Source organism: Rhopalosiphum maidis, chromosome 2, assembly GCF_003676215.2.
Source record: "Rhopalosiphum maidis isolate BTI-1 chromosome 2, ASM367621v3, whole genome shotgun sequence".
In the NCBI taxonomy this organism is placed as follows: Eukaryota; Metazoa; Arthropoda; class Insecta; order Hemiptera; family Aphididae; genus Rhopalosiphum; species Rhopalosiphum maidis.
Genome location: NC_040878.1, coordinates 43,824,089 through 43,963,807, shown reverse-complemented (window position 1 = coordinate 43,963,807; position 139,719 = coordinate 43,824,089). Strand labels below are relative to the sequence as shown.

The 139,719-nt window shown below is 28.1% G+C and overlaps 10 protein-coding genes and 1 non-coding gene across 18 annotated transcripts; 6 read left to right on the top strand and 5 right to left on the bottom strand.

Annotated features, from left to right (window-relative positions):
* Positions 1-9,184: 9,184 nt before the first annotated feature.
* Positions 9,185-16,982, bottom strand: LOC113552231 (transcriptional repressor CTCFL-like). Of its 3 annotated transcripts, none has more exons than XM_026954987.1 (15): positions 15,119-16,139; positions 15,008-15,060; positions 14,157-14,315; positions 14,002-14,097; positions 13,821-13,936; positions 13,526-13,759; positions 13,338-13,450; positions 13,024-13,193; positions 12,791-12,927; positions 12,571-12,721; positions 12,355-12,506; positions 12,159-12,299; positions 11,860-12,069; positions 10,508-10,703; positions 9,185-10,440 (listed from the first exon to the last, which is right to left on the bottom strand). In XM_026954987.1, coding segments are annotated over exons 1-15 (2,067 nt in total). In that variant the 5' UTR covers positions 15,121-16,139; the 3' UTR covers positions 9,185-10,303. The 3 variants fall into 3 exon arrangements, with proteins under 3 accessions (XP_026810788.1, XP_026810789.1, XP_026810790.1); XM_026954988.1 differs by lacking the exon at positions 15,119-16,139 and adding an exon at positions 16,735-16,982 and having other exon boundaries at positions 10,298-10,440; XM_026954989.1 differs by lacking the exon at positions 15,119-16,139 and adding an exon at positions 16,202-16,721 and having other exon boundaries at positions 10,298-10,440.
* A 9,688-nt stretch (positions 16,983-26,670) lies between these two features.
* On the bottom strand, positions 26,671-31,648 carry LOC113553944 (motile sperm domain-containing protein 2-like). 2 transcript variants are annotated; one of them, XM_026957547.1, is made up of 11 exons: positions 31,543-31,648; positions 30,577-30,695; positions 30,214-30,360; positions 29,949-30,132; positions 29,723-29,886; positions 29,465-29,649; positions 29,269-29,341; positions 29,079-29,203; positions 28,805-28,993; positions 28,289-28,426; positions 26,714-26,845 (listed from the first exon to the last, which is right to left on the bottom strand). In XM_026957547.1, the coding sequence occupies exons 2-11, from the start codon at positions 30,668-30,670 to the stop codon at positions 26,714-26,716; spliced, it is 1,431 nt and encodes a 476-aa protein (XP_026813348.1). In that variant the 5' UTR covers positions 30,671-30,695; positions 31,543-31,648. The 2 variants fall into 2 exon arrangements, with proteins under 2 accessions (XP_026813349.1, XP_026813348.1); XM_026957548.1 differs by lacking the exon at positions 31,543-31,648 and having other exon boundaries at positions 26,671-26,845; positions 30,577-30,882.
* Positions 31,649-45,535: 13,887 nt separating this feature from the next.
* On the bottom strand, positions 45,536-49,089 carry LOC113553228 (transmembrane protein adipocyte-associated 1 homolog). 2 transcript variants are annotated; one of them, XM_026956441.1, is made up of 9 exons: positions 48,818-49,089; positions 48,547-48,711; positions 47,857-47,989; positions 47,602-47,764; positions 47,225-47,421; positions 47,100-47,160; positions 46,696-46,879; positions 46,485-46,614; positions 45,902-46,051 (listed from the first exon to the last, which is right to left on the bottom strand). In XM_026956441.1, exons 2-9 carry the CDS (start codon positions 48,666-48,668, stop codon positions 45,902-45,904), a joined length of 1,140 nt encoding a protein of 379 aa, XP_026812242.1. In that variant the 5' UTR covers positions 48,669-48,711; positions 48,818-49,089. The 2 variants fall into 2 exon arrangements, with proteins under 2 accessions (XP_026812244.1, XP_026812242.1); XM_026956443.1 differs by lacking the exon at positions 48,818-49,089 and having other exon boundaries at positions 45,536-46,051; positions 48,547-48,668.
* Positions 49,090-49,320: 231 nt separating this feature from the next.
* Positions 49,321-50,719, top strand: LOC113552917. The gene is made up of 5 exons (XM_026955943.1): positions 49,321-49,653; positions 49,728-49,855; positions 49,962-50,153; positions 50,235-50,399; positions 50,479-50,719. The coding sequence occupies exons 2-5, from the start codon at positions 49,757-49,759 to the stop codon at positions 50,584-50,586; spliced, it is 564 nt and encodes a 187-aa protein (XP_026811744.1). The 5' UTR covers positions 49,321-49,653; positions 49,728-49,756; the 3' UTR covers positions 50,587-50,719.
* LOC113552918 lies at positions 50,653-52,806 on the bottom strand. Its single transcript, XM_026955944.1, is given in 4 exon segments — positions 50,653-50,898; positions 51,410-51,511; positions 52,422-52,513; positions 52,516-52,806. Coding segments are annotated over 4 exon segments (540 nt in total). The 5' UTR covers positions 52,721-52,806; the 3' UTR covers positions 50,653-50,757.
* Positions 52,807-55,981: 3,175 nt separating this feature from the next.
* Positions 55,982-57,358, top strand: LOC113552476. Its single transcript, XM_026955352.1, has 4 exons — positions 55,982-56,134; positions 56,439-56,613; positions 56,902-57,015; positions 57,087-57,358. Exons 1-4 carry the CDS (start codon positions 55,985-55,987, stop codon positions 57,356-57,358), a joined length of 711 nt encoding a protein of 236 aa, XP_026811153.1. The 5' UTR covers positions 55,982-55,984.
* Positions 57,359-61,248: 3,890 nt separating this feature from the next.
* LOC113553152 (transducin beta-like protein 3) lies at positions 61,249-66,641 on the bottom strand. Its single transcript, XM_026956328.1, has 14 exons — positions 66,506-66,641; positions 65,688-65,739; positions 64,751-64,991; positions 64,345-64,687; positions 64,079-64,275; positions 63,824-64,017; positions 63,522-63,770; positions 63,265-63,448; positions 63,060-63,181; positions 62,828-62,986; positions 62,605-62,770; positions 61,755-61,979; positions 61,558-61,688; positions 61,249-61,493 (listed from the first exon to the last, which is right to left on the bottom strand). Exons 1-14 carry the CDS (start codon positions 66,526-66,528, stop codon positions 61,311-61,313), a joined length of 2,469 nt encoding a protein of 822 aa, XP_026812129.1. The 5' UTR covers positions 66,529-66,641; the 3' UTR covers positions 61,249-61,310.
* Positions 66,642-68,219: 1,578 nt separating this feature from the next.
* LOC113551144 (splicing factor U2AF 50 kDa subunit-like) lies at positions 68,220-74,526 on the top strand. The gene is made up of 11 exons (XM_026953192.1): positions 68,220-68,432; positions 68,523-68,765; positions 71,332-71,459; positions 71,532-71,648; positions 71,716-71,878; positions 71,952-71,993; positions 72,055-72,110; positions 73,542-73,664; positions 73,738-73,893; positions 73,960-74,124; positions 74,189-74,526. The coding sequence occupies exons 1-11, from the start codon at positions 68,417-68,419 to the stop codon at positions 74,318-74,320; spliced, it is 1,341 nt and encodes a 446-aa protein (XP_026808993.1). The 5' UTR covers positions 68,220-68,416; the 3' UTR covers positions 74,321-74,526.
* A 5,861-nt stretch (positions 74,527-80,387) lies between these two features.
* LOC113552173 (coiled-coil domain-containing protein 170) lies at positions 80,388-90,017 on the top strand. Of its 3 annotated transcripts, none has more exons than XM_026954907.1 (15): positions 80,388-80,511; positions 82,393-82,491; positions 82,559-82,690; positions 82,782-83,075; positions 83,852-84,019; positions 84,242-84,386; positions 84,445-84,617; positions 84,678-84,878; positions 86,424-86,567; positions 86,638-86,712; positions 87,329-87,492; positions 88,110-88,218; positions 88,299-88,409; positions 88,491-88,616; positions 88,712-90,017. In XM_026954907.1, exons 1-15 carry the CDS (start codon positions 80,452-80,454, stop codon positions 88,964-88,966), a joined length of 2,256 nt encoding a protein of 751 aa, XP_026810708.1. In that variant the 5' UTR covers positions 80,388-80,451; the 3' UTR covers positions 88,967-90,017. The 3 variants fall into 3 exon arrangements, with proteins under 3 accessions (XP_026810708.1, XP_026810710.1, XP_026810709.1); XM_026954908.1 differs by lacking the exon at positions 80,388-80,511 and adding an exon at positions 81,953-82,090 and having other exon boundaries at positions 88,712-90,016; XM_026954909.1 differs by lacking the exon at positions 86,638-86,712 and having other exon boundaries at positions 88,712-90,015.
* Positions 90,018-92,682: 2,665 nt separating this feature from the next.
* Positions 92,683-92,754, top strand: Trnae-cuc. Its single transcript has one exon. It is a non-coding gene; the product is annotated as a tRNA-Glu (tRNA).
* A 21,887-nt stretch (positions 92,755-114,641) lies between these two features.
* On the top strand, positions 114,642-116,845 carry LOC113554094 (KRAB-A domain-containing protein 2-like). 2 transcript variants are annotated; one of them, XM_026957785.1, is made up of 5 exons: positions 114,692-114,829; positions 114,945-115,577; positions 115,649-115,894; positions 116,059-116,277; positions 116,347-116,845. In XM_026957785.1, exons 2-5 carry the CDS (start codon positions 115,007-115,009, stop codon positions 116,625-116,627), a joined length of 1,317 nt encoding a protein of 438 aa, XP_026813586.1. In that variant the 5' UTR covers positions 114,692-114,829; positions 114,945-115,006; the 3' UTR covers positions 116,628-116,845. The 2 variants fall into 2 exon arrangements, with proteins under 2 accessions (XP_026813585.1, XP_026813586.1); XM_026957784.1 differs by having other exon boundaries at positions 114,642-115,577.
* Positions 116,846-139,719: the final 22,874 nt, after the last annotated feature.

Below are 139,719 nucleotides of genomic sequence, written 5' to 3'. Positions count from 1 at the left end.
GGGTGTCATTCAATAATAATACGGACGAAAAATAATGAGTCTAGTCTCAATGTACTGAACAACATCTATATAATCTACCCCGCCCTCCGCCTTTTGTCGTGCATATAAAATTTGTATAAGTACACAATTGAGTCTCTCGAACGGCAGACTTCCGAAAAAAATTAAATGTCTGGCTAATAATAATATTACAATATAATAATACATTGTATGATCTATGGATATGGATCTATCATATTAATCTATCATCTATGGAAATCACCAATTTTCGCTATTCGTTCGTAGACGATTGACAGTTGTAATAATTTTAACGGAGAAAAAAATAGACGTACAAATCGTTAAACCGTACTTTAATATATATAATATTTTACACGCATATGCTGTTCTTTTCAGCTTATTTTTATGTTATATCTCAATATCTTCAATTCGAAACGCGGTAAAGACGGACGAGGAAAGGTGTTCCTGGGTCGGCGATGTGGTTACTGAACGTATGGAAATTAAATATGACACAACTAAGATTCACTATAAAAAAAGTCGATGTTTACGTGAGTTTAAATTTCTATACTTTTGAAGCTTTAATTTACTTTTTTAGACATAAAATAAATACATACTTATTTCACCAATCTTCTACCCGCCGGGGGACGTATACGTATGCATATTTTATTCCCGAACACGCAATGCATAAGACACATGACACCAAAAATACATAATCGTCATATTACCAGACCCGTTTTATAGAATAATAATTTATATTTATAATAATTGTATGAAATATAAATAGCAATTTTCATTTTAAACCGGTCGAATACCCGACTAATATAAGTTTTTTTTTATCGAAAATAAAAAGTTTTCCGAAAAGAAACATTAATATTATTTTATAATTGTTGGAATTTTAAGACATTGGATATTCATTTCATATTTCTGTGATAACTATTTCACCTCAACCGAATTTTGTTTTTTGTAGTAATTTAAAAACGAATTACTATAGTTATTTGATAATTTTAACAAATGTTAATGTTTGCATTTCTTATAAACATTATAATTTTCAAAATATTTTGACTATACACTTATAGGATAAAATAAACATAGCATAATACCATAAATAGGTGCATATCAATTAGAACTTTTCGATTAATTTTAAAATCAGTAAAAGTAGTATGAGTATGTATTATTCCTAAACAGGACGGTACCGAAACAGAAATTAAATGTGAATAACTGCTTGTATTTAGAAATCAATTTTATTAATTTTGTAAGTCCATCTTTATTTTATGTTATAGATCATAATCTACTAACTATTTAGTATGTAATATCAGTTTAATGATTAAACTTTTTAATATTTTTAAAATTATTAATCATTTAGTTCAGCCAAACCGTATAAAACCGTTAATAAACGATATAAAATTAAAATTAAAAAAAAATTCAGAATAATATACAATTATTATGATTTTACGTATGAAATTAATTAGATACCAAAAGTTTCGTATGTAAGACAGCTGGAAGAATAATAATAAATCCTATAAAATCACAAAGAGTTCTGTAAAAAAAACATTATTATTATATTTATCATCCATGTCAAACGACAATCGTTGTCATCTGTAAGAGACGATTAACAATTCTAATAATTTTATTGAACAGTCGTCAAACAACAGCCTTCAGTACAAGACAAGTTCTCTCATTTTCATAAAATATTTTAATAATTTCATTCCGAAGCGTAAAGAAGGCGAATGAAGAAATAAACTAGCTGTTTCTTCGGCAACGGTGCACGTTTGAACATTAATATGGCACAGCTTGATTTCGCCAAAAAGAGTCAAAGGATACTTGCACAGGTTAATTTTCCTATAATCTTAGGGTAGGAAAAAATTAATACTTTAAACAAATATTTATTGACTTGTACATGCTGCCACTTCGATTACTTAGACCTATATTTTATTTTCAAATAAGTAATTTTATAAACGTTTAAAATCAAAATTTTGTCTAAATCTATACAATTTTCAAATTATTTTTTTTATCAGATATTCATATAATAATGTCTTTCTATATATAAATTTAGTATAGTAATTCTCATTAGTTTTTTTTAAATATAACAAATATAAAAGGTTTACTGGAAAGTCACATTCTTTTTTATGATTGAAGTTCAATATTTTATGACTTATTGAGTATTAATTTTTCATCCCAAAAAAAAAAACTAATTCTTGTAAAACAATTTTTATATTGTGATATAGACTATAATATACTATATAGTTTAAAAACAAATAATCTTATACACCGAGAACTTAAAGTTATAACTAATTTTTTATGAGAGTATTTCTTATTTATGTTATTATTTTAAAAATATTTCAAACTATATATTATATACAATGTTCTTTATTTTGTTATTATTACAAATTTTTAACATTTTTAAAATGTTCTATAGGAATTCTCATTAGTTTTTTTTATGCAAAAACAAAAATAAAATGCTCATTGGAAACTTATATTATGACTGTTTGAAGTTCAGTACTATATAATTTATACATAAATTAATAAAATATGCGTCTACATCGATTACATTATCCGGGTAGCGGATTTTTCATAAAAATTAATATATTTTATTTTAAGTTTAAAACGTAAATTGATTTCCCAAAGCATTGACTAGTGATTAGGTACTATTTGTTACAAGAAATCACAATAATCGAAATGTATGAATTTTTTTTTTCTATTATGATAGGTGTCATCAGACACAATATCTACAGACAGAGGTAATTGGTAATTGCATCTAATGTAATAGGTATGTAAGATTAGGTTAAAACACTGCGCGTGATTAAAAACGAATTAATATAGTTATTTGATAATTTTAAAATTATTAATCATTTAGTTTAGCCAAACCGTATAAAACCGTTAATAACCGTTATACAATTATAATTTAAAAAAACATTCAGGATAATATACAACTATTATGATTTTAAGTATGAAATTAATTAGATACCAAAAGTTTCGTATGCAAGGCAGCTGGAAGAATAATAATAAATCCTATAAAATCACAAAGAGTTCTGTAAAAAAAAACATTATAATATTTATCATCCATGGCAAACGACAATAGTTGTCATTTGTAGGAGACGATTAACAATTCTAATAATTTTATTAAACAGTCGTCAAACAACAGCCTTCAGTACATGACGAGTACTCTCATTTTCATAAAATATTTCAATAATTCCATTCCGAAGCATAAAGAAGGCGAATGAAGAAATAAACTAGCTGTTTCTTTGGTGACGGTGCGCGTTTGAATATTAATATGGCACAGCTTGATTTCACCGAAAAGCGTCGAAGGATACTTACGTAGGTTAATATTGTCTTATCATTTTGGGGGAGTAATAAATTTACTATTTATACGTGTAATAAAATAAATGTTTATTGACTTCTACAAGCTGTGACCCCGATGACAGACCTATATTTTATTTCCGATCGTCCAGTCCAATGAAGTGGTCAGCAACCGGCAGGTTATTGTATATACGACCCGTTTTAAATTCTAAAACACTGACATTATTTTTTTATTTATATTTTATTATTTTAAAGTTCTAGACAATATTTTTTTCCATAGTAAATAATTTAAGAAAATAAAATTTTTATTTTTATCTGGTCCGCAAACTGTTTTTAATTTGTGAATGTGGCCTGAGAGTTCAAAAAGGTTACCGACCATGCATTAATGATGAAATTGCCAAGAATAAAATAAAGTCGTTAAGTACACCTTAGATCCATCCTGGACGTAGCGAAAAATGTATAATGATTTTACAATTATGTAGTATATTTTCTGTTTGTCATGAATTCTTGTAGCAAGTATGATCTATTTGGTACTTTGGGTGGTAAATAGTAAAATTAAACAAAACATTTCAGATCTTGCCAGAATATCGGAAAAACAAAAAAACTGAAATAATTACGCTATATGCTTGTCTAATTTCAACCCGGAGGACGATTGGCAGCATCAATAAGAAGCTCATCTGAATAACAAGTGTCGCAAGGCTGTGTTTGCTTAATATTATAATTTTTCGAACAGTAGTACAGTATATTATGAATATTCACTTAAATTATATTTAACTTTTATGGTTCTTTTTTTTTCTTCAGATAACATACTGTACTACGGTTTTAGGTGTTCTTTTTATTTTAATAATACGTTGATAAATTACCAATTTTTTTTCTTATCACATAGCTAGTTCGTCTTTGTGTAAGTTTAAATTTATATTTTTTATAGTTATTGTGCTGTTTAACTTTCTTATAAAAGAGAATGAGGAATTTAAAAGGTGGCCACCGAACAGAAAGTTAAACGGCAATATACTATAATCTTCTTAGTTCTTTTTTACATTTTTAACTGATAAATTATGAATATAAATTTAAAATTAATTTAAATTCAAAAATAAAAGAACACCAACACATATTTCTGAAATATTAAAATTGTTTTTTCTATTGCATTTAATCTGCACATTAGTTTGTAGTTTTATAGGAACCAAACATTTAGCTGGATCATGGACTACTCACCGACGATGAATTTGTCATTGAGCTGATGGAAAATGTGTCGGCATTGGGCTTCGTTTCAACATGGAGAACGCTTGGCAGTGGCAAAAAGAAATTCAACTGATAATCAACTGTCGAAAGGAATTGTTTGTATTATTTAATAATTTTTAGAATCATAGTAGGTACAGTATACTGTATATAAATATATAATATTTATATTTATTAGTGAAGAAGAATTGTCATCAAGCTGATGGGAAATGTGTCGGCACTCTGCTTCGAGTCAACCCGTAGGAAGATTGGCAGCAAAGTTGATTGTTGTATTTCAACACGGAGGACGTTTGGCAGTAGCAAAAAGAAATTCAGCTGATAATCAACTGTCGAAAGGATTTGTTTGTATTATACTATTATATAATAATTTTTAGAATCATAGTAGGTACAGTATACTATATATAAATATATAATATTTATATTTATTAGTGAAGAAGAATTTGTCACAAAGCTGATGGGAAATGTGTCGGCACTCTACTTCGTTTCAACCCGGAGGAAGATTGGCAGCTCATCCTGATATCAAGTGTTGCCAGAATGTGTTTGTATTATAGTATAGGTTAAGTTAGGTTATTATATTATAATAATTTTTATTTAGTTGTCCCCTTACGCGTCAGCGCTCATCTCTCATCCATTCATCCAACACATAGACTATCGCCGGCCGGCAACACACATATTACACACATTACTCGTTTTTGTAGCATGTACAATAGCGAAAATCATATTTTTATTCCTAGGTTTCCTTATAGTATTATTAATATCTACATAGTTTAAGTTATTGTATATTTTTTTTTATTATTTGAATGCATTCATATGATCAGTGGCGTATGTAGGAATTTTAGAATAAGGGCGAGACATATTTTGCCGCCTCTCCCCTAGAAAAAAAAAACTAAAAAACTTCTACACCGCGCAATGGTGAAATTTTTAATACCATAGAACACCGTGTTATATAAATACTATAGTATTTTATAACTCTATGGCACACATTTGTTGTGACGGTACCCAAAGCCCCCACCTAAATACGCCCCTGCATGTGATGCGTTCTCACTTACGATGTGGATTAGGCCTACTGGGGACACCACAATAAAAAAAACGCGCCTCGTGTAATACCTCATAAAGTTATTAAACAATACGGACAATGTTATTGTGCGTCGTTTAATAATAAAGGTGGTGTGGAAAATTACAAATTTCTTATCTTATAGTTACCTTGCATAGATTTTTTTTTTATTAAATACCAATTAAATAGTTATTTATATCAAGAAACGAGAAATATTAACGTTTTATAAAGTATTACTGTTAACCAACATTGCAAATTTTTTCCGCAAATACTTTTTTTCGTCATTCATTTCACTTTGCTACTTATCAAAATTTTTTATTATACCATTTTGTACACTGTTTTATTTGTCAAAATATATTTTATCTTCTATTAGACCATATTGCAAATTTTTTTCTGAAAATAAATTTTTGCTTCAAACATTTACACTGTTTATATTATTAAAATGTATTACATTATCGATAGCTCTTACTGTATGTTTTTTTCTGAAATTAAATATGATTTATTTTTTTATAATCAAAATTTATGATGTTGTTAGCCTTTTAGGCAAGATTTTTTGTTTGAACATTTACTAAACAAATACTACTACTTACTAACAATTACTAAAAATTAACGACTTATAAAATCGTTAAAATATTTTCAAAGTTTATTGTTAGCGAGATTTAAAAGAGACAGCAAAATAGGTTGAATAATTAGTAGTTAGAAGTGTTGGAACCATCAAGAAGAACACCAGTTGTAAGAATACACGGGGGAGACTATGAGAAAATTAAGCAACTAGATATACATACTAAAGAGTGTTGTAGCAGACTAGCAGCAGATTACTATTACCAATGTAATATTTTTAGGTTCTTCTTTAGTTACGTTTTTCATTAAATTTTACATTTTATGATATAGATGCAATTATTTTTACTTGAATGATCAATCTGCTATTATGAATTATGATTAAACCTGTTCAACTTAAAACATTTTTTCCCTCATTTTCGGGGCAGGAGTAGTCGTTCCTAGTCCTAGTATTCTTATAACGAGCCGCCCCTGCCGTCAGGTAGTACTAGACACCCGGGAGAGTTTACAATCGCCGCAAATTCAATTGTGCCGATTTTACTTTTACTGCATTTTGTTTATAAATAATTTTAATTTTGATTTCATTTAAATTTACAACACTTATAATACTTATTTATTTATTATATTATATTTAACAATAAGCTTGTTTGGTAATAAATATAATATTCAGTAGAATATTAACATGAGTACATTTTTATTGGATTTTAGGTATGTAAGTTTACTTATTTTAGCGCTTGCCGGTAATGTTTTACCACCGCACGCCATTGTGATCTACCTTCTTCATATCGACCTATCAGCCTTTTACCTTCTTTCTCAAAAATCCTAGATAAGATTATACTAAAGAGATTAAACCCTATATTAACAAGCCAAAATATCTACGTCCAGATCATAGTCCTCCCATGATCACCAACAACGATACGATTCCCAAAACACAAGCCACCCGTTACCTCGGAGACCACCTCGACAGTAAACTCACTTGGGCATATCACTTAAAAACAAAAAGGAAATCACTCAATTTAAAACTCTACACAATGAAATACCTTCTTAAATCAAATCTCCTACTCAACACAAAACTCGTAATCTATAAACAAATTCTCTGCCCTTCAATGACTTACAGAATACAGCTATGGGGTACCTCCAAAAAATTCAACATTCAAAAATTCCAATCCTTGCAATCAATTTCGCCTCCTCACCAACGTCCCCTGGTACGTCAGCAACCTCACACTCCACTCTGACCTCAAAATCCCAAACATAAATACCCTAACCTCCCACTACTATAAATTATTTCACAATAACATAGTCAACCACCCTAATCCACTCATTTCCAATCTCTCCTCCCTCACTCTCCCTGATAAACCACCACGTCGTCTAAAGCGAAATAGGCACATGGACTTCCTCAACCAATAAAAAATAAGAAGAAAAAAAAGGTTTTTATGTTCAGAATAGTTGGCAAAATCATAATATCCAACAAATCTAAAATAATCGGATAAAAGTAGCCTAAATTTCGTAATAATTTAAAATTACAATCATTTTTCAAATAATTATACATTTTTTTTTATACGTAATCCGATTGTAAAAACTGAAAATAGTCAATCCATCATTAATTGCTGCCATTTTTTGGAACTTGTATAGTAGTATCTGCTCGCAATGACGGCGATATTTCTGTACATATTGTTAATTTTTATATAATTTATCAAAAACACGTTTCTAGCAATACGAATTTTATGTTATTTTGTGAATTATGAAGATATTAAAAAAAAAAATGATTTTTACTCTGAACAGTCTAAACACATTATATCACATATTTTAAACGCAATAAACCAATAAGTCGAAGAAAATTTCCTAAAGCCCTATACATTAAAAAAATGTGGTAGGAAAATTGATAAATCTAGCCCCCTCCCATTATTTGTCTTTCGGGATGGCCCTGCGGCCTCATATATTATTATAGAAAAGTATACATGATAATAATACAGATCTGTGAAATAGAGGAGGTAAATAAATACATAATAATCAGAGTATATAAAAATAATAAAAATTGTACTAATAACGATAGTTCACCTGGTACAAATACAGTATTTTATACCAGAGCGCGTAATTTTAGATGTGTCCAAGTATAATTATAAACCTTATGAACCCGGACTTTACATATATGGACCATATATTTTTTAAACTAACCATGCTACTAGTAAATTAAATTATTAAAATAACAATATAAACACATTATAATTTTAATTAGTAATACAGCCATATAGGCTGACAAATTGTCTTCGCAGTTCATTCAGAATTATTTTCAGCGGCAACGGCGAATCATTGTATTCAAATTTAAAACATTGATTAATAATTAGTGATCTACTCAATGCCCAATTGTACGCTATTTGACACCTACTATCCATCAGAACGTTTACCTACTAAATACTTAGTAGTTAGTACCTACTTTCTTCACTGATTTTATCGATTAAATTAAAGCTCATCATTTTATAAGCACTTGTACTTACCTACTGATTATTCAATATAGATCACAGTCATCATGATTACTATAACATACAATAACTATAGTCTGATAGTCACTTACATTTTTTGGAGTTATAAAATACTTTTATCTGTAGATACTTCTTCAATTTTTTTTATTACTCAATAAATAATTTTAAATATTTTTAATTACTGTATGAACTTATGTGGAACCTTGTATTATGCAAATATAAATATTTTATCATACATAAATTAAAATAAAAAAATAAAATAGAAAAATTCAAAGGTCTATAAACAACTAAAATTATATACTTAAAAATAAATAAATATACATTTTTTTTTATGATTTCGATAAAAATTGAATTACTTATATTCTGGCCTATGGGCACAAAAGAGATGTTAATAATAATTATCGGGTATTAAATAAAATCAACACATATTTCTTAATGCTATATTGTACTTTACTTTATTTATAATCAAAGCTAGGATGCCATTTCAAAACAACTATTAATTATAATAACACTAAAATAATTAAAACTTATATTGTAATATGTTTACATATCTAACAAGAGTATATTAATGTTAACAATATTTTATTTGTTAATTGCATAACAATTAACAGCACTCAATATATTTTAGGAATAAAAAGTGCACATGCTTACAATATATCTGGACAACTGGCACACAATATTAAAATTAAATAATTTTATATACTTCCACGGTCATACTATAATCGGGACTGGGAATGTAACTACATAATTTAAAAATACATAATCAAATAGAAACAAAATATAATTACAAATTAAAATTATGTCAATAGAGTCCTATAAGTAAGAAATATATATTTACAAAATATAATTAGGAATCGTTTTTAGTGTTTATAAAGTAATACTAGGTATATCAATCTCTTTATTCAAGATAAATAAGTGCAGTCTTTAAAATATTCAATATTTTAATAAAGGTCTTTAGGTTATGTCATAATACACTAAAAAAAAAAGCACTAAACTTTAAATAAATATTGTATAATTAAAATAAATCATATTTTAAATATGAACTTCACAATAAAAAAAAATCTGTACTATTATTAATTGAAAATGCTATTTATAAACACTAGATAATTGGTATCAAACTACTTTTATAAGTTTTTTCACACAGTAAAAAATGCATTAAAATAGGTCATGTATATAATAAAACACAAATCAGCGATGTTGAATTGACTATTAGTTTTGTTAACAGTTAGTTGGTACATTTGTTTGCTTATATTATATTCATAAATAATTCGAATAAAAAACAATTTAAAATCAATTATAAAATAAGTTAAGCCATAATATATGAATATAAATATGCTAATTTGTTAATCACTAATGACTTAGTTTAAGTATTTTACATTAAATTTTTGCAAAATACAAAATTGAAATACGTAAAAGTATATTACATAGAAACAAATCAATAACTATAGTAGTATAATAAAATGTATTGCCGTTTAAAATTGGATACTTATTTCAAAGATTCAATTAATTTTTATCTAGTACAACATCAATTATATAGGCTTTAATAGAGAATTTTGTTCAATATATACACTATACATCAATATTATGACATAAATGCTAAGAACATAAAACTCGGTACACAAATAATATAAAAGGAAATGTAAAAAGTTTGAGATAAAATTTTACATTTAAAATAAAATTACTTTTAACCACCTGAGTTTGTTGTTTCTTCATCATCTTCATCATCAAAACCAAAACAATTTTCAACACCATCACCACATTCTTCTTTCACGTCTGATAAAGATGCGGTTTTTAAAATTGTAAGGTCTTTTTGACTTGGCGCTGTATGGTAAATAATTTAATTTAAAAATTAAGTTAAAAGAAAATTTTTATTTTTATTTATGCTTACAAGAAGATTGGTCAACTTGTTGTAATGATACACTTGAGGCTGTGTAACTACCTATCTGATCTTGACCATCAAGTTGAATCACTTCAAGCACAACATATTGCTGTCCATCTTCACCTTCTACTGCTACAACTCCAGTTTCACTTGTTGGAATACTTGTGTCTTCCTCAGATTCATCTTCATTAGCTGAATCTGTATACTGCAATAATTTATTAACAAGAATTATTTTTAAATTGTTTCCATTTCATTTCACGGGATCATTCATTTATTACTTAAATAATATGTTAAAATTTATACTAGAACATTAAATTCAGTTCTTGTTCATTACACAGTAGTCACCGCTTATAGTGATCACATTCGTCGGGGAGTAAAATGAAAAAGTAAAATATACATACGAGTACATACAAATTTTAAGACTTAGGTTCTTTCAAAAAAGTCAGAAAAAACGTTTTTATTAGAAAATGATATTTTTAAATATTTTTTTAAGATTTTTCTTTTTTGAATGATAACATAGTTTTAATTTCATATTCCAAAACAGCATATTTTTTAGAGTATTTTGATACATAAAAATTGAATTTAGGGCGAGTAGTTTATGAGTTATAAGTATTTAAAATGTTGATGCACGGACTGGAGTGGTAACCCCGCAAAATGTTTGTCCACTACTCCGCTTGTCTAAACTTTAAAAATGTATTACTCATAAACTACAAGGTACAAGTATTGAGAGTCTGATGGCAGTATGGCACAATTCTTTCATATCATTTTTATTTATTGTTACTTTAATTTTAAATTTATTATTGTATATTTTCTTTTGTTTAATTTACTATTCTATATAATATTTGTGATATAGGATATCGGTTATATCTTAATACCAGCCTATGGTTTTTAGTAAAAATAATATCAACTCATCCCTAATTAATGTCATAATATGAGATACCATATGCACACAATTAAAACTGAATATAATCTTACATAGACAATTTTAAATAATATTCAATGGACCAATCACTACTTAACAAGATTTCACAATTAAGCAACAATTGAAAAATTAAAATCCAAGGGATAAAAAGAACATTATTGCAAAATCATCCGAACAAACACAAATAAATTTCACACTAAAAATTATTCCAAAGAAACAATTACCCCAATTATCTAATTTTATCCATATATAACCAAATTTAATTTAAATGTAACAGTAAAATGAACATAGCATATCATTCATATAATAATACTAATTACTAAAACATCAACTGTTTCCAAATAAATTATCTTATTTTATTTTGTATCAATTGGTATTTTAATCTTTAAAAGTGGTTTTAATTAAAAAGTTTAATAATAAATTTAAATAATAATAATACCTCTAATCTTTGTTTTATTGCTGTATTTCGATCATTTCCAGTTGATTCTTGCATATGTACTTCCATATGTCTTAATAAATTTCCTTTATGTCTAAATGATCGTTGACATGTATTACACTGATGAGTTTTGGCATGTGGTGGAGGTGGTATATATGCTGGATTATGATACAAATTATGATGACGGCGTAATAATTGTTTTTGTCTGAATGACTATTCAAAAAATAAATAAATAAATTATATTAGTAAAGATGATATATTGTATTATATAAAAATTATATACATAAATTGAAATATTTTACCTGATCACATTGTTTACAATGGAATGGTTTTTCATCTGTATGTATTAACATATGAGTTTCAAGATGACGCTGAGACATGGAAGCATAAGGACACAGCTCACATTTATAACATTTTTCCCCTTCATGTGATTTACAATGAACCTATAGTAAATGTTTATTAGATAATATATTAAAGGATAAATGTATGCTACAATACCTTGTATTGGTAACGATCAGGAAATGCATCACCACATCGTTTGCACTTAATAGGTTTATCAGAAGTATGAAGCTTTTGTACATGTATACGTAAATCAGTTTTACGCCCACAAGTAGCAGGACAATGGTCACATTTAAATACAGGCTTTTCACCTAAAACCATAATTTAATAATTTCTATGCTATATAATATTAATAATTTAAAAAATAAAATTTACCGCTATGGATTAATCTGTGTGTTTTTAAACTGTTGGATTGGGTAAACCTAGAAAAGCAGATATCACATTCGTATGGCTTTTCACCAGTGTGTATACGCAAATGGCGCTTTAATTTAAATGTATCTGGACTTGCATAAGTACAATGCGGACACTAAAAAAATTAATATTAATATTAGCATTAATAAAAAAAAGAATTGGTATAATGTATAATAGTAAATACTTGGTATGGTCTTTCACCGGTGTGACATCTCATATGATTTCTCATTTTGCTAAGTTCTACACTAGCATAATCACATATTGTACATTTATGTGGTTTTTCATGAGTATGTTTATATCGAACATGTCTAACAAGTTCTCCTATGATATAAATAAATATAAATATTTTATGAGAAAAAAATCTATTTTAAATATGGTATAATGAAAAATACTTGAAGGATTAATAAATTTGCATACCTGATGTAGTAAAAGCACTTGGACAACTTCGACATTGATATGGTTTTGTTCCAGTATGAGTATTCACATGATTTTGCAAAGAAGTTAGAGTTTTGAAACCACGTTCACAAACAGTACATTTATGTGGACGTTCTTTAGAATGAGACTTCATATGACGAGACAATAAATACCTGAATGAACATTTTTTAAATTTCATTAAGTCAATATATAATAGAAAAACTAAATGATATGTGCAAAATAAATAATAATTAATAATAACAATAAACTAAGACATTTTGAAACATTAAGAACTAATAAAAGGAAATATAAATTACCTTTTTCCAGTAGTGTAATTACAATAATTACACATATGTGCTTGAGTTACTGTTTGTGACTTTTTAGGTACTAATTTAACTATTTTAGATTTGTCATCTTCTTCACCTGAATCCTAAATAAATATTACATTACTGCTATTAATAATAATAGTTAAATAAAAATGTTTTATTTTTCTTTGTATAGTTACTTCTATTTCTTGTTTTTTTGGTAGAGTTGGATCTTCTGCATCATTAAAATCATATACATTACTAACATCGGGATCATCTGGATCATGTTCTTCTTGTGACATCTCCATAACATTTGGAGTTTCATCATTTTTGTCATTTTGTTTGACTACATAAAGTACATAATTGTTGGCATCAGCATCAGCTTGAACTAGAGTTACTGTTTGATACCCACTGCCATCTGCTAAAGCAACAATCTAAAATTTCAAACATTTTACTACCTATATTAGGTATTCATTATTTATTATTTTAATTTACTTGAGGGATATCTTTTTTAATTTTATCTTGTACATTAGGCAGAACAATTTGAGTGACATTATCCATATTATTTTCATTTGTCTCAGCCATCATTTGTGCATCTTGTTCCGAAAGTCCTAAAATAAAAATTTATTTTAAAAATGTGACATTTTAAAATTGAATGAATTTAATTATAATTTACCTCCAACCATAACCATCTGGCCATCTCCAGTAGTTGTTTGATAATAATATTGGACATTTTGATCAATGAAATATGCATGTTCTACTGAGTCCCCATCTAAATTCATTATTTTTATGAAAATATAAAATAAACTAATAATTAAATATAATACTTACCAGTTTGTACTTGTGTTACTTCATTTCCTTCAATTTCTTTATTAAATGAATCCAAGTAATTTTGTATATCGGTTATATTTTCAGTGCCAGAGGTTGAAGCCTCCAACTTTATGTGAGTCGCATCAATCATAGTATTTGCAGATGATCCACCATCTAATACTAATAAACAAATAAACAATGACCAAGTTAAAGCCGTTAAAGGAATCGTCTATTCATGGGTAATATTTTCAAGTTTAAAAATAAAATGAAAATATAATTAAAATTAAAACATAGTTTGATATCTCACATGAAAAACTGGTTTTTCATGTATGCATATAGGTACACAAGTTGGATGTTTATTGATATAGTTTATTAATAAGTATAATATGTTACAACAAAAATGGCATAGATGCCATTATACAAATTAAAATATACCATGAAACAGAATCAGTTAATAAAATAATTAATACAGGATTTCAAACTTTTAAATTGACTAGTATAAATATTCCAATGTTTCATTTAACATAACACTCATTAATTCACTAAAATAATCACCCGATATAAATTATAAGCTAAGCCTAGGATCAATAAAAATATAGAATTTGAGTTTTTAATATTATATCCATCAAAGTTTGTTGGTATTTGAATTTTTACCGCAACAATACAACATGTTATAACACATTTATATGAACTATATTTTTTGTATAGCATAACACACAAGTCCATAATTTAAAGCTATCATAATTCCTTTACAGTTTATGGTATAAATTAACATGGTTTTTTATTAATTAATAAGTATAGTTTTAAAATCCTTTTTAACTAATATAAGATTTATAATAAACATAATAAAGAGTAAATATAAATTGAATTACCAATAGTTGTTCCTTCGTTTTCAGACATGGTTGAAGTCTTGTTAATTAAAAACCTATAACCAAACGTTAAATTTATTTTTTGGATCAAAATATTTAATTACTAAAATGTACATAATATACTTAAACACTGCTAACACCAACTATATAAATAAATAGTAAATATTTGGAACCAGAACACAAATCGAAGTTGGTTACCAAGATTCAACTAGAACATTGTATTCACTGATTACTTGATAAGAATAAGATATCAGTTTTGATCATAAACAACTGTTTAAATTTCAATAGTAAAATATAGATTTCGTTGGGCAAAAAATTCGTAAAATCGAGGTCACCACTAGTCAGTCCTGAAGAAACATTAGTAATAATATAATATTGAAACGGTAAAAACGGCTATAAAAAATAAAAAAATACTGAAAATCAAAAATTCACCATAATTAATTATCGTGGTAGAATATAATAGAAAAAAAACGATTGAAAAATTACGACGGTGTACACATACACGGTAACAAGTATAATATCTACGTTACTATGTTAGAACAAAGAGAAAAAAAGTGTAGGTATATGATACAGCATATTGCACTATCGTAATAATAATAATATATAATGTCGTGCTAAAACACAATATTATTATCGATTAAATCCCAAACGACGGTTTGCACCGGACAGGAGGGCCGCACCGCCGTGATAAGGATTCACAACAAACGACGACGTACGAGGCGTCGATTGGGTTTGCGTCACGTAAATTTTTTTGTCGCGGAGATCCTTCGCGACAATGATATAATACGCTACGAAGACGGATATTTGTTCTGATCTGGACCCTCGAGACCCGCGCATACACCCATACCACGATCTCTATCATAGGACTGAGCAAAAACCGTCGTGCATTGCACACCACCACGACATCGTCAAACGCCGATTCATGTCGATCGACACGACGACCGCGAGCTGCGGCGTACGTACACGGCGATCGGTGGTCACCAGCGGACTAGAGAGTACAGAACACCGTCTGTAGATCTCTATAGATAATGACACGACGATATTTACGAATTGTATACATTAGTGTTTACGAATAGATAAGACGCGGAAGAAAACACAGGAAGCGTCCGCGGAACGCTGCCTATCGGGAATTAAGAAAAGAGACATTGTCGCACAGTCGTGCACGTACAAACATATTATTACTATTCTGCTACTTACACGTTTTGTACACGGGGGGCATCATTAACAGCCGCGACAAGACATATATATTAATCCTATGAAAGCGCCGCCACACGGCAACCGTACACATATTATTTTACGACGCGCCGTTGGCCGCGGCCGCCACCGCCGCGCTGCTCATGTCGCTCATGAACGACGACGGCACGACACGCACAATTATTTGACAACGACAACGATAGTGGACAGTGACGGCTGCGGCTGCGGCTGCGGCGACAAACGCTCACGACGCGAATCCGCGACCGAACGGAACTACTAATGTGTCATTACCATATCGCTATCGACTCGTTATTGCGGGGTAATGTATGCGCGACGACGAAGGATAATATTCTTTAATAACGTTAATACACTGGTATATTGTTGTTGTTATGATCGTTATTGTTGCTAAATATTGGCGAACGACAAGACTACGACGGCGGTGCTGTCGCACGTCACAACACTGGGTCACGGTCGAGATCTTCGGACCCTAAAACGTCGACGAGTGAGATACGGATGAGTAGGTGTTCTGTACTTACGCAGTGTTCGCGACGGCGGCTGCGGAATGGTGTCGGACGTCCGCTGAGATGACGCCGACGCGACGACGGTTTTCGATGATTATGTTACGGTTTGGCCGTGGCTGTCGTCTATGCGTTTACGAAACGGTGTACCGGAATCGGACGGGCGTCGGAAAACGGTGATCGTCGGTGCGCGCAGCGGTTTCGGGGACGGCACGCATACGCCCGGTGACGGGGACGGTGGCGGCACGGGTACGGGTGTCAAAAAACGGCCGCCATTTTTTTTCATTCCTGTCTGTTGTTAATAAATAGTATACGACGTTCTGCAACACCCGATGCGACAGCGAGAACCCGCCTTTTTCCGTCGATCTGCCTGAACCCGGTTACCGGTCACCGCCAAAGACGTTCGAAACGCAAACGGTTTCCCGCTGTTTATTCAAAACGATAACGTAGATTACAAAATAAATAACAGATCTCAACGTTATAGGTTGAGATCTAGTACGTATACTAGGTCCTACTGGTCCTAGTATGAATAATGAATATGGAACAAAATCGCTTATAGTTGACACGCATATTTTCAAAAATCCGTAAAAATCTAAGTATTGAAGTCATAGTCTTTCCAAGTTCACGATTGTATTTTGCATATTGACATTACGCATAAATGTAATGCGTCTAATGTATTTTTTTAATTTTTTTTTTTTAAACGCATATTTTATCTAATGATATCTAAACTTGAGATACTCAAAACTTCTCATAAAATTACCAATTGAATTAGCGTATTAATTAGTCAATCTCATAAACCTGCCACTTCCTGTAGCGAAACTTTAAATCTTTTAAGCGTCTTGTTGGAAGTGACTCGGTCCCCAAACCACTCAAATGTAAAATAGATCACCTGTAGGGTAGGGGGAGGAAGATATACCCCTTAGTCGGACAAAGGGATCGGTGCATAGAACTTGGGTCTTAGATTGTATTTAGTAGGTAACTTGCGTCCGGATCAAAAAGGTAAAAACCACTAACGTCTCAGTACAACGTTTTACAGCCTAATTGCTTCTTAAAAATCGATACTAAATTATCGACTATTTAAAAGCAAAATATTCCTCTTATTGTAAAGTATTAAATGTGTATTATAGTTATAAATCAAATATAGTTCATGATGTACAATCCACGATTAAAAAATAAACACTAATTTGTAAATTAATCAATATTTTTATAAAATTGTTATTTTATTATGATTTTACCATGAATAAATACTAAGAAATATTCAAAATATTAATAAAAAAATATCAGTGTTTATAAAAAACAAAATAAAAATACATATATAACACGTTTATTTGGTTATATTAATAATTATATTATAGTTTGAATACCTAAATATTTATGAAAATATTACTAATATATTAGTTGAAAAAACCTTTTTTTATAAAATGTAGTGGTAAAATATTTATTTTTATTTAGTTTTATTATGTATTGTATTTGCAAATATTTTTTTTTTTTTTTGTTATCTATTTTTTGTTGTATTATTGCTATTGGTATTTGGTTAGACCACGAACAAATTATATACTGGTTAGACTTATCAGTAGGGAACAGATTTAAATGAAAATTGCATTTTTCTGAAAACATTGCTTTCCAAGCACAAAGTTAATTTCATATACATCAAAGAATTAAAAAATGCAACTTTTTTATTTTGCATTTTTTCACATTTAAAATTGTGAAAGTCATGTATTTGACTGTATCAAAATATATTAAAATTGTTTAGCCTCGATTAATGTATCAACAATCAATATGCATTTGGATATGGCCTTCTTTCTGTGCCTTTTTTTTTTTTTAAAAAAAAAGACTTCCATTTCCAAAGCTGTTTCAGTAATTTTTTTAATTGAATTTTGCGAATCTTTGATTCCTTATATGATATAAGATTTTTTTCCATTCTTTTCCCTTGTTACTTTATTTTTTTTGCAATCATTTTTGCAAAAATATATGCGTAACAATGACAAATCCAAAAATGATCTGTCCGTGGAATACATATTATATTTATATATTGAATTCTGAATCTCAAATGTACGGTAAACTTTTCTAGTCGATATTTATTTAATTACTTTTTATTTATTAATCAATTTAAAAATTATTTGTACTAGTGTAAAAATGAGTAAAAGTTGTGTTGAACTATCAAAAAATCTGAGTTTCTGAGTATAACTAAATACTGTACATTATTTACTACTAGTTTATAGTTATACAAATTTTAACAATATGTCTCTGTGCTTATTGTATATATTGAATTATTATAATATAATATACATTAATAATGATTGAAAACTTCACAAATATACAAAGTGATTCATCAAATACGCTCATTATTCCTATTTTTTTCTTTAAATACATATGCATTTTTTCAATTTCTGATTTTGAAATTTTAAAATATATTGAAAGATCATATTTTCAAATTATTGATTTTTCATGTATTACTTCAGGATTGTTCCATGATGATATAAACATTTATTTTTTAATGAGATCCTCCCTCATGACAGTACATTATTTATTTAATTTATATTTTTTTAAATTTTGATGCACATAATTTAAAATTTGAACGAGTAATTTTTCAGTAGTTAATAAATATTTGGATCAAGTATAATTGTCTTTAAAAATATAAAATAGTTATGATATTATTTATAGTACTTATAATACTTGAATTATTTTTAAAAGAAGTAAAAATGAATGCGATAAACTAATAGAATCATACCTTGCCATTTATCAACCTCTGTCTATTCATTATTTAATACTATCAGTCTATGAAAACAGAAACTTACAAACTAAACTTGGAAGTAATAAGTTTAATATGTAAAGGCTTAAAAATGTGAACTAAATAAAATACAAATAGAAAAATAGAGTCTCATAACCACAGTATTATGTTTGATTCATTGAGATACGAATACAAGAAATATTGACAAATTAATTAAAATAAAAATTTAATTAATAAGGTATTTACTAAACCTTAATATATATACATATATATTTTTTTGAACGTGGCTACAAAATTTTATCATTACGAAACGATAAACAACACGGTTTAACACGATAATATTGTATACAAAATACTGTTTTAAATTTTTGTTCAGTCCATTTCTGACGGTCAAACAGTATTACTAGATGATAAATGTACGACACCAGCGCACGAGGCCTAACCGAGATCAACAACCGACCACTATGTTGTACAGAAGTCAGTCCACTGTAAGTACGGAGGCGTCACAGCCGGCGACGACGGCAGTACGATTACGGCAGCTGCCAGTAGATCAGCTACGCCGAGATCCGAAATTGTGGGCTGCCTACACGAGTGGATAGGATGACCGCGAAGCAGTGTTGAAAAGAGAAACAAGCTGCGACCCAGTGGCAGGAGCTACCAGCAAAACCTGTGCAATGGCCAGCAGCTCAAAACAGTCGACCAACGCACCTCGAACAACACCACCGACAATCCGACCAACACCCCGTCCTCTGATGGCCACAATAATACCACGCCCCGCAACAATCCGATCACCATCACGCGATTTTTACCTCCTGATATTTATATATTATATCCCTGGTAAAAGTAATTACACTAAATTTATCGTACTCCACAAGTTTATTTCTATAAGTGTTTATAGGAAATAATAAAATATGCCAATAAGATGCAAAAATGATACCCAGATGATATTGAAACAGCATTTTCAACTAATGTATATATTTTAAATCTTATTTGGAATCTTCAAACAAACAAATGAATTGCATTTCTCCTCTACTGATGTGTTAATTATTACGAGAAGATTCTTTTACAGATGCGTATCCTTATATAAACATAGGCGATATAGCACTTAGAATATATGTTTGTACTTCAATTTCTAACTGTACTACTCAGCGTTCTTTTTCGTGTCTTAAACGAATTAAAAATTATTTAAGATTGAATATGGGTACTTAAAAACTCAATAGTTAAGCAAAATTGAATATCGAAACGGATTTATTGTAAACTTTAAATTGTAATGATTTAATTGATGCGTTTGCTGAGGAAAAAATTTAAGTTAAAGTTTTAAGTTTGATTAATTTGTAAAGTGCAAAAAAAGATATTACGTGCAATTTAATTTTCATTAATATTATATCTTTTTTTATTTAATATTATAACAAGTAGTATATTCAATTATGTTTTATAAATTATTTTAGGAAAGATGAGGGGGCGGCAAATTGAAAAGTGCCTATAGGCGGAAAAACCTTAAATACGCCACTGAATGTACCCTAGTTGTTTTGGCTGTGTTCTATAGCTACTTTTATCATTTATACGTTTTCTCTTTATTTGTGTAGCTTTGTATTACTTGTTAGTTGTTTGTAGCCTAGTGCCCTATTGCCAATGACGTCCATCGAGGTCCACTTGAGCTAAAGAAATTAAATAGATTCTGTATAGTTTCAAAAAATCTTGATATGCTTGGTAAAACTTTTGAGGCATCACATATCACTAAGTTTAAGTTATGAGCACAACAGTGGACAAATAAAGCAGTTTATTCTTTTAAGTTTTTTGGACACCAGAGTAGATATTGTCTGCTCATAACCGATGCTCCGTCAAATCCTTGTCCTCGGTAATTTTTAATATTTATATTATGTTTGTGTAAAACGTCTTGTATTAACTGTGCGTATAATCTATTGCTCCATGTTATTATATGATTATATGATTTTACTAAATACAAATAAAAAACAGTAGTAGTTTATAGTTTATAACTATAAACTATTATCGCAACGACAGCGAACAACTTACTACCAGGCCCTGAATTATGCAAGTGCAGATGGAGCACTTGCACTTGGCACCCAATTTCTAGGGGCCCCCGGGCTTTGTAAGTTGTAGAAAATTATTTTTTTTAAATTAATTCCACAAAAATGTATTTTCTAAAATGTAATACCAACTGTCAATGTTCAGACTTAAGTATATTCTTATCATTGAATTGTCAGTTGAATTTTGGTTATTTTTGTCATTCCATACCCCACTGCTAATAAGTTACCTTCACAAAATATTAAAATAAAAATAATAGAAAATTGTTTGAAAATCAAAAATATTTGATACCTAATAACTAATTTAAACTCTTTTATGATAAAATGTTATGAAAATAGAAATTATAGAAATTGATCATTTTTTATTTAATTTTAATTATATAAAATAAATTGTTAAATTAATAAGTTATTTTCCATTTTTATAATTTTATGAAAGACTGAAAATTAATTATTTTTATTTTAATTTATATAATAAAATCCTTAAGTATTTTTATCATTGTAATATGGTATAATTTTGTTATGTTATTTAATTAGTATTGTCTTTTCATTGTCCTTAATTTACTAGACCAAGTAACTAAATTTCATTTATAGTACATGAAATTATGTACAAATATTTTATGAGTTTTGAGATAGGTATTTTGGTATTTAACACTTTAAACATATAAATATTTTTTTTTATTATTAACATTCCCCCCTCTCTATGTAGAATTTTTTTAGAACATTTTTCTAGAGGGCCCCAAAAAAAAATTATGCACTTGGCCCTAATTTTATTAAATCAGGCCCTGCTTACTACACTCGTGGCTCGTCGAGTTTTCATAAAAAAAACGAAATACCAATATGATCGATACTCGATACCCGTTTTATACCCGTATAAAACCGATTTATTTATAGACATTATAAAATGCTTAATAGTTAATATTATTATTATACTTGGCAATTGCATACTATTTATCCTCTATTTAACAATTACACTTATAATTAATATAATTTAAAAGGAAAAACATAAAATCAATAAATATTTGTAGCACAAAAACAGCAAAAAAAAAAAAAATATCGAAACAGACAATTAATTTTTAATTTTTAATTTTGGTTGTAGAGGCCCTTTAGAGGCTGGAGGCCCGTGTGCATTGCATACCTTGCACACTCAGTAGTTGCGACACTGATTGCGTTTTTCGGAAGTTGTAGGAAATAAAAAAGGCAAAATATGCACGAAAAAATTGCAAAAAAATATGCATTAAAAAATGTTAAATATGCAAAAAAATTATTCTAAATTCCAAAAATAAAATACATCAGATGTTGCTAGTAAATTAATAATATACATAAAAACTATTTATAATTAAAAAAAAATTATATCTGGTTGGCATTTTGAAATTTTATTCAGCTTAAAATAAAATTAAAAATATTTTTTCAGTATTTTTAAATTACGAAAAAAATAAATGTTTTCTAGTACCTAATAAGTTTAATTCAATATAATACATTTAAATATACAAGTTAAGAAAAAAAAATTAATTTTAATAATTAAATTATTATTTGCGTTTTTTGAATGAAAAAAGGTAAACCAAGCACAATCGTATTGCATCGAAGTATTAGGCGTAACACGTTTCCACCAAATGAGATCCACTTAATTAACCACGTTTTTACCAAAACAATTTGTATACTACGTTTATATTAAAATCTTTAATATAGTAATAAGTTAATTTAAAATACTAATGCTGGATTGAAAAAAATGATATATTATATAAGATATATATATATATATATATATATATATTGTACTCACTACTCATATACCTACATATAATTAATTGATGTTATTTTTTAATCGTATAATACCTATACTTTTCATGAGTTTTTCGGATTGATGTAAAATGTATATTTAGGTATATAAATATACAGTATACTATTACGAGTATACACATAAATACATAATATAATTAATGTATATTGTACATTTATCATATTTAATTGTATGGTTTTATGTTTTATGATTTCTTTTTACGCAGGCTTGGTATTGTCAACTGCAAAAGCTCAGATTGTCGACCGAATACCAAAATCAATTATATGAAATTGGCATTTGGATACGTCATACTTTTACTTTTATTAGAACCGACTGAAGTCACTGAATCAGTGCTAGATTAAACATTAATTGCCTATGGCTAGGCAATTAAGATTTTGGACCCCTACAAAATTATTTTTTACATACATCTTTAACTTTATTACTCAATAATTAAAATAAACAGCTTTAATAATAACCAACTATTATTAACAAATAAAATTATGGGTACTCGTCTAATATGCTACCTACCGTAAAATGGTATGTACCAAAAAACTGTATGTGTGTAGTATGCTACGTACCGTAGTTATTATTATTTTATTTCATTTTATTGCGGAAAAGTACACATTTTGAATCATTACGATAAATGTAGATGACAATGTATTAAGTGATGCTGACGATATTGAAATAATGTTTATTACATTTTTTCATTTATAAGAAAAATTAATTAATTACCTATTATATTATTTCTATTTTCTTTTTAAAATGATTTTTAATGAACAATAAAAAAAATTTAAATAAATTGTAATTCTTACTTAAAAAAACATTTGATTTTTAAATATTAACTTTTCTTAATTTTTTTGTAGTAAACTCTATGAGGACATCTTTAAAGTTTGTTTTTGTAAAATGTCATTTTTTGTAGTCATAAATATAATGACAAGTGAATTGGGTTTTTGAAGATCGATGACAATTTTTAAAAAATTTCAACTTTGAAAAAGTTCGTTCCCCGTAGCATTAATGACCATTAGAGTATTAGACATCTATATTTTTTTTTGGAACGTACTATGGTTATGTATAATTATTTTCGTCACCATCACCGTCGCCGCCAGATAATATATGATAAATATTATCAAGTACCTATTTACCAGGACGACAAAATCGATAAAATAATTTTATTTTTATTACTGCATATAATACCTACAACTTAATATTTATGTTTCATATTGATTTTTGTCTCGTAAATTCGTAAATAAAATACAGATATTATTAAATAAAAAAAAATACGGTTTTCTGTTTTCACGGGGCCCCTTAAATGAGTGAGGCCTTAAGGCGGGCACATACTCTGCCTAATGGGTAATCTGGCACTGCACTGAATGCTTTATTGACTTATTACTATGTTATAGCTTTTAATATAAGTGTATATACAATTGTTTTGGTAAAAATGTGGTCAATATAATATCTTATTTGGCGGAAACGGGCATCGCCCGAAGTATCATATAGCTTTACTTACGCTTTGGGTAGATTTTGAAAATTAACTATGATAAATTTTAGCTATCTATACTAATCAGCTCCAAAAGTCAAACACGTAATGATACCAATTAAAATTTAAAGTAACGTGAGTAGTTACTAGTCGTTCCTTAGTTCCCTACACCTGCCGATTCCATTCCATACATCCATAAGTATCAAGTATAGCTATTCAATAATATATTCAATAATTACAAAAATAAAAATTTGAATAAATGCATATGTTAAGGTGTATGACCGCAGTAGGCGAATGTTGACAGTCACCGAAGTATGTTGATATTTACCAAAAATCGTAGTATATGTTAACAAAATTGTCTTAACGCGTTCATACACCGGTAATTGTTGACATTTACATTCAGTGTTTGGTAAATGTTGACCACACTAAGTACGATGTATGTAAAAGGTATTTTTGTATTATTTTGTAAAATTAAGACGTTATTGCCCAATCACAATATGCATTGGAGACGTTTGGACATTAGTAATGTTATCGCATGACTGCATGAGACAATCCGATTGTCAATCGTTAAAGTTATTATGTTATTTTTAAGTTTATATGTTCAATGCCAAACTAAACAAAAAGTTCCAAAAAAAGGTATTGTAATCAAACCTATAATGAGTCGTGACCTTAAATCCCGGTATCAAGTAGACTTGGTAGATATGCAAACTTGCAAAGATGATGAATTTAAATTTGTATTAAATTATCAAGATCACCTAACTAAGTTTATTCAATTAAAACCACTAAAATCTAAAACTGCAGAAGAAGTTATACATCACTTATTAAATGTATTTCTTATTTTTGTCAAGGTATTCAGCAAATATCTTTGAGACAGGTATCAACAGCTGTTTCCGAAAGTGGTGGCAAAGGTTATATACGATGCAATTAAAAAATGAATATAATTGTAAGAATGGGGGAATACTTTGTAACAGTAAATGCCACAATAGCTTACCATGTTTTAATAAATAAAACTTAAAAAATAATATATACTACCTAAACTATAAATTAAAAAATTAATTTGTTAAACTATATATATTTATGAATTTTTAGCTATCTATTTGGTTATATATGTTATCAGACATGTCAACATCCACTAAATTACTATTGCGCATGTCAACAAATACTGGTAAATGTCCGCATTGTAAAATATTTAAAATAATTGATAACATTCACCAAAATTATTAGTAAATGTCAACATACACCGGTGACTGTCAACATTTACTGCCATGCGGTCACATTAACACATACATTTAAAAATGGAAAATAGGCTGGTAAAGATATTTGTAACATATATAATTTATAATTATAATATATTATAAATTAATAAATTAACAAATATATGTTGTTTAAACTAAATCATACATCTTAAAAAAAAAAAAAAAATCTGTAAATAAAAAATTTAATTTAATTTAATTTAATCTGTAAATCTGTTAAAAGAACAAATGTTAATTAAAATACAGTAATGTACTTTTAAGTACACATATTTAATTGGAAAAATTAAGTTCCTTATCGATAAACCAATATTGTTCATTTAAATGTTGAATGTGTCATTAATTTTCAGAATATTATAATTGTACATATTAAAAAGCGCCCTGTAAGAGAATAACAAGAAGAAAAAAAAAATTCTTAAATAACATTTATTTTACTATAATATTATTTCATATACATATTGTATTTTATTTTTTTGAATACATTTTTTGTTATTTATTTTCATTGTATATATATGTATACTTATATTTATAACTTTTATAATAAAATAACAGTTTTAATAGTTTTCTTAGCAAAATAATCAGTCTTTTTCTTCTAAGAATATAAATTATTAAGAAACTAATAAAAATAAAAAACAAATTTGAATTCACAATAATATATTTTTCTAAAAAAATTTTATATAAATTAAATCAGTATAACAATCAGTAAACCAGAATTTACTATTTATGATAAAATACAGCCCATAAAAACCCAAATGCAAATAAACATATTAACAGTATAATATATAATGAATACTTAACGTAACGCATATGTTGCGAAAGAACGCGATTGGAAATTTCTAAAGTAGTAACCTGAAAAAAATTAGATTTAACAAATTTATTTCAATTCTTCATTATAATAATAATAATTAATACGAGTACAATATAATATTATATAGGTGGGTTTTTTTAAGTTTAACGTATATAAATATATTATATACTGAGTGATTATATTATCAAACAACACTCATTAATTCAAAATCTATATATATATTTTGAAGCAGAATATATTCCAAGGTACTTTGATATGACGATACATAATAATCGAAATTTGAACAAGTAGCTTATAAGTAATAGCGTTATAAGTATTTAAAGTTTAGTTAAGCAGAATATACTAACATTTTACAAAGTATCCTCATACTTCATTACTTCATTCACAAAAACTATAGATACTCATAACTTATAAACTACTAATCAAAATATCTATTTTTATGTATCAAAATATTCCACAAAGTATTATGCATAAGAATATGAAATTAAAAATGTATGTTATTCAAAAAAGTATTTAAAATTTAATAAAAATATGTTTTATTTCAACTGGAAATTAAGAAAAAAAATTATCTTAGTATTATATAATTATTAGTGACGTGTCATACATGTGTGCGATGTATGCAAATGCCACGGTGTTAAACTTTATAAGTCAATCATTTTTGAATAGAACTAAATTTCACAAAATCAAATTTTTATGATTTTGAAGAATTTTGTCAATATTTGAACTCGTGAAATCTTGTATGAAATTTTCAACTGTTTATGGCAAGCATAATATTTTTTTATTAACATTTATCGGAAAAAAAAATGAAAAAAGTGTATATAAATAATATAAGTAGGGCTCAGAACTTAATGCACTAAAAAAGTACTAAATATGCATGCACTTATGCGCTTAAAAAGTACAAATATGCTCTAAAAATATGAACTTATATTTTATTTTTTTACACAAAATTATTATTTGCTGGTTGGGTATAAAATATTATAAACACGAAAAAGCAAAACAATAAAAATAATTCTGATTTAAATTTTAAATTATAATTAAAAAAAAAAAAATATGATACAAGAATATCTAATAATATTCTCAATATTAATGTATTAATTTTTTTATTTACAAATTTTCATAGTAAATCTTCATAAATTATAAAATATGCTCTAAAAAATTGTAACATTAAGAAATATGCTCTAAAATTTAAAAATCACTAAATATGCAAAAATATGCACTATAAACTTTTGATATGTTTTTCGTAGTGTTTTAGAACGAATTTCTATCTCACTTAGCAATAACTCTAACGGTTCAAAAAAAAACATGCAAATGCAACAGCTTCCGAGCCCTAAATACAAGTAATACTAACATACATTAAATAAATATTTAACTAATATAAATAGAATAAAATTATTAGAAAGTTTATAATTTAAAGATAATTTAGAGTAATTTAATGTATTTAGTAATTGAAAAAATAAATATGTACGGAAATAAAAATACTTTACCACTTTCATTAATTTGTCAACTTTTTGTTCAAGATCATTATTATGATTTTGATCATAAGAATTCCAATTATTTACTGTTTCATTTTCATTAGAAATTTTACATTTCAAAATATGTTGTTCCTTAGTTTCCCATTGTATCTAATAGATAAAATAAAATAAATAAATTATTTTTCATATAGTTTTAACTTTATCCATTATACAATACAGAAAATCTATAAATAAAATATGTTTCAGTATTTGTTTGAATTATTATACATATTAATTTATTCCTTTAATATGCTTTGCACCACAAGAGACAGCAATTCGAAGGTAACCAAAACATGTCATATTCCAAGCATCACCTAGCATTAATCTAACAGCAACATCAGCGGTGATAGTGGAAATGTTATCATATGGTGCATGGAAAAATTGCAATCTCTTGTAACGCAGATTATAATATCAATTTTATATTTAGAATAATAAAATTGAAAATATTTTAAATTTATATTTTTATTAATAATTATAAATTAAAAATACCTTCCACATTTCTGCTATATCTTTAGTCTCTACAACAGGAATTACTAGGACTAAAAATTTATCTCTAATCACATCAGTTTGTTTTATTGACATTCCATTCAGTACAAAAGTGACTTTTATACTTTCTTGAGGTGTGAGTGTACCTGTACTTGGACGAACTTTATACTTAACAAGACAAGTGGTTTTTATCTAAAAAATGTAATAAAATGTAATAAAATGTAAACATATAAAATCCTAATATTTGTAAATACTTAAAAACTAACATTTGACTTACTTTGAATGCAATTGGATCTTTATAATCATTTATAAATGTGAGGGTTGCCATTAATTCATTATAGCCATTGCTATTATCCTTATTGAATGTAAGTACTTCACTAGGATTAATTTTCAGTTTAAGTTCTATAACATAACAATTATTTAATAAATAATGCTTTTTATTAAAACAAATAACTACAAATATTTACCTTTTGGCATACATACTATATCTCGAATGTCTCCTGAGCCATTTTTTACTTCCATTGTTTCTGCAAAATGAACCTAAAAATTAAAATATTGATTGTTTTGTAAAGCATAGTTAAAATTTCATTTTCATTTTATTGAAGCCCTAAAACTTCAATAGTTTTAGAACAATATTTGATCAATAAATGTTATTGATTATACCTTTTTCTTGGTTTCTTCAATTCTTTTAGTTTCTGGCTCAAAATTAAACTTATAATTGTCTTCACCACCCCAACTGACCATTATTGATTCTTTTGATACATATTCGTTTAAGTTATGTTTACTAAGGAATTTAATTTTTTTCACAGCTTTGGCTGGTAACCATGTTTTGATTATTTTAAAAGCCGCTAAATAAGATCAATTTTGTAAAACTAAATTATTTAGATAGAAAATAAAAAAATATAAATAACAAAAACTTACCATTTAAAACCCATGGCATTTCATAAATTATAATATAATTTAAAAAGGCTGGATAATACATTTTAAGTAAATTTATTAAGTAATTTGTAAATTCCATATCAAGATTACTTAAACCAGAACCCATCATATCAAAAAATATTGTAATTTGATCACCATTAGTTAACCTATTAATTATAATATCACAAATATAATATATTATAGTTAAAATAATTTAATAAAAAATTACCTTTCCATTCTTTCAAACCAGTATACAGCACACTTTTTACATTCCTCAGAATCTTTAGAAGCTTTAAAATGCAATTTGCATCGAATAATGAACATAAGTTTACCATCTTTATCTACACCATGAGGAAACATGATTCCCTCCTCTAAGTAATCAATTCTTACTGTACCGTTTGATTCACTCATTTCTAAAATTCAAATAAAAAAGATTAAAAACAGTTATGAAAATATGGAACAATATAATCTTTTGGTATATTTAATTATATTACCATTAACACCAAATGATTTTCTCCATTCGCATACATTCCATAACATGGATAGAGCCTCTTCTTGATTACCTTCAGTATGAATTAAAAACCGTTTAAGCCATGAATCTGAATTATTTATTTTGGCAAGATCCATAGGATGAAACACTTCTGTAGAGTACAAAAATAACAGAATGTTTATCATTATGTTTAAATTTAAAAATAAGGGTGATGTACTGAATATATAAACAATAATTATAATTAGTTGGATTTAATAATAAAATTTTCAATTGTGACCGAACTGAATTATGTGAAATATCATAGGAATTAAAATCTAATATATCTAATATACTATTGTATATTTAAAATAATATTGAGTAAATTTACCATTTTGTTCATTGAGTTTATCTTCGAATGACTGTCTTAATGCTGAAATGCTTTCAAGTGAAATATCCATAATGGTATTAAAAGAAATTAACATAGAAACATTAATTTTTTGTACTTGGCTAGAAACAAATAAAAGATAGGTAGTTGATTTAGATCATTTATACAAATTAATTCTAATTTTGTAAAAATAATTAAATGATTAAATTGAACAATTAATGTGTACAAGACGTTAAATTGTGTAAAACTGTGTCATTTGTCGTGCTGTAAATTTTTAAGTAAACTGTATTTTTTTTATCTTCTTTATGCCGTATGGGACGTAGGTCTTCAATTGTTATCATTTATTAATTTATCAATAATTTATCTACTACCGCCACAGATTATTCTGTGGTGCAACTACTACTACTACTACTACTACTACTGTTAATATCTAATGTATATTACTACACCAGAACCGTAGAATTTTTTAATTTGGGTATATAGGTTTATTTTAATATAATATTTATATTATTTAATCATTATGTTATATTATTAATTAATAGTTATGTGCGTTTGAAATTATATATAAGTATAAAGTTGGTTATTGGTTCAAATCATAAACCTATATATTATTATAATTATATACCTACCTACTACCTAGTCATAATAGTTTATACTTTATGGTTTATCAATATAGCATACTAAATAATATAAATAAAATAAATAATAATAATAATATAAATATACCTACTAAATGTTCGAAATGACTAAATTCGGGAGTCCAAGAGCCCAGTAGCAGAGAATTTGGAATAGGTACATTTTAAGATTTATAGAAAAGATCCTTTTAGATAGTTTAGATGGACAGTTACATAAATACATAATATATTATTAAATACTAGTCGCAATTCAAAATAAATACCTATATGGCTATATAAGTACCTATTTATCTTAAATCGTGGTACCTATACTATGTCCAATAAATCGACTTACTCTGTTATAGTATATGTATTGCCGATGTGCCGTATTGCCGTGTAGAAACTGGTAGGTAGTTATGTATAATATTGACTATTTTTATTGGCTGATACAAACGACAAATATTTTTATTCTAAAATTATGTTTTTACTTTTTAATAAAATGAATAATGTGCTGGATTCGTGTCGCGTTGCTATTAACCGTGATTTATTGATCATCGCATTAACCTACAATATACTTATACAGTTATTATAGAAAGGTAGGTATACTTAATAGTTAATTCGTATTTCGTATGCTGAGTTGTCGTGCGCGCGTGTGCGCATTATAATATAGTAACACTGGCAAACGACGAACAGCAGAATTTGGTTTTGAATGGTTTTGTTAGTTTTAACATTTACACACATAGGTATTATCCACATCGTCCAGTTTATTATGTGCTTTTTACCTATAGAGTATAGGTGCATTATATTATATTATTATAATATTTGACATTTACCTAAACCTAACCCTTTTAACGTTTGAACTCTTAACAACTAAATGTCAAGTGTCTCAAGTTTGACGTTATTATAATAATATTATAAATTATATATATACCAGCAACGTGTACTTACGAATTTCAAAACATTTATAACGACATAACGTTAAATATAAATATAATACTATGTCTATTACTTATTAATTATTTTGTATTATATTTTTTATAGTATGGGGGAGGGGCATTCATTATTCATTTTCTTAATTCGTTGAATTATTATTTTTTTTTAATTAAAAAAAAATGAGATTCCTATAAGTATTTTTATGATTGTATGTACCTATATATTGTATGTAAACAATCCACGACCAATTGTTTATATACAAACATACCTTTTATTAATATAGATATTTAGTTATTTTAATAAAAAAAATTTAATACCTTAAGTCAATAAAATAATATAAAAAGACCCGAAATGTTTTAAAAAACTTATAGGTCTGATAATTGTTAATATGCAAACCTCCTTCCGTGAAATAATATTTATAGACTATAGTTAAGTAGATATTCCAGTTTTTACAAAATTGTATTATTTTGTTTATTGAAATAAACGCCAAAATTGCCAATTGGCTCAACTGCACAAGTACAAAATAATACATAGGTAAAATAATACCATAATAAGTACAATAACATATAACATAATGCATACACAAAATACAATATACTATAACAGTATTAAGTATTATAATAAGATTAGCTGATATCTATGCTATTAAACTTTTATATTAAGCTCCTAAAACATCATAAGACATCAGTACATCACTATTAAAAGACCTTTTTTATTGACCAAATTGTTGTGGGATTTATTTAGGTACTTAACATTTAATTCGTAAAAACCAAATTGTAAAATAAAATTACCTATAAATTAAATATTGACAAGCCAATAGCTTATGATATTAAGGTCTCGTTTCCAAAATCCAAATGCGTTATAATTATAAATAGGTAACATACTAACATCGCAAACCCAAATACCCAATATTGTACATATATATAATATGTAAATTATATATATAAAGTACGTCCAACGTCCATGGTATTAATGCATTACCAATACAATTATACAAACTTATTAAATTTATTTTTATAAACGCAAAATTACACTTTTATAATATTTTTAGCTCAAAATAAGCTGGGGGTGCTAAGCGCCTAAACACTCACTGGCATCTCCATGTGCGACAATGGCAATGTAAAAAACATATGTTAAAAAAAAAAAAAAATATATATATGTTAAAAACATATTTTTTAATTTTATACATTTATAATTTATATACCTTAAAGGTTAAGTTAGAAGTTAGAATACAATAAGTGGAATGCTCACCACGTATTGTAATTATTGTAGCCCAAGCTAGCATGTTAAAATGAGATGACTTGATGACGAATACATTAGGAGTATCTATTTCTGTTTAACACGCGATGGAAATGTATTATGTATTATTATCAATAGGTATGTTCCAAACTGCCAAGTAATATCTAATTGTATTTATTATTTATGCGGCTTGATAGCTAACTCATAATTAAACTACGATACATTTATTTATAATATATATAGACATATATATATTTATTAATTAGTAATTAAATCTCATCTGAGTTCAGATAATTAACTGCCAACTTCATTGACAACTAGTTTATATATATTTAGCAATATAAGTAGGTATATTTGTATAGGTATTTTATTCAAAATAATATTAATTAAATTAAATTTTTTTTTTTTAAATCTAATTTTAAAGATATAATTCGTTTTAAACAGAAAACTATTCTAAGCGGAGACGGTATATTATATACGTTCAGTGGCATAGTTACGGGGGGAGGTCGCAAAGAGAGTGCTAGCCCTTTTAACCTCCCCTGAAAATTAACTTTTATTTGGTAATTTAGTTGCATATAGTATTGTTCTATATTGTATCGTTATATTATATTATATTGTAATTGTATTATTTTATTATTTTCAATTACTGAAATTAATTACTAATTACTACTTATATGGCTATATACTTGTGTATTTGACGTTATATAATCCATGATTATTATGAACAATTTTGAAATTTTGCACCCCTCCCCCCCAACAACTAAAATTCCTAGCTATGCCACTGTATACGTTTATATAAATATTGTCAACATACATTGTTTTATATTTTTAATGAGTAAATTAACAACTTATTAAGAAATTATTAATTCAATTTTCAAAGATTTTGACCCATTTATCAATTCTTGCTAATAAAAAACACTAATAAAGTACGCAAATATAATTATCTATAAAGAGCTCAAAATGAATTACAATTATTTGAAAATTATACCATTTTGTAGAAAAAATGATAATATAAATATTTTATTATATTTTCGTTATAAAGAGGTTTTACTGTACTTAGTAAACATACGGCTATTTGTTTTTGAATTTTAAGAAAATAAAAAATCACTTTTGTTGAAAACTGGTTAGCTTAAAAGATTAAGAATATAATATAATATTTTAGAGGAATTGTAGCCTATGGTTAATAAAATCCAAATGTGTACAATAACATGCAAACATTTGTATTTTATTATAACACATAAATACCTACGTAACCAATGCGTCAGTAAATTAGTAAAATATGAAGTTTCAAATTTACATGAAATAAAAATAAAATCATTAATAAAATACACAATAATTATTAAATACAAATATGTGTAAATTCAATGTTTTAAGTAAACTAATAGATACATACAATATTTCTGGTAATATTATAACTTGACCTGCTTTTGTTAGTGTCTTTGAAAAATAAGAACTAATATAATAATTACTTGGAGTCTTTTTGTAACAAGTCAAAGAATATATTTTTTTTCAAAACTATTTTATTGTAATACTTTATAAAACGTTAATATTTCTCGTTTCTTGATATAAATAACTATTTAATTGGTATTTAATAAAAAAAAATGTATGCAAGGTAACTATAAGATAAGAAATTTGTAATTTTCCACACCACCTTTATTATTAAACGACGCACAATAACATTGTCCGTATTGTTTAATAACTTTATGAGGTATTACACGAGGCGCGTTTTTAAATATAATATAATAAATAAACAAGTATTATAAGTGTTGTAAATTTAAATGAAATCAAAATTAAAATTATTTATAAACAAAATCCAGTAAAAGTAAAATCGGCACAATTGAATTTGCGGCGATTGTAAACTCTCCCGGGTGTCTAGTACTACCTGACGGCAGGGGCGGCTCGTTATAAGAATACTAGGACTAGGAACGACTACTCCTGCCCCGAAAATGAGGGAAAAAATGTTTTAAGTTGAACAGGTTTAATCATAATTCATAATAGCAGATTGATCATTCAAGTAAAAATAATTGCATCTATATCATAAAATGTAAAATTTAATGAAAAACGTAACTAAAGAAGAACCTAAAAATATTACATTGGTAATAGTAATCTGCTGCTAGTCTGCTACAACACTCTTTAGTATGTATATCTAGTTGCTTAATTTTCTCATAGTCTCCCCCGTGTATTCTTACAACTGGTGTTCTTCTTGATGGTTCCAACACTTCTAACTACTAATTATTCAACCTATTTTGCTGTCTCTTTTAAATCTCGCTAACAATAAACTTTGAAAATATTTTAACGATTTTATAAGTCGTTAATTTTTAGTAATTGATTAATTTATTCATATTTTAATAACAAATCAATGTTCAAACAAAAAATCTTGCCTAAAAGGCTAACAACATCATAAATTTTGATTATAAAAAAATGAATCATATTTAATTTCAGAAAAAAACATACAGTAAGAGCTATCGATAATGTAATACATTTTAATAATATAAACAGTGTAAATGTTTGAAGCAAAAAATTATTTTCAGAAAAAAATTTGCAATATGGGCTAATAGAAGATAAAATATATTTTGACAAGTAAAACAGTGTACAAAATGGTATAATCAAAAATTTTGATAAGTAGCAAAGTGAAATGAATGACGAAAAAAAGTATTTGCGGAAAAAATTTGCAATGTTGGTTAACAGTAATACTTTATAAAACGTTAATATTTCTCGTTTCTTGATATAAATAACTATTTAATTGGTATTTAATAAAAAAAAAATGTATGCAAGGTAACTATAAGATAAGAAATTTGTAATTTTCCACACCACCTTTATTATTAAACGACGCACAATAACATCGTGCGTATTGTTTAATAACTTTGTGAGGTATTACACGAGGCGCGTTTTTTTTATTGTGGTGTCCCCAGTAGGCCTAATCCACATCGTAAGTGAGAACGCATCACATGCAGGGGCGTATTTAGGTAGGGGCTTTGGGTACCGTCACAACAAATGTGTGCCATAGAGTTATAAAATACTATAGTATTTATATAACACGGTGTTCTATGGTATTAAAAATTTCACCATTGCGCGGTGTAGAAGTTTTTTAGTTTTTTTTTTCTAGGGGAGAGGCGGCAAAATATGTCTCGCCCTTATTCTAAAATTCCTAAATACGCCACTGATCATATGAATGCATTCAAATAATAAAAAAAAATATACAATAACTTAAACTATGTAGATATCAATAATACTATAAGGAAACCTAGGAATAAAAATATGATTTTCGCTATTGTACATGCTACAAAAACGAGTAATGTGTGTAATATGTGTGTTGCCGGCCGGCGATAGTCTATGTGTTGGATGAATGGATGAGAGATGAGCGCTGACGCGTAAGGGGACAACTAAATAAAAATTATTATAATATAATAACCTAACTTAACCTATACTATAATACAAACACATCCTGGCAACACTTGATATCAGGATGAGCTGCCAATCTTCCTCCGGGTTGAAACGAAGTAGAGTGCCGACACATTTCCCATCAGCTTTGTGACAAATTCTTCTTCACTAATAAATATAAATATTATATATTTATATATAGTATACTGTACCTACTATGATTCTAAAAATTATTATATAATAGTATAATACAAACAAATCCTTTCGACAGTTGATTATCAGCTGAATTTCTTTTTGCTGCTGCCAAACGTCCTCCGTGTTGAAATACAACAATCAACTTTGCTGCCAATCTTCCTACGGGTTGACGCGAAGCAGAGTGCCGACACATTTCCCATCAGCTTGGTGACAAATTCTTCTTCACTAATAAATATAAATATTATATATTTATATACAGTATACTGTACCTACTATGATTCTAAAAATTATTAAATAATACAAACAATTCCTTTCGACAGTTGATTATCAGTTGAATTTCTTTTTGCCACTGCCAAGCGTTCTCCGTGTTGAAACGAAGCCCAATGCCGACACATTTTCCATCAGCTCAATGACAAATTCATCGTCGGTGAGTAGTCCATGATCCAGCTAAATGTTTGGTTCCTATAAAACTACAAACTAATGTGCAGATTAAATGTAATAGAAAAAACAATTTTAATATTTCAGAAATATGTGTTGGTGTTCTTTTATTTTTGAATTTGAATTAATTTTAAATTTTATATTCATAATTTATCAGTTAAAAATGTAAAAAAGAACTAAGAAGATTATAGTATATTGCCGTTTAACTTTCTGTTCGGTGGCCACCTTTTAAATTCCTCATTCTCTTTTATAAGAAAGTTAAACAGCACAATAACTATAAAAAATATAAATTTAAACTTACACAAAGACGAACTAGCTATGTGATAAGAAAAAAAATTGGTAATTTATCAACGTATTATTAAAATAAAAAGAACACCTAAAACCGTAGTACAGTATGTTATCTGAAGAAAAAAAAAGAACCATAAAAGTTAAATATAATTTAAGTGAATATTCATAATATACTGTACTACTGTTCGAAAAATTATAATATTAAGCAAACACAGCCTTGCGACACTTGTTATTCAGATGAGCTTCTTATTGATGCTGCCAATCGTCCTCCGGGTTGAAATTAGATAAGCATATAGCGTAATTATTTCAGTTTTTTTGTTTTTCCGATATTATGGCAAGATCTGAAATGTTTTGTTTAATTTTACTATTTACCACCCAAAGTACCAAATAGATCATACTTGCTACAAGAATTCATGACAAACAGAAAATATACTACTTAATTGTAAAATCATTATACATTTTTCGCTACGTCCAGGATCTAAGGTGTACTTAACGACTTTATTTTATTCTTGGCAATTTCATCATTAATGCATGGTCGGTAACCTTTTTGAACTCTCAGGCCACATTCACAAATTAAAAACAGTTTGCGGACCAGATAAAAATAAAAATTTTATTTTCTTAAATTATTTATTATGGAAAAAAATATTGTCTAGAACTTTAAAATAATAAAATAAAAATAAAAAAATAATGTCAGTGTTTTAGAATTTAAAACGGGTCGTATATACAATAACCTGCTGGTTGCCGACCACTTCATTGGACTGGACGATCGGAAATAAAATATAGGTCTGTCATCGGGGTAACAGCTTGTAGAAGTCAATAAACATTTATTTTATTACACGTATAAATAGTAAATTTATTACTACCCCAAAATGATAAGACAATATTAACCTACGTAAGTATCCTTCGACGCTTTTCGGTGAAATCAAGCTGTGCCATATTAATATTCAAACGCGCACCGTCACCAAAGAAACAGTTAGTTTATTTCTTCATTCGCCTTCTTTATGCTTCGGAATGGAATTATTGAAATATTTTATGAAAATGAGAGTACTCGTCATGTACTGAAGGCTGTTGTTTGACGACTGTTTAATAAAATTATTAGAATTGTTAATCGTCTCCTACAAATGACAACGATTGTCGTTTGCCATGGATGATAAATATTATAATGTTTTTTTTTACAGAACTCTTTGTGATTTTATAGGATTTATTATTATTCTTCCAGCTGCCTTGCATACGAAACTTTTGGTATCTAATTAATTTCATACTTAAAATCATAATAGTTGTATATTATCCTGAATGTTTTTTTAAATTATAATTGTATAACGGTTATTAACGGTTTTATACGGTTTGGCTAAACTAAATGATTAATAATTTTAAAATCATCAAATAACTATATTAATTCGTTTTTAATCACGCCCAGTGTTTTAACCTAATCTTACATACCTATTACATTAGATGCAATTACCAATTACCTCTGTCTGTAGATATTGTGTCTGATGACACCTATCATAATAGAAAAAAAAAATTCATACATTTCGATTATTGTGATTTCTTGTAACAAATAGTACCTAATCACTAGTCAATGCTTTGGGAAATCAATTTACGTTTTAAACTTAAAATAAAATATATTAATTTTTATGAAAAATCCGCTACCCGGATAATGTAATCGATGTAGACGCATATTTTATTAATTTATGTATAAATTATATAGTACTGAACTTCAAACAGTCATAATATAAGTTTCCAATGAGCATTTTATTTTTGTTTTTGCATAAAAAAAACTAATGAGAATTCCTATAGAACATTTTAAAAATTTTAAAAATTTGTAATTATAACAAAATAAAGAACATTTTATATAATATATAGTTTGAAATATTTTAAAAATAATAACATAAATAAGAAATACTCTCATAAAAAATTAGTTAAAACTTTAAGTTCTCGGTGTATAAGATTATTTGTTTTTAAACTATATAGTATATTATAGTCTATAACACAATATAAAAATTGTTTTACAAGAATTATTTTTTTTTTTTGGGATGAAAAATTAATACTCAATAAGTCATAAAATATTGAACTTCAATCATAAAAAAGAATGTGACTTTCCAGTAAACCTTTTATATTTGTTATATTTAAAAAAAAATAATGAGAATTACTATACTAAATTTATATATAGAAAGACATTATTATATGAATATCTGATGAAAAAATAATTTGAAAATTGTATAGATTTAGACAAAATTTTGATTTTAAACGTTTATAAAATTACTTATTTGAAAATAAAATATAGGTCTAAGTAATCGAAGTGGCAGCATGTACAAGTCAATAAATGTTTGTTTAAAGTATAAATTTTTTACTACCCTAAAATTATAGGAAAATTAACCTGCGCAAGTATCCTTTGACTCTTTTTGGCGAAATCAAGCTGTGCCATATTAATGTTCAAACGTGCACCGTTGCCGAAGAAACAGCTAGTTTATTTCTTCATTCGCCTTCTTTACGCTTCGGAATGAAATTATTAAAATATTTTATGAAAATGAGAGAACTTGTCATGTACTGAAGGCTGTTGTTTGACGACTGTTCAATAAAATTATTAGAATTGTTAATCGTCTCTTACTAATGACAACGATTGTCGTTTGACATGGATGATAAATATAATAATAATGTTTTTTTTACAGAACTCTTTGTGATTTTATAGGATTTATTATTATTCTTCCAGCTGTCTTACATACGAAACTTTTGGTATCTAATTAATTTCATACGTAAAATCATAATAATTGTATATTATTCTGAATTTTTTTTTAATTTTAATTTTATATCGTTTATTAACGGTTTTATACGGTTTGGCTGAACTAAATGATTAATAATTTTAAAAATATTAAAAAGTTTAATCATTAAATTGATATTACATACTAAATAGTTAGTAGATTATGATCTATAACATAAAATAAAGATGGACTTACAAAATTAATAAAATTGATTTCTAAATACAAGCAGTTATTCACATTTAATTTCTGTTTCGGTACCGTCCTGTTTAGGAATAATACATACTCATACTACTTTTACTGATTTTAAAATTAATCGATAAGTTCTAATTGATATGCACCTAATATGGTATTATGCTATGTTTATTTTATCCTATAAGTGTATAGTCAAAATATTTTGAAAATTATAATGTTTATAAGAAATGTAAACATTAACATTTGTTAAAATTATCAAATAACTATAGTAATTCGTTTTTAAATTACTACAAAAAACAAAATTCGGTTGAGGTGAAATAGTTATCACAGAAATATGAAATGATTATCCAATGTCTTAAAATTCCAACAATTATAAAATATTATTAATGTTTCTTTTCGGAAAACTTTTTATTTTTGATAAAAAAAAACTTATATTAGTCGGGTATTCGACCGGTTTAAAATGAAAATTGCTATTTATATTTTATACAATTATTATAAATATAAATTATTATTCTATAAAACGGGTCTGGTAATATGACGATTATGTATTTTTGGTGTCATGTGTCTTATGCATTGCGTGTTCGGGAATAAAATATGCATACGTATACGTCCCCCGGCGGGTAGAAGATTGGTGAAATAAGTATGTATTTATTTTATGTCTAAAAAAGTAAATTAAAGCTTCAAAAGTATAGAAATTTAAACTCACGTAAACATCGACTTTTTTTATAGTGAATCTTAGTTGTGTCATATTTAATTTCCATACGTTCAGTAACCACATCGCCGACCCAGGAACACCTTTCCTCGTCCGTCTTTACCGCGTTTCGAATTGAAGATATTGAGATATAACATAAAAATAAGCTGAAAAGAACAGCATATGCGTGTAAAATATTATATATATTAAAGTACGGTTTAACGATTTGTACGTCTATTTTTTTCTCCGTTAAAATTATTACAACTGTCAATCGTCTACGAACGAATAGCGAAAATTGGTGATTTCCATAGATGATAGATTAATATGATAGATCCATATCCATAGATCATACAATGTATTATTATATTGTAATATTATTATTAGCCAGACATTTAATTTTTTTCGGAAGTCTGCCGTTCGAGAGACTCAATTGTGTACTTATACAAATTTTATATGCACGACAAAAGGCGGAGGGCGGGGTAGATTATATAGATGTTGTTCAGTACATTGAGACTAGACTCATTATTTTTCGTCCGTATTATTATTGAATGACACCCGTCTTCTCATTAATAATGTAAAAATATAATACAAAATATTATAATATTATCAATAATCAATATTAATATCGAAAACCATCATAATTATTTTCAAAATAGATAAAATTATTAAATTATACTACAGTTTTCTTCAAACTTTTTTATTGCTTTACTACTTTTTTTTACGGTGAGTCGCCGTCTCAAAGACCCCTGATGAGCTGCCACTGCAGGTGATAATAAGTTCATGGCATAAACAGCTTAAAACTAATCTACATAATATTTTGAATACTTCTCTGTTAGTGTTAAATAATAATACACGAATTTGTGTCTTTAAATAATATTTTTGTAATAACTTAAAACAAAAAAGATAACTATACCTATAATCGTTATTTTTCGTTAAAATGTCCATTTTTGTCAATATTCAAATTTGGTACGTACTAACAGTAGCGCCGAACACGAGTATGAACTGTGGAAAATTCCCCTGAAATATTTATGGGTGGGTGATAATCAAAAATAGTTTGTTATACAGTATCTTGTATGTATATAGTTAGAAATAAATATAGTACCATTCGAACGTAACTAACTGAACATTTTTTTTAGTAGATGGGTGTAACACCAGCGTTTTTTCCTCATAACATGAAATATAGATCGGCGCGACTGGACTAACTTCTGAGACTGGGAGTGAGAATATGAATAAAGTTAAAACTTTTAAGCAATAATAATAATATAATATTAGCTATAGTTATATAATTATACTAAGTTTACACTACTTAGCTAAATACAAATTTCAAATAGGTTAAAATAAATACGAATCCGGTTAAATCATTAAAAAACAGTAAATACTTACGCAAATGAAAGAAATCAAGTCCCGCTATTCATTTCCCAGCATCAAAATTTGTCCAAAGAATTATTATACAATTAAACATTTATACCCATAATTAGTATCAGTGGCAGATCTAGTATTTTTGTTTGGAAGGAGCCCAACATTTTTCATATTATTAATTTTATAATCACATTTTAAGATTTGAAGGGGTTCTCGCTGCTCTCGGTCTTCTCTTTAATCCGCCACTGATTATTATGGTAGGTTTTGGTTTGAAAAGTAGGACAAGTTCGTGAGTTAATTGGAGATCATTGTAAGAAATATATTCTTAAAGAGAAAATAAGTACCTAATTTAAATGTTAATTAATTTAGAGAGAAAGGATATGTCAGCTTTTTAACTACGAGTCTAGAATAGGTAATAGATTAAGCTTAAAGATATTTTGAATATTATTTATATTGTAATAGTTTTCATTATTTGATATTTTTTTAAAACTAATGAAGCTCAAAAATCTTTTTTGCATAGTTACCATTTCAATTTATTCAATATAGCAAGACAAGAATGGACACCATACGATAGACCAGTATTCCAATATTGAACGGATCAGAGCACAGTAAGGGCAGCGATTCCCAACCTTTTTAGTTGTATGGACCACCAATTTTGTAAAAAAATCGTTGAGGCCCATGGGTTGGGAACCGCTGGTATAGGGTATTTAGAAAATAAATAACAATAAAAGATGAAGTAGATCTTAAAAATCATAGTTTTTAAACAAATTTGGTTAATTTGAGTAGAAAATTAGGTCAGATTGGAAGATCATGAATACTAACATTTGATAACCGTCACTGAATGAATTTAGGGTAGATATTATAACAATAATGAAAAAATGCAAATATACTCGTACATTTTTAATAAAATTGATTTTAGTTGTTTTGTTGTAATTCATAAAATAATATGATTCTGGATGCTAGAAACTTCTCTAATTTGTCTAAGTATTATAAAACACTATAATCCGAGTACCCGACTTCGCTCGCGATGAAATGAACATAAAATATCGCACTTTAATGGTGTATCACCTGTATCGGTTTTAAACGTTTTAGTAGAACTTAGTTCACGAAATTTGTGCATTGGTATAAGTAGGTACCTTGCTTTTAAAACTTATGTAACTTAGATGAAAATAACTGATAGCACTAAGTAGGTTTATTTTTTAACGTAGTTCAAATTACTATCCTCTAAACCAGTGTTTCTTAACCTCTGTATTATGGCGACACACTATTAAAAATTTTCATACTTTGTATTACACAATAAAAAAAAAATAAGAACAACACTCATTAATTTTTGTAAATATAGTGTCAACAAGGTTCGTACATTTAATATTAGTACTTCCCGCGACACGTTTGGACTTACTGGGTGACACACCGATTGAGAAACGCTGCTTTAAACTATTTTGATATTTCTACACAACCTAAAGGAATTGAAAATTGATACAAAGTACATTTTCCGAGTCTTAAGGAAATGTGTGCAAAAATTGATATATTAATTCATAATTAGTTTTGTAGTTTCTAAGTTAATAATGTTAATATAACCTGATAAATTTAAAATGGACAAAAAAATAATAATTTTTAACTAAATGAGAACACTTTATTTTTAAACTATTATAAGTTACATTAGATATATTATAAAATGATGAAAACATTATTATTCTTAAGACCTTCATTGTCGGCTAATAAAAAATATTGTTTAGTTAATTTTATATTTTTAAATATCAACATCTAATTTACTGGGTAGTTGATCATTCATCATTATAATACCGAATAATTCTTTTATCGAACAACGGTTGAAGTAAAACAAAACTTTTTTATTACATATTTTTTTAAGTTTTTTACTTTTTTGAACAAAAACATACATTTTTAATTTCATATTCTAATACTAATCCAGACCATTTTTTGGAGTATTTAAATATATAAAAATAGAATTTTAGATGAATAGTTTATTAGTTAAAATTATTTAAAGTTTTAATTAGTGGAATGGAGCGGTATAGACTACAAAGATGCCTCACAATATCAGATTATTACTCTGTCAACTAAAACTTTAAATACTTATAAGTTATAATTCACAAACTACTAGTCCAAACTTCAATTTATTTCTGTATCGAAAAATACTTAAAAAAATATTTATATAGAAATATATTAAGTATTAAGTATATATTTTCAGAATATAAAATTAAAAATATGTGTTGTTACTCAAAAAAATGAAAAATTATAATAAAAAATATTGTTTTATTCGTCTGGAAATTATGTAAAAACTTTTTTTTTAAATTGTTAATAGATTATTAAATAATAATTGTTCGATAAAAGAATTTTTCAGTATTTCATTGAATAATACAGTTTTTAAAATGATTATTTTAGTTCTGGCAAGATGGTTTCAGCATGTTACTATGATAGATTGTGTTATTGTAATGCAAATATAGTCTAAAAATGTGAATATATCAACAAAGCTATCTAGTACCATTGATTAAACGAATACAATGTATATTTAATCTATGCTAGTACTTAATAGTAAATAGTTAATAGATATTCTGTACAACCACAAAAAGGACGTTTCATAGATTTGAGAGCAGGCTAGTTTTATTTTCCATCATAATAACAATTTATTTAATATTGATTACAATTGATAAATTTACACCAGTAAAATGTATGATAATAAAAGTAAAAAAAAAATCATTAACTAATGGTACTATATATTGTTATCGATTAATAATATTTACAACTAAAGGGCTAAGAACAAAATTTAATCAAAACCCTATTTTTATATTTTAAGATGAGGTTTATAATTTATATAATATTTTATTTATTTTATGTAGTGTTTAAAATAAATTTTTGTGCAAATTATAGGAATCCACTAAGTGTAATTCACTTATAAATATATATATGATATTATAATTTAAACATAAGTTAAACAAACATAAATCACAATTTATTGTACTATAAAATTATGTAATACTCCATAAAACGTTATAAATCTATAATTAAATAAAATAAAAAAAAAAGAACAGAAGATTAAGTAATAAATAAATAATCGAATAATTTAAAATTGTGATGAATATTTCACCAGTTAATTAAATTGACTAAATTTATATATTATACAATTATCTATAACACAACTTAACATACTAGGTAGTAAAAATATTAAAATAATAAAGCAAACACAGGAACACCAGAAAAATATTCTAAAACTATACACATTATTACTTTTTTTGTTCTTCAATGTCAATAGTTTGCTCATCCATGCTATAACCAGTAATGCTATCAGGACTTTGTAATGAAGCATTGTACAACGGATTTGCTATTTGTCTATCACTAACAGAAAAACGAGTGTTGTTGTATATATTATCTGTCTGTAAAGTAATAAATCAAGAATATTTAGTACAAAAATATTATATAATATAAAATATGGTACAAAATTACTAATGATAAATATATTATTAACTAAATTTATTTGAATTATCTATTAATAGACTTCAAAACAATTATATTTTATTTAGTGTTTAAGTTAATTATTAAATAATAATTTTTTTTTTTTTTTTTTATTAATTAATCCGCGGCAACAAAGGCCATTGGATGGTTTTTATTCATTTGTAGAGGGGAGGAACGGTAGGTTGAAACACGTTTTTTTATATGTGTGGCAAAGATTTGTCACTAAAATCCCGGGTGGTCACCCATCAGCAAATTAGTAACACCGGTCGATACGTACACTTAGAACGTTTCCGCAATTAAGTGTACGATCGCACCATACTAAGCCACACTAAATAATAATTGTACTATATTTACCTGATAAATATAGTCTGAATCAGTTTTTAAAGATGAAAATGATGGTTGATGTGGTAATGACACAGTATCTTCTTCAACACGATCATCATTTTGTGCTTTATAAGAAAACATAATACTTGATTGTGAAACACTAATAAAATAAATAATAAATTAATAATAATATTTATTTTTATAGTGCATATATATTTTTTTTATCTTAAATAATATTTACCTAAAGAATGAGCTCAAAAATGTTATGTAGACTAGAGGAGTAAATAGTGTAAAATATAAAAATGTTGTTACATCAACAATACAAAGTCCTTCAGTAATTTTTAGTAATAAAAATGCACAACCAATAGAGCCAATACCATTTAAATTTGCTAAAAGTGATACATATACATAAAATGACCGATTAACTGAAAAAAAACATAAATTGTTATTTTTATATATCATTAATTATTAAAAACAAATATACAATAACAAAATACAAAATATTTTAATAATTTATCAAGTAATTTTTCATGATACAAGTCATTAATGATACCCTTCCTTCTTGGAATATATTTTTTTTAAATCACATAGGTAGCTTTAAAACTTTTTAATACTAATAATAACAAAAATAATAAAAGCATTTACCTGGTAATGCAAGTTTCTCTCGAAGTCTAGTCTGAGGCAATACCAGTATGAGCAAATACAGCTATAAAAAAAAAAAAAAATCATAAATATTTGATGATCATCAATTAATTTTTTCAATATATTACCATAGTAAAAATGACAGAACTTATTAACCAAAATACAATACCACCATGACCAAATAAATTTAAATCCTTAGAGTTGATTCTAAAAATGGAGTCTGGCATAAAAATTTCCAAGGCTCCTTGACTAGCCGAATAAGCTAACGAGATAAATGATGTTGTGATTAGTACATATCTTATGCTGCTTCTACTTTCCATATGACCTATAATAATCATAAAATTGGAAATTAAATGATATATCATGGTTAATTTCAAAGCTGTTAAGTTGGTTGCATGTATTTATAAAATATTTTAGTTACTTTTGATACCATATTAATTGTATTTAAACTTAGAAAGGAAAACAATTCAAACTGAAAATAAAATTGTTTTATTTTATTACTAACCAAAAGCTAAGGCAAAGACTACTACACTCATTTCAGTAGCCAAAAAAAAACATTTGACTAAAATCCAAAGCGTTATATTGATGGAATCAGCAGCCAAATTACTAAAATTGAGTGTCATTGAAATTAGGCATCTTAGTATACTTGTAAATACATTGAACAAAACCTAAATATATTGTTAAAGAACTATTAGTAAGATTAACACTTTTTAAATGTTAAATAAACAAAGGTATTATGAGAATAAAAAATATTATTTACCAAACAGTAGAATGTAAAAAAAATAGGGCTATTCGCAGCTCGAAGTTTTAATCTTGCACGACTGAACTTGGTCACTAAGTACATCATAAATATTAAGTTAGGAATAAGTATTGCTACATCCCATACACGAACGCTTTAAAATAACACAAATAAATACATGAAATTAAATACTAATAATAATCATATGGTAAATGGTATCTTTAGTATATTAATAAAATTGTAATCATATCATTTAATAATCTTTTAAAATTAAAATAAATAAATAATAAGGTATAATATAAATCTAAAAAAAAATAAAAATAAAACTCGGAATATTTTTCTAGGTAGAAATTACAGTTAGGTACCCGAGTAATAAAAATAGATTAATGCATAAGTTAGTATTATAGTTTTAAATTGGTTTGATTAGCAAAATGGAGAATAAAAGCTAAAATTAAAAAATGGATTAAACATTTGTTTATCAGAAAAAATGCATGGCCTCTACTCATTTATGTCACAATGATGTCAGTATATACATCTGTTGCCGAGTATCTTATATATATATATAAGATAAAAGATCATTACAAAAATATGTAAATTCTACCTTTTAAACTTATTTGAACAATTTAGTACACATATTTAACTCCATAAGCCAAATAGATATAATTACCTTAAACAATATATTGTAGATACCTATTTACAAAAATGTCTTACTTGATACTTGGTATTTCCATGTAAAGAACCAGTTTACATACATGTTCTTCGTCCACTGAAGTACTGTTGTTCATTATATTTGTTGGCAATCTATTTGTTTCTAAACTCTGAATGTCTACCATAACTATTTTATTTTGTCAGATGAAATGCAGCTGATACATTCAGCTTTAATATAATAAATTGTTTTATAAACAAATATGGTATTACTAAAATACTAACTCGTATAACAAAAAAATATCTTGCATAAAATGAAATAGGACACAATATGTACCTGATATTAAATGGTTTAATTTTAATGTAACAGCAATTAATAAGCTATTGTTTTAAATTTAAATTGTGAATTAATTACAATCAAATGATAATACTTGCTTAATTTTCTACCATAATTAAATAATTTAAGCAATAATTGTTTTATTAAACACACACATAACGTATCAATATAGGATACTGACATATTGTTCAGCGTTCACTTCATATCGTTCACATCTTTCACATTCGTCATTCACATTTCACAATATTGAATTCTTATATTATGTTTATTTCACAGGAGAAAAAAAATATTATCTCTAAATGATAAGCAGACCAATTTTTTATTGTTGTTTGAAAATTGATAAAAAAAAATATTCTTAATATCATTTCATACAGTGTACCAAAATAATCATTATATTTTTAATTTTCAATGTTTTAAAGTGGGAACAAAAGTGAAAATATGTTAAAATGTACAACACTGTACTATCGTCTATTATTCTGTGATACTACCGTCCTACTACCCATGTAAACATTTCGAAATTTTGAATTTCGATTTCAGATCAACTGTCGCACAAAGATTACAGATTATAGATATCTTTATAAGAGTATAAAAAAATAAGTCTAAAACTATATGTCTATAATGGTCTATTCAGTATCACTTTAAATAGTACCTACCTTCTAAATAGTAAATTCAAATTAATAAATTATTTTATTTACATTTTTGATAATCGGTAAATACTTTAAAATATAAATGATCGTTTTAAACTGCAATGTGATCAGTTAACCTCGCAGATATAATATAATATAATTTAATTCTTTGAATCCATAAAATTAATTGTAATAAATCCAAACTTCCAAGTAAGTAGAAAATAAATATATTGAAAACCAATTACTAAAATTAATCTTTACTTAATGATATTTTATATTGTCAGTATTGTTTTATATTTGAAACAATATAATCATGGCAGCAACTAGCACTTCCTCTTGGTCTGATAAAAACGAACAAAAAGTTTTCAAATGTATTGCAAAAGCAGCAACTAAATATCCATTTTCTATACTTGTAAGACTTGAATTAATAATTATAATTTATTTTTTTTATAATGATTGTATTTTGGAATGTAGTACGTACCAATAAAATATAAATGTTAGACAATTTTTTTATCTAGATGATTGGCAATACCAACTGGAGTACTCAAATAGCAGATGCATTGATTGAGTATCATGAAAACAATCATATTTCCAAGATTCAAGTGCACAAGGCACAAAGTGTAAAATCAGCACTGTCTACACTGTCCACTGTATATGCAGATCTTGTAATTATTTTGTTGGACATAAGTAAAAATGATTGCTTAGTAGATGTAAGTAAACATTTATTTTATTACCTAACAAGTAATAATTATTACAATAGTAACAGGACTGATATATATCTATTACTATAGGTAGAAGTTAATTTATTAGCTCTAGAACCAGCATTATTATGTGGCAGAACCATTTTGGTAAACCCGAAAAATAGTATTAAGCGTAAAGATATGGGAGTTTCTTATGAAAATATTGACAGTCTTAAAAGAAAATATAACTTACTTATTTTACATGGAAATATAGATGTAAGTAATATTTTTTTTTTAGTTTTAAAATATATGCTTGTACAAAATATTGTTTTATTAATAAATGTATTTGTTTCAGGATTACATCAGTAAAATGTTTTTAGCAAGAAGAATTATGGTTTATTCATACAAAATAAATAATAACGGTTTACCAAATATGTTAGAGTTTAATTCTGTTGATTTGTAAAACTAATAGACTACTTTTTTTTTTTTGTATAATTTAGTATTGCATAACAAATAATGAAATAAAACATCTTTGTAAATACATGTTAAGATTTTATTTATATATTTTCTACATTTATTTCTCGATTAAATAATTAATAAGCAACGAAATAATAAAAACAATTTTATTATTTTATTATATTGGAGAACTGCTGAATCCTCTGTCGGCGTAATGTCTGGGTAAAGACCGATCTGAAGTTCTTGGAAAACCTGGGTCTCCTGGTACACATTGAGAACGAGACTCGTGTATTCTCCACCCTGATTTTCTCTCCCAAGTCTTCACATAAAAAAGAAATGTTTATTATTTGATCATACATTTTAATGGCAATGTAATTAGTGTTATTACGGATATTCACAATTATTAATTATTTACATTGATTATTTTTTTTTGTAATAAAAATATTTTATTCATATTTATTAAATACATTATACAAATTAAGGCTAAGATTATTATATCTTACCTTTAATTTTGAACTGAACTAAACATAATATATTATACCCCCCAATATGAGTTTTAAGCTTAAAGCAGAGTTGTAAACATAATATCTTGTATATTTTTATCTATATTGTAAAATTTTATTGTTTTGCTAAATAAATTATTATTATTATTATTTGAGAGTTGTAAAAGAGAAGTTAAGGTTTCTTAATAGTTAATGTTATAAAAGAAAATATTGTATAATTATATACAATTGAAAATCAAAATACTTATATTGATTTTAGTTAACAAACATATTACATACTATAAAAATTTAAAAGCAGAATTCTTTAAAATTTCAAAAACAACTTACATTTGTGTTGTAAAGAACATAGTATGTTCCTACATAAGCAAGAGTGATTCCCATCAATATTTTGCTTGTTACAAACCGAACATTGAAAGCAGTTCTTTCACCCTAAATAATAAAAATAATGGAATAGATTATTAGTTTGTTATACATACAAATCACAAATACTTAATAGTTAAAACTTAAATAATATTTGTAAAAAGGGAATGCGATAATTTAGTAAATTTTCATTTTATTGAAACAGTAATTAGTTATAAGTTATAACTTATTATTTATTCAGATAACTAAATTAATTTAAATATTGATTTGGTTTTTGTATGCTATTTCTATAAACTAATTTTGTTACTTTCCTTGAGTGATAGGGCACAAATATAATACAAGTTAAGCATTTATAATTCTAATAACATTCTGGTAACATTTTCGAGATAAATATTTGGAGCAAATATATGAAACATTGTTGAAACCAAATTCTGATTGCACTATTGTCTTTAATGTCAAAAATACACATTATCAATATACAAAATTTGATTTATACTGTTTTTTATTGTGCATTTACTTACAGTGTGCCGTAGATGTGCATGTAATAAATGGTATATCGGTGAAATTCAAATAACTAAAACTTTAAAACTAAGTTTAAATGATAAATTCTGATTGCACCAAAGTTTTTGATTCATTGAATAGGTAATATATGTAATGATAAAAAAAAAAAATTAAAAATGGCAAAGAGGAACTCTAAAATGCATTTAAGCCAATTATTTTAATGCATATTTTAATCATTGTATTAGTGTGGTAACTACAAAAATAACATATATTATTGAAGTGTGGATAGTAAACTAATAAGCATCCTCTGTCCCCACTAATTGTTTAATTTTAAAAGTATTGTGAACTCAAAAATAATTGAATTGATTTTGTATTCACTAACATATACATACACACATACATATAATAACTTAGAAATATGATTTATTATTATATTATATTTTTTAGTTAGTAGTAATAGGCAGTATAGTACACTTACAATTTTTGGGGTCAAAAAATCTTGAAATACATTCATAGGAACTCTGAATGCACGTCTAATCGGATTGTACAATTCATTGTAAATTTGAGGACAGCAATCGGTTCATCATGAGACAAGTGTTGATCATGTAAGAATTTTCTACGGAAAGCTCTTTCTTCATCGGTCATGTTAGTAAGTCGTTGTCTTACAAATCGATGTCTTCCTTCCAAATCTATAGGTAATACACCACCAGTTTCATTAGATGGGCCACTACTGGTCACCTCCGATTTGCTACTGTAAAATCTTCGAATAGAATTCATTTTTCAATTTTTAAAAAACCCTTATGAAAAAAAGTATACTATTTTGAAAAATAGTCTAGTTTTGAGCAGGTACCACTACTAGGTAGTCATTGATAAGGATATGCTAGAAAAATCAAAAATTTATATAAGGTTATCAGGAGAAAAATGATCATATGATAATAATGTGACCAACATTCTTTGAAAATGCAATCAGACTGGGCAACAGAATACGTTTATCACACATATTAATATTATATAATCATTGGTAAACCGTGAAGGTTGTAAAACACGGGAAATTAATTTTCAGAAAAACCTGGATAAAGGATAACTAATATGAAAACGGTTTTTTAAATTTATATAAAACATGAAATAGTAGGTATCTCATCTAATTTTTTGAAATTACAAAAAAAGAACAAGTATTTTGTATGGGATTCAATATAAGCTTAATATGTTTTTAGCTAAGTTTTTTAATTATTTTTCTACAGATATAAGAACAAGTAATGTGAGATCTTGTATATGTATCAAATTTTTAAGCTTTTCAGCCAAGTGAATATTATTAATTGACATTTAAAAAACTATCTATAAATAGGTCTAAAAAAGTAAAAATATTTTTAGAATTATACCATGTTATTTATTTATTTTTTTGACTTATTCGAGATCGTTTAGACTCATCGCCGCTTCCACTATGCCTCTCTACGTTTCTCTATCCATCGCTATCCTTGCCCCATCTCTAATTTCTAGGTGCTTAGATCTTCTCTGACTCGGTCTGGCTTCCGTCCTGTGACCCTATTTACTGTTATATCTTCCACTCTCCACACATGTCTTCGACTTTTATCGTAGGGCTAACCGCCCTACATGGCTACATGAAAAAAAAACTGGCTACGAATTGTCCTAGAATGAAAGTGGAGCTTACTGCATCGCCCCCTCCCTAAACCCAGTCGTTGCTCCCCTAAAAATATTACAAATATTAAAAAGACTATATGTAATGCCCCCAACAATTTGGTCTGGCTACGGGCCTGAATAGAACTACAATATAAACTAACAGAAGCATTGCAATTAATAAAAGAAACAGGCAAGCTAGACAAAATTTGGAACATCACTCTTAGTGTAATCAAGAAAGTGATAAATGAAATCCTAGGATTTGAAGAAAAAAGAAATAATAGAACAAATGGTTTGAAGAAAGCTGCAAGAGAATAATGGCTGATAGAGAACTAGCATGCATTGAGATGCTTGAAAATCCCACTAAAAATAAAAAAAGGATTCTGGCTGCTAAGCAGAGAGAAACAAGCCGTATAATAAAGGTCGGCGATTATGAAAAAAGATGACGCGTCATTTATAACAGAGAATACAGAAGTGGCTAGTGAACTCAAAAAGTTTTTGAAAGAATGCTTAATCAATTAACACAAAATGAGTCGGAGGGAAAAAGTTGTACAGTTGAACAATACATATACGAACCTACAGGAGAAGAAATTGAACAGGCAATAAATATGCTTAAAAATAGGAAAGCACACGAAGAAGACGGAATTGCGGCTGAACTGTTAAATAAAGGAATAGAAAACCTCAAATTACTAAATTACACCATGTATAAAAATGATAATAAAATCTTTTAGTACAAATGTCAAGACCCCATTCAATTTTTATTTTTGAATTATAGCAAAATACTAAAATAGCAAAGGTTAATAGAAATAGTTATTACAGGTGAATATAATATGTAATAATCGCGAATATTTAAACTTCAAACGCTCATAAAAAGTTAATTTAAATTTCCATTAGAATTTATTTTTAATATAGTTTAAAAAACTTATAAAGAGCTCATTCAATTTTCATATCTTAAGTATGAATATTAAAATTTTTTTTTAGGTTTTAACAAAATTACAATTTAACGAAATTGCTATTCCAAGTGATTAAAAAAGTACTGGAAACGTTTAACTCTGACCATCCCCCTTCCAAAGAAAAGTGCTAAATAAATTAAATTTGTTGCCTGCAGAAAATCCCCTTAAACTTCAAAGTAGAAAATCAATGCATTTTAAATGCTTCCAAAAAGTTACACACACTCAAAATAAAAACGCAGATATCATTGAAAATCAACATATTCATTTCTTCACTCAGAATTTAAATGAAGTACAAAAAAGAAATACATACCTACTTATACTTATAATTTCTTTTCATAAAAAATTTAATTTATCAGTTTTAAACCACATTCAATTAAAAATAAACATGTTAAAATATTTTATCAAACATTTAAACGATAGTTTGGAAATATTATGGCTAAAAATATTATAAACATATCCTGCAGTTGTCCTGCAACAATAATAATAATATATTGTTATTTATACAATGTATAATTTAATTTGTCTGCGTAATGGGCATAATAAATTCATAATTTTTGTGTTACTTTCTTTTTTAAGCTAACTTGACGAGTTGATATTTTTGGAAGTCCTAAAATTAATTTGCAGAAGCAGCCTTTCGGAAAAAGTCGGAAGGATATTCGAGAAAGTTCTTTAAAAACGAACCGTTTAGCCATGGGTATAAATGTTGGGTTCACGTAAGTCGTATTTATAACTAAATATTATAAGTAATATTTATAATATTACATGCACCATGATGTATAAGTACAAATGTAAGATGAACCTTCCTCATACATCGTAGGATTTCTTGTTTAATTAATTATTATATTTTTATAGAGACAAATGTATTATACAGGAAATTCAAAAGCAGCCGCAGTTGCAGAAAACGTCTATAAAAAACGACGGACCCGCTGTACCTGTGGTAAGAAATCCAATAGAAAAGGTAACTGTACTCTGAACAAAACTATGTTGCTGGTCAGTACTCAACTGTTTTTTGAAGGCGATCAGTGAAATAGAACAAATATTCAGATATTTAATTTTTTTTTTTTTTTTTGATAAAATTAGTGTTTCAACTTTCAAACGTATACACAAATCGTTTTTCATTCAGTTGAGCATTTTTAAAATTGTATTATACCTACTTTAGTCGTACCAGCGACCCCGCATCCGAATTAAATACGCGTGCAGCAGATTAAGATTAAAAATCATAATAGCGAGTACGATTTTTAACTACACCAGTAAAACTTTATTACCTTGCAATAAAATACTCTCACCCAATACATATGCAGCCGTCTGTAAGGTTTCATAATCAAAACAATTAAAAATACTATAGTGAAACTGTTTGATACCTTATAAAATTTATTAAATATTATGAAATATTGATATTTTGTCTTTTATTTTTTAATGATTTATACATTATGATTTGTTTTAGATCAAAAAGATGTCTTTTGCTGAAATGATAGCAAGCGCCGAGAGACTTTCGAAAAATTTAGAACGTAAAATAACAAAGCCTGTAGTAAAAAAGGAAAGCAAAATGAATGTCAATGACAAACAAATAAAAAAAGTGCCGATGATGATGCGTGCTGCAACAGTAAGAATTGTCTTAAAAAATCAAAATTTTTCTTATTATCTATTCATTTATTCATTTAAAAAATCCTACCTGGCACATATCTATAATAAATATTTTGTTTATTATGAATGAAGTCTTTGATCTAATAAATTAAATTTGGATGATGTTATAGATAGTTTTTTTATTTTTTAAAACTATTAATATCGTATAGAATATAATTTATTATTTCAACAACCTCTACTTGGGTAAATAATTACTACCGCTGTAAGTATCTGCGTCATAATTTATACATAATATACATAATATGTATAATTTAAAACAATAGGTACCACATCGTAGTGTATTTGAAGTAACAAAAACGAGATTATCGGTTCCCTTGACTCCAAAACCTGCACGACTGCTACATCAATGTATCCGTGAAGAGAACCTTAATACCAGTTATATTATGCCGTTTAATAAGAAAGACGTTGCTGTGCAAACAATGCCACAAAACGATACAAGTAAGTTTAGTGTACCTACATGAATATACTGGCTAAATGATATAAATATAAATTTATAATAATAATATAATATCGCATAAGAATTTGAATCAAAATTATTATTAATCATGACCATTACTAATATTATACATGTTTAAAGTAATCGTTCTTGAAATAATGAGTGGTTAATGATAAATTGATAAACGAATCACTTTGTATTATAATGGTATAGTTTTCCAGTTGAATTAGCACAGTCGATCGCAAATTTCACAAAAAACACTGACGTACATTTGTTTTCTATGTATATAGTTGATATGCAAAAGACGAACGAATCGAATAGGTGCGATCACAACACCATTGACTTTACCGCGATAAAAGTCTCATCATTCCAGCAACAATCAGTCGATATGGGTTGGGCCGAGGGTCAGTCGCCCCAACCGTTTTTAAGTGTGCTTGGATAATTAATCAAATTTAATCTGTTTTCTCGTTTTTAGAAAAAACACTAAGCAATGAAGTCCCATTTAAATACATTGTCAAGAAATTCGACAAGTTTCTCAGAAAAAATATGAAAGCTACGAACCTATTGAAAGAAAATAGGGACAAATTATCAGCCCAGAGGATCGTAGCCACTGCGACTCACCACAACCGTTGGAAACACTTCATGTACTTCTCTTCATTTACAATCGGAGTCATCACTACATATGTGATGAACTACGCTTGGCACTGTTTCCTATGTATAGAAAATTCACCGCTTTTATTAAAATAATTTTTGTACACGAATACTCGGATTTAGGAAACACTTAGTTTTTTGGTCGAATTTCGTTGAATTCAATCCGCACTATTTTAAAAATTAAGGCAATTGAATATTAGCCTTAGATAATAGCTCAAAATTAAAATTAACTAAACCAGTGGCGTATTTAGGATTTTGTCTAGGAGGGGCAAATATATAATTTCTTCTACCGTGGGGAGAGTACACTTACTATTACTATCGTTTCTCAAAAATGTTTAAAATTTATATACTTGTTATCAATAAGTACCTACATATAAATATATAAGACTGTATTTTTTCGTTTTGAATATTTATTATTCATTGTCATTTTTTTATAAAATGGAGTATACCATAAGAATACAATAGTAGTGCTTATTGATAAATATACAAATATATATGTATAGGACAAAAAATCAAAACAGTAAAAAATAATGCACTAGCCAGTGCTTCGAACTTAAGGGTCTCAGGGTCTCAATACAGCTACTAAGAAAGGGCCCTTTTTGGTACTTAGTCGGGGGGGGGGCTGGACCCTAGGAAGGTAAAGACTAATGACCGCTAGGCAGCTGCCTAGTTTGCCTAGGTGGAAGTTCGGCACTGCCGCACTGGCACTAACGTGAGTGTTCGATTATAATGAATAGTGAATTATTATGTTGGATTAAAAATGAACTAATGCAATAATAAATATCATAAAAATAAATAATAACTCGTATTTAGTGTTTAAGTTTGTTTATTATTTGTATACCATTTAATTATTAGAACTTATTGTTTAGAATGCCTATTTATATATATACCTTCACCTTGCAATAAGTTTTGAAATATCAACCAAACGCTTATTAATTATTATGAAAAGTATGATAATAATAATTACGATTTACAATACGAATTGTTTTCAATCATATACATATTTAGCAGTAAGTCGTGTATTGACTACGGCCATCAACAATAATATTTCTAAATTCTTAAAATTTCAATATTACAATAAAATGTAGCGTTTTCAATAATTTTATTCTGTATTTCTGTAGTATATGTACGATATTATTAAACCTATTAAGTAAAAAAAGACCAATGGAGGGGATCTATCCCCCATATCCCTCCCGTAAATACGCCACTGAACTAAACGATAATCATTTAAAATGTAATCATGAATACATTTTTTTTGTGTTCGTCCAGTATGTTATTGATAGGTACTCGTACTTGATATAGAACAATAAAACTATTGATCAAATATACATATATATGTTGTAGCCTTGTAGGTATATAATTATAATATAATATTATAATACACAATATGTATTTATTTTAATAAATGATACAATTAGGGTACCTAATAAGTATTAAAAATTTTACTATGCTGTTTTCAGATATTGCTATAGGGCTTTAAACTTTGTAAATCAACAAACGTCAATCATGGTATAGTGACATATATGATATAGTGAGTAGTGACAAGCTAGTGTCAACATTGTGGGTCCAATGAAAATGTACATAAACTGTGTATTAGCCATTAGGTACACATATTACAAATAATTAAGAACCCATGCCTTATACACCGTAACATGTACACGAGAACAAAGGAAAATCTTAAAAGAAAAACAAAAATAAGTAAAATTGAATAATTTTTAATCTCCAATTGGAAAAATTATTATAGTAACATAACAAATTAGAAAAATTACAATAAAAATACAAAAAATAGTATATAGCTTTCTGTTTCAGAATATTCTTCCACTGTCAGATCTTATAAACAAGGTATTTAACATTAGATTTTCAACAAATCAATAGGTAAATATCTTTTATACTCCTTACGCATCGACTGCAACTAGGTCTAAAATACTGAGGGGCTGCATGCCCACACATAAATACCTAATTTAATTTACTTACTTTCATCACCAAATTAAACTAAAATATATGGACGGTGACCGCCACAATGCAGCTGATCAATATACCCGTACAATATTTATTAGATAAAAATATTTTTATCAAATTATAATATGTACGAGTATATTGCAAAATAAATATAATAATATAATATATTTTATATTTATACAATTTACTTTTGAATGATTTTGTTATAATAATTCTCTACGTCATATTGCATAGGATGTATCTTACATTCTCACTATTTTATGCTTAAATTATTATTTAATCAAATAATCAAAAATATTTGGGTGGCTAAGTCCCCCCTTAGTTGCGTTAATGTCCTTACGCCAATTTGCATTTTCGCAACATTTTGCATTAAAGCTAGTGCCATTGACTGGCAGATGCGCGTCTGCTTCGATCATCTTTTTTTTAGGTGGTGATACTGTATCCATGTCACCTGATTTTTCTGTATTTTTTAAGCGTATTTATATCCGAGCCCTAATTATAATATAATATGTTTAAACTCTGCAGGTTATCTGATAGTATTTTTATGATAATGGAATAAAGTTATTTTTACTTTCATTAATAATAATACCTATTTAAGTACGAGATAATTGTTAATATTTAAATCATATTATATCCATCTTTTTAACAAGTAATTTGTTACAATTTTAGCAAATGGACGACCACCCCACCGCCCCTACACATGTACCATTGATAGTCCATAATTTTGGCTATTTATTCATTTTTATTTTTTTTAATTGTTTTAACTATATGTATGGCTCAATATTTTAATTTTTTTCATGACTATCAAATTGATTCCAGTCAAAATTCTCAATACTATCACTTATTGTAGTTTTCAGATTCTGTTTCATAATGATGAAAAAATGTAAAAAAAAAACTTCCTGAATTATATATTCATTATATTATTTTTATTTTTTCTTACATTTGACTCATTTGATTGTCTGGTTGATTTCTTTAGTTTACTTAAAAGACAACCAATACTTACAACTTAATATTATGAGCAAAAATATTCTCTTTCAAAATACCTATTCAATTTGTATAAAACATTCGTTATTCTTAAAAATGTAGTATTATTTGTGATTTAAATTTTTCATGAACATTAATCAGGAATAAACGTGGGATTTGTATGTTACACAATAATTGTTTCTACATTACATATTATACTTTATACATAACCCCCCGTCAATTGGATCCTTTTGTGTCATTTTAATCTAGTGTCAATTGGATCCTCTTGCATCAGTTGTTCATCATTAGCTGCCGGGATCTAGCTGTCAAGAGATCTATGTGACTGTTCATCCACCCATAAAACAATAAATAAATGCTTACAGTAACTTAAGAAAATGTAATACTTCCATTAGTTGTCTCCATCTTACAAGTACATAACAAGGAAAATTTAATAAATTTATGCTGAGTAGTTAACGTTTAATTTCTATAACTTGAAAACTTAAAAAACAAGACCCAATAGGGAACTTAATGGTATGAACATTATCTGCTTTTATGATAATTAAAAATGTTTAAGGAGTTTCATGTATATAAAATAGCGCAATTTAATGAAGCTCATAACTACACTCTGTCCAGTGAGAGAACGCGTTGCAAACCGACCAAAATCAGTTATTCTGCGCATTCACCAATGATACCCAGCCTAAAGTGAACCAGTTTTGATAGCATGGTGACGTGGGGAATGTGCAGAATCGGCGCATTCTCTCACTGGACAGACCATAGCTAAAAAATTGAATTATAGTTAGAAAATAAATATATGAATACAAATAATGATCTAACTATAAAGTTTCATAAAAGGTTGATTTATCCCAACTTTAAACTAACAAAGCTAAACATGAATTGCTGAACATAAATTCGCTGTTAAGCACTACAAGATGAACACAAAAAATGTGTGTTGACTAGTACATTTAAAACCTACTATAATAGTATAATAATACCACACAGCAGAATGCTTCTTCAAATATTTTATTTAATCTTGAGACAAATAGTAAAATAAAAAAAACTAAAAATAATCATGAATTATATAATTTTATAGTACAATATACAGATAAATAATTGAGTTATTAAATTATTATTGATTTGACGAATGAGGTGCCATACAATTAGTTGTATAACGCAAAAGTTGTAAATTTGTCATAAGTGTGGTTAGTCGCCTAAAGTGTCGTTCACTGTACGCCATTAGTCCTTGTAATTTTTCTTGGTTAATAGTTAATTTTCCAGTCATGATATCTTCCAGCAGAATATTTAAAACAAGCTAAAATACATTTTTAATTATTTAATAAATGTTAACTGTAGTCAAAAAGATTGTTATTAAATACTTGTGCTGCAAGACAATATTTTCCATTGCTATTCCAATCAACTATATAATTTAAAAGTCTTTCTTTGTGTTCTTGATTGATATTTTCAAAGACCATTTTTAAATCTTGTCCTTGACCTTGTTTAGATAAAGCTACAAAAATGGGATAATTTAATATTAATTAATAAAATAAATTATAACCATTTTTTGTAAACAAACTTTGTATTATTTTAAGTGCTGTATTTGGCCTTTCTAATGTGATGGACATTTTAAGTGCTGGTAACAATTGTTCATTTTGTAACAAGTTTTGTAATTGTTGGTCTTGTAATGCTTTAGTTTGGTTAGCAGCTGCTTCAGAAATTCTCACTTCTTCAGTACGATCATGCCAAACTACTAATCTTGAATCAGTGCCTCCAGTTATCATAATTGAACCATCATCCACAACTTATAACAGTTATAATAATAATCATTTAATTACAAAAATAACAATAAATATTACTATATATGCTTTATAATACAGGTAAATGTATATCAATATTAAAGCACCTCCTATAAGCTTAGCTTGTGATGGAGTAGTGGTCTTTATCAATTAAATCTCAACATATAAGAATATACTAATATTAATATATTGTATTAAAATTATGAATTAAATAAATAATAGATAAATTAAAACGTTTGGCATAACTTTTGTAAGACTTTAAATTATGAGAAATTAAATATATTAATACTAAATTTTAATGTTCAACATAAACTTTAAGTTTTCTATAATACACTTTTTTGGTTAAATACTTTATTACAATTTGGCTAATTGTATGTTTATTTATTGCTTATATTTGTATTATCCAGTAAAATAACTTAATGTTTATATTTATTAAGTTAAATTAAAGCAGATGAATTATTCATAGTTGAACATACTGTGATCCACATGTATAATTCAAATTAATATTATAGTTATAATTAATATTTAATTTATTTTTACTTAAAATACTAAACTTTAAAATAAAAATAAAGCAAATTGAAAATTAATGATAAATACTATAATCATAAACAAAAAAATGTTTTTTCTTACTTGATAAGGCCCACACTTTAGAAGAATGTTTGTCAAGTGTAGCAATACATTCACTAGTTTTTAGACACCAAATTTTAACTAGCCCATCACCTCCACAACTAGCTACTTGAGTACCTCGATTTAAGAAACCACCCTTTAATACTGATGAATCATGACTCTCTAATGTCTAAAACATATAAAATGCATTAATTTTTAAATTTAAATATATAGTTTTTCTTTTTACTTTGAGACAGGAATAATCCGCCATAGACCATATTTTTAAAGTAGTATCTGCTGACGATGATAACAGTACTTGATCTATAGGAGAAAAGCGTACACACCATACACCACGTTTATGGCCTCTGCATACTCCAAGAACTGATAAATCATTTGCAGACCATATCTACAAACAGAACAATAAATATAATGTTAATTAGAATTTTATAATAGTTATTTAGAAACAAATTGGCAATTACTTTAATTAATTTGTCCTGAGAGCCAGTAGCAATTGTTTGATGATTAGGTGCTATGCAAATACTATTTATATCTTTTTCATGCCCAACTTCAGTTAATTTGACACTCAGAATATGTTGCTCATCTTTTAAAAGACATTATTAGAATATTATTAAAATGTTTTTTTTTTAACCAAAATTATTATTTATTATTTCTATAGATTAATACCATTTTTAAATGTTTTTGGAAGTTTCCAAAGTTTTAATGTAGTATCTGTACTGGCAGAAACAATAAAATCTAAAGATTTAGAAATGGCTACTGCATTTATTGCACCTGTATGCCGAGTTCCAATAGCAACACAATTAGCTGTCCTGCTTACATTACAATATAACCATACTCTAATGCTGTGATCCTAAACATAATTATATTATATAGTATTATATAACCATACAATCAAAAAGATTTTTAATAAATTAAAATCTTACTTTACTGCTAGATATAAGAAAGTTTTTATAAGAAGCTAAACATAACACTGTATCTGTATGGCCCTTTAATCGTTTACAGCAAACTCCTAGTTCAACTTTATCTATTTCACCATTGGCATCACTTTCAATTTTTTTTTTATGCCATGGAAATATGTAAATATCACAACTATTAATAGCAACAGCTAAACTACGACTGCATTCATTACCCAAAAGTGCGACATCAAGAATTTCATCGTTTGAACCAATTAACTAAAAAATGAAAATTATTAATTTTTATATTATTAATATTTTAATTAACAAACCGTTAGTTTAGAATGCTGAGGTCCAAAACTTTGTAAGGTAACTGTGTTATCGACATAACAAATTGCTAACGTGGACCGTGTTTCATTAAAAATCATATTTGTTATACTTTTAGTAGATTTAATAGATTGACTATCAGTATTGCAATCCTTAGAAATGGGAACATTATTTTTTACATCCCAAAAATGTAATTTACCTAAATATTAAATATTAATAATTAGTATAATAAAATTTGTACAATTAAGAGATATAGCAACCATTTTCTCCTCCAACAGCAACACAAATACCACTAGGAATGACATGAGTATTTTTTAATTCATTATTCAAATCTTGAAGATAAAAACCCTCTTCAGGTAAGACAACCATTGTTTCCAAACAGTCATATAATGCTACCATTTTTAACTGTGATTTTGATTCTAGGTCCCATAAAATAACAACTTTGTCTCTACCACAACTTTTTAGTAAACAATATATTAATATAAAAATTAAAAATTAATTATTATCTTATAAATTATAATATTACCTTATAAGATATTGTTTTTTGTAAAATGCTAGTTCTGTAACAGTACTAAAATGTCCTTGTAATTTAAATAAATGTTTCCCATCATCACAACTCCATACATGGATTTCACACTGTAAATCAGCAGCAAAAAGCCAATATTCTGATTTTGGTAGCTGCAAAAATTTCATGGCACTTATAATACCTTGTGCTCCATGCAATGCATATAAACAATGAGCCTTTTCTGATTGCCATAATCTTATAATAGAATCAGTCCCTCCAGAAGCAATGATTTGATCACTAGTAATTGATAATTTTATAACAGGACCTTTATGAAGATGACGCCAAGATTTGGTTAATTTTCTTTCTAGAAAAATTAAAAATAAATTAAAAATTTTACTAAAAATATAATTAACAATTATTTTTTTACCATTCAAATCCCATGTGCACAATAAACCACTCTTATGAGAAGTTATTAAATTTTTACCAGTGGGATCTAAGGTAAATGTTATCACAGAATCAGTGGATTCGTCTTCTTCATCTTCTTCATCACCAGTCTTAATAGATTCAGTGCGTTTAGGTATGGTACCAGCTACTGTAGTTGTTTCAATATTCAATATTGATACTCGAGGGCCACATTGACATAATAAATTATGACCATCTGGTGTCCACTAAAGTATATAAGAAAATATTTTATTAATACAAAAAAAAAAAATAGTTTAAAATTAATATTAATTTAATCTTAATACTTTTGAAAATATAAATATTAAAAAACAATTAAAATGAAGACGACAGTATTAATACATTTTGATACTAATTATATTTGAAATAAATTACATATGAATTGAAAATTGTATGGAATGTTTTAATTACTATTTTCAAAATACTAAGATTTTATAATTAAAATTCAGTGTACTCTCGATTATCCGTTGTCTTTTTCGGAATCATTTACATACCTATATGTATACATAAAAACAATATATATCTTAACATTATACGTTATTATCAGCTTAATTGGGTTGTGATAGCAGATTACTCGATAACGAGGTAAAATACAATATGTTTGTTTAATACATATTAATACTTTTTGATAATTGTTGATACGTTTAATTCATAATTTTAATTTTGCGGATTATCTGCGGAATTAATTCACTTATCTATGGGTGTCCTGCCACCCTATTCCACGGATAATTGAGAGTACACTATAATAATGTACTGGTATATAATGTAAAATAAAATATTAGATGAGCACAAATAAAATAACACTAAATAATATACAAAATATTGATGAGACATGCTATTTTCTAAAATGATTTTATTAAAAAATAAATTATTATTTATATAATTAAAATGAAAATATAAATTACTTCAATATGACCTCCAGTGTAAAATTCTTTTTGCACATATTCAGGTTTAAATCTGTAATATAAATAAAAATAAAAATATACAATATAATAGTACAACACTGACACACTGTATTTATATGTTAATATAATTTAATAAGTTGCATTCAACTAACATAAGTTTAAATGGATATAGTTCCGAATATATTTTATTTGCATTTTTGTTAGAATAGGCAGTAGTAGAATATTTAAAGTTAGATGATAATTTATTTGATGAAATTGAGATTTTGTATAACCATTATTTATTTATTTTTTTAATATAATTTTGATGATTAAGTACTATTATTATTTATTATTTCTAGGTAATAAGTATAATGTATATGAGATGGGAAAATTAATGAATTCAATGATAAAAATATTTGTTTTCAGAAATGTAAAATAGACTATTATAGTATTCTATCATGAAATGTGACCAACAAATTAAAATTAGTAATTAGTGTTTACTGTTTAAACCTTGAGATGTTTAAAAAAATAATATAATAATTTATAGTTAAATCGAGTATTATAAAAATAAAAAATAAAAATAATAATAGTAAGAAAGTTGTAGAAAAATATTTGATACAATTACTCAAGTTATATAAAGCAGCCTACTTTTTGAAGACTAAGTTACTAAGCATACAAATAATTAACTAATAACTATATATTCTAGTTTATAAATATAAAATATATGTTTACGGAAACACTGGACTGAAAAAATTTAGTCATATAGAACAATATCATGTAATAAATCATGAGTGTATCTGGACTAGAGGTATCTTTAAATGTAAAATATATTAACTTACATTTCTCTTAACTTAATAGACATGTTCGTCAAGTTTCAGTAATCGTCAACAAAATAAAATATTAAATAGAATTGTAGTTATTTACTAGATTCATGAAAGTAGAAAGATAAAAATTCTATTCAAATTTTAGCACGTGTTCTAATTATGTGATGTATATTATTGTATGATATGATGATAAGCGTTTATCAATTTATCATCAAGTGTTCGGTTGTCTTGCTTTCAAATTATGGTTATAATAAGGTGGTTACTGATAAATGTGTTTTATTAAATGGGTGTGCATAAAAAACAAAAAACTAAAAAGTTAGAAAAAATTCTTCTGAAATTGTAATTTTGTTGAAAATTATAATTATCATTATTCTGTTTGAAATACATATTGATTTTTACTAAATACTAAATCATGTATTTATAATACATAGGAATCGTAATCCATTTGGAATATATAAATAATAAATATATTACGACGGATGCCGGAAACATAATTTCATTCACAGGTCTGAATCTTATTTTCTCAGAAACTTATGTTTATAAAAAATACTTTGTTGGAAATGTTTATTATTGGGTTCAGTATAATTGGGTTCGAAAAAATACATTTTTATATCAATATAGTTCTAGATTTTTTCACGGACAGGACATCAAACTATTTATGAGTAATATTTTTTTCGCCGGTATAAATTGTTTAACCCGTCGTTGGTGTCGCTAATATTTGACACCGTTAGTGTCGTGTTAGCGTTTCGCTCACATATTAAAATATACGTGTGAACATACAAATATACCATGGTACTGAAAAATGTCAATATTAGACTGCTATAGTCACAGATATCTGTGGTTATAGTATAATAAAACAATAAGATAATAAACCGAAAATAAAAACAGTATAATTATAAAATATACGGTAAGGCGATCAGGTGACGGGCGAGTACAACGCTAACTACACGGTATTATTACGTACATTAAACTCCGATAACTTTGTAAGTTAATTTATAACTTTTAATATTTTTCCGTAATCATTTTCGTAAAGAACTCAAGGAATCATTTATACAATATTGTCAAAATCCAATAATATTTAACCCAGTGGTTCTTAAAATGACAATTGTGTGAGCGAAAATGCGAAATGCTCATAGCGACACTAACGATGGGTTAAAATCGTTTTCTGAAAGTAATAAAATAAAAGTAAAAATGGTAATAATAATAATGGAATAAAAAAATGTTAATAAACCAAATATTATATAACTTAAAAATATGTTTAGGGATAATAATACAATCAAAAATCAGACTTTTTACAAAATTGTATGATTATCTTGCAATTTTTTTTAATAATTATATTTTTTCTCAGTTTGTTTTAAACATATTATATTATTTATTATTATTTTTTACTATTATAATAGTATTTTTTACTATATCAAAGACACTGTTCGATAGTATGCCTAAATAATAATTTATAGAAACATATTTGGAGACGAATTAAAGAATATTTGTTTTACTTTATAAGTTATAACAAAATTAAACATTGCCACATCAGACAAAAAAAAAAATGTTTTTTAAAAATATGGAGGGAAAATGAAGTCATTAAAAACTCAACAGAGGAAAGATTTTAAGGTTAGACCACTACCAGTGTTTCAAATGTGCATGATTTGTGAACTCACTGGCACACTGAATTATACATTGTAGTAGACAAGACAAGTGAGTACGTGCTATAAAGATATTAGATATGATAAAACTATAAACAACATTAACTAAGTACTTTTTAGTTTTTAGTTTTGTCCTATTGTTAGTATTTGTTATTTACCGACCATTCGGCATTATTTATCTATTTGTATTTTTCATTTTGTTTTAAACTTTAATTGTTGGAGTGAAAATCGAAAGTAGTTGTTGCCGCAGTATTTAATATTACTACAAAGCACAAACAGTAAAATGGGCGAAGACAAAGGTAGTACTTGAATGATTATAATGTGTGATGGGTTAAATATGTTTAATATAATTTATTGTTTTGTAATGCCATTTTGTTTTTGTATCTTAGAAAGAGAACGTGACAGGGACCGAGGAGATCGTGATAGAGAACGTGGTGAAAGACGGCGACGTTCACGATCAAGGGATCGTGAACGTCATCGTAGACATCGATCAAGGAGTCGGGAAGGTCGTAAACGTAGTAGATCTAAGTCTCCTAAAAATAAGTCTAGACGGAGAAAGCCATCTCTCTATTGGGATGTTCCACCACCAGGTTTTGAACATATTGCTCCTCTTCAATATAAAGCTATGCAAGGTAATTTATAATTTTTAGTTAAATTGGCAGATTATATAGGTAAAAAAATCGAATGCTATAGAAGTAGCTTATTGTTAGTGAAAAAATTATTTAAATAAATACTTTTTTGTAATTAGATGTACCTACTGTCTATTAAATTTATTGTCATCAAATTGATGTTTTTTGGCATTGCCAGAAAAAAAAAATGTAATTATTTATATTATTTTTAAAACTATTTTTTGTGGAAACCTTTTCTATATTTTAGGATATTTTAAATCAAAATGCAGTAAGTACTCACATAAATTTAATACCTTATTTAAAACATTAACAGCAAGTCAAAATTCAATTATAATATTTCAATATTATACCTAACCCATTTTTATGTTTTGTATTCAAGAAACCATGTATTTATTATGTATATTATATTATGCAGTTATCTCACAGGTACAACCATTCATTAATTTTTCAATTTTTCAAATTATAAAATTGTATTTTCAAATAAAGTTATTAAAATTAGTATATATTTAAAAAAAAGTTTTTATAGTATTAATAGTTTTCAAATAATATATAAAGTTATAACCCAACCTATTTATCATGGTCCTTAGTAACCGTCACTGTTTAAAAAAAAAAATAGTTGTCCAAAAATAACATTTTTTTCAATATAATAGAATTTTGTACCATTATTTAAGTATTACAAAATAAATTTCTTATGGCATTAAATAACGAGCTTTATATAATATATCGTACCTATCTTATTTAAACAGTTGGTCACCAGATGAAAAATGTTAAGGGCAATTTATGCTACAATTTTTATGTGACAAATAGATATGACAATGTTATGTTATGCTTAATATTGTTTTACATTAGTACTAATGTTTTCTTGTTTTCAATACTTATCTTACACTAAAGAAAATATTTAGTTTTATTATAGTTTCTAACCAAATACTACTCTATTATATCCAGTTATTTTTTTTGTACCAAAAGTTTAATATTATGAGGATTTTGATTGTATTTCAAATATAATTTCAACTTGTAACTTATATCCAATCAATCAAAAATAACCTTCAAAATGTTTAATTTTTGCAATTTAAGTTAATCTGAATTAGCCTTTTTTTTTATATATATTTAACTATATATTTACTAATACAATAAAGTTTATTTAAAATGGAATCCATTAATATTTTAAACCAATACAGTACATTCTTATTATATCATACGTCACTGACTTAAATTTTTCGTATCTCATACTGCATTGAAATCTCATTGAAATTACCATTACACTTAGTAGCGTTTTGCTCTCGATAACTCGTAATAAAATTACTCGTTTTTTGTTATCTCAAATACACAAATAATATTTTTATTACGGTTAGAACAAAAAAATTAAGTAATTCATTCAGTATAGTGTTTGTGATTTCAAGAGTTGGTAGTCAATAATTGTAGTAATTCATGTACAATATAATTAAATAGAAAAAAAGCGTGAATTAAATGCCCTTACAATTAATGTTTACATTCTTATAAAATCAAAAGTAATATTAAACAAACTACAATTACAAATTTTTAAAAAAAATTAATTTATTCGTTGTTGTAGTTTATTGATATGTATGTATGTATTACTTTAAGTATTCAGACTATACATTTTAAGCATTCAAATTATTTACCAATTTTAATAAAACTTGATATCTCAAACTTTTTCCTGTTCCCTTTAGATTTAACATAACGAAAATCTATTTTTAAATCTAGAGCAGTGATGCCCAACCTTTTTTGATTGGAATGCCACTTTGGTAAACAATCATCTCCGAGCGGGCCACCAAATATAAAAGTACAATGATCAGCATATCAACAAATGAAAAAAAAAATGATTTATAAATTTATGATGGACTACACAGAATACCTTCGCGGGCCGAGGGTTGGGCATCACTGATCTAGAGTAGATTTACATAACAGTACTATACAAAAATTCCATTCTTTTTCTACGTTAAGCAAGTTTTATTTTATAAAATTTATTAACAAATTATCACGGTACTACTCACTGAGACTAAAATATTAGATTTAATCTTAAAGAATTTAAAGTTATTTAGGGTTTAATTTTATAAGTTATAATATTTTATAAATTGTGTATTTAATTAGTTGTACACAAGTTTGCAATTTGAAATGCATTGAATAACCTTATAACAATATTACCTTGTACCTACTGATTCAAGACTTGTTTTTATGCAAGTTTTGAGAGTATTCATAAAATAGTGATAGTCTCTAAACAAATAGATTGTATTTATATGCACAATACATTAATTTATGAGATAAAATTTATTAAATTTGTTGCATAACATAATAGACCAAATAAAAACATATAAATATAATTTATAATTAGTTTTATAATGGTATGTATTATACCTTCTTTGAGAGAGAATATTAATTGTCCTAAAAACATAGGGCCCAAAAATTAACCATTTTGATATGTATTATTGTTTATAATATATACATTGATTCTAATAATAACTCTGTACAATAAGTTAAAATGGTTTTTATTACTTTTTGAATGTTTGGTTAAATATTTTAATTTTAATTATTTGAGTTTATTTTTGTTTAGCTGCTGGACAAATTCCGGCGAATACAATGCCAGATACTCCTCAAACAGCTGTTCCTGTTGTTGGATCTACTATTACACGCCAAGCAAGAAGATTATATGTTGGAAACATACCATTTGGCGTAACTGAGGTATTATTGTTATTACTTATTAATTATTATTATAATTACTACAAATTAATATACTTTTATTATTTCTTTTAGGATGAAATGATGGAGTTCTTTAATCAGCAAATGCATTTGTCTGGATTAGCTCAAGCTGCTGGTAATCCTGTGCTTGCTTGTCAAATTAATTTGGATAAAAATTTTGCCTTTTTGGAGGTATGTACATATTATATTTAATACTACTATAAAAGTGAACATAAATTTAAATTCTATTCATATATAGTTTAGATCTATTGATGAAACTACTCAAGCAATGGCTTTTGATGGTATTAATTTCAAAGGTCAGAGCTTAAAAATAAGACGTCCTCATGATTATCAGCCTACACCTGGAATGACCGAGAGTAATCCTGTGACAAATTATAATTCTGGGATGACGTTAGATATGAGTATGGAAACATTTTTTTAAGGATCAATTTTTTAATTTAAATTTAATTTTTATTGTAATATAATTTGTTATAGTGAAATATGATTCCAGTTCATTTGGTCTTGGAACAGTTCCAGGTTTGTATTATACCTAGTATATAAATTAATATTTTTACTCATTAATAATTATGTTTTGTAGATTCCCCACACAAAATATTTATTGGAGGATTACCAGCATACCTTAATGATGAACAGGTAATTTATTTGAGTATTAAAATATCCAGTCCTTTATTTTTAGCATTAAAGTCCACAATTAGCAGAGGTACATTAGGTCAATACCAAAACATGGAACGAGAAGAAGCAAAAATAGTGCTAATTTTTTTTTTTTAATTTTCAGCACATAAATTTCAGGTTTTATTTTTGTTTTTTTTTCAGAAAATATGTTCTTGTTTTGTGTATTAAAATATAGCAGTTTAGATTTACAGGGACCTGGGGTATATATTTAGGGTTGCCGTAAGAACATGGATTCTCCTTGCCAGTCTTTTATTGACTTTTCATTATGCTTGCGATACATTTACTTTTCTTTCTGTCTGAAAAAAAAATGTAAGTAAAATGTGTAAAAAAAAAAAATTTAGAAATTTCAATGAAACAGTCTAAAGCTAATAATTGTTCCTCTGCTATACCCCTTGCCCCTAGCTAGGGTACTTGGTTGAAAATGAAACTCTGATACAACTGCTTCCTCAGTCGCCTTGTCCAAATCGACATACAGGCAAGTGGTGTTTCGGAATATTACATTGGTAATTATTGTTTATGTTTCATAGGAACTAAACCGTTCTATATGTTTTCTTGAATATTATAAATGCCTAACAAGAATAAATCAAAACTTTCTTTATGTACTATTAAGTAATAGATGTATATCCTAAATAACCAGTTAATAACTTCAAATAATATTAAATATTAGATAATACCTAAATTATTAATTTTCTTGAAAAAATTATGGGGAATTAAATTTCAAATAAAAATATTTAAAAGTGAATAAAATAAAATTAGTTTTTAGTATCCACAAATTCTGAAACTGTGATTGATAGATTTTTGATAATAATAAAATGTATTTAATGCATTCGTACTTTGTAAATGATTAAGAGTAAATAATATCACCGATTAAACATACTGATTATGAACTACTTAGATGTATAATATATTTGAAATATTATATAAACCAAATTAGTTAAAAAGTGTTTACCTTAAATAGTATTTAGTATTAAATCTGCTTTATTAATATATAATATAATATATATATATATATATATATATAATTTTATGATAAAGCATAAAGAACGGTTGTAAAACAGGTAAATTAAAAAAATATAAAACTAAAATTGTATTATACTTTGTAAGTTCAGTGTTTTACAGGTAAACTGTTTAAATTTAATTTTGGTTTATCATAAATTATACTTGGATATTTGAAATGTATAAGCGTTGAAAAATATATAACATTTCTAATATTTTATTTTTTTTAAACTTTAAATAAATCGATCTTTTTATTATTAAATTGCATACAGATAATTTAATACGGTTTTCTTAATTAAGTCAATAACAGTATGTGAGCTCTAAACAAATACTATTAAAAGTTAATTAGTATCCAACATAATATAGATTTGAAATTAATTATATGCATGATGATAGGTGAAAGAACTACTTACATCATTTGGTCAGTTAAAAGCATTCAATTTGGTCAAGGATGCTGCTACTGGTTTAAGTAAAGGATATGCATTCTGTGAATATGCTGATGTTGTGATGACTGATCAGGTAAAATACTTTACTTAATATTCAAATAGTACCATTTGTAACAACAATTATTACAGAATTTTTGTAAATTTAGGCCATTGCTGGTTTGAATGGTATGCAACTAGGAGAAAAGAAATTAATTGTGCAAAGAGCCAGTATTGGAGCTAAGAATCCTGGCCTTGGACAAGTACCTGTCACAATTCAAGTTCCTGGACTTACAGTTGTTGGAACTGCTGGACCTCCTACAGAGGTAATAATTTTTTTAAAAATGTAAAAAATAAATCTTAATTTTGAAAATATTTATAATTATTTACAGGTTTTATGTTTATTGAATATGGTAACTCCTGACGAACTTAAAGATGAAGAGGAATATGAAGATATTCTGGAAGATATTCGTGAAGAGTGTAATAAATATGGAGTTGTCCGGTCACTAGAAATTCCACGACCTATTGAAGGAATTGATGTGCCTGGATGCGGAAAAGTATTACTTTAAAATAAAATTGATTTAATAAAATACAATATAATTAAAAAATATTGTCTTCCAGGTGTTTATAGAGTTTAATACAATTCCTGACTGTCAAAAAGCACAACAAGCTTTGGCTGGCAGAAAGTTTAACAATAGAGTTGTGGTTACCTCTTTCATGGAACCAGACAAATATCATAGAAGAGAATTTTAACAATTATAAATTTAACCTAATACTGATAATATTTGAATTTTAATGCATTTTTTATGTTATAGAACATCCTTAATACTGAATTATTTTTTAACTAGTTACATCAATAGCAAATCTTATTTTGCTATGTGTTTGAAACTTACTTGATTGTATTTATTTTATTTTATAATTTAGATATAAAACTGTACTTGTCCAAAATAGATAATAAATAATAAATAAAAATATAATTGCAGTTTTTTATAAGTGGTAGTTGGCCACATTGGTCTCCCTGACTACTTAACAAGCGAGTAATGGACTGTTGCTTTGTTGTATGTTCATTCGTTTTCGTTAATGGTGTTTCGGACATTCCCGTTGCTAGTGTAAATCATTAAGGCAAATTTAAGGAGGGCTTGGGGAGCTAAGCTCCCTTAAAATCAATTATAGCCCTCCAAAATGGTTTGTATATTCTCTTCCCTATTTATATATATCTTATGGGAGCATACACGAAGTACATACATGCAAATTATGATAGCTTCCCCCCAAATTTAAAACTCGAATTGCGCCTATGGTGTGAATGTGTAATTTTCTTGATTGAGAATAATAGTATACTCGTACGTACATTTTTTTCGTATCACTGTTCAACTGTACGACAATATGATCGATAGTTATCGTATAGTAAAACATTCATAATGTGATGTTAACGTTGTTAATGTGCAACCAACGATTCTTTTATCTTTACTTAATCATTTTTAGTCTCGTTCGACGAAGTTATTACGAGGATACAAGAATGATCGACGCGGACGTCAAGAATACAGTTTTACTTATCACAGATTACACGAAAAGACATAGCTCGCATGGGAAAAGGGAATCATTGGGATGTAAACAAAAATCAACCTTACTTCATCACCGAAATAAAATTAGTTTGAGCAAACCTACCATAGATCAGGCAAAAATTTCGTTTGGTTTATGACAAAACGTTTTCAAAAGTAAAGCAAGTACATTTAATATAATAAGTTTTTTCCAATATCAAAAGACGAATGTCTTTCCAGTTGTCTTATGGGAGTATTGGACATGGGTAAACAATATGTGATAGAGAACATCCGAATACGTAGATACTATTAAAAGCAATACCAAAATTGTAAATAAGATAATTTTAAATCGAGACTGATAAAAGTGTTGCAGAAAAGATAGCGGCTCATATAACACACTATTAACTTATATAAGTTATAATATATAGTTATAATATATAGTATATACGTTTTAGTGACGTTAGAAAATTAAAAAAATGTTTATAAATATTTTTCTTATGTATATTTTCTAAAGAAAAGAAGCTTCAATATTTGAGGTTATTAGCATTGTGTACATGTTGCATTGTATGTTACATTAGTCCATTAGTGAATAAAATTAAACAGTACAAGTTCTAACATGACGATATTTACAGATATTGTACAAATTGGTTAGAGGTTGTTTATAATATTGATTTTTGTAAAAAAAGTAAAAGATGAGTGTAGAATTTTTCTGTTGAGAGCTTTTTCTAGTCTGTCTGGTGTTGATAGGGTGTTACTGTGAACCCTATTTTCTCTCTCAGTGTATATTGTTTTAGTGGTAATTGTTAAATCAATCTTACAACTGTATTTTATTGGAAAAAGTTGATGGTAGTTCATTAAGTGAAATTAAGTGCTAGGACCTTAACAGCCATCCTTACCCCATCCAAAAGATCTTGTAAAAAATAAAATTGATTAATATAAATATCTCGATTCGTGGTACCGTGAATTTGCGGATTAATTTTAATTTTAACTAATACTAATATTGTTTCTAATTTATTTGAAAAAAAATATTTTTAAGATATATCTTTTTAATTAATGTTTGAATGTAAAAGTATTTAAATACACATGTATTTAAAAGAATGTTTAATTGTTGGCCTAAAAATTGTATTTTTAAATTCGGGTTTATTAAAAAATAATGTGTTTTCTATATGGAAAAAATATTCTTGTATTTAAGTGCTCCGTTGTACGCCAACTATAAGTAGCATTTTAATCTTATTCTATATTATTATCTTATTAAACATATTTTTTTATTTTGTGCTCGGTATTTTAATAAATAAATATATATATTATATTATAGAATATTGTTATAAAAAGTGTGGTAATTTGTATGGTTATTAACACTTATAAGTTGTAACGTAATGTAGTTATAAGAAATGCTCGTGTTGTAGTCGTGTGATATCGAAAAAACGGACTCAATACAGTGGTGTAGCTAAATAGCCTATTCAGGATGCCGTGTTATCATGATTCAATAACAAAAAGAAAAAAACTAGTCAATTATTACTTAATATGTTAGAAACACGGAAAATGGAATAATCTGTGGCTACCACAGCAGTAAGAGAAAGGAAAAATTCTACCCAGAATTTAAGTAAGTTTTTATACCTATAGGCTAAATAAAATATATATATATTTTAAAAAATTGGAAAATTTATAAAATTTATCCATTAGACATAAGTGTCCGCAAAACAACAGACATTTAATAAGAGTAAAAATAAAGTGAGCAAGTGGATACCGCTCTGCTGTACAGACGTGTTGAGTGGATTACTGTGATGGGCGTGTTAAATTTGAATTCAACGATATAGAAATAAGTAATAACGGAAGAATAAAATAATATATTGTAACATAATAAATTATGATGGCTATAACTTGAATAATTAGATTAAGTTCTGGGGGATTATTCCTTGCACTTATTAACTTGTTAGTGCTGGAAAATATATTTACTTACAAAATAAAAATGTTAAATTAATGCTATTACTTTTCTCCTAATCTTCGGAGGGCTCTCGAGATCGTATAATCTATTATCAGTATCGAATCATTCAAGCGATAATCGCATGTTCGCAGTACTTATACACTTGGCCACTTGACACATAGTTATATTTTTTATTATTTAACTAACAGTTTAGAACTCGCTGTTCTATAGGATTAAAGTTTTAGCGATGTGAGTTTCTGTCTGCCTAAACAATTAATTAATTATGTCATCGTATATTTGACATTTGTTTGACGACAGAGTCGTATGTCACCTACTCTAATTCGGAATTTTGAAGAAAAAAAGTTAAAAAATACAGTTTAATTATTATATCAACGAAATTTGTACGAAACTACGAATTATTAACTGACTTATAAGAAAACAAATAATAATATATCTTGTACATTAAATACAATGCATTTAAAAGTCTGAAATATTGTATGCACGATTACCATATGGTAATCTAGTATGGTTCATGACTGTTAAAGTCGGTACTCACATGTCATTAAGGCAAATAGTTAATTAAAGATTTTTAGTTGGTTTAAATGTTAGTTGAATTATTTTTAGTAGTCAGTTTAGTTTCGTACGAGATTCAATATCGTTCTGAAGAAAAGGCCAAAAACCATCAAAAACTTTGCGTTATGGGTAGATATAATAATTTGTGTCCGGAAATCCTATCCTAGTTATTAGGTCCTCGCGAATTAAATACATTTTCAAAGTGCTATAAACCTAATTTTAAACTTAGGGAAAACTCGACAGGCAACTTTCAAAATTATAGTGACGAGTACAGTTCGTATAAATACATGTACCATACTACAATGTATACACATATTATAATATAATATACAACACGGTATAGCTATTCATCGAGCGACAAGCGGGTATGGGATGTAATAAAACATTATATTATAGACTATAGTTAGACAACTTAGGAACGCATAACATTGACAATATGGTTCGCCGTAACCATAGTTATATCATTGATGTTTGTTTTCCCTCAGTGCTTCATGTAAATACGTAATGTTTTAAAAATTACATGATATACGCGCTGCATAACAGTCCACGTATTATAAAGCACGTCTAAATTATAATCATGATTATCTTTAAGTTATTATTTACGATTTACGAGTTACGAGTCCACGGATGTAGATTTGGAGAGGGCCCTGATGGAAGCATAGTGTTAGACGTCTTAAAGTATTTTTAAAACCCTTACAAAAGTTATACTGTATCGAATGCGAATGATTATAAATGTCGCGTTACTTAAAAACGCGCTCAGCTTTCGAAATTTGTGTCGTGCTCAGGAGGGTCCCACTGCCTTTGAATTTGAAGATCTAAAATTGCATGGTACGCAGTGATACGAGAAAAGTCACACACAAACACACAATTCTTGCACGCAGTTATTGCAATATTGTACCCATAATACTTAGCTTATATCAAACTTCTTAAAAATACGGTCGGTTTATCTTAAATAAATATTCATATAATTATATGTAACAAGGTTAGATATATAACAGGTAAATATATCACGTAAAACATGAAAAATCAAAATCAAACATATTACGTATTATTCGTATATACATGTGCATGTGCATCTATTATTATTTGAATGACGTGTTTTATATCGCCTACGAATATTATTCTTTTGTTCGTCTTTACTATATAGCTTACTCGAGAAAATCGTATATAATACTGCAGATGAGTCGGTTGATATTTCCTGCTATTGTTCGCGATCACGAATATTTATACTCGACAGTTTGCTGTCGACTTGACAATTCCTTTACATATCCGCGTTGCATTCACTGTTGTTATTTACTGTATACTTACGCGTTTTATACTCTTATTATATATATATATATATAGTATGAGCTTATCTGCAGTTATCGTTCATTATTATATTATATGCACATTACAAATCAACAACAGTAACGTGCGGGTATACTTAATCATTCAGAGGTTTTCAAATTTTTCCCACTGCATACTGAAGTACGAAATCTGAAGACTTCGGTTTCGACTGTAGTACTTATAGTAAGATTAAAATATTTTTTGTCGTGTTAACACGTAAGTGGATACATTGGAAAAATGCGATTGTATAATAGGTAGTATGTATCTGTTATGTGAAATATTTGTGAGAAATACATAATTTTGTTTGTTTAGATTTTTAAGTAGGTATTTAAAATTCGATTAAATTACATTAAATTTGATTTTGAATCAAATTAAACGCTCTATTACGCGTACTTTGCAAAAAGCCTTTGTATTTTTGGTTTTTATTTAAAATATGTGTTGTAGCTGCATATGAACTACTATCGTTTTCAAATATTGACTTCTATAGTATAAATTCGTTTTATGTTACTCTAACGTCTCAAATAATACACGTATACTCCTGTTTATTTGTATTTTATATTATAATAATCGCTTATTTAAACAGTAATTTTTTATGTTGGGAATATTATCTAATATTAGGTAATATAATTAAATTAGATAAAAAAAACCTGTTAAATAAACATATATTATAGTATATTAGTCGATTAGGTAATGTTAGGTAGAAGTCAAACACGAGTATATATTTGTTATCATAGTACATTACCCTATCGAATATACTTAAATTATTTTAATGTTAATCTATATTATGAATTTTTGTATGTACTATCTATATTATATTGTATTTTATGGTATACAAGTATTTATTTAAAATTTGCATTCAAATATATTCTTCAATTTTGAAACCATTGCGACAATTTTTTCGTAGAAGTTAAGATACAACCATATTAATCATACTATAATAATAAGACAGAGGACGATGACATGTACATTAGGTGCAATTATGATTGTTTTATTTCGTTAAATAACCATAGTTTTTTTATTATTATATATTTGATAGTTGATCATACATAAATGGGAGTTATGCAAAAGGAAGTATCGTCAATATCCAGTACCCGAGTTCATATTACTTTTTTGTAGATCATTTATGTGATATTAAGTTTTTTCCCGATGGAAGGGTCGGGCTGGAGGCATCGCCCGCCGATTAAGGGCTTATCCCTTTCCTCGGTACACGTTCTTAACCACGCCACTGGAGTAAAGGCTAAAAGGCGTCACGAACCGTGTCTGTGGTGGTGATGGGGGGGGGGTCAACAATTCAACACGGTACGTCATTATAGCTTTTATTTTAGCGCGTGGCTCTTATTGCAACAAAGGAATCGATATATAGACGGGCACCGACGACCGCGACCACGTTCGCGTCAAATGCTCGCTAGTTTTTTATGCCGGTCGGTTCGAGTTGGTATACGATTACGTGTGACGGGGTGCGCCGCCACTGTGCACCCACCTACAAAATACAGTATTTTTTATAATCAAAAAGGCTCGTCGGGATGACGCAACCGCTGAGTGACGAAGACTGGAGGGTGTTCGACATTCTTTGCGGCCAAAAAGTAAACGGGGATGATTATTATATGATTTACGTGTCGTCATTTTAATAGATAGCACAGCTAACTAAAAAAGTATTTTATCACACATTGTAAAATAGATTGTAGGTCTTTTACACCGCCGTGAGAGAGAACTTTTAGATTCGGAAAACACTTTTGGCAAGTGACGAAGCGTCAGTGATGTTCAATTCTGTCTTTTCAAAAAATATTAGAAAATAAATTGTCTAGCAACGTTCCGGTGTCTAAAATCTGAAAATATAAATCGATTATTTATTAAAACTCCATAAAAATCATTTTTTTTCCACGCGATATCATCCGTCGAAACCTGTAAGACGGCGAAACACCGCACCTATCTATGTAAACATAAATGTACCATTAAAATATTATGTCCTGCTAACTATTTACCAGCCACAGCACAGTGCCGCACTAACGATCGTTATACGCCATGCAATACGGTTTATTTACAAAACACCACATCATTATAATGATACCTATTATAATATGTGGTTTTGGAATACGCGCGTACGTATAGGTGTTCTCAGATACCAGTAAAGGCATGCACACATAAATCTTGTTCATTTAGTGAATTTTTATATTGTCATACCTATTTACACATTATATATTATATGATGTACCTAAACTGTTATGATTATATGTCATATAGCGAACGACGCGCATAATGATATGCTGCGACATTCGATTAAATCATGACTGTGATACGTGTGTATTGTAAATTATTACGTATAGGCGTATTGATGCATACCACACATTACACGACTCGTGTCGTGCTAAAAAAAATTAACATCATGTCACGATGATTGATTTTTTTTTAAGTACACCGAGGACACATTCGCGAAATGTAAAGAGATACACACGCACAATAATGTGCACTGGCCCGAGGTGATCCACTGGGTACCAGGCAAACAATAGCGCTGAATATTTGCAATGTTGTCTGTACATTCGAATAAATCATAAAACATTTACGTATATCGTATATCTATTACGTATTATTGTCATAGTTATAGTTATTGTTATTATTATTACTATTATATACCTAATCGGTGGCCATATATTCATATATATTATCCTAATATTTATTAAAATTTGGTTTTGAAATAGGACTATTATTTTATGTGATGTGTACAGAACAACACAATATCTATGCGCGCGGGTATGCCTTTTACATAATATTATTATTAAACGGCACTCGTTTATTGGAAACGGACGGCTTTTTATGCGCCAAAAATAAACTCCAAACTCACAGGTTTAACCTACTTAAGAACACGGTTCTATGTAAATGTTGCCATATAATATATCGTGTGACATGCGAATCGATAAATTCCATTCGTTCACGACACACGCACTATTGTTATACTGTACGCACTCGGCGTCGGCGGTTTGATTTAGTATTCGGCTGGCCGACTAACATGTCAGAAGTCGGTATATACCTACCAGTGTATATTTTAATCAGTTTTTGCCGTTTGATGAGACCGTTTTCAATGAAATAATAACGACAATAACGAAACCCTAGTAGAAACTACACGAATTATTAAAAGCCCAGTAGAGTTCGATAAATAAAGAACAGGTATGACTACAGATGAAAAATATTATACGCAATATCATGTATAAATGTGTAATATATTCTGGTATTCCTTGATAACGTTATTGTGATTTCAACGTCCACGCGTGAAAAGGGTTTAGTAACTGGAATATAATGTGCGTGACTCCAGATAATCTATGTAGAGCCTTTCGTTTCGTACGTGGTACCGGTGAAAAAAATTATGTTTTTCGCCCCGTAGTAAACCACCTTTCATTTACGTTATTTATACGCGTTAATATCTTTTGGTATATTTTTGTTTGTATACTCACGCTATTCTGTTTTTGCAGATGGATTCCGAAGATAACATAAGCAACCACGAGATGATATCCACTTTGAAAAGCGAGTTGGCTGCATTGCAGTTCAAAAGAGATCGCCTTATGTCCGAGGTTAGTAACTGTGTTCAGCTGAATATATAGATAGAAAACTACAATTCGATTATCTCATTCTGTGTAGCTGCAAGACACCAAAGGGCAGCTTCGGACTAGAGATCAAAGAACGGTAGAGCTCGAGGCCGAAACGGAAATGTTGAAAGAGCAGCAAGTTAGACAAAATTCGATCATTGCCAGCCTGAGGAATAGAATAAAAGTATTTATATACATGAAACATTGTCATTATTATATATTAAATATTTATATACTTTCAATTTGTTATGATTATATGTTTGAATTTTTATTAGGAATTGGAGGACCAAGAGAGATCGTTGACTACGTCATTGGGAAGAGCAGATATGTCATCCGAATCTTTAGCTAGAGAAAATCGCCATCAAGCAGATAGGTGTTCCGAGTTAGAGAGGAAAATCGATTTATTAGAATTAAACTGTACTAAAGCTGAAAACGCGAGGGACTCGGCAAGAAGATCAATGTCAGAGTTTGTAAGTAGAGCATCGATGGCGTTAGGGTACGAGTCTTTGAATTCAGATTCTCCAGCCGCTGTTGATGTGGTTTTATCCAAAGCGTCGGAAATGCATCAGGTGAATATCAGGAAAATAATTTATGCTTAAGTTTACAAAATATAATAAATTTATAGTATTATTTATAAATATATAAATCAATATATTATAAAATTAATGAAATTAAAATAATTGTATGTTCATTATATATATATATATATATTAGCAGGGGTGGATCCAGACCAAGATAACAGGGGGGGGGCGATTTTTAAAGGGCACACATTAATTTTGATAAAGTATTTATTTAGGAACATACATATGTTACTTTCCACAGTCTCGTACAGAACAAAAAAAATATTTCTTATAGTAGATAATAGTAATAAAAAAATATATCACTATAATTTTGTTACCCTTGAAGTATAATCACGTCAACAACTAAAATCAGGGACTTAGACTATTTTTTTTTGAGAGAACGAGGGGGGGGAGACGATCGCCCCAATTGCTTCCCTCTGGATCCGCCACTGTATATTAGTTATTTTCACATAATAATTATTAATGTTTAGGATTGTAATTAGCTATACTAATCACTATTTTAGTATTTTAAAATACAGTTTACCGATTAATTAATTAATTATTTCACTATATATGTATATATCATTTAATTGGTTGAAAGATGTCTAAACATATGGTTGCTTATAAAATAGATATATTACAATTAATATTATGTTTTTATATTTTTCGTCCCTCGACATTCCAAATTTTCAATTTGTTTTATTTACAATAAATAGTTTACTCGAACTGGTTAAACACAATGTAATAACTAATAATGTTACTATTAATAATTATTGTATGTGTAGGAATTAAACAGATTGCGTCGTAAAAATATTTCTGCCAGTGAAAATTTAACCTCGATAGAAGTAGAATTGAGGAATTGTAGAGAACAATTAGAAAGGGCCTTGGCTGATAAAGAAAATCTTCAAAGACAGGCTGCTGGCCATATTCTCGAAATAGATAAGTTAAAACAAGTATGATAATATTTATTAGTACATTCTTCAATTCATGTGTTAAACATTTGATTTGTTTTTATGAATGTATATTGATTATTATTGTAATTACATAATTTTATATAATTGTTGTGTTAGTATGACGCGTCATTATATGATGGTGGTTGAAAGGAAATAAACAAAATTAATAATAATAAATTACATTATATGTTAATTGTAAAAAAAAAATATATTCACTTATAGGAGAAAGAACATTTGGAAATGCAACAGAGAGTAATGGAACGTGATTTATCCGAACTCAGAGATAAACTGATGGCAACCAATAGGAGTTTAGGCGTCGCGTCTAGCAATATAGCCAGTCAGGAAGCCACTATATTCACTCTTCGAAGTAAATGAAGTCACGGTTTTGATTGAAAACAACTAATTACATTATTTATACATCGTAGATGACTTACGAGGACACGATGAGAGGTGTCAAAAAATGCAGATTGACATGCAACACTTTTTGGAGTCATTGGCTGTGTGTCTGACGTCAGCGGATGGATATGTTCAGTCCACTGAGAGCGGTGTCAAAGACGCGGTGAAGAGGCTAGTCAACGAGTTAGCTACTAAGAGCACAGTAAATCGATGGCGACCCTGAGGTCAGGATCGTTGAAAATCGTTTTTGTAAAATGCTTAGCTGCACGGGGAATCCAAGGATAGGATAATCAGTTTGACCGACCGAGTCGAACGGCTGCAGATTGATCAGGACAGATTGGCGTCGGAAAACCGAGTGTTGACGGACGAAAAACGCAACTTAGAGACTCGATTGAACCACACCGAGAGCGAACTCAATGTGTGTGAAATGACTAAAGAACATTTACGTAATGACAAGACAATCGTAAGTATACTCGTAACATTTTTTTTGAAAATAATTTCTACATTAAAAAATTAATACATAAACATTGATTTTATTTTCAAAGTATGAAGTTGGACAGGAAACATAAAAAATAATAATAATATAACTTTACATTATATTAGCTGTACATATAAATCGATTTCGTACGGGGAAAAAAATAAGTAAAATAAAATATGACGTTATGGTGTATTTTGGTTATAATGTACCTCAGTTCATGGGCAAATTAGCATCGGCATACGTTTTTTTGTGATCTAATTCGACGGAGATAGGCGATTCACCTATAGTAGATTATATATATTATATAGCTTTGTATAATAAATTTGAATTACAAACTTAAATATTATTTTTTTTTTTTTTATAATAAAAATTCAATAAAACATTAAAATGCACAAAAAGTAGATTAGTCTATACTCTATACCATTAAAAAAAAATTTCTGTAGCCAATATCAATCCTATATGGCTATATTATATAGACAAAAATATTTTTGATTTACGAAGTTCACTACTTATGGGAATTTTTTCGGAAAATGATGTAATATGTTAAGTACCATAATGATGTTTAACATTGAAAACGTTCATAACAGCTACTGTCTGCCCAGTGTCAGGTGACGAATTAAACAAACTGACAGGGCCCCTTTCTGTCCGGTAAAACAAAACAATATTGGTACGTCCACTCAAGCAAAAACTGTCTGTTTTCAAATACAACTTTTCTTCTCTTTTGTTCTCTCCATGTCTGAATAAAAATGGTAGAAATTAGAAATTATTTAACCGTAAAATAAATTTCCACGAAGAAAATAATAATGTAATAATAGTCTTACCGGTAGGCGGTAATCGACGGACTGACTCTGTAGACGTAAAATCGATTAACAGTCACCCAATTAAAGTTTAATAATAACAATATGAGCGATAAGATATGCTTTGCACCCCATATATCACCTGTTGTCATTAAAAATTAATAAACAAAAACAATAATTCACAACAATAACATATACCTATACGTAATAATGTTGTCGCAATATATAGGTGTGTTATTTATTTTTATTTGTCTGCTGGCCGGATGAAATTTGTTCGCGCGCCGCCATTTATTGACCCCTGCCATATGGCACTACCTTATGGGGGTTGAACGAATAAGTTTAAAACATCCTCCGAATTTTTAAAGAATCTATTTCGATACAACTTTTATTGAAATCGGTTTAATAGTTTCTGAGATTAGTTCGTTAAACATGCAATCTATAATTGTATAATATTCGTATAGATATTATATATAATATATTGTATAGTTTTTATGATTAATTGTGTGTGAGTGTGTCACTGTTCCCAACAAGTGCGGAATATATTATATCAACAAATACATGCTGAAAAATTGTGGCTAAAATTAAAATTTGAATTTAGTGGGGATTTAGTGGGGACTCAGAAACTATAGTGATTTAAATGTTTTGAACGGAGACACTAAATGTTGGTATTTTTTTTTTTTTTTTTGGTTTTTGATTGAACGAACGAATTTCAAACCACCATGTCTCGCCGTAGTTCGTTACATTCCTCGACAAACTATCAAGAGCCATGCACATGGACCAGATAGCGAAAGACGTGGGCGTCGACTTACACACGGAATCGCTGCTGCTACGCGCCGAACAGCTTGCCAAATTGGAATACGACAAAAACATCGACAAGGTAATAATACTATTGCTGTTGTAACGTTTAAGCGATCATTTGATATTTTTCTTCTTTTCCGTGGAGATAGTTACTGCTCGGTTACCCTTATACGTCGTCGTCGTTATCCAGACATCGTTTATATTGCGATTTTCCTTACAGAGAAGTATAATATTTGAACCATCGTTGTATTTCTAAAACAATATTGTATTTTATACTTTGGTATTTTTTTTAATTGCCGTTCACCATTTTTACTATTGTAGTCTTGGCGATTATATTGTACTCGTATTTGTAAAACTTTGATGAATAAAAGTAACTATAATACTATGTAAGTTTAGATTTAATACTGTAATACATTTTGAAACGTACGTAAACATATATTTATATATTATATATTATTCGTAGTTATCAGCGCTTTGAAATCTTTATCGCTGAGTATTTTTTCGTATATTTTATAACCATTTCGACTCATAACATACGTATATTACTATATTGTTGTATACCGACCTATATAATAATTATTTTATTCTTCACCGTAACATTAAAGTAATAAACTCAGAATATTGTATAAGTCTTATTTATATTATGTAATAATATGATCGTAGAATAATACGCGTAATCATATTTTGTCGTCAATATTTCAAAGACAAATATTATTTTATATCACTTAATATTATATTATCGTATCTATTCGCTTTATTACTCTTTAATCGATAATAATATGTTCTACACTTTAGCTAGAAATGATTTCGTCGTTTTAATATTTTTGATTTTTTGTTTAGAGCGCTTTAGTTTATCAACTGCAACGACGCGTACGTACGTTAAGGGACCAACTGCAAAGACGTGATCTCCATCTCGATTTGTTACGTAAGAAAATCAGTGTCCAAGACGAGAGTACAAAAATACGCACACTCTTGGAAACAGAAAGAGATGAAGCTAATATACGGTAACGTGATCTTCACTTTAAACATATAGTAACACATGATAATTTATAATTTATATTTTATAGTAATTGAAGATTTGACAATATTTTTCATTAAAATTGTTAGATATTCCAGATAGTATTGTACAAAAATATCTCGAACTAAATTAAAAATCAAAATATTTAACGGATATAGCTAGTTGATTATAAATAATCATGACAAATTTATTAAATTATTCAAGTTTAAATATCGCATTTAAAAACATACCTATTTAATTTTTCAATGATTGACACCAAGTGCCCCAATAACAAATTATAAATTATAACTAAGTAAAAAATATAATATATTATTGTAAATAAGGATGTTACAATCAGTTATTTAAATAATATAAATTTATTATTGACATTTGATAATCAAACTCAAATAATTTAACTATATCATTATTAATGTTATTTTAAACAGGCTTGTAAACATGTTTTTTTATTTTTATTTTTCATCTATCCGTTTATTTTAATAATTATTAATCTTGAATTTTTATCCGTTGAGTATTTTAGTACATACTTTTTTGAACTATATATCACACACTTTGCGTGCATATATATAATTAAATAATTAAATAGCTTACATACGTGTTGCGTAGGGCTAAAAAGTTGCAAAAACAATTGGATAAAGCACAACTACAGTTGACAGAATGCAGAGCGCAGATTCGAGACTTGAAACTACAACTGTCCGATGCTGGAGATTGTAAGGTCAGTACAACACTTTGTCGTGATTTGTGTATCGTAAGGTTCAATTGAATTTAAAATGTGTCCACGTGCATATTTAATAGTTGACTTCGTTGGAAAGAGCGAAGAAAATTGATGATCTCGAAAAACGTCTCGTCGAATCGGAGATGTTGCGGATGCGTTTTTCACGAAAAGTCACAGTGCTCAAAGAACAAGTATGATCGAATTCTAACTTAGAGTTGCGTTTAGCGAACGGAATTTTTCGTAAACATAAAACGGCCTGTTTTGTTTTCCAGTTGAAATCGACTTCCGATTGTCATAACCAAGACAAAACTCTGAACGAGCACACGATGCGAGTGCTACAGGATGACCTATCGTCGATAAAATTCCAATTGAGCGAAGTGAAACGTCGAGAATGTTCTGTGAGTAAACTTTTAATTTGCCTGCGAGCAAACTTGTATCGTTTTTGTTATAATGTAACGGTATTAAAACTGTATATATGTTTCCGTTCGTAAAGCTCGAAGATCTCCGACGGACGGTTATCAGCCTGCTGGCGCTGGACTCGTCGTGCACCGACTACGAAATAACGTCGAAAATAACCAAACTGGTGGCCGCCCACCGAGAGTTTTCCATCTTGTCAAAGAGGTACGACGACCCACTGCCATCTTATGTTCATCTGCCACCACCCTCAGAGTCGTCGGACCCGTTGACGGTTGACGACTTTGAGATCCTGAATAACGCGTACAACAAACGTCCACAGAGGAAGGCTTAAACGACGACTTTGACGTCTCACCCGGTTCAAGTATAGACTTCGATGAGTAGATTTTACTTTGAAGTCCTTACGCCTTTCCGACTTGTGCATATATATTCATGTATACAGCGAAACACGCGTGAATAATCATAAAATCCTCCACCTTCGCATATATACGCGTTCCGCCGCGTAAAAGTATCACTGTCATTATTGTTACGGTTTATATATCTGTAATATTGTATAATATAATATTATTATATGCGGTTAGATTATTCATTAATGCGTACCTACGTTTTTCACACATTTTTTGACTTGAAATAATATTTAATTTATTTTATCGATATTTTTAACGTCTACTATGAAATGGTAGAATATGCATAGCTTTGTTTTTAAATCGATCCGTACTAAAACTCTTGGGTGTTTTGAGTTTTTCACCATTCTGTATAATCATTCACTTTAAAATTGTACATGATGTTTTTAATCTATCGCTGAGAATAGGATTAATAGAAATAATTTATATTTAATTCATATTAGTGTTGCAGTGTTTAATATAGCCGCAACCGTTTTACATTCGTTATTTGTGTGATTTATTTTCGAATCATCTTTTCGATTAATGTTTACCGTGCGTTATGCAAGTATAAACATATTTGATAGTTATACATTTAATATTATGAAAATAGCGTTTAAAAAATTAAAATATTTAAATAAGCGCATCAGATGAGTTTTGTATTTCTGCCATAGATATATTATAACGACGTGTTTTCAATGTAGATTTAATTTGTGATAGACGAGCAAAGATGAATTTTACGAAAGGTCTACTCGACTATTATAGGTAGGTACACGTGCATTTTAGTTCTTTTTCAATTTACTACGCGATGTTTGGTATTATAAAAATATTAAAAAGCGGACGTTAAAAATGTAAAAGATTTTTAATAAAACGTAATTTTTAATAATGTTATATATTTTATCGCTTTTATTGTATCATACTTATATAGGTACTGTGCTACATCAAAGCTGTGTGTTTATTTTTGTTCAATCTCTAAATCATTAATTTAATATTTAAAAATTGTAATGCATATCGTTGAAACCACGTGTTCATAGTTTATACTATAATATATATAAACAAATTGTTAAAATATATGTATGTACATTGGTATTAACTGTTATGTTTTATAATGTAAGTACACTGTTATTACTTATTCGGTATTCCTATTATTATTGTAAATATATTTTTGCCTGACATTTCTTGATAATTAACTTATTTATTTCTGTGGTGGTATGATTTGTATTTTGGTTGGTTTTTACTGACATAGATTGTTAGATTAGGTTAAGAGTAGCTTACTATTGTGAAATTTGTTCAGTTGTTATTTGAGATTGTTGTATAAGATGCGACTTGCTGATGATAGTGAAATATATATTGTACATAAATCGTTAAAATCACCTCATATTTTTTCTAATTTCCTTTGATAAACGTTATGAATTAATGTAAAAATATCCAAGAAATGAGAAGATGTTTGTTTAGTATACATACTGTATTGTACATTTATTGCTTAAATTCTAAGGGGTAATTTGTAGACACAATTTTAATTAATTTTATATTCTTAAGGTACATTTTTAATAAAAATAAAATTATCATAAACTTGACTCAATTGAAATATTTTTAAGATATTTGACCATGACAAACACCTAAGTTATTACCAATTACTTTACTTAAATAAGCCAATAAAGGTATTCAAAAATATAAATATAAATTTATTTTAATCCAGGAGTACTTAACAATAAATTGTATAGTGTCTTTATGATATAAATACATTATTATAGAAAGAATGTTTTAGAAAAACATGTTTACCAAAGTTATAATTTTGATATTTCTAAGTGTATAAAATAATATTTGTATTTCTTACTATAAAGTAGAATTCGCTATAGCTTCTAGCGGCTAGACTGTAGAATATAACGGTTATACGATTAGTTTTATAGTGTTGTTCGCGGCATCAGGCGTATAAGTACGTATAATTGCTAGTAAAGGGATATAAGGGATATAGAAGAATATTACTATGAATACGTTTTTTGTCGACATCCGTGCTCGTTTTAAACAATGAAAATAAACCCGAAAATAATTAAAATCGTTTAGCATTCAAGTTGCGTAATTATAGATACTATAACCTGATGGAATAAACTGTAAAATGTTCTACAGTAAAATCATATTATGTTTTCCGAGTAAGTGTGAGCGTAGACATAGCAGTATATACTGTTGTCTATTATACGCAGAGATGATGGTGAGATAAATAGTATAATTATTATGCTGATATACATACGCCTATATCGTTGCAGTACACTCGTTTATGATTGGAGCGACGTTTTCGACGAGATTTGGTCAAACCGAATAGATATTTGCGTACCGTGACCGTGATAGGACCGATGTGTTCGAAAACACATGACAATAATACGTTATTATTATGATATACGCATCGTACACGATCACGTGAAATCAATATATCGTGTACATAACAATCTCGTTTTCGTCGAGTGACATCTCTATTTGTCGCTTTCGGACTTGGCGTAGTACCTGTAATAGTCTCTCTCGTATTATACATTGCCTAAGGCGCACGATGAATGCTCTTTATAAATCGTACGTTTGGTGTCTTCCATATCTTTTATTATTGCGATCGTCGTCGTCGTCACCGTCGATTAGGCGACACGAAATCTCGCGAATAATAAACGCTTGTACGTGTTCCACTTTCTATTCATATACTATTATAGGTACCTCTACGGCTCTATGTATGTATAAATATGTGTGTATGTGTATATGTGCGCGTGGTGCACGTTGCAAACATCGCGTCTTCGTTCGCCCGGCGGAGGCGTGATGAGCAGCGGTTCGGTAATATTGGGCCTGTCCGTGATGACCATAATAACATTGGTGTATCTCCTCCAACCGCGACGTCGCGACGACAACGACAAAACGCAATAATATTATTTTTAAATAGAATCTCGACTACTACAAAACAGTCGCGTCTCCGTCAAGATAATATTATACTTCTGACATCAAGACAAATGCACTGTGTAATATCACTATTAAAATAATAATAGGTGTATTGTTACGAGTCATGTCACTGCTCTCGTCCATCTCTCTCTACCCCTCTAGTAAGCACGCCAAAACAATAGATCCTCCGGAAATAAATGAATTGCAACAAAATTTGTATACAAACGTGTTACCGATCCTATGTTATGATATCATTTAAACGTGTATGAGGTATGACATTATGTAGGTATGCATGTCGGGAGTCGGCGGTTATAAGCGGTGTATAATATAACTCTGTAGATATAATACCTACCACACTAGAAACAGTAGAAAACTAGAAACACACATTATCGAATACCAATAAGTTGAATTTAATACGAGATGTATTGATATAGAATTTGAGAAAATTGATTACCGAGTATACAAGGTATATGGGCCAACGTTTGGTCCATTTTTCTAGAAAATAAGTGTTAACAGATAATAATAATAGGAAAAATACACTGTTCAGTATTAATAATTAATGCATAAAAAAAATTTAATTTAAAATTAATTTTTAGACATTTCTAGCAGGGGGGGGGGTTGTGCTTAGCCCTTTTAGTCGTTTCCATTAATACAACTATGCAGGGATATGCATATACAACGAGGGTGAAAAAAAACTTGATAAAACGTATGGAGTAGTTAACTAAGATAATATATTAATATAAACAAATATACCACATCCGGTATGGTCTAGTGGCTAGGATACCTGGCTCTCACCCAGGAGGCTCGGGTTCGATTCCCGGTACCGGAATAAATTTTTGCAATTTAAAATTATATACTTCATGAATACATTTTACAACCCATTGACAATTCGCTATTATACAACTTGTAAACCAAAAGGTTAATTGTCATTATTATATAGTACAGTAAAAAACAATAATTTACTTATCGACTATCGTAGACTATATGATTCACTATTTGGTTTTTTTATACTTTATAGCATAAAATATAAAATTACAACTCTAAACTTATTCAATTTAGATTTAAGTATACAATTTATTAACGTAAAGCCGTAAGGCGTGTGGTATATTTGTATATATATATAAAGTATAGTATATAGTAGATGGATACAGTGCCGTACCCAGGATTTGTTTTCGGGGTAGGCTTAAACATTCAAACTTAACTCTATAGAAAAATAGGAAATATTTTAAAAACATATACTAGGGCGAGTAGTTTATGAGTTATACGTATTTAAAGTTTAGACAAGCGGAGTACTGGATAAACATTTTGCGGGGTAACCCCGTACCACACCACTCCGAGCATCTAAACTTTAAATAATTATAACTCATAAGCTACTCGCCTTAAATGTATCAAAATACTCGGAAAATTTTTCTGCTTTTGAAAATGAAATTAAAACTCTATGTTGTCATTCGAAAAAGAAAAAACTTAAAAAAAAATATAAGGATAAAAATATTTAATAATATAATTTTTAAGTAAAAACTATGAAAAATCTAGAAACTATGTAAAAATCAAAATTTGAATATATGCATAATTAAAGCATAATAATGGGGTGAGCATGTTTGAAAAATCACCTTGTATATACACATATTATTGAAAATAAAAGATTTCGGGGTGGGCTAAAGCCCAAAAGCCCCCCCCCCCTAGACACGGCACTGGATGGATAATTAAAACACTTAAAATGAGTTATTGAAAAATATTTAATTATTAATGAATATCAATGAATTGTTATCCATTGGCGGATTTAAGTTAAAATGACTAATATAAGATAAAATAACAATATAAGTACTCATACTAACATTTGGTCTGCACGTGATTTGATCAATACAATATTGATACAATTGAGTACCTATCTATAATGTATCCCTGACTACAATACAAATGTAAAATTTAAATAATTACTGATTATAGGTACGATCGTACAAGTTGTAATTACTAAATAATTATTAATATGCAGAATAATAATAGTATATTAGTATGTACTATGTTTAATGGTAAGTTAAAACTTGAAACATGTATTAAGAATAGAATTAGTGCACAGAAAAGACCATTTTCACGAGAAATAGGCCACAGAGATAAATAACTAATAGTCACAATCTAAGCAAGCATCCAATTTCAAACGTAAAATGTTACTATGAAATAATTTAATAAATAATTTCAATATTATGCGTAACTCGTTTTTTAATTCGTTATTTTCAATTTGTGTTTTTATTATAATAAATTAAAAAGAAAACTAACCTTATAAGTTATAACAATTATATAACTCAATTCATGAATTAATTAACTACTTAACTCCAAAAAATTATTTTTAAAAACTTTAATAGATTTAATGAGTGTTGAGTAAAAGAATCACTCTGTATAGATTATAAAAATACTCATCATTTGTTATCATGCAAATAGTTTATTTCAATGAGTAAAATTCATATTACCAAAAGACAGTAGTGTTCGAAGTCAGGTATAAGGTACAAAATGTGCAACCTCTTAAGGTATTTTAATAACTTAATAATAATGAATAATTAGTTAATCACATATTTTTTTATAGCTATAGTTAATTACTATAATAATAATATGTTATTACTCACGAGTCATGGTATTTTATTATGTTAGTATTAAACTTTACATGTGTATTATGGTCAGAAAATATAATACACATGTTATATATAATTGTATACGTAAATAGAATATAATTATATGTAAGGCAAATTTATTGTTTTAGTACGGACTATGTTGTAATTCTGTCATCAATTACAACACCAATATAAATTAAGACAATAAGTACTGGTTCGTAATATTATGCGACTTTTTTCATATAGGTACTTGAAAGTTTCAAAAATAACACGTATGGAGTATTGTCGTAAATAAAAATATTGTATGGATTTTTTACTCCAGCTAGAACATGGGCAAGCAAAATAAATAAATAAATGTTACCTGAACTTAGCGATTACATAAATAAATAATAATATATAATACGATTTACAAATATACTAGGTATACTAGTATATTTTTTAATTGTTTATAATATTTTTACATTTTTTTTCTCGTTTAAATATACTGATTAAATACTTGCAATTATGTCGAGAGCGCATTACCAATATATTTATTAAGACATCAATTATTAGATCAAAATTAAGAATAATGAAAAATGTAAATAATATTTTGCTATTAATGAATATTTTATAATACATTGTATTGAATTTTAAATTGTACTCCTTTCGTATTAATCAATAATCGTTATATATATTATTATCTATTTATTAAATAACAATAGCAATATATCGAAACATTATACATAAATCTATTGATAATGGATACTTTCAAATAATAATTTCTTTAAAACGGAAGACAATAATAAAGACGTGTCTTACGATTATAAATTAGATGAAAATGAAGGACTTCCAAGGAGGCACTTATATTTGATAAAAATGTGTAAAATATCGTTAGTCCAATAGTTATTGGATAAAAACGCTCAATGATTTTCATTTGAATCTTAAAAACTACCAGTGCATGACGGGCTTGAATCTGCCCATCAAAGTTAATTGTAGTTAATGGTTGACCTCCTATATTATTTCGGTCAAGACTAGACTCTTAAATTCGTGTATATTCCTTACGATCATTATTCTATGGCAATCAAACTGTTTTTTATCCTTCAATCTAAAATTCGAAAAACTTCCAGAACACCAGAATGTTTTACTTAACTTCCGGAATATCTGACGTATTCACGCGTCATCCATAATATGACGGTATTGTACAAAACCATTATGATTGACTGTAACTGATACATGGTAATGCCATACAGTTATTAAAATATATTATAATAGTGTTAGTGCATAATTGATTCCGATTCCGCCGATTTTATATCAATTCCGCTGGCTATTGCGTATAATATCTAATTACTGATCACACTTGCAATAATGGTATACCGTATTTCTTTCATTGGAAATCAGCCATAAGTCATAAGTTTTAAGCTACGTAAATATTTTTAATCGATTCATTTTTAAACAAGTCATGTTTTTATTTTTAGTCTTGAAAATTAGGTGAAAGTTTAACGTTAATATTTTATCTACATAATACATTGTAAAATATATTATATATTATTTGATTTAAGACTCATTGAAATCAATATAGGTACTTTATTGTACTTATTATGAACATTATCGGGAAGAATCAATAGCTTGCGGAGTCGATACGTACATTTCATGAACAGTAGCCAACTAAATCAATAAACAGAAACCTTTTTTTTCAAAACTGTAGGGTGTTTCGACTGAATTAATAAATCGCCAAATGATAGTTTTTGTAAGCAAAAAGGTTTGTTTGATTGTTTTTCTTATAAATTTCTATTTCTACTGATGTCAGTATCTATCGGTGTAAGTCGTTAGCCCAGTTCAACAACATTCGCGGAGTAGTTATATTGGTTTTTTATTATCAAAAAGATTGTAGACTGTAGATAATGACACTATTATGTATGATTTAAAAATTATAGTCGTGTTTGTTTATTACAAAGCAAAATAAATAACAAATTTTGGTGATGGAATACTCGGAATGCAAAACAATATAATTTTTTTTTTTGTATATTACCACTTATTCATGATCGTCTATATGGACAACGGTCGATAAGAGTCGCTTATAAATTGTTACTCGATCGAAACTAGCCGTTGATGTATTAAGCACTCGTCAGCCCGTTTTATTATGTTTAACCGAAAACCGGAAACATTCGATTCGTATTGGCTAATGTCGTGTCACCAGTGCTTGAGGTTCCTTTATATGTCACATGACACTGACTAGTTCAGTATATATTATGTACAAAATATGAATGGTACTTCGCAAGACCAAAAACCCGTAAACCAGAAGTTGGTCAGTTTGCTATCGGCTATCAAATCGATTGGATTATACATATACGAATACGATATACCGAACTTCATCCAGGGTGAACTATAATACTAATAGAATGGAGTTTTTCAGTTATTTTCCGTATACCATTACAGTTTGTAGATGACTATGGTCCACGGGTGAAAACTACTCGTGGCCTTTATTCTTTGGATTATAATAGGCAATAGAAGCGCACCGTTAATTAGTAAAAAGTATGAACTATTATATGAAAGTAGATGGCGATATAGGCCAGTCAAAAAATTTTGATTGTATTGCTGGAGAATATAAAGTTAAAACAGGTCACGTTTTAATAAAAAAAAAAAAAATGCATACATATATGACGTATCATTTAATATAATATCTGAAACTGTTATAGAAACGAAAAAAAGAATTTCTTGAAAAAATATAATATTTTAAATTATAAGTTGTAAAATGATTGTCTTGTATTTCACACAGGTAACAATAATTTCTCGAGAGAAAGAATTTTGTAATACGTTAAATAGATCACGATGTCGTTCGCCGTATCGGCGTATAGTAAAATGTAATGATATATTCATATATATTATATATGCGACTGTCCATATTATATGATGTACAGTTATACATAAAAAACGACCGTACCTATATTATTATTATTATATTAAACGAAATAATTGAAATTATTCGTCGAACAATAGGGTGGCACGGCCCTGTCCCGAACTGCCCGCGATGTATGATTTTTGTCTGCTGTAAAGTGTGCAGAACTGACACCGTTGGCCTCTCTATTGTTGTAGTACTTGTTACACGGGCCTTGTGGACCTATTTTAAATTATTTTTCACATTGTGTTTACATTCGGTTCTCATTTTTTTTTTTGTGCCCGCACACGCGTACAACTACACGAATTTGGTTATCGCCGGTCACGTTCTATCAAAACGAACGTTACCTACATAATATTATTATGTTATTTACATTCATGAATATTATAATATAATACAGCGATATTATTAAATACATAAATAGATTCGGCTATATTGTGTGTACGTTCGTGGATGACATCACGCAGCGGTCCTTGAGGCCAAAGCTCACACGAGTAAAGCTTAACCGTATAGTTATTGCGCGCACGACGTATACACGTTGTAGACGTGCCTATACGTAATACTATATGTATATATGTGTATGCGTTTATTTATTATTTAGAGCCTCTTGACTCTCAATGGAACAACAATTTTAACATTACACACACACACACACACTGCACACACGAGCATATTATTTAATATATTATTATTTCGTGTACACGCATACATTTGATAATATTTAGGTCGTATATAATTTTTGCAAAGCATGCAAACCCTCATTTTTTTTTATATGAATACAATTCTGATTTTTGAAATTTTTTATTACTCGATAGTTAAGGAATGTAGGCATCACGTGGCGACATATTTTTTTGTTTTTTGAATGACAACCCTATTTTTTGTTGTAAATTATTCATTTGATAACATTTTGAAATTTTTGACGCATTTAATTCAAAATTTGAACGAGTCATATTTCAGTTTAACATTTACAATGAGGATAATAGGTAGCTCTTGCAAATGGTTTTATAAAATTATGAAATAGATATAATATTGGATTTAGTGTTTACATATTATACTTGGACCAACTTTAAAAAATATTATATACGTTTATAGATATTAATATTAACAACCAAAATTATTTTTTGCTATCCTTAACATACTTTTTTTAGTAATTATTTTAACAAATCATATTATAAACGTGAGTTATCTTTAAAAAAAATTAATTTAAACCACGTTTTGGTGACTCCCGGATCTTAAATCGTTGAAGCACATGCAAATAGGCATGCCTATGAGACGACGGTGACTAATATGAGAGAGACGACCGCGACAGTAACATAAATATTTTTTTAAATATGTAGTACGATTTGTTTCTTTGTATATATGTTTAATATATAGGTGGTTAATGGTGAGGAATGAGAATAATGCTGATCCTTACTAGACATCAGAATTTTCGTCATGGACAATTTAAAAAAACCCTATGTACGGTCGAATACTCAAATCCCTGTAATACTGTCGTACTCGCATTATTTTTTCCAACGCGAAACCGTTCGTAGACGAGTTGTTATCAACCTTGTTTTCATTATATTCTGAACAGGTCAAGGCTCCCGCAAAGGTATACACAAAATATGGATAAGAATATGTATTCGAGTGGTATCTCGGGAGCCCGACAAGCTGGACAGATTTCTTCGCGCGGTCAATCGTCGCGTAGTTAGATCGGTTTTTCGTACAACGGACAGTTAACGAAGACGGAAAACAATTATACTATTATTGTTTGAGTTTGATAGCGTATCGTGTCGATCGGCGTAGTAAAAATCAGTATTGTTTTTTTTCGGGCTTATATTCAATAATATTGTCATGCTGTCGTAATATTTTTGAGCAATGCGCCGTAATGGTACTTCTAGAGCGATGATCCATCGCAACGATTTGCCTACAACACGAGGGCTTTTATAATTTTTTATTTTACCTTAAGAATATAGCATGGATTTTTTTAGTGTCGCACTGTTCGAAAAATATTACACAGAGATAAGCTATACACAGTAGGTACAATATAATATTACATAATAATGGTATTTAATGCAGTGCCATAAAATATTCAATAATTCTTAATCCGTATTATTTTGTGAAAATTAATATCAATTTTTCGTTTTAAATATATACTTATGCGTAGTAAAGTTATTAAATCACTGTGTTAACTCTGTGAAATGTGACAATCGCATAGAATAATAAGTCATCGTGACTCACGATTCACGAATGTGCTTATTTCGACCTATAATTATATTCGAGTAATGCCATATGACTGCAGCGCACAAACAACTTCTGAACTAAAACTTTGAGATCGATAACTTATAGTGAATTTATGTGCTACTTTTTTGTTAGTAATTTTTTTATAAACACTTGTTTAATATATATATATATATATGTAATAGTAAAAAAATAAATATCTCACCAGTAATTACCAACGTATGTTCACAGATAAAATGAAAAGTTATATTCATATATAATATACTCGTATATGATATGCTGTATATAAGTACATTATGTACTGTATAATATTACACTCATCTCCGCGGATCGCTAAAACTCAAAACCGAAACGCGAGAACATGACCAAATAACATCGAAACCGTTGTGTATGCGGTCATTACTGTGTGTTATTAATATAACACTATATGGGTGACGTACGTCTGAGTTTGCTATACGACTGCGGGATGTAAATAATACATATTGTGTTTATTAAATAATAATAGTAATAAAAACTTTATACTTGCGTAGATTCAAATTTCAGAAAAATCAAAAATGCACTGTAGTCGTAGAAATTGATATGACTAAAATATAATGTATATAATATAATAATATTAAGTATACTATACGTTAGGGAATTATTATTTTAGGAGATGAAAACATTTGCGTTTTAAATCAAAAACCGCGTGAATGCAATAGTTATAAACCGTAAAACCAAAACATAGGCTCAAAATTATCGTACATTCCAATTAACACCTAGGTATACAAAAATGTTATGAGCACAATAACACGATATATATCATAAACGCAATGTCATCACCGCATGATTTCTGCTAATAAACGGATTACGGTTGAAACTTTAAAATATGAATTATTTATATTGTCGATTAAATTTAATTGTGTTTAATCAATGTTTATATACTTGGTCTACAATACGTATTAACCATCAGACAAATTTATCTAGCAAGTTATGAGCAGTCGAGTTGCATACACAACTATTAGGTACAATCTATAATATTGTGTGTAATATATAATAAATAAATAAATTAAAAATGATGTAACTGTTTTCTTCTACCGTCGATTGGTAAAAAACAAATAATTTTATCACATACATTCCACACTTCGTTGTACCACTTATACCTACCTGAACTAATATGAGTAATTGTTTTTGTCAGTCGCAGTAATTTTGTTTTATGTTTTTTGACGATAGTTTAATTATCTACCTACCTGTTACACAACATTACAAAGTATTCAATATAAACATAAACAATTATTTAAATGATGCATAAGTAAAAAAAAAAAATACCTAATGATTATTGAAACGTTACAAACAATACAAACTTATAAACCTATTATGGACATGGCCTGAGAAAGGTTTTGCAGAACTAATATGATTATAGGTGATAGGTAGCTATAATCCTATTCCATAGAATTACAGTTTCAAAATGACCAATGTTGTGTAAAAATTATCTTGACTTCATATATGTGTAATTTATAAATAAATATAATTCTCTGTGGCAACATCATTATTCCTCTCGTGTGTAATACTGCTGTAGTGTACTATAGATAATATAATATATGTTTATCTAATATCCAAATATTTGTTTTCACTTTTACAGAAGACATATAACATCATCACATTAATAAAAATAAACAACAAATATAAATAATTTTCACGTCGAATAGGTCACTGTTATGCGTACTATGCGTTACATTTCAAGGTGATATAGCAATCATTAGATTTTAAAAGCAATTTTACGCGCGAAACTTATTTTTGTGGTTTTATTTAATTTTTTTCGTGAAATAATGGAAATAATGTAATTTTGAAATGTACGATTTAAACACGCGTCGTCTGCGATTTCACATTTAAAATGTACTGTTCGAGTGTCGGTGAAAAGCCATTCCCGATAAGTGCGGTGTCTGTAAGAGATATAATAGCCAACGATGGATAATTGAACATTTCCGGGAGGCATGGTGATAAAAAGCCAGATTTCTTTGGATGTCTATATACATACAAAGATAGAGATACTTTCACTCGATATATTGTACTATACATCGAGTCAAGAAGACGAATGAAGACGAAAAAGGCCATTTTTAATAGTGATATTTGTTAAAAAAAAACACGTGTCCTGCAAAATAATACTTATAACAATACATACATGATTTCATATAATATATTTTACCTAATAATATTACATATATATATTATATAGGTATAATGTTGACAAAACGTCGTATTGACACGTTCGCATTATATGACTGTCATATCTTATACACCTGTTGATTTCTTACGCAACACCCCGGGTTTACTTATAGGTTATAATATTGATGTCTGTTGTACGTTGTAAATAGGTATGCATCGTTATTTAATTGAGACATTTTTAAATTAAAATTTGAAATCTGTGTTGTTCAATAGATGATAAATTGATAATATAACAGTTTACTAATAGATTTTAACATAATATTATATTACAGTTTTTAGATTTAGACGTTTTGTATTTTCACTGAAAAAAAAAATTCAAAACCGTTGTATAAAAAAAAATGTACTAAAACTTAAAATTAGGAATTATAATATAATATGATATTAATTAAGCATAATTTTAGGTGTTTGTAAATGTTTTTAACGGTTTTCATATATGGAGAATTTTCAATATTGACTCCACTCCTTGCCAGACTACCTTTCTGTATAGATATCTATTTCCCGATTAATAAAAAGGTCATATAAAATTCTTAGCTGAATCCTCCGAAAACCGAAAAAAATGTACGGTGGAATAACCACATTGTTGCAAAAAAATAACTTCCTTGTCTTTTCAACGTCGATACAAAACCACAAGTGTCCTTCAAGTATACGCGACTAATATGACAAAATCTAACATCTGAAACCTTTTAACTGCAGAATACTCTTTAATTATATTTTCAGAACTATCATAATATATAATACGATCACCGTGGTTGTTGGTACAGTGTTAAAAAATATCAATTCTATAATTTTATGGATTGTATATTTTTATAAGTGTTGGGGATCGTTTTATTCTGATGGTCAAACATTTAATTTACAGTTGCATTTAATAAAAAAATGTTTGTAAACAAAAAAAATACTATATTATATATGAGTATTAAGGTTAATCGTTCTATATAATATTACCAGACAATATTTTAATATTGATTATTGGTTATTGCTTGTATAAATAATAATGTTTGCTGCTTCAAGACTTCCTAAAAATCTTTTGAAATTATTCTAATTAAATTAAATTAATTTAAACTTGTTTCTTTAAATACCAAGTATGTTACCAACGATAACATTTTTAATAATGTTCATAACTAATATGAACACAACAAATAAGAATGTTTAAAAAAAATTATCCTAAAATCTTTTAATTATTAGGTCATCATAATTTGAAAACTGTATTTATAACTTTAAAAGTCCCAAATGAATAGGTTTAGTGATAGACATTATTATAATTATGCACAAAATAAATAGCATTTATACAGGTATAAAATACATTTTAAGCATTAGTGCATTATAATAACATTAATAACATATCATTATTTTGAATACAAACATTTTTTTTCTTAGAAAATTATCAAAATAAAATAAACACAATACGCATAATTCTTTAAACAAATACACTTAATTAAAGATTATTTCGTGTTATAATGCAAATTAAGATTATATATGATATAAAATACCTTATTTTTTTTTAATGTAAGTGATTTTTTATTATTTTTAAATTATAAAGTTAATGACTCGTGAATAATCAGTTACAATGCAAATTCCGTCAAATTATTCGATTACATGCGCATTAAACGTAACATATTTTTCGTGTAAAATTAAACCTAACACTTTATAACATTATAAGACTATAACTACCGTCTTACTCCGTGTATTTGAATAATTCACATATTTTTTTAAACTTTAACCTTGAATTGCTATATTATACTTATAACTCATTGAATTTAGAGGAACCTGCGAGCGTGTTCGAACAATATCATAACATCTCGTGTGAATTATACATTAAGAAGTATAATCCGAAAAAAAGAATGTTTGGTTCAAGGTAGCTTTTAACGTGTTCTTTAAATTGAACGGATGTTAATGTATAATTTTAGTATTTTACTATTCAATTCGCAAGGATTGTCTAATTGAAATTAAAAAAAAACGATGTTTTCAATTAAAAACCCAAAGACAAATTACTGATGCTACTAATGGTTTTTTTCATTATTGCTTTATTGCAGGTACCGATCAAATGCATAAAATATAACTGCGTAAGTGCGTGTTTAATAATTATATATTATCTAGACATTTTGTAGATACAATAATACAATGTGTAGCCATCGTGTGTAAGCAGTTACATCGAGCTATCTAAATAGCCATAGGCGTCATCAAATAATGTTAAGCAAATAGCATAATTATCATAAATATTACATAATATACATCTATAAATTGATATTATTTTAACCTTTAACCATATACTGACACCTCTTAATGACTGTCATCATTATTTGACGTTAAGTATATACAGAGTATATATAAGAGTTCAGATTTTATAAACATCTGCAGTTTTTGCAGTTCAGTTCTATCGATCTAATAGTCTAATATAATGAATACGGCAACTTAAAATCGATTTATACCATGTATCTATAAAATAAAATATTCGACATTTTATTTAGCCATGTTTATATATATAATTAAATATATTTACTTTTGGCTGTAATCCGAATTTAATACCATGTAAATTTTACTTATCATCACAATTTAATTATTTTTATTTTAGACTTTTAATTTTTCACGAAACGAAAAAAAATCTGTTGAAATTGTTTAAAATACATTGCACAGAGTTTATTTTGTAATAAATTCACTTACCTACTTTTTAATTGTTACTTACAGTTATTAATATATAGTTACTAAATAAAAATTAAGTTTAAGTGGCATTTTTATAAAGTGTACAAAAGTGTGAGGTGTGAAGGTGTTGTAGACTCAACGATTATGATATACGTCTCCCAATACTGTACTACTGACTTTTTTTTATATGACATCTCCGTTTCTCTTCTCCTAGATGGCTAGTCATGAGGTTCAAAATTTGGCTACGGCCTCGCTACATGTTGAGTTTCTTTAAAAAGTTATTGTAAGTACTTAACGAATACAATCAACGGATATAATAAATTAATACAGTCAACGGATGTGGTGTTCTATTATAAACTTAAATTATTCTTATTTACTGCAGGTTTACCACATATCATGTTGGATAGGTCGAATACGATGATCTCGATTATTATTCGTTCATTAAAATATTTGGCAACACCACGAGAAATATGCTGAAATTCACCTATTTGTTAAATATATCGTACGTTTATAGTTTTTTACGAGCTCCGCAAAAATCGTAAGCCTGTTACAGTTTTAAATAATTTTTTTTTTTACAAAATGTCTTCTATATAAATGTATATTAAAATATTCGAAAGTCAGTATACGGGTATATTTGTGTATCGTTTAATATAACTAGGTAAGCAATTTCAAATTTTCTACGTCGAAATTTTATAATCTAGAATTTTTAAATAAATTTAACCTGTAGTGTTAATCGTCAATGATACTTTTGTACGTATTAATTTAAAAGATAAAAACAGTATTAGTAAGTCTTAAATAGTTTCTTTATTGTTTTTTTATTTATTCTTTTATTTTTATGTAGCTACGAAATTCTTACTTTAAAGATATCATGCACGATCGACAGCCGTGGTATAATGTATTTGAGTATTTATACATATATGCAATATTAAATTCCTGATGCACATAATATGTATATTATACAGTTCCGATAAAATGTCATCAGTGCGGATGCAGTTTGAACGCGGTCGTTGAACGCATACACAAGTCGGCATAATTATTGGGGTCGTTGATCAATCTGACCAGGCGAAGAATGTTCGAAATTTCGTTATTCTCTTCTGCAATTTAAAAACCGGCCTATGCAGCTGATGGCGTGTATACACGTGACATCGGACAAACTGGTTCGGGGATGTGGTGTGCTGCTGTGCAGGTTCACATAATTTATTTAGTGTACCTACACGACGGGTGATTGCCGAATACCATCGTACGCTCAATGTACTGCAACAGTGTAAAACGTCTGTATAAAAAAATATAATAATTGGGGAAGTAAAACAAAATATCGAAACGATAAAATAATAAAATAAAAAAAGTACGAACAAAAAGATACCTACTAAAAACCGGGATTGGTAAATTGGGACCAGGAAAAAAATAGGTCGTAGGTAAATTGAGCCCTAGAAAAATATATTTTTCTATATCTATTAATCTTTATTAGAAGTCAAATAGGTATATTTTATAACTATGGTGCGAATCGTATAAATTATCAATTAAAAAAAAACAATTATTATTATTATAGTTAAATCATAATATAAGTGTTTTTCTAGTATATAAATTTGTTATAAATTATGTTTTCGAAAGGAATTCAAACGATACAGATTTAACAAACTCAATTCGGGTTATTGTATTATTCGTAATGTACTTTGTCATTTGTTCCTTGATGTTCTGTTCTTTATAGAGCGTACTTTTCTTTTTTTTTGTTTTGTGCTTCGTAATTTTACACGTATATTTTCTAGTCCCAAACTATTCGTCAACAGAGTTAAAACTATTATAATGTCAGAATGTGGGCTGTAAAAGCGTCGGTTTAATCGCGAATGAAATTATTCTCAATATAACAGGTAAGTGGGTAGCCGGGACCTATCTTATCTATTGCTTTTTTTTCACAAGACTAAATTTAGCACTTTCAAAATGTACACAAATAACCGTGAACCCAATATACTTAGTCCCCTAAAAACGGCGCACTCATTTTCCTTCGTTCAGCTCTGTGCTAATAGATAATAATAATAATAATATGATAGCGTTGAATTATTGATTAATATTATTGATAAATTATGAAATTTCAAGAATCGTTTATCAAAATTTTTTAGGAATAATCATAACGAGTGAAAAAAATAATTTAATATCAGTTTGAGTACAGATTTCCATTCTCTTTCAGTGAAAATCGCGTCACTGCATATAGTCTACAGGCTAAAAGATTTTACTTTCGTCACTGGTTGTGATATGGTAGCACGTGTTTACGTGTAGGCGCGTAGCTATGCATAAATTAATATCGACGGAACAGGTGCCGTTCTGTTGACTATCATATTATTATTATTATTATTATTATTATTATGCACTGCAGGCTATATACGCAGGAGAGACGTGTCAAATGTAAATACGCGTTTTGCTCGCTTTCGCAATAAGCACGATAATAATATTTAAAAACAGTTTGCGCCACAGAAAAAGAGCAGAGTTCGATTCGGCGAAACTGGTAAAATTCGTAATTAATAAATAATAATATAGAATTAATACCCAAGTACCTGTGATACGTTGTTTTGTAATAAGTCATCGTTATTGTTATAACTTGTTTATTCAATGACAAAGACAACGTTTTAATGAATTATTAGTTGGCAGGTACATATCACTATAGATAGTTGATAGGTATAGGCGTATAGCAGTATAACCACTGCAGTCGTATTGAATGTACAGAGCGTTGAAAAATAATAATGTAATCGTCGTGCCCTTGTGATTCATGACGACCGATAATAGATGTATGTTTGATAATACGTCTATACAGTGCCGTCATTTTTGGGATGCAAGAGTGAGCTAATGCATCCCATGAACAAAATCATTGTTATTTGTTTTATACTATGATTTCTATAAAATAATCTACATTTACACAAAAAGTGTGTTGAAAAAATTCATGGGATGACTCGAGTGCGAATGACTGGTATTACTTTAGAGTATCAATATTGGTATTGCATTTCATGATAAAATGTGAAATGACGCCCCTGCGGCAACTATTATACTTATACACCAAAAATACACGTATTATCGACGTTAATTAAACGCAATTTTCCACCGAATATATACGAATATGCATCAACCTATTTTAAACCTAATATATTCGTGTATTCTTACACGTAAATCGATTTAAGTTCGACCAACTAATGTCTATATCTACACGGTAAATAGCATTTTATGTTCAATTTGATGGAAATCGATAGAGTATAATGTATGATAGATATTTTTCATATGTTGTCTAAAGCGTTAAAATTCAGTATTTGGTGAAAATGAAATTATTTATTTAGAGTTGCGACTGCAAACGTGCATTGTGTATGTGACGTTAGATTAAATAATATGTCAACGAAGTAGCAATCTGGATTACCTGCAACAGGAGTATTTCAGACAACATTGTTAACAGTTTTACTGGATGTTCTTTTCGTGTTTTGGATATTTGTTGACCAAATTATTCAATAAGATGATTGTATGTAGACAAATCACCATAAACATAAAACGAACATCTCTGTGCGTTGAAAATCTAATTTTGCATTAAATACTTATAATAAAAAAATCCAAAACATTTTTAATAATATGTTTATAATAAGATTTAAAAATTAAAATGTAAAATATATGTGTTTTATTACCTTCAAAATATTTTATTAATAATATGCAAATAAATTACGTTCCTTATTATGGAATACACGGTGAAAAATTTAAGTTAAATAATTTATGATAGAAAAAGTTTACATAACATATATAAGTCCTATTGTCAATATACTCTAAACGAATAACAACATAGTGAATTGATACTTTAAATAATGATCACTGACAAGTGATAAATAATACTTAACATTTAGTATATTAACTGCTATTACTCATAACTTTAATAAATATAAAGAGGTCATTAATCGTATTAGCATAAGCCAGTTTAATTAAATTAAAAATTATAACAGATATAATTGATTATAACGCTTATAATTCAATATAATTTCTTTAAAATTACAATATAACATTTAAACTATATAAATTATACTATGACTATATTGTTTATTATATATTATATATTTTTCACAGTAGTTCAAAATATCCTCCCGAATGTCACCACGTTGTTACTATTCGGCGTATGCTACAATTATTTACATATTATTTATATACACATTTCTACAATTGTGAATAAAGTTGCAAGACAATTTGCTTTATTAAACGTTATTGTAATAATTTCAATAATATGTATACTTTATAATTCCTTTATTGCTCTCTCGTTCAGTCACATCTCAATTATAATTCTTCTTTTTCTTCTCCTCGTCAACTTAATTTAAATTACGATATACAAAACCATACAAAATTGATTTTTATGATTTGTATCTTTTAATTATAATATTTATAGATCTCCACACATCGTATGTTTATTTACTTGATTGTTTAAATTTGGACTCGTTAGAAATAATTACGTCGTAATAAATTAGGTTTAATATTTTTGTTTAAGCTCTCTTATAACTTTATAAATAGTTTTAAACTATTATCAATGGTTAATTTTAAGATAAACAACTGTTATTAAAAAAATACTAATGTGTTTTACACACGTTTTACTTCTACCAACTTGATGTCAAACTTTCCAATAAATCTCACGTTTAAATTAACAAATAAGTATAACATAGATCCATTTATAAATAGTTTATATAAATTAAAAAGTAATGCTAAGTTAGAAAGTAAATGATTTGTTGTATATTTATATTATGATATGACTACTCGATAGTATTATACTAGTATTCAAGTTCTATAAAGAATATCTTGACTAGCAATAGTGGTATAAGGCCTATGAGCTACTCACAAAAATGAAAATGAAAATTACTATAATCAGCTGTTTATCAGCTACAAGTTCACGATTCATTTTTATAATATAAATATATACATTAAAGGGATCGGTGACGGACAGTTATTTTAATAAAAACATACCCATCTTTTGACCATCTTACCGATCGATCTAATAAATGCGAAAATATTTCTGAAAACTGATTTGAATTCGTTATTATGTCTAGTTGAGATCGGTCAGTCCACTTTTTCCAATTTCACCCCCCCCCCCAAACAACTATAATTTAATTTGAATACATTGAAATTTCTGAATTTTGAATTATGTATATTAATTAAAGAGAAGAGATAGTCTAAGAGGCTCTAAAAACTAGAAATGTTTTGTTTTTCAAAAGATTTTTAGATAATAATGTAAATTGATAAATGTTGTTAATGGCTTCTGCAGATTTTCAAGTTAGAATTAATTTAATAGATTTTATCTGTGAATAGGTCCAAATGAACATATAATATACAGTTGCGGCAACTGACTGCATAAGGAATTAGCAATTATGAGCATTTACGACACAGTTAAACAAACTGCATACTTAAGTCTTCCACATGCACAAAGGTGACATTTTAGTTTTTTATATCATACAATACGTTATTTTATTTTATTAATTTTTTTTTGATCTACATTTCTATAACAGTACTAGAAATATGATTAACTGTAAAATCAAATAAAATTAAATGAAAAAAAAGTAATAAAATACTTATAAAGAGCTTAAAATTGTTGAATACATGAATAGATGAATACCTATATAATAAGTAGTAGTATATATGTAAAAAAAGTCTTAAACTACATTTTTTGCCACTCGTTCCGTATAAAAGATACATATACGCCATTTTATATATAGTATTATTGTATATACTAGAAGTAGTGATAAATATAGGTCAGAATGGGCATATTAAAATATTATGTACAAAGAAACAATTATAATGAAGAATTCGGTGGGCCTAATAGTGTAATGACTTTCAGCTCCACTCGACACTCGTTAGTCACTTTACTGATCAACGATTCTGTTATTCATCATAGACGATCGCATACGATATAATTACGATTTACGACGACCATCATTAGTGCGATGTAAGTATATTTGTTGGCATAGAGTACAACCTGATTATCTCGAATTTAATTAACACTAAAAAATGTTATAGCTGTCAATATTGTTTTTACTTATAAAGTATGTGTATGTCTGAGAAGTATAGGTACTTAATATTTGAATAATTTGTAGAATTAGTTTTATTTTTATGGATAACTCGTAATTGGTAAATACCATAAAGAACTTTTAAGTACACTTAATCCAGTTAAACTTACTATTGGAACTATAGAAAACATAAATGTAATTTCATAGCCTCTCTTATTCAAATTCTTCCTTGCAGACCCTATATTTCTGAGTGAAAAACTGGTCAAGTTGAGTTTAGTTTGTTACCGTTAGTAGATACCGTCTAATTCATTTAATAACTAATTGAATTGTACCTAATACGACGTAAATAATACATGTATGAGAATTTGAGTTAAAGTTATTTTATATTGTATAATTGAATGTACTGATTAATGAATAGTGATTACTGATTAGATATACAATTGATTATAAAGTTGTATAAAATCAAAATATGATTTTTACCTGGCCCATAAGATATAGATACTTAATAAAAATGACATGAAAAATGAAAGCAATATACGTTTCTAATAATCAGGCAGTAATTACTAATTACCTACTAATAACTATAATTTTGATGGTGCGTATAGGAAAGAGAATACGGGCGTGAAACTAAAAGTTCAAAAGAATAAAAAATAGGTCATATTATTCAACAATTCTAAACCACTCATTTTTTATTTGTTCACAATCAACGTCATTATACACATAAAATAGATTTTCAATACAGATATTTACAATTTGTTTTTAATAATCAGCAAATTTTATGAAAGTTTAAATACCTTATTTTTCCGTTCAAAAAGCAAGGAATGGGTGGGAACTGTCAACCACAAACTGCCATCCGATCTCGTATCGTTTATTCATTATCTTGGAAAAAAAAAATTAAAACACCGAAATATTCCTTAGGATTTATTAATACAATTTATAAATATGAATATTTTTAAATAATAATAATTTTGTTTTATATTTCTAGATTTGAATTACATGTCAATTTTTAATATAACTTAATTTACAAGAGAGATCTATAAGTGATATTTATATAAGTTATGTGGGAATTAAGATAATTTGTAAAATATGATCGACTTTACTACCTTGGTTAATATATTAATTTTTAGCTTGAGTAATTTCAGACTATTAAAGAATTGTGGTGAGTGACTTAAGGTTAGATTTTGGTTTATTTCTAAAGCTTAATTTGGATTTGTGGCTTCATTGCGTATTTTGAATAATTGTTTTTCTGTTAAAAAAATTGGTTTTGCCGAAGTTGTTGAAAAAGAATTATACCAAAACAATTTAATAAACTATAGAAAATCGGATTCATTTATGTTTATATATATATTATTTATAAACTATTTGTAGTGACATACGTATAGAAAATTCCATTGTGTATATATCTTATTAAGATAAATACGAAAATCGAATGACAGAATCGTATTCTGGTGTTTAATGCGCCACCAAGCACAACACGTAATATTTTAAAATCTTTATGTCCGTAATATTGGCACTTAAAAAGTCTTAAGATATTAACGTAACAATAAAGAAGTCACCGAACCAGGCTCGTCAACGATGATGGTCTCGAGGTTGCAGTGATTTCTGTTCGCAATATGACGATAACGCAGTCAATTGTGAAATCAGTTTGGACCTCATCTGTACATAATATTATATTCTTCACAAAAAAAAAATAGTGCTTAATATAAATACAATTGGACTGTTCAACCGCTATGACTAGTTATGGTCGTCGTAGTTGTCATTTCCAGTTTTTACATATGAAATAAATTATCTCTGTCCACTTATATACATAGTACATACATATTATTATACATAGATTGCCACTATAAGCACACAGCCGCACGTTTAGAATATCGAAAAAATATTTTTACCGACAATGATTTTGATTTTCGGTGAATATTATACACTATAATAATATGTTCGTATACCTACCACGAGTAACAATATGAGTCTTTATTATAATTAAATTTTTCACGCGCACATCGCCATTACACACTATATAGTCTTATTATATACGTATGTGCCCGTTCCCGACTTACCGTATGAGCGGCTCAAATAATTTTAAATCTCGTCTGACGATATAATAATAATATCATCATCATTTGACCTACTGACTAGGTGCCATTAGTCTAACGTGTCATATACTTATTTATAATAACATTTACCTACACAAGATACACATTGAACACGCTTATAATAATAATGCCACACACACACACACACACACACATACACAATATTGTGTTACGTTAGAAATGTTTGTGAACACACTCAAAGCTCAGTCCTACAATGAATTTAGATTTCTTCTTTATTCCACGTTTTTGGGTCAGAAAATAATGATATGGCCGACGGATATAATAATATAATACAATATGAAATGTGTAGCGCATTTAGATAATTTTATTATTCTCATCCCATCGCGAGGATGGCCGTTGAGTGTAGTATAATATTATGTATGTAGGCAGGTAGGTGCATGTATAGGTATATATTATATATATATATATATCCGTAGCTAATTAATTAGTTTTTACATGGATACTTAATTTACGCCGACGATTATAATAATATTACGCCCGTTTGTTTTAAATACGTTTCACATCGTATGCGGGTTTTCTATTGTAAAGTTATACCGGTTAAACACGGACACACACATATTATATATTATGTGTATTAAATTGTATATCCACGACATTGTTGATTAGTGATTACCGGCCGAATTAAAATAATTTGTCGTGAATTTTCCGGCAGACAATGAACAAACAACAGTCGGATACTATACGCGTACACATCCCGGAGAATTTTTTTTTTTTACTTTGTGGACTTTCTCTCGACGTTAATTCGATATCCGCACATACAGTACCTATTATAATCTACAGCGCGTGACACGTGAGTGTCTGTGACCATAATATATATTGCGACCTTTAACCACCATGTCATTGTTGCTGTAGCTGTGAGTTGTAACTTATATAAAATATATCTTATTTCGGTAACATGTTAATTCGGATAAAAAGGCAAAATATATTAGTTGCTCGTTCATCGACCGAAAAGAGCTAAACAGATAAGGTCTAGAGAGGTCGGTCGGTTGGCGTGAGCGCGTGACGTACAAAAACAATTAAACACACTATAATATTAATCATAAATCATTTTGATTCGAAAAAATTGTAAAATTGATAGAAAACGGGTAGTTTGAATTCGCATGCCTACGGTGCGTTAACATGGATCCCAAATATTAAAAAAAAAATCAAAATCAAATCAAAAAGCCAACATCTATTCCCATTAAATCCCCTCCTTGGCTCCTTACGAGTTTATTTCATATGTATACTCGATTCCTATAGACCAGGAGTAACAAACATTTCGGTCGCGTGTCAAAATGTTAAACTTGGGAAGTCTTAATAAGTTGTATGTGCCAGTTAAATATTTATATAAGTATATATAACCTTAAACCATTTTTTTGGGATTGTTGGTTTCGATAATTAAAAAATATTATGAAGTATTTAAATACCTAAATATTTTTATTATATTTTCTTCTTAATTGAAAACTTCCTCATTCGCTACATCATATTATAAAAATTTCTATTCCTATTTATCATTGTAGAATAAAAAAAAATAAGTAAATAATAATAAGTAAAAAAATTAAATAATAATTATTTAATTATTTATTAAATAAAATAATAAATATTAATTATATAATTAATATTATATAATATATATAATAATATATATATTATATATATATGTTACGGTAAATGATGTAAACGAGGTAAAAGACGTCATTCCCCGGTAAATGACATCATTTACCTAAAAATTGGTAAACGTTGTAAATGCAGACATTCTCCGGTTATTGTCGTCAATCACCAGTTTAATTGGAGAATGATGTTCAATATTTTTATGTCGATGTGAACGATCAGCGATAAGCGTGTAGGTGCTGAATAAGCTTCGTTAGTTGAAAATATCATGACGGAAGTAGATAGATAAACGAAAATCCCAACTAGCAATAACGTCGATAACCCGAGTAATAATATGAGATAATCTTTTAGTTTATTAGTTAGTATCTACGGGCATATTATAGCGAGTTGTATATGCGACGAGTGTGTGTTTAATAATATTATTTGTAAAAATTTGTGTCACCAGTGAACAAAATATATTAAAAGTTCGATTAAATTATAGTGTCATAGTTTTATTTAATTTTAATATTAAAGTATGGAGAACAAATTTAAAGCAGCAATTGACAAAATTGTCAGCAGTAAAAAGAGAGGTGACAATATATTTTATTTTAGTTTTGAAGAATACAACAACAAGATTCAAAAAATAAAAGAATTAAAAATTGGAACACTAAAAAAAACGGTAACGAATAAAAGACTTATACGTAAATATGATGTTGTGTCAATTGGGGGAAAAGAAAAATTGATTAAACCTATAGTTGATAATGAATCTGACGTTTTATATTACGTCACAGTAGACGAGTTGTTTGAAGTAATTCATGCCGCACATTTATCAGTAGGGCATGGTGGTAGAAATAGGATGATGGCTGTGTTAAAAACAAAATATTGTAATGTGACAACGGAGGCAGTTATGGCATATTTAGGTTTATGCAGTAATTGTCAAGTAAAACAATCAAATCCGAAAAGAGGGCTTGTGACAAAACCAATTCTACATTCCGCATTTAATTCAAGAGCGCAAATTGATTTGATTGACATGCAATCTCAAAACTATAATAATTATCGCTATATAATGAATTATCAAGTTCATTTAACGAAATTTGTTATTTTAAAACCTCTGAAGACAAAAAGGGCCGAAGAAATCGCTTTAAATTTGATAGATATTTATACAATATTTGGTGCACCCGCTATACTCCACTCGGATAATGGTCGTGAGTTTGTTAATTCTATTATAACAAATTTAAATGAAATGTGGGGAGACATCAAAATTGTGCATGGCAAGCCTCGTCATAGCCAGACCCAAGGATCAATTGAACGCGCGAATAGGGACGTTGAAGAAATTTTGGCTTCTTGGATGACTGATAATAAATCAAAAGACTGGCAAATGGCATTAAAATTTGTGCAATTTCAAAAAAATCGGGCTTTGAACTCAGGTAAGCTATTAACTAAAAACAATTTTTTTTAATAATTTTTATTTTTATTAATTAATTAATTTTTTTAATAGGTATTGGAAGATCACCATACGAGGCGATGTTTGGTTGTACAGCGAGAACAGGGTTAGCTTCAGTAGGGATACCTTACGATGAAATAGAAAAACTTAAGTCAGAAGAGGATATTGAAGAACTATTTAATAACAGCAACCATTCAGATCATATTAATGCAGTAGAAGACGATTTAGTCAGTGTTGGAGATCTTGAAAATGAAGTAAACTTGGAGACTGAAAATGATTTAAGAAATACTAAAGACATAGGTAATTATTAAATATTTATTATATGTAATTTGGTAAAAATGCTTGCATATTTCTGCATATTTAATGGTATATTTAATATTTTAATATTTAATAAAATAATGTATAAAATAATAGTTTGTAAATTACAAAAAAAAAATAAAATAGCAATCGTCATCTATTTACAGATAAAAGGATTGAAAAAATTAAAGACCAACGACAAAAATCGGTTATCTGTCTTGAAAAACAAGCGTCAAAAATGTTGAGATTGACTAACGAAAAATTTTCAAAGCTTGATGTCGGTACAACTGTTCGTGTCCCAATACCAGATGTCGATAGAGCACGAGGTTCTCCGCGTAATTTACTTGCTGTTATTATTTCATGCGAAAATGACATGTATAAATTATGTAAGCCAACTTTAATTTGATAATTTTTATTTTATTTAAATAAAATAAATACCCGAATGTTTGAACCAGGTACAGAATATGGGGTGTTGAAACACAAATATACACGAGCACAAATTTCTCCGTGTAAAGAAAAATTTCTAGAGCTAGATGAAGCCATGAAAAAAATTAAAGACAGGGAAATAACATTAAGAGAAGCCGCAGGACACGGAATAGCTGGTCATCAAGGATTTAATCGATGCAACTGCAAAACTGGTTGTGGTACTAAAAAATGTGCTTGCAATGCAGCGGAAATGTTGTGCAGTTCAAAATGTCATGGAAACCAAAATTGTCACAATAAATCATTATTATAAATAGTACCTATAGTAAAACAATCAGTGTATTATTTGAGATTTATCATCATTTACCACTAGTTTTGGTAAATGACATCAATGACCGGTGAAAGATGTACATTTGAATTTAAAATCTGGTTTTTTACATCATTTACCTATATAATCGAATCATTTTGGTAAAAGACGTCATCCACCGGAGAATGACGACATTCACCAATATTCATCTTTCACCGTAACATATATATATAATATATATATTTTTTATTATTATTTTAATTATTTATTTTTTATAATAATAATTTAAATAATAAGTAAGTACCTATATATTTAGTCAGGTTTTAAAACACAGGCAGCACCAGATAACGATCCATTAATGTTTTTCCCAGTTTTGATCTAATCTCACGAGTCAAATTAACTTTCACAAGTGTATGTTGACGCGAGTATTGAGTGTAGTGAGTAATTATTATTAAGTATATATACATGAAATGAACCATTTTTTCAAAATATACAAAAAAATGTATGAAATTGAGTTCCAACAATTTTATTTTTATAGTGATTAATTATAATTATAATGATTATAATATAATAAATAATTATAATAATATAATCATATTGTCTAGAAAGAATTTTTTATTTATATTTTTCATTAAATGTAAGGTTTAATAATGAAATAAACATATTTTCGTGTGTTGTTAAAAGTTGGTTAAGATATACTATACTTGATAAATACCAATATAAATGTATTCTAAAATGTAGGGAGAGGATTTTGGTAGTGGATTTATCATTAGTCGATACTTATTATAGATCTTTTACATTAACATTTTACTGCGTATATCTTATATAAACAAAGTGGTATTGCTGTATTAGAGGATTATAAGATTTATAACAAATATGTGCATGCAGTATGAGTTCTTATAAGTTGAAATTACCGATATCACATTATCATTTTATTTAATTATCAATTAGTAATTATTCTATTATATCAAATTTGATTTAATTTGATAAAGCATATAATAACATAAACTTAATTTTATATTTAAGTCTTGTATCCTATAATAATTATTTATAAAATTAAAAAAACTTTTGTATACTCTATATAAAATAAGATAACAATAAATTGTTTTCAACTTTTAACTTATTGTGGGTTCGGACAATTTTATGAGACTAAAAAAATCTATAACAATGATGGTTTACATTGGTTAATAATTATCTTTAGTGCACTAAATAAAAAAATGAACACTATTTATTATATAGATCTTAGTTAACTATTCAACTAAACAAAATAGCAAATACTTAAGACGATATTATTATAACTCTAGAATTTAAATAACACACTGCACTAGCTGCAGTATAAGTGTAACAGTTTTAAAAAAATCATGTCTATAGAATGTAAGTTATTGCAGACGGTTATATACCGTATACATACATAATATCTAACCTACGTATAATTCGGAAACAAAATGGTGCTGCATTTCTATAACATATTAATATGATTATTTTAATCAATGGCTGCGTATGGATGAAAAAGGGACCGGTGCTGAGCAGACTTTTTAAGACGGGTACACAGCGGCGACGAAGGCGTTATTATAGAAAACAAAATCGACCGCTAACAATATATATATATATTATAGTGCTAGCAGTCGGAAGTTGGAATGTCGTATCCGAAAGTGGACGGGCAACAATAATGCGCGAACGTATATGATATCTCCACCATCGCTATATACGGTACACACACACACACACACACACTTATATATTGCTGCTTATTGTGAACGGGACATGATATATTGTATTAAACGGACCCGACGTAAAGGTGTAGAAGGGAGTAGATGGAATTTTGGATCTATAGTTATAATTTTTGTTTAATAGTCTACTATAAAGTATCTGTATAAGTGTATAAATGGATATAAAGTATAAACGGTAAATGTTTTTTTTTTTTTTACAAATGAACGGTGATGGTAAATTTAACGATTATAAGCTCAAGAATAAAACTGCTGATAATAATACAATATAACGTACCTGATAATAATATATAAAGTAATGTACCGAAAAGGTTATGCAATGGCGGCTATATATACTATGGTCCGGGATCATGGTGTGATACTTCAACATTACATTTAACATTTGGAGGTAGGTGGTTGATGACTGATGGTCGGGTGATTAATAATTATTTATTTATATGTTTAAAAAAATTGGGAGGGACTCTGCTGTATAGTAGGAGTCAAAAGTACTTTTTACCAATTGAATGTGATATCCAATGTAATGGATGTGTTAAAAATTAAATTTAAATTTCATGACACAATTCGTTGAGTACATAAAAAACTATACTGAGCAGAGATGGTCTGAATAGGTTATTTTAATAACACCTAACAATTAGCGAATTCATTTTAGATAAATATGACATTCTGATTGAATATTTGTGACGTATTCGGTGGTATACCTAAGGGAACGATTTTTATGTTTTTTAATAGCCACTTACTGTAGGCGGATGGGTCCTCAGAGATCTCCTCGGAATCGCATATTTTTTTTAGGACAACTGCCACTGAATTGTCTATGTATATGTATTATATGCGATCGAACAGTGTGGCAGGCGACAGACATTAGATACCAGTACACATATATGCCTGCGAAAGAATTCTAATTCCGATTTCGAGATAGGTAAAAGTAGCTAGGTGTACATGTAACAGTATTATTCTCGTTGCCCAGATCTCGTCACACATTCGTCAATTATAATCGCTCCTGTAGGGCGTGCATGTGAAAAATAACGTAACAATGTAATCTATACGATCTAACCCCGTGTGCAACATAAGACAGATCTCGTCGACTCGGTGTGTGGTACATACGCACATCAGTGGTAAACTTATATGTACGCGATACGGTAATAGTACCTATGAGAGAGTGTCGACTGAAAATTAAAACCACAAACACGAGGAAAACATTAACCTGCATGCTGTAGCGTCTGAAATCTGTTAACTCCCTAGATATATTAAAATTTTAATTTTAAAACCATACTATGCGTAAAAATTTGTAATTTTAGCAACAATTTTCTTCCCCGGAAAACAAGCGATATGCCGATATCCAACAAAACGTTTCTTGATGGAAATAATTTTGTTATTTATAGCATGAGTGTTATTCTTTGCTATACACCACAAGTACAAGATGACTGTCGTCACTATTGTATCGTATTTTTTAAATTTTTTCACTGAATAATAATTTATTTATATTATTCCTATATTATATTATAACTAACAGCCCGCCACGTCACATTTTGTTATTTATGTTTGATACGCGTTGAAAGTTCATTTACGCACAGCACTGTATATAATTTATAAATATGATTATTATCTGACGATAGTCTCCGCACTGTTATCCCGATAAACACTGCTCGTCATATGATATTGTTCACACACTGTCGCAGTTAAATTACCGTTCGACTGTACTTATTGCAACTATTTGCAAACACTATACATCAAATATGTATCCAGTCACTCAGCTGTACTGCAGCTTGTACTCATATATACTGCAGTAGTATCACGTCGTTTATGGTACATATTATGCGAACACGAAATGTCCAACATGCATAATTTATAAACTACGGCACAAATGTTACAAGCGATTAAATTCTGTTTGGTTGTAGCAATTAAGCCGAGTGACGGCAATGTTATTATGTAACGACACTATTTCGCCGATTTTATAAAAGTTAAAAAAGTTTTCCAATCAGTGTTACACCGCCATTTTTGGTTTGCTTTTTATTCGTATATCAAATGAATGAATGTCACGCTAAAATTGTAACCCTGTACAGTATCTATATACTTTGCTATTGAAAACAAATTACAAAGTATAATACGAAATCGGACAATCGATCGCGACCGACTCGCAAATTAATAATCGAAAACCCGCAATAATGATATTACACTCCCGTACACTCTGTCTACGAATCAACGGCGAGAGTGTAATATAAAGAACTGGTATAATATAATAACGATAATCTGCTGGCACGAGCCTCGTGGGCGCCGGCGTCGCACATCGTCGTCGACAACGGAGCACTTGCGTTTTTCACGGTCATATTATTGTGTTTGAACGCATGTCAAATATACTTTCACTAATGCGTGTGACTGGCATTTTTGGCTGCTATATCGAAAGCCAATTATCCGATCGAATTAATAAAAAATAATTATTATAATATACGCCGTGCGAAGAAAGTAGCCGAGGTTTATCGGTCAAACCAGTGTATACGTATATATATCGTGTGCAGGACGAGACCCGTTGGCACCCATTTACGCCGCGACTGCGACGAACAAGAGTAAAAGTTCCATATACATATATAATAAATTATCGTCGTAATATAATGATATGCGCATAAATTAACATAGACGAATGCGAGCGGTTCGAATTATAAAATATGTATAACGGTGTATAATGTTCCGATAATCGACATTAAATACGCAAATTGATGATAATAATAATAATAATAAAACCAAAGCTGTAAATTTAATGAACCAAAACATTAAAAAAAAAAAAAAAACAGTGAAACTTATGCAATAAAAATCATTACATACACAAACACATCACGGAGTTTAAAATTTAAAAAGCCAGTTCCGCTTTGATTTTGTTTACAGCTTAAAAATTATTATTTAAAATAAACCTTTGATCAAAAATACGACTTTTATAACAAATGATAAAATGATTGTAAATTTTGCAAGTGTTAACTATTAAAATGTGATCATAGACCAGAATGTTTTATGAAAACATGCACTTATGATCATATGATAATTTAAAAAAACATTAAAACACGCAAAATATTATATCATGTACGAAGCACTTTAGCTAATTTAATAAACTACAGTGGTACAGAACAAAATAACATAAGTATGTTGTACGAATTTCATTCCTTCTATGCTAAGTGTATTGAATTCACAGTACCGAAATATTAATAAATGGCCATATATAGATAGATATTATGATGTATTAAAATGATAATCGTCACGCGATATGACCGACCAAAAGGCATATATGGGAGGGGGAGGGGGATGACCGGTGTAGTCGACGTGACCTGAATATTTCATTACTTTCACTGTATATAAACATATATTATAGCACCGTAAATAACATGTATATATATGTGCATTACCTACTGCACGATATGACGCGTAGGTAACCTAACCTTATGGTGCCTACATAATTATTATTACTATTATTGTGTATAGTCGGCGATCGACTTGGCCGACAACCGAGTCGCGGCGAGTGTGTGTAATTTTTTTCCGAAATCCATACGACGACCGATGAAATTCGAAACTCGTCGGCGACGCAGAAGCCGCGCGGGCCGTGCGAAACTCGTTGCGGCACCAGCAACAGTTATTGTAAACGCCCCGAGCTGTTGGTCGGTGCCGGTCGCGGCGATCCGTTGCGGGTGCGAACTGACGTAATACTATTTCGGTTCAAAACCTTGGGATCGGTGACAGGGACACTATATACACTATAATAATATGATATTATATGATACGCGGGTATACTTACGATGTATGTAGCTATGCGCGCGCCTGTTATTATTAAAACGCATATTAATATATCATGTGCGGCGATCCCGGTGTAGAACACAATATTTATATATATATATATATATTATAGCCAACGAGATTACTTGCAGTGGCGAGGTTTATGCACTTCTACGATCGTTATACATACGTATTTATGCCGATAAACGCGGAGTAGGTAAATTGCGCGTCCCCGAAAAAAGGACACAGTCACTACGTATAAATCGCGGTCAAAATATTTTTTAAACGTGTAACCTATAAATACGTAAATTACGTCCCGAGATATTCTGTTTATTTCTAATTGGCGAAACTATTTACAATGTGCATTCGTTTCACGTATAGTGATACTTATATTTAAGAAAATAAAAACCAAATTATTGAAAAACAAACCAAATATATCGTAAAAGTACAAGAAAAAATGTATGCGAATTGCAAAAAAATAATATTCGTTTAGACTTTGTGTGAGAGTTAATGTATATTAATACATACTTTGACCAGTAACTTAAAATTACTAATTATTTCTATTAATATATTTTTTAATCATAGACTATATACATATCAAAATGTCAATACCATTGTTCTTAACCGTATACCAATATTAATATTGGCAGTCCTAAGTCTGGGAAATAGGAAAGAACATATTGATTTTTTTTAAATATCTGTAGACGTAATTTAACCATGAATAAAAAATACTTGATTTACATGTAATCAAAATATATGTGGGCCACAATTTATACAAAAAATTAAGAATAAACGTAACTTACCGCAGTGACCAGAAAAGCCATTCACGAAAGTCCGTGTGCAATGATGCGATGATCGGACAGATAACACCGTATTATACAATATATTATCATAATACATACGTGTGTTATAATATGTATACCAAAGTGCAGTGCGCACGCTAACAATCTATATTATTATCATATACCTGCATACGTGTGTGCATTCAAATGTGTGGCGAAACGAATCGTTGCTAATCGAAAATACCGAATGCAGTTTTTTCGCTTCTATTGTAATTATTTTATGAAATACGGTGGCCTTCAACTTCAATAAATATCGTATACGAATTACGAGTACGCGCGTTTTAAAACATTTTTATAAGATGTACGGTGCGCATGTACCTGTTAATAATAGGCATAGGTATATATAATATGTGTAGACGTATTCATATATAATATATATATATATTCGCATCCATTAAAATATGTACGACGTACGTGGTGTTACATTCTACAACTATATTATATTTTCTTTTTCGTCAGACGTGCTGTACTTATAACTGCAGCAATACAACAATAAATTTTTTGAACACTTGACATCGCGTATTGAGGTGATTTTTTTACACTTTTAATGTTGTGATTTGATTTTCCTAACAATGTACGAAACGCAAAAGTATTTTTCAATTTATATATTATATATTCTACGTACATAGTAAGTTATAATAAATAACTATCATGTATTATATCATTGTATATGTACGTTTTCAAAAATATTGAATTACAACTGATGAGGATAGGTATCCGTTAAAACATGTATTGATATTTACATAATAATATCGATAAATGCAAAGTTATTTTATAAGTCAATACAGCTGTTCGATATCATATAAGTAGGACTAGATATTGGATGAGAAATTAAAATTATCCATAATTTTACTAAATCATTTCATATTTGAACTAATTGGCAGTATCTAATGTCACACTTAACGAAGGCGCGGAGGTCAAGTTCATTTCGAAACGCCCTATAAACCGAATTAATTGACTGGAACATATTTGACATTCATAAAAAAAAAAAAAAATATATTGATAGCCGAACAATATCAATTAGCAAGAAAAAAACTATACTTCAGTATACCACCAGACGTTGAAGAGCATAATGTCCAATCGTTTTGAATATGAAAGCATCTAATTGTTTAGGAAAATATTAAAAAACTTCTGAAAAAATACTATTAAAACATACAATATTTAGAAATCTATATAGCTTATTAATGAATTTGTTCATGTTAAAAATATTGAAAAAGATTTCTAATTTATACATTTTAAAAGCGTGGCTTATTGTCACACGCCCATGTTTGGCGAACATTTATACGCATGCAAAATTCACGAACTCGAGTTGAATTATAAATTCATAGTATATATAGCACACATTGAAAATTGTCCATTTACAGGGACTTAACTGAAAAATAATTACGCGACTACATAATTTAGCTTCAGAATTATATAAGATTGTAAGATATTTACAATCAATAATAGGACACCAATCGTTGGCTGTAAATGGAATTAGTTATTTATCCTTATCAAGTACTTAAACATTAATCGAAGGATATAAAATAACAAATTTTAAATTTCAAATAGATATTTGAACATTAATCATTTTTGTTAGCGTTGTTGCATAATATTATGCATATAATATGGTTATTGGTTATTTATCTTTTGCCGTAAAGTTTTTCACTTAAATGTACAAACAAGTTTTTTACGATTATCAATTTTTTTTCTCCATTTATAATACTACTTGACAATTTATTTTATTTGTATTGACCATTGGTGATAAATAATTTTATAATTTTGTTATCTCGTGGATAATGGATAAACAAATAAAATAGGAATATTTTAATTGGTCTCGATTAAATGAAATTGATACAAAACATCCAATTAAAGTATAGTGATAGTGTGTAAATTGTATAAATAATTCACGTGCTAACTTGCTATGTTACGATAAGAATACCTATCATATAAATCACTATAATTTTTAAATTATATTAATGTTATTTGTTAACAAAACGTTAATACAGTTGTATTTTATAATGTAATCTGATCCTAACAACATTTACTACACATTCGTGTTATTTTTTCATTGTTTAAAAAAAAAAAACTAGAGATCATTTAATTACTACCTATCTATGTATATCATTTATTGACACCAAAGAGTAAATGTTAGACACATTATGTTTACTACGCTGTTTTAGGTATGTACTGCTCGAATGTTCACAATGCTCTTACTTAGCACAGGTCCATTGTCATCAGACGTAAATAATTAAATACTTTTACATTTTTCGGTCATTAATAGGTCAAATATAATTTTCTCGAAATGAATTATAACGAAAAAAATGTGAGATCAGTACAATAGCATTTATTACATAGGTATATATGTGTGTGTGCGTGTATGTAAGGTACGACGGTCCGGTTTTTCACGGATCGCTAATCTTGCAATAGCAACGACTTAGGTGCTTTTACTGAACAATGATAATTATTGTATTATTTATTTTTTTTCTTTTCCAAATTTTCAAAACGCATATGATACGATGATTAGATAACTAATGGACTTTTCCCGGAGGATTTAGGTCACCAGAACACGGTGAACGTTTGGATTATTTTAACGACGGGAGACTATACCAAAAATGCGGGCAAATAATAAATAATAATTCACAGCCACGAGATAATTTCAGTCAACCATGTCCAATTGAGGTCTTATTATCTCATTAAAAAACGGGGAGTTGAAAAAAAATTACCGTCAGAAAAACCATTGCGCTATTATAGAAATTCGATACAGTCGCCAGGACATGGCCGGGACACATTGAGGCGACACTATAGGTTCAGTGTTAATAGTGTTATATATACACCTGTATAAGCTGTTTTGTGTACCGAAAATCACGTTCCAATAGCTTTATAGAAAAATAAAAAAATGTAGAACTAATATTTGACAATTAATTACCATTAATTGAATACGCTGCACTTTTTAAACATTCGTGTTTAAATTGAATCTTCTTCATTCGAAGGTATATCATATATAGCCGTCAAGGTGTAATCGTTTATAAATTATAAGGTACAACGCTATATGTACGTTTAGTACGACGATAATACCACAGAATATTATTATTACTTATATTTATATAATATTGTATGACAGCAGTATAATATTAAATTTGTTATTAGTCGATTATAATTAATAAATATTACAGTCTATAAAGGCTCTAAATAAATCTTTTTCTTTCTTTCCTTTTTTTTTTTTAATACACACCACTAGTTACACGTTTCCACTAGTTTCATCGTAGAATTATCATAAATTGAAATTATATTGTTGTTCATACTATGTGACTCTTTACGGTTGGCAAACGAATTCCATTACCAAAGTGTTTTCCTCGAAACAGCCAAAACAATAAATTAATACTATTCGAGTGACAATGTTACAGGTGGTCGTGAATTTTGTACGTCCAAGGTCAACAATACACAAGATGTAAAATATATTTTTCGAATTAATTAAACGCTCGCGAAAATAACATCAGTAATATAAATTACTACCTACTAGTTTTATAACTATATTTTAATGGGAAAGTTTTTATAGTGTGCGTGCAAATGTGTGTATATAATATTATACTACTTTTTTGACGAGCGAAACGCAAACAGTGAGTAATTCATTTTTAAAATAGTTTCTGTATAAATACCAAATACTTTTACGTAAAGAACAACAAAACATTAAAAGTCGAAACATTTATTCAAATAAAAAAAATAATAGTTTATGATACACTGAACGTAATTTACCTATAGAATCTACTTGTTTGTGTGCATTATTTCATTTATGTGTGTACATAATTATTATAATGCATTCGTGGTGAGGTGCATGTATAGTGAGTAATGTGCTGAACGAATGAAATAATATTATGTTTGACAATTTATTTTTTGAATTTCGAAAACTTTCTTGAATGTTATATATTTATATTCATATTGTGTAGACATTAATTCGAATGCATATTTTGATCGTATATCATAAAAATATGTCTGATTAATAAAACCAAACGTATTGTTTATAATTCTCACTTATTTCACAGTATTGTCAGTATTAAAAAGCTACTAGTCAGCACTGATACTACGAATAACACATTAAACATGAACAATAAGTATAAAATGTAATTCGAAATCAATCTAAACAAATATAGTTAATTTGTTTTTTTTTCTGCTGTCAAAACAACTTTTTAGAACACGCAATATAATTCTATCAGTAGTTTAAATATTTAAATGGAAATATAATAATAAATAATATTACTAATATAAAAATGTTTATTATTTTCTGTCAAATATAAATTACATTAGTAAAGTTATGTACCTTACGTGTTTATAAGAATTGATAATATATGTATGAACATAATCATTAATATTGTCTTTTATAATACATAAAAAAAAGAATCGCTTTTACTATAGCAATAATAATACAATTATTATTATAATATTTACTTCAACTTCATTTAACTAGTCACATCACTAAATTTGTAAATTTAAGAAAAACCTGTAAAATTATAGTTCTGCTTTATAAACACTTGATAATTTGAATTCAACTTTATTGATAAAATAGTACGACAATAAAACAATAATTTTTAAGCACTGTAAATATTGTGAAATTTTATAAAAATCTTAAAAGTCCGTGCCATTTAGTTCAAATACTAATACAAATAGTATTCACTATATAACAGTTTAACTTATAACTTAAATAAAACAATAAACAACACGAAATATACGCAGGTATTATAAACGATGTACGTGTCTTATTGAGATTATTTTTTTCATGAAAAACATAAACCTAAATTATACCTTTCTATAGATATAGCTATAAACATATAAAAATATATATTATCGTTATAATATTGTGTTTTATATATTAGTCAGTTACTAAGTCGTATACTCGTATATGAGATGGTTTTAAGGAAAACCTAACGCTTTATTATTATTGACGATGAAATATTTCATAATTCCTATGTACATAACATAGTATATAATATATTATAGTATATTTCACTATATAAAGTCAATATTTATATAATATTATACTAAAGGTAAAAAATATCGGTACACCCATGCTCCACCGTAGGTATAGTGTTTCACTGTACGAGTGCCTTTATGATATTACGATATTGCTCAAAATTCAAGGACAGTACACCTACGCAAATTATTAAGGTGACAAATGGTCGATCTTTGTTACACCATTACAGTCGATGTAATTTTAAAAAAAATATGTTGTCCCGAACTGTTGTTACTTCCATCTTTAGATATACCGTCTAAACGTTATTAGTGTTCTTAATTTTTCGGCGGTATACCTACGACTGTTTACGTCTGTCAATAATTACCATAACACATTATACATACGGACATAATACATGCGCACCGTCTACGTTTCTGTACGGTAATCAATGGACAAGCGATGGTGGGCCAACGTCCGACCATAATGATTTTAGGTTTGCATATTATCATATCATTAAGATTTACGCGTGTGTCTAATATAATATTGTTAATAATTATTATTATACATATCTGCAGATAGAGTGACAAATAGTTATTATTCGACGACAGTGGTATGTCCGTGGTTCGCATATAATACGATTCGTTGTGGTGTGCCGATGTATAGGTATAGGTATATTATATTATACTAAGTACACTATATACGATTGTGTCATTACAAAAACGCTTTACTGCGTATATATTATAGTTTATGTCAGATTATGATAAATAAAAATTACAAATGTACATAGTACATACACCTATTAGGTGCATAATATCATTTGCATAAAAGACGCTAGAAATGCTAAAAAAATAGTGTTTATAATACGGAGGGGGGCAGGCCGTCAGTGTATCATATTATTATAATAATAAATATGTGCGTTATAAACATAATACATTATCTTGTTATTATTATTTTTATTTTATACGCGTAATGTGGCCCAAGGGCCGAGGGTTAATAAAATATTGTAGATAATATATAATAATAATATATTATACTTAAATATAGAAACTCCATTGTACCGCAACTGTATTAATCGTGTACGCCGTGTGAGCGCAAGAGAAATTTGAATTTCGAATACCGGCATACGATATTATACGAACAATATAAAAAAAAAATTTAAAAATATATAATATAATTGTATTAATATAATAATCAAATCATTTGTGATTTAAAAATGTACACATACACGCGCCGAATGTTTATGAATATAAAAAAATAAAATCTATAAATTACATTGCACTGCATCCGTGACAGCGGCAACGTTATCGACGATATTCTCACGAACGTGAACAAACTTGATAATACATACATTATTATGTAAAATAAAAAATTTAATGAAACAGACCGAGTGCAATCTCAAAGAACAATATTAAACGTAACCCGTTAGATAAGACGCCGAGAACGTATGCACGAGCCACCAGTCGGCGTGTATAATGTCATCAGTTGTTAATTAAGTACTTGTTTTATAATAAAATAATTTTATCAACAAAATAATGTGATTTTTAAAAACTGGTTTCCGTCGTTTTAATGTGATAATAAAATTAAAAGGCATTTCGTGTAAACTAGTTTTTAATTTTTTAAATATAACATGGTGGGGCAGATTCATCAAATCTAGCTGTGTTTGAAACCACAATATTTACACTCGCCTATACGCTGTCGTGTTGTGACTAAAATATAGTGGTAGATAACTATCCAAATTCTAAATACAGTGGTGAAGGGATACACACCAGATGGCAGATGGCATATTATTAACCATCAGGGCTCTTATTTATTAACAATTATGATTTATTATACTGGTTGGGTTACGGCACTTACTCCAATGATGGGTAATGACCAACATTGATGAAATAAGGTCAACTCACTCCGGCCAATAAATGTTTGAAATAAATTCCTAAAAAGTTTATAATAATTATAAATAATACTTTTATTAAATATAACATTGTATTAATTAAACTATTTATAAATAAGTTTAAAATTTTCATTTTGTTTAACTTCACAAAATAATCCATTTTGGGTAAGTAAGTATATTTCTATACCTAATAGGTATTAATATGGTTTGTTACACGTAATTTCTGTGCGACTCAACAAAGTTGTTCAAAAACACCAACCGATGATGTAGTAAAATATAGTACAACCTGTGTCCTGTACTATATTGTAGTGGTCACCATTACCGTCGTGATTTAAAGTTATTTTATGTAAGAGCATACACTGCAGGGTGATTCACCAAAATTGCTGCACCATTTTGCCCATTAATAAGATATTTTTTAGCTTTGTATACTTGCAATTGTTATGCTTAAAGATCACATTTTTAAGTATGATTATGTATAATATATCTATTTATATATTTTGGACATTTTATATACCAATTAATAGTGTTCTGTTCTGTGCAGCTGTGCGATATAAACTTTCTATTTTCAAACCAGAATCACTATTTTTACTGTAAAGTGTTAAGCGATGATTTTTTTTACGAAGATGATGTGTCTAAATCAAAATTCGAACGAAACGTTTTGTTAAAGTTATAAAACTTTATTTACTTAGAAGTTAGAACTTTTAGAACCATAGCCCATGATAATAGATTAGTTATAAGGGCTTATAAAGATTTGAAAACTATAATAAATAATATAAATCTATTTATTACGAGTAATATCTTATAATTTAAAAATTTGATGATCATAAATTTATAAAAAAAATAGTATGCTAACCACCTTAATATACATAGTACGTAGTAATAACTAGGAAACTATTCTTTCAAATTTCAATTTTGATAAATCAAAACTTCCGAAAATATCATTTCCTTAACAAATTATTGTAAAAAAGTGGTCCTCATTTGGAAAAAATAAGTTTGTATCGTCTAGGGCATGGAGCTTTCATTAAACATTAAACGGTATAAAAATTCAAGTATATTTGTAAATAAGTTCCTTAATTCCAATAATTAGAAATGTAATAATGATTCATTAGTATAAAAGATAACATAGGAGATATTTTCCCTCAAATCACCACGACTGTATAACTAAAATCAGCGATAAAGATGGATGGACGGTGTGAGTGGACGGACATCTTCATCGTCGTTAAGCAACAAAACATTACGCAGAATAACAACAGGTCCTTGCACAGCATAATTCGGTACGCCCGTGTTATTATTTCGAACACTGTTATAATGATGTACGACATATTATTATTATTATTTTTATTATGATTTATGATCATTAAAAAAAATCGGCGTCAAACCATTGTTTTGAACGCGTTTAGAAGGCACAGCATTATTTTTTTCAACTAACAACAAATAATAAAAACAACGTCACTTGTGTACATGAGTACATTCAGAAATCTAATAACGTCACAACGTAGGATTGTGTTGCGTTAGAGTAGTCACCGTGCCGTATTATCCTTGTTCTTTAGTAATAATTGTTTTATGATATAATAATATTTTCATTATTTACCAGCATTGCAGGTCCATTGACATTTACCTTTTGCCGGATAAATAATAATACGAAATAACACTTAAAGTTAACAAAAATATTGAATCTCTGTAATGCCCGTCATACGAGGACTTCGGCAAACAATAAATTGTATCGGAAAACACAAATTCCGTTCTAGAGACTCTGTTATTATCGTTATTTGCTGAATGTAAATAGTACAAATTTACGTCAGCTATAACTGATATATAAACCTATATCTTATACAGCAGCGACTCTTAATCTGATTGTAGGACTGCTGAAAGGTGAGGTATCGTCAACATTTAATTTGAATCACTTATTTTAAAAGATAACCTAATCAGTAATCACACATGTATACCGTGCGCATAGGATTGCCAGACTTAGAAACGACACAAACAAAATATATTAATAACATTAGGTATAGTTTATGTGAAATTTTAAAACTAACTTTATAAAAATATGTATATAAAAAATTTATTAAATTTATTAAAAAAAAAAAAACATTTTTTTTTTTTAATATGATTAGTATTACGTATGATCATAAGTATTAATTAAGTATAAAAGGTATAAATGTAAAATGTTCTATAATATTTATAGTTTATATTAAATAACTGAGTTTGATATGGACTATGAGGTATTATTATTTCAAACAAAAATAAGGGACATTCGCGTAAAATATGGGACGTCTCTATACGCTAGCACGTATATAAGACAAATATTTTTAGTGGTGGCAAAAAATTTGAATATCTTTTTCGGGGATCTCTTTTATCTCATCATACTGCACGTCTCTACAATATAATATACATATACTATCTAATATGCAATTATATTGCTGATGAAAAATAAATAAATATATCTGTCAAAATAAATCATTGGTATGAGTATTGGAGTGACGTTATCGATAACGTATATATATATAAAACACATATTCGACATCGCGACATATTATAGTGTAAGACATGGATGAATTTAATAATAATATGAGGTGTAGGAACCGTTTGCAGTTGATTCAATTGCACAAGACGAATATTGCTATTATCGAAATATATTTACAGTACATACGATACAGTATATACGTTTATAATATATATATATGTTATTATGTTATATACAACGTGTAGCCTGTGTACTAACTATTTAGTGTGTGGGTATAAGATTATTATTATATATGGCGAAACGCATTTGAACGAATTTCTCGTATTCCCGACATCGCGGTTTCACTCTTTTCGCTTTCCGTTACGATATCTATATAATAGTACAATGCACGTTTACGTCTCACTCTGTACTGCTGCACTACATAGGAACAGCGGCGAAACGCGAATTATGTCGATCGTTCGTTTATAATATATGCAAACGGTATAATAAATATAATATATATATACAGGTTTATATGATAGCGGGTGACCGCTAACCGCAGCATGCGTAATAGGTGCGCTCCGGGCCTGACCTACGGGCGATGAGTATATATTATTATAACGTATAATAATATATAATATATATTATAATGAACAAGATACATGGCAACATTATAAACGGTGGTGATGTTTTGAACATATTTTCGATTTGCGGTCCCCGCAAGGTTAAATAGTGCACACCGATGTTCGTTTTCGCTGCGTATATCAAGGTCTGCATATTTAGATGTTGCATGTAATCCGCGTTAAACTGTGCCGTCGTCTATATTATATATAATAACACACTCTTCGTCTATATACTTCAAGGCTGTGCAAGTTTTACACTTTTTATTCAATAAGTAGTCGAAATCAAATAATTAGCAACGCCCTATTAAATGTCCCTTATTTTTATGTTAAATGCTTTGAAAATAGGTGATGTACTCACATAAATTATTGCGTAGTGTAAAAAACTGCGATTTTCATTTACAAAATTCACATGCAAATTTTCAATTTGCAATCTGTATGTAGACAGAAAAATATATTGGTGGTCCATAACTTAAACTAGGAATAATCCCGCAGATGAGGAAAACATGATCCACACTAATTGTTTTGAATATTCTTTTGTCTATGATGTATGTCTATATATATTTGTTTATCAACTTGAAGAAAAATTAAGTACTAATTTAAAAATATACGCAAAATATGCACTTAAAATGAAATTATAACAAAATATGCAAAAAAATTACTGTAAACTCCTGGTATGTAATTCAAATTTACTAAAAACACTAGGTAAGTTTTGTTTTGAATAAATATTAGCAAACTCCTAAGTCCCTATTATAGCCCCAGTCATGACACACGAAAAACATGAAAAAACGGACAATTTTGATGGAACTCCTTAGTTTTTGAGTACCTTTTATTCGTTATTGAAATAATTATCGAATTCAAGAAGTTTAGAACTTTGAAAATTTACCAGAATTCCATTTTATTAAATTAATTTTTGAAAATTAAGTATACCATGTAATGATAGAACTATGTAACTTACATCTGAATCGTTGAATTTGTATTCAAAAAACACATACTATACTCGTATAGGGAGTCACTAATAATATTTGATTTCAAACCTACATATACCCGCCTACTATACATATTCAATATTTATCTACCCACTGTTGAGTATACCTATTTAAAACTTCCATACTACCTACTATTTGAATACTTAATGGAAGCTAAACGCTAATAGTACAATTTTTGAAATATTTACATAAATTAGTCTTATAGATATTGGCAATATTAGATTTTTAAGTAATACCTACATAATACATAACTTGAATATTTATTTTTACTTTGAGTACAGATACTTGGACCAAAAGTCGCTTAAAACTATAATAATTGTTTTTATTTAATACAATTTTAATAATTTTTATATCATATTTATATTCAAGAAAAAATGTATTGACACGATAAAACACTTGTTGTAGTAAATGTGTAAATTAGTTTTATATAGATTAATGACTTTAGACTAATGTGTACTTATATGAGTCGAAAGAACTATTAGAAGAAGCTCTTTAGTTTACTCTAAGTTGGTTTGTTAAATAAGTCCGTTGGCAATTTTCACAAATTTCAAAAGTAATTATACTTACTGTCAAATTAAAAAAAAGTTATGGAAAAAGTTTAAATAAATCATAAGTACTTGAAATTTTGAAACTTTTAACTTTTTAACGATGGAAACTTGTCGACGACTAACCTTGACTATGATGATGATGATAATAATAATAATAATAATAATAATAATCATCTCCCTAGGTATAATAGTCAAGGTGAATAGTTTGCCGTCCCCCTATATAAACATGATTTCCGTCTGCCGTGAATTATTGTAGTCGCTTTGGTTTGCGATGAGTACGATCATAACTTAAATAGTGGTAAGAGTCTGTTATTTTGCAAACGGACCGCGCATGTGTAATGACCGTACCAACCTCAACCTCGAGTCGTTGTATTTTCATATGTGTACGCGAATATTAATTTATTTATATATTTCAACGGGCTGAACGAGGTTTTGTCTCTCTGACGGCGTTAGAACACGTTAACGATTTATTATCGTGATGTATACATTTGGAGCCCATCAAAGACGCCGAGAACAAATAATTAACATTCATCACACTACATCGTGTGCCGTTTATAATACATAATGACTAATGAGTAATGAGGGATCCATTCCTAGAATAAAATACCTATATATATATATATATATATATTATCTCCTGTACGGAGATTAAAAGTAAAAGCAAAAAATGAATCCATATTAAAATTTAACATCAATTACATGTACCTATCATAAATGAATAGGTATAGCTTGTATCTGTTAATATTGATGTGATTATTGTGGTATATGTCTGAGACAAACTTATTATTTTAAAATTGTTTTTCATATGTACAATTATTAAATTATAATTATGTATTGTATTTTACTTCTTTTTTTTAAAAAAAAAATACGTAATATAACAACCGGGCATAATGACTGGTCTAGCTATAGTTACGATCATTGACGCAGGATATATTATATATATATAGTATGCGATATATTGTGGTATTAATTTTGAATACTATAATAAAATATTACATAATAAATATATTAAGTAGAGCTTGGTGCTAAAAACCATATTTTAAAATTTTTTGACATTTCCAACATAAAAATTTTTGTGATTTTCGAAGAACATTTTTAGGTTTAGAGAATCCATATTAAAAAATGAGTATAGGTACGTGTTAAAAATCTATAAATTAGATTTAGTGATCTATAAAAATACTTTACTAAAATACTTAGTATCAGAAAAGTGTTCTTGAAATCAAAAAATGTTAAAGTTGATAATAATACATTACTGACTGTCTGACTACTCAGAATCTTTAAAATCCAAAACATTAGTTATTATTTATATCAAAAAAAAAAAAAAATTAAGAATTCTTTTAAGTAAATTTTCGGTTCTTTTTTCTTTACAAATGTATATTACAATAGCATAAACAGTATAGTTTATAAAAAACAAGTATAAAGTAAATTTCATATTATACAAATTTTATTTGTTAACATTTTTGAATATTTTATTTGTTTTTAGGTATGTTTTTTCCAGGTATTTTACTGTATTAGTATTATACGTCATAAAATATAGTCATTCAAATATTATCTAGTATACTACGGTAAACACAATATTATAAAAAAAGTTTCACGTTTTAAGTGTTGTCAAATATTTACTTCTACTTGTTTGGGCGATTTTCTCGTACATTATTCACGGTTAAACGTCCATTTATCTCGCTTATACATTTGGCATGTTTTAAATAAAAAATTATCTTCTACTCGGCGGCCGCCATATTTTTATTTCGTAAATTGCCGCATTTTAGAGACTATCATCTTGCGCCATAGGTGAAACTATAGATATAGCTATAGTAATAATAATATAAAATAGTAAGTAAAAAACATTTATTTTTCCCCCAGAGCGTTCTTTGCATCTGCTGTTACCGACTATATCTTAATGTTTTGTCACCGTTATAATATGTTGTTATGTAGTCGGAAAAAAGAAAAACGGATCGTCAAACCTTTTTATTTTTTTTCTTCATGACGGGAAATGAAAACTAAGAGATGATAGTTTTTTTTATTTAATCACGAGAATTCCATGAAAACAATTTCTTAAAACTCATAAATGATTGCTCACAGTGTTGAGACAATAGAAAAAAAACACGAATGTACAGTTATTCTGCAATGTCATCTACGTTGTGTAATAATATATGTCGGTACCAACTCGATAAATATTCATCATTAATTAAATTTAATTGGCTTTCTTTTGTCGTACGATTTTCCTCCTCGGCAGGGGTCAAGTGTCAACGCATGTATATACCTACTCGTTCATGTTGAATATTAACCCTAAATTAGCGAGCATTCCGAATCAACTCAGTTCAGTTCAAACGAGCTGTATTCTTGCCTTTTTTTCATGTTTGCATTATTTAGTCTTAAAAATAAAAGATAAATATAAATTAAATGTTATTCGTCAAAAATTGAAATTGTGTGACTCTGAGCGTATCTGTCAATTCTTATAAAAATTCAAGTCGAATACAAAGAAAAAATTATTATTTCTAAAAACCGTATAAGCTTTTTTTATTATCCAAATGTAATTTAGTCAAGAGGTATTGTAGATACATATTGCCACGTGCAAAAATTTTCCTGATTTTAGTTTTTCGTCGTGTTAAAATCATTTCTAACAAGTAACTTGTTACTTGTATACTTGTATACTTCTAAATATGGTCTGTTTCGACAAATTTTTATCAAATTTCTAATTTTTACTTATTACACGAATTACATTTATAGCTGGCGTGTCACGACATCATCGTCACCATCGTATATACAATAATATATATTAGACACGTCTGTTTAATACCTAACATGCACAATGCACAACTGCAGCACTTTATCGCAAATATTTGTCTCGGAAAACTTTCACTATAACCTCTACGACCTTAAACATATCTTGATACATCAAAAGACTACTCAATACTCATAGTCTACACAATACAGAGTGAACCACAATTTTTTTTCAGTTTCCATGTTAGCTATGTTATGGAAAAACGATAAAACACAGTGGTTCATCTTGTATTATACACTCCGACATGAACATTTATCACAATGATTAGATGAAAAAAAATATTATGTACGAGTCGCGTATGTCGTATATGTCTTATTGATCTCACTTTTCACTCGGTAAATCCTTACGAAGACGATCTAATTTATTCCATCTATACATATACATATATTATATCATTTTATATCTTGAGTAGGAGACGTTTATATGAGGAATGATTTGATGGCGTACTCTGACGTAGCCACACAGTCTGCTTATGCACTATAATGACGTAAAGACATGCGGTATATAATCGCGGTTAACGTTGTAATGTTGTATAGGTACTTATTAACCTATTAAGCACATATTATTATATTATTATACTATACTATTAATAGTAAAATATTATTTTTATTTTATGTCATCCCGTCGTCAAACTACCGTTATGATCTCAATCCAACATCGATAAAAAATAAATAAAATAAAAATAAAACATTAAACCACGTCCCCCTGCCGTTATCCGGGTTTATTTTTCTTTGTGTTTTTTACATACGACAAGAATACATTATTATAACAATATTAATATTACACGATATCTATGAAGATTATATTACTACCACACACAATACACCTTTGTCACAGCATTGTGATTATATAGTTCTGTGTGTGCGTGTATGTGTGTGTGTATGTGTTGTGTATGTATTTGTTATGTTATTGTTCAAGAAATATTATTTAATGTTATTTATTTCTTCTTAAACCGAAAAAATATTTTCTTACTTTTTTAGATAGTATTTCATTATAATTTTTAAATACTGGCGGTTCGACTGTTTTAAATTCTAGAATAGTATCCGTTAGGATATTATGTATTTTTATAATATACTAATATGTATTATACACGTTTTAACATTCGTATGTAATGTATAAGTGGTAATAATATGTAGCATAAATGATTATGTTCCATATTTCATAGTGAAATTTAAATCTTTATGACACATCGTTGACACATCGGTTGTGACCGTGCTTCGTGTGAAATAAATGTATGACTATAGCTTTTATTATAATGGTATTACTTATGTATTATTATATTATGTAATACATTTAAAATTATAATATTTACGATTCAATTATTGTTGTCACTAATAAAACGTTATTTATAGGATATATAATATACATGTATTTAAATATTACCTGAACTAAGTATATACTGTATTCTGATATATATCGAATAAAAAAAAAATAATTCAAAATGTATTTTAACATGAAAATAATAGATAATGTCTTACGACTTTATGAGAAGTTAATATTGCAGACTGCAGTCAACAGATAATAGTTCAAAATATGGTACTAGGTAAAAAGACTTTTTGTATATTATATTATCATGATATTTTTGTTCACATTTTGGAAAAAATATCGATATATTTGCAAATAGGTATAGTACCATATAAGTTTTCCAAATAATAAACAATTGAAATTTTTGAAATAATTTATTATTTACTATTATTATAAACAATAAAACTAATATTATTTAATAATATACACAAAGAGTTGATTGTCATGTGGTTTCATTTTCAACTTTCTACTCATCTACATAGACGAATTAAATCATTAAAAAAACAAAAATCTAAATAAATAAAAAAAAATCAGCATAGTATTAAAAATTTAAGACGTCAAACCTACATGTGCAGTTGTCTTCGTCTTATTAACGCATGCCATACTAAAATATACGTTCAGAAATTCAAATTCTATATGTTCACTGTTTTGCTTAAATGTTAAAGTGAAATTATCTATCATCAAACTTCAAGATATGAACATTATCTATGTTCTCTCGTCGGTTCTAAATATATTTTATTTTTTAAGTGGGTTATGAGTAAAATATGGAAAATATTTAAAAATGCCAATAATTCACTTAAATATTAAAATGTCGTAAAAAACTGAAGAGAAAACACAATTAATTTTCTTACCTTTAGTTGCGTTAGTAAGACGGAGATAACACGTGCAAGTACGATGTCCTCTTAACAAATACAATAACACCATATCTGGTATAGCGTTATTACGGATATTATTTATCCGCATATTTTATGCATAAATATCGTAGACGTTGTCCCACATGGCCACATATTAAAAACGTTCAAACACGACTTCATTATAGCTCGTGTCGTCGTTATAATTACATTATTACGTTGTGGTTTGGAATGGTTGAAATCTCAAGCGCACTACAGGTGAAGATATTATATCAGCCAGACGACGGCTAATGTGATTTTTTCGCACGCATTTATTTTTGTGCAGAATAATATAACAACGATAAAACACACACACACGCTCGACATGACTTTCACGACGAAGAGATAATAATCGTCGTTTTGTTTATTCATATTATGTGTGTG

What these genes read in the sequence shown, in the direction of transcription:
- LOC113552231 (XM_026954987.1), bottom strand. An exon ending in ATTGTAAACAATGTGATCAG is followed by an intron (nt 12,070 to 12,158) that starts GTAAAATATTTC and finishes TTTTTTGAATAG; the next exon opens with TCATTCAGACAAAAACAATT. An exon ending in ACAAGTTGACCAATCTTCTT is followed by an intron (nt 10,441 to 10,507) that starts GTAAGCATAAAT and finishes TTTACCATACAG; the next exon opens with CGCCAAGTCAAAAAGACCTT.
- LOC113553944 (XM_026957547.1), bottom strand. Translation starts at nt 30,670, where the DNA reads ATGTTAATTTCTTTTAATACCATTATGGATATTTCACTTGAAAGCATT. An exon ending in TGGTTTGAAAGAATGGAAAG is followed by an intron (nt 29,887 to 29,948) that starts GTAATTTTTTAT and finishes TATAATTAATAG; the next exon opens with GTTAACTAATGGTGATCAAA. An exon ending in TATAGTATGTATGCCAAAAG is followed by an intron (nt 29,204 to 29,268) that starts GTAAATATTTGT and finishes GTTATGTTATAG; the next exon opens with AACTTAAACTGAAAATTAAT.
- LOC113553228 (XM_026956441.1), bottom strand. Translation starts at nt 48,668, where the DNA reads ATGGTAGACATTCAGAGTTTAGAAACAAATAGATTGCCAACAAATATA. An exon ending in AGTCTTTGCCTTAGCTTTTG is followed by an intron (nt 47,422 to 47,601) that starts GTTAGTAATAAA and finishes TGATTATTATAG; the next exon opens with GTCATATGGAAAGTAGAAGC. An exon ending in GTTCTGTCATTTTTACTATG is followed by an intron (nt 47,161 to 47,224) that starts GTAATATATTGA and finishes TTTTTTTTATAG; the next exon opens with CTGTATTTGCTCATACTGGT.
- LOC113552917 (XM_026955943.1), top strand. Translation starts at nt 49,757, where the DNA reads ATGGCAGCAACTAGCACTTCCTCTTGGTCTGATAAAAACGAACAAAAA. An exon ending in AAAATGATTGCTTAGTAGAT is followed by an intron (nt 50,154 to 50,234) that starts GTAAGTAAACAT and finishes CTATTACTATAG; the next exon opens with GTAGAAGTTAATTTATTAGC. An exon ending in TTTTACATGGAAATATAGAT is followed by an intron (nt 50,400 to 50,478) that starts GTAAGTAATATT and finishes TATTTGTTTCAG; the next exon opens with GATTACATCAGTAAAATGTT.
- LOC113552476 (XM_026955352.1), top strand. Translation starts at nt 55,985, where the DNA reads ATGTCTTTTGCTGAAATGATAGCAAGCGCCGAGAGACTTTCGAAAAAT. An exon ending in TGATGATGCGTGCTGCAACA is followed by an intron (nt 56,135 to 56,438) that starts GTAAGAATTGTC and finishes TTAAAACAATAG; the next exon opens with GTACCACATCGTAGTGTATT. An exon ending in AATGCCACAAAACGATACAA is followed by an intron (nt 56,614 to 56,901) that starts GTAAGTTTAGTG and finishes CTATGTATATAG; the next exon opens with TTGATATGCAAAAGACGAAC.
- LOC113553152 (XM_026956328.1), bottom strand. Translation starts at nt 66,528, where the DNA reads ATGTCTATTAAGTTAAGAGAAAT. An exon ending in TAAAGTGTGGGCCTTATCAA is followed by an intron (nt 61,980 to 62,604) that starts GTAAGAAAAAAC and finishes AACTGTTATAAG; the next exon opens with TTGTGGATGATGGTTCAATT. An exon ending in AGCACTTAAAATAATACAAA is followed by an intron (nt 61,689 to 61,754) that starts GTTTGTTTACAA and finishes CCATTTTTGTAG; the next exon opens with CTTTATCTAAACAAGGTCAA.
- LOC113551144 (XM_026953192.1), top strand. An exon ending in TCAATATAAAGCTATGCAAG is followed by an intron (nt 68,766 to 71,331) that starts GTAATTTATAAT and finishes ATTTTTGTTTAG; the next exon opens with CTGCTGGACAAATTCCGGCG. An exon ending in TGGGATGACGTTAGATATGA is followed by an intron (nt 71,879 to 71,951) that starts GTATGGAAACAT and finishes AATTTGTTATAG; the next exon opens with TGAAATATGATTCCAGTTCA.
- LOC113552173 (XM_026954907.1), top strand. Translation starts at nt 80,452, where the DNA reads ATGACGCAACCGCTGAGTGACGAAGACTGGAGGGTGTTCGACATTCTT. An exon ending in AAGCGTCGGAAATGCATCAG is followed by an intron (nt 83,076 to 83,851) that starts GTGAATATCAGG and finishes TTGTATGTGTAG; the next exon opens with GAATTAAACAGATTGCGTCG. An exon ending in AGTTAGCTACTAAGAGCACA is followed by an intron (nt 84,618 to 84,677) that starts GTAAATCGATGG and finishes TAAAATGCTTAG; the next exon opens with CTGCACGGGGAATCCAAGGA.
- LOC113554094 (XM_026957784.1), top strand. Translation starts at nt 114,686, where the DNA reads ATGGAGAACAAATTTAAAGCAGCAATTGACAAAATTGTCAGCAGTAAA. An exon ending in AAATCGGGCTTTGAACTCAG is followed by an intron (nt 115,578 to 115,648) that starts GTAAGCTATTAA and finishes TTTTTTTAATAG; the next exon opens with GTATTGGAAGATCACCATAC. An exon ending in AAATGACATGTATAAATTAT is followed by an intron (nt 116,278 to 116,346) that starts GTAAGCCAACTT and finishes TGTTTGAACCAG; the next exon opens with GTACAGAATATGGGGTGTTG.